Below are 144,179 nucleotides of genomic sequence, written 5' to 3' on the forward strand. Positions count from 1 at the left end.
TGAAGGCTTGTCAATACAGCCAATATTACTATAACTAAATACACACACACACACACACACACACACACACACACATATATATATATATATGTAAGTTTAAGCATATATATTTAAACTTTATTCTGGATCTTGATCTCACACTATGCTACATTTTTTGAAGGAGTTTGTGTCCATCCTACTGCCAGAAGTTTGTTGGCTAATTTAGAATAAATGAATGAATAACATTAAGAAATGGCTTAATACACAAGACAGGTAGGAAAGTAGTTAAGTAACTGCAGGATTGTGATGTGGGTCAGCAAAAGAAGTAGAAGGGTAAGGTAGACGATGTATGCTTATCACTGTATATCTGTCTCATTAAAAAGCATTCAGTACCACATGCACATAGCACAGTTGTCAAAATAAAAGAGATGTTTTACTTGAGTGAACTCTTGATTTTATTAATTCTGTTGGCTATATATATATATTTTTTTTTTTTTTGAGATGGAGTTTCACTCTTGTTGCCCAGGCTGGATGCAATGGCACGATCTCAGCTCAACTGCAACCTCCACCTCCCAGGTTCAAGTGATTCTCCTGCCTCCTTGTCTCGAGTAGCTGGGATTACAGGCGCCTGCCACCATGCCTGGCTAATTTTTTGTACTTTTAGTAGAGATGGAGTCTCACCATGTTGGCCCGGCTGGTCTCAAACTCCTGACCTCAGGTGATTCACCCGCCTCGGCCTCCTAAAGTGCTGGGATTATAGGCATGAGCCACCGCACCCGGTCTGTTACCTATTTTTTAAACTATTTTTCCACTTAGCAGTACCTCAACCAGAGTGGAGGTGGAGGAAGATAAAGCCCAAACTTGTACAAAAGTTGGGTTGAATAAATGCTTTTTGACGCTAATTATCATTTAACCAGCTCAAACCAGTCAACCTAATTATGTTATCAGCTCCAGTTAAAGGTTTGCTGAGGGAAGAGATTGAAGCTATTTGTAAAATGAGGTTTATGTTTGTCTGTGGATTTCAATTATCCATGCTGTTTCTAGCCCCTCTTTCCAGTGAATTATCAAGAGTTGGATGAATCGCAAAGTATTGTTTTGGAGCACGACTTGGTTACTATCTGTCAGAAATGATAATTAGTATCAAAAAGCATTTATTCAACCCAACTTTTGTACAAGGCACTGTATTAGCTCGTAGCAGTGGGGGCATTTGGAAAAAGCAATGAATGGTATAGCAGCCTCTTCCCAGATGCACATTTTCTTAGAAAAGGCAAGTAATGAGTATATAAGTCTATAACCTTCAACATGATGGGAGGAATGAGTACAAGTATTTTTTCCTCAATAATTAGATTCACATTCTTAAGAGTCTGGCTGAAGGCATCAGCAGACATATATCATCTCATCCAGTTATCCTAAAAGGGAAGTTTGAATGTTCAGTTTACACAAATGTGTTGACTTAGGTTTTGCAAATGAGGGACTTTTTTAAACATCTCATGCTATCCTCCACATTAGGCTCTGCTCTCCAACTTCCTTTAATTGTAGTGCAAAGACACTTAGCTCTGCTAATTACTATGATTTTAGGCAAGTCACTCAGTCTTTCTGAACTTCCTTCCCTTCCTTCGTCTTTAAAATGGGGACAACAAAATCTATGCCATGGGGTTGTTAAGGGGAAGAATAAAGTCACTTTAGATATAAACTCATTTGGTAAAATGTAATGTGTTATACTAATATAAGGTATTATTGTTTTGTTAATCTGAAAATAATATTGAGGAACCTTTGTCTAGTGTTGACATCATTGAGCATTTGAATGACTTTGAGCTTTGAATAATTTTGTTGAAGTAACACATGGTCTGCTCTCAAAGACCGGTCAGTGATGGCCAGCTCACTGGAAAATCTCTGGTTTTTGAAGTAAAGCCAAGGGAGTATATAATACACTTCTACTTTAGAAATCCTGCCAATGGTAATCCTCCTTTGGAAGTAGTCACAAACCATTTTTCAAGATTGCTGAAATAAATGGTTCTTGGGATTCAGAAAGAACTGATAGGCAAGCAGACATGGTCATCCTCTATGTAGCATAGAGTGCTATTAATATCTATGAAATCTGTTAAAAGAAACATTTGCTTTTTACATGCATTTGCCCTTTTAAGGAATATAACAAAATTAAGAATTGGTGTGTTTGTTAGTCTTCACAAATTTCTACTACCCCAAAAGCTGGTTATTGTTTTCTCCTTTATAACCTAAGTTTCAGTTTTGCCCAACTCAAGGGCTCTCCACTGATGAATATCCCAAGTAATTATTACCTAATATTTTGTATTAAATCGTCCATTTTCTTTCAACTCTTTAGTTGTTACCACAATAAATCTTCTCAAGTGCCCAATTTTTGTATCAAGTATATACAATTTTACGAACATAATTAGATTAAAGGCATTTTTAATTCTTTCTAAACTTCTGCTCAATTCTGGTGATTTGTAATGGTAGGTTCATGCTGAATAACATCAGATATTGTGCTAAACTGTTTTTTCATACATGCTTCCAAATACTTGTGGGTAGTTTCTAAAATGGGTTCTAAGCAGGGTCTTAGAGAAGAAAAGGTGTCCTTAGCATCTCTCCTCAGCTAATGTAGCCAAGTACATTCCACAACTCTCCCAATCAGTATATTAAGCAGATGTGGTCTTTGTCCACCTAGTAAGTTGCATTAGACCTTTCAACACACTGCAGTCTTTTTATCACTCAGCTGCCAAGTTCCCTAGGGTAATCATAGACAGCTTGTCAATTTAATTGCAAAGAAACAGGCTTTCTCGTGACCATTCCAATTTTAGCTGCTACTTTAAATTGTACATGATAGTTCTTCCATGCTGTCTGCCCTTTAAAGAGTGTGGACCTCTGCAAGCCTCTTAATGGCGATGGGAAGAAGAGGCAAGGCTGAAATTTTGGCTTATTGATAAAGCCTATAACATGCCTTTTATTAAGTTGCTGCTTTAGGAGAAGAAGCTTTTTCTCGAGCTCTGTATGTTGTCGCTACATAGCCAAAGCTAAATTATTTTTTCTTTTAAATGTTCCACTTTCATGCACATTTTCCTCCTTTCTGGGTGATAGAGGATTCTTAGGCCATCTGGATTCTGAAACATCTGGACACTGAATTTCTGCAGAGAATTGGAAGGAAGAGACAATCAGTGGTACAGGGTGTCTCCAGAGAGATTTAAATCAATGGTGATATTTTGGTTGTATCCCTTTTGGAAAGTTAACACAAAAAGTGAAAGGAAAAAACAACACATTACGTGAACTCAGTGTTCTAGGAATACCAAGAGTACACTGCATAAGAAGTTTGGACTTTTAGATATGAATATAAGTCAGTAACTAAATACATCTTTATATTATATATCACTCCTAGAATCTCCCCCTATTTTTTCAATTGTTATGGAATTTGGATTTAATTTATTTAGACATACTTTTAATAGTGCTAGATTTAGATGGTGCATCATTTGAACATTACTTATTTTACCTTAAACTGAGTATAATTCAATTCACTTTTATTAAGCATCTATGACTTGAAACTCATAAAACTATCATATTAAAAATATTATATTCGACTAGATAGAAAGATTAGACATAGACACCACTTGGGTAAACCAAGAAGAGTTACTTTCAAAGATGTACAGAAGAAAATAAGTGCAAAAGGGATAAACAATATTTCCCAGGACAGCTGGAGTTGTGAGCTTCTGGACCCAAAACTCAAAGATCCAAGATGATAACATATGAGTGAGAGTGAGACCCAGTGTGTCTTACTGGGACTTTATCGACTGACCCCCTACAAGCTCAGCTTTGTGTGTGTGTGTGTGTGTGTGTGTGTGTGTGTTCACACACGTGCATAAGGACCTACAAAGAGGCTGCTCTGGCAATGTGCAGGGGACCACCTCTTCTAGGCCATCAATCTCAGTAGCATACCACGTATAATATGACTACACAGTTCAGTACAGTCTGGTCAGGCGTGAGCACAGTGCTTATGTATCACCCTCAGCCTTTCCCTGCTAATACAGCCCGGTCTAGTCTTCCCTGAAATTAGAGCTGCAGAGCCAGAACAAGGGTCGATTGCCCAGATTGCCCAGTGAGCACAGGCCCTTAGTCCAGTCTTAAAGCTGCTCCTTTAAGTCCACAAAGGTACTAGACTTACCGTGCGGACAACTGGGAGGAAATGTTTAGATCATGTGATTTTATTTTCTCATGTTATTGAAAAAAATTCTTCTTTCCTTTCACTGTATTTTCTCTGGTAAATATTTGAGCTCTGAATTAATAGATTTTCTTTCCTGAAAAAAATTAAAATTGTTACAGAGTACACTTAAAGAGATGTGAGTTTGAAGCAACTAACCTGTACTTTTCATGCAGTTTTCCGGAAGTATGTGAGGTTCTTCTACATATTAAAAAAAAAAAAAACTTCAGTGAAAGGTGACTTCTAGGAAACCAGAACAGTTCAAAAGATTAAAAAATCCAACAGCAAAATTTTATGTGACAACTATTTTTTTTTAAATCAGATGTACCCACATTTAAATAAAGTAACTCTTTGAAATAAGTGACTATAGACTTATTCTCTGGTTTCTGCCAATTCATTGTGTCCTTAATTTCCTCTAACTGCATCTTCACTGAGCGCCACAATGAAGTACAATATTAGATGTTCACTTGTATGATACCACTCTTGTATGAAGAGAATGAATAAAAAATGAAGTTCTTAGCTGTGATCTATTTCAGATTAGCCATTTTCATTTATAAAATTGTTTATTTTACTTTGTCAGCTTGAAGGTCAATCTAACTTTAAATTGCATATTGCAGAATTTCAACAAAGATCTGAGATCCATCTCTGCTTTCTTTAAGACTAAAGGTGAAAAGCTGATTCTTAACCGGAATATTAGGCAGAGCTTTATGAAATGGACCAGATCATATTGATATAAGACTTGCAAAGGCACTTCACTTTGAAACCAAAACATCAGGGCCTAGCCAGGACTACAGATGGCATCAGAATTAGCAAATATTAGCTATGGACATTAACCCAGGGCAAACTATAAGAGCAAGTTCAAGGGAATACTTGCTGCATGCTAAGGAAAGAATAAACAATAACAATCATAATATATACCATTTTTTCAATACTTACTATGTATTAGGCACTATTCTAAGCATTTTAATAGAGTTTCTCACTATATCTCCACAACAGCTCTTTGAGGTAGGTATATTGCATCATATGTTACAGATGAAGAAGCTGAAGGATCAGGAGGTTAAGAATCTTGGCCAAGATCACACAGCAAGTACATGATGGAGCAAGGATTTAAAGCCAGGCAGAAAGACTCCAAAGTCCATATTCTGAATGATGAGGCTATGTGCATATGCAGTGAGACGGATACTAGGAAAGTCACAACTCAGTATGCTCAAGTATTGACATACATTAAAAAAGGAACAGCTCCTCCTAAGTAGCAAACTTGCATCATCACACCTTACTGTAATTACGTAGTTCAAACCTGCCCCACTTAATTGTAAGCTTCACATAGGTGGAGACCATGTCTGTTTTGTTCAGGACAGTAATGCAAGTGCATGGCACATTACCTGTCACACTGTAGCTTTTTGATTAATATTTATTGAAAGTGAGGGGCTGCCTATTCCTTACAGTGGCTTTAAATAAGGCCACAAATTCTAGTAAAAAAGACATGGGATTTGGACACAAATAACTTAGGCTCTAGTCTTAATACTGATACTGCAGCATTCTAGTTCTGTGGTCTTAGCCAAGCCACCAAACCTCTGGAGTCTCTATTGTATCATCTGATCAGTAAACACAATGAAGACCAACATATTTCTTTAAAAAGTTTTGGGTGCCACACAAATTAACATTGTTATAGGTTCTTCTATTTGATGATAAAATACCTAAAAAGATAAATACAAATGAAGAGGCCAAATCTTTTTTTGTAGATTCTGAGGACAGGAACACAGCATAGGAAGTCACAAAATGCTAAATGCTCATTTCACTGAAAAGGCCCTATGTCCTCAAGCTTAGCCTATATAGGCCTGGTTTGTTTTCTTGTTACATGTCTTTCTTGTGCTGAAAGAAACTACAGGCTGAGTATGCCTCTGGGATTAAAGTATTTCTTAACTGATTCAGGTCATCAAGCCTTCTGCCCCTTAACACAGTCTGGCTATTTAAAAATTTTAAAACGTACCCCAAATTCTTTGCCTAGAGCTTAACTCCCTAAAGGCATCTTATAATTTTACTGAAGTAGGTCTCAACATTCCAACCATGCTTCCTGAAGATACAGTCTTCTCTTAGGTTGGTTTATTTGGGAAGCAGTCTTTTGTCTCTAGTAAGGAAATAGTTTTGCTTTTTGGTTACACATTTTCTTTTTCTGAAAGGACCAAGCTCAGAAACTACTGAGAGAGAAAATCATAGATGCCCTATTTCATATGAAGTGAACCCAGATTTATTTTTTCCTTGATGGGAATTTTAGTAATACCCACAGAATACATAGCTTTCCTAAATCAGTCAGTTATGAAAAAGAAGTATGACTGTATTCGGCAGGTAAAATGTTGTTATAATCCCTTCATAAGTAGAGTTACTTAGTAAAATAGTTTTATCATTTTAACCCTACCTTACACAATTAGTAGTCCATTCAGCTCTAGTTGAAACCCACAACTTTTAAAATATATTTTTTAACTGCTCTGTAACAAAAATAATGAGGCCAGGCATGGTGGCTCACGCCTGTAATCCCAGCACTTTGGGAGGCCGAGGCAGGTAGATGACCTGAGGTTAGGAGTTCGAGACCAGCCTGGCCAACATGGTGAAACCCCGTGTCTACTAAAAATGCAGAAATTAGCTGGGTGTGGGAGCGGGTGCCTGTAATCCCAGCTACTCAAAAAACTTAGGTAGTAGAATCATTTGAACCCAGGAGGTGGAGGTTGCAGTGAGCCAAGATCGTGCCATTGCACTCCAAGAGTGAAACTCCATCTCAAAAATAATAATAATAATAATAATGAATAGTGAACAATTATTTGTTCTTAAGTATAATAATAACTGACATTTTTATGATCATAGTATTGTTAAATTCTTAAAACAGATTTTTTTAGTTGAAAACACATCTTAAAAGGTAACCTGTCCAGGGATTTTTAACTTGGGGTTCATGTATAACATTTTTAAAGTCTTCAAATTTGGATAAAAACAAAAATTGTACTTTCATTTTAGTAACTTCTAACTAAAATTTTGCATTTTCTTCCATTATGAATGTTAAGAATCAATCACAATAGTATTAGCAATACCTGTAATTTGTCACCAATAAAAATCACAGAAATTTTCAAATTCTATTACAGTTACTACAAATATCTCAAAATATCAGTTTTATCCATCATTATATCAAAATTATGGTGGTTATTAGAGCAACCACTAGAGCATGTTATTTAATGTATTAATAATAAAGAAACTCATCTGTTTCTGTATCACAGTGTTTTAACAGTTTGCCAACTGCTTTTACATATAATGTTTTCTTTATAATCCTATGTAATGTATATGTTTGTAAACTTTATTCTGAGAGGGACTCCACAGGTTTTACCAAACTGCCAAAGGGTCTTTGGCACCAAAAAACATTATGAACTCCTGTTTTAAAACTTACAGTATGGTGTGAACTGAATTATCTCCCCTCAAAAAGCAATGTATATGTTGAAGCCCTAACCCCCAATGTGATTGTTTTGGAGATAGGGCCTTTAAAGAAGAAATTAAGGTTAAATGAGATCATAAGCCTATGAAGCCCTGAATCAATAGAATTAGTGTCCTTACAAGAAGAGAAGCCTGAGACCTCACTCCCTCTCTCTGCCATCTCAGAACACAGGGCCAGGGCCCATTGTCTGCAAACCAGGCAGAGATCCCTCACCAGAACCTAACCATGCTGGCACCCTGATCTTGGACTTCCAGCCTCCAAAACTCTGAGAAATAACTCTCTGTTGTTTAAGCCACCCAGTGTATGGTACTCTCTTATGGCAGCCTAAGCTGATGGATAACAAAATAATACTAGCTTTTTTCTTTCTTTTTTTTGTTTTTGTTTTTGTCTTTGACCTTTTTTTTTAAGACAGGGTTCTGACTATGTTGCCCAGGCTGGAGTGCAATGGCTATTCACAGATGCAATCCCACAGGAGTTTTCCCACTCAGCACAGGAGTTTTCACCTGCACCATTTCTGACCTGGGCTGGTTCACCCCTCCTTGGGCAACCTGGTGGTCCCCTACTCTCAGGTGGTTACCATATTGATGTCAAACTTAGTGCAGACACCCAATTGGAATAGCACACTACATCCCAGAATTCCTGGACTCAAGCAGTCCTCCCACCTCAGTCACCTGAATTGCTGGGGCTACACTTGCTGGCTACCTTTTTCCTTTTTGAAGGCTCTCTAGCTTCTCCCTTTAGTTGAAAATGTGGGTGCTATTGGAGAATTTTCTCTACTTCAGTATTTAAGACCTGGAACCACTTTGAAGCCCAAAGTCTTGTGAGTTGTTGTGTAAATAAATATCATAAAAAGGAACTAACCTATTAGACAAGAATACAGAACATTTTAAATACAGTTGCCCTTTGAGACTTAAGTGACAATTGCTACAACTGCTTTCAGATTCTGCTTCTGTCAGCAGCATTGTTTTCTTTTACAAGTCCTCTGTGATCCAACTGCTTTATAAGATACTCAACAACTCCAGGTATACACAGTGACTTTGCAGTCCCCTGCCCCACAGGGGACACCATGATTTGCCCAATTAGGCAACTGAGTATCCTGATTGCAGGTGGCTAATGGTGAAAGGGATTTTTGTGAGGGACCCATATTCCTACATCAACACTTATAACCTACTTCAGGAAGCACACCATACCATTTCTGGTTAACCTTAAAACAATCACATTAAAATAAAGAGGACTGTCAGTAGAGCAATTTTATAAACAGCTAAAATTAAACAGAGCAAGACTGGCAATGCTAATGCATAAGCAAAGAACTGACTTCCTGCATTTCATCGAGAATTCCTGATAGCAAACTGCAGTATGTTTATTATACATTAATTCAACACAGCATTCAAAATGAATTTACGCCCTGGCTGAAGGGTGCTATATTGAAACTAAATATTATTTATTATCTTAATATTAGTAACCATACTAAAAAAAATCATGTTAACAATTCAGTGTTTAAAAAGCTAAGGATACCATAGCTCCACTTACCAACCAACTGCTCTTGCCTTAATTTATGCAAGTGTAGCCTATAGCTAAAAGCTTTGTATATTTGTTTCCCCATGGTATTAGTGCTCAAAAATAGGACACTCTTTCAAGGACACCTTATAAACACAGAACTATAATTTATTTGGCAAATTAAAGCTCATATAAAATGTGCACACTGAGGTACAGATTAACATATTTAATTTCAATATTACCTGCAAACCTATTTCTTTCCCATACACTGTTCTAATTAGTCATATAAAATCGAGTCTGTGTATCATAAGCAATTATTTTAGTGAAAGTAGAAACTGGATCTGAAATATACTGTAAAAAGATAACATTTTTATGGAAAATAATATATCCATTTGTATCTAGAAAACTGTTCTAGTTAAATAGCATGAGAATGTTGAGCATTCAAAAATCTGATTGCGGTAAAAGTTGAGATTTTGATTTAATAACAGAATAATATGCAATCATGGTAATATACTAATATTTGTATTTTGATGATAGTTCCAGGTTTCCAAATCCCTGGTAACCATTATATTCACTTTGTGTAGTAGCATTTTTCTTATTATGAATATTCACTCCCCCTATAGTTGAACATGCAAATTGTTTGTGAATACTTTATTTAGCAAATGATCCTTTTCCTATTAAACCTGTACTAGGAAGTATAGTGGTGTAGATAGCAAGCTTCCATAGCATTAGAATAGTTATAAATAGGCATTCATGAAAGATTGTGCCCAAAAGTAAATCAAAGCTATCACTTTAGTGGCAGGATTGTTAGGCTTTCTGAAAGTTGCCGTAAACGGACATAAAGACATCACCACTTAAGGATTTTTGAAAAGGTCAAAATTAAATTGAAACCACTGGACTAGGGATGATCTAACACCTTGGACTATATGGTCCTCGTTCTTAGATCTCAGCTCAAATGTATCCTCACCAGATAAACCTGCACTGATCCCCCAATCCCATGTGGCCTCCCTTCTCCAGCCCAACCCAGGACTTCTACATCCGCTTGTGTGGTACTTTTATAGGACAAATCAAATTTATTTCCTCATTCATCATTTTTCCCCACTAGAGTAAACTCCATGAGGGCAGGGATCAGTCAAGCATTGAGCACTGTTCCTGGCACAAGCAGGAAAAGCTCAATTACCATTTTCGAATGAATGAGTATCTTTGTCTGTTTGGGTGGCTATAACAAAATACCATAAATTGGTTGACTTATAAACAACAGAAGTGTATCTCTCACAGTTCTAGAGGCTGGGAAGTCCAAGATCAAGGTGCTAGCAGATTCAGTGTCTGTTGAAGACCCACTTTCTTTCATAGATGGTGCCTTATCACTGTCCTTACATAGTGGAAGGGTCAAACAAGCTCCCTTGGGTTTCATAGGGACACTAATCCCATTCATGAAATCTCCACCCTCATGACTAATCACCTCTCAAAGGCCCCACCTCCTAATGCCATCACCTTGAGGGTTAGGATTTCCACATATGAATTTTAGGGGGACACAAAACATTTAGGCTGTAGCAATAAGCTAATGTGCATTTTCTTCAAGATGTTTCTGGAGGATTATTTTGTATTTTGTTGTCAGGAAATCTCAGACTTCTTAACAGATTTTCAAATATCTCCTTCAATTCAGAATTAGCTGTCCATTATATTCACAAAAACATGTCCATCCCTGTTTCATGTACCCTCTCAAGAAGGTGAGACTCTGTCTCATATGTTTAAATGCATAGTGTGTGTCAAAGCAGGTACATTGCTTGAGCCCAGGAATTTGAGACCAGTCTGGGCAACATGGTGAAAACCTGTCTCTACAAAAAATACAAAATTTCAGCCAGGCATGGTGGCACACACCTGTAGTCCCAGCTACTTGCAAGGCTGAGGTGGAAGAATCACCAGAGCCCAGGAGGTCAAAGCTGCAGTGAGCAGAAATCATGCCACTGCACTCCAGCCTGGAAAATCAGAGTAAGACCCTGTCTCAGTAATAATAACAATAATAATAATAAATGCATAGTGTGTGGGGAAAGCCCATGGATCTTCATGAATGATACACTACTGCTTTTATGGCTATTCCTCATCATCCCAAGTCATTCTTCCTACAAAATACTGCAGACCTCCAGATATCACTTCTCCTACCTCTCATATACACTGCTCTCCCACACTTCTGGAATGGTTTTCTAGTTTGGGGCTGTTATGGGCTGAACCATGTCCCCCAAAAATGTATATGTTGAAGTCCTCTAACCATCAATACCTCATAAAGCAACTCAAATTGGAAATAGATTCTTTGAAAAGGTAATTAAGTTAAAACGAGGTCAGTAGTGTGGGCCTTAATACAATATGACTGGCTCCGTATAAGAAGAGATGAGGACACAGACACATAGAAAGAGAAGACCATGTGAAGACTCAGGGAGAAGGCAGTCATCTGCAAGGCAAAGAGAGGAGCCCCAGAAGAAGCCAACCCTGCTGACCCCTTGACCTCAGATTTCTACCTTGCAGGATTGTGAGAAAATTAATTTCTGTTGTTTAAGTCACAGAGTCTGTGGTACTTTGTTATGGCATCCCTAGAAAACCAATACAGGGGCAGTTTTAACTAATAAGTCAACCTCCAAAACACACTAAGATTCAACATAGTTGTTCATCTTACACATCGTCAACCTTTGGTCTGTCCATCCTCCAAAGACCTTCAGAAAAGGTAAGCCCAGAAAAATCCATTCTAACACCTTATAATGTCAAAAAATTCTTCCTCCTACCCCTTCTAAATCCTTAGTAGGAGTCTTTTCCTCTTGGATTCTCGGGGTAGATAGAAAACAGCTTGTCACCACTCATTAACTATGACCTCTTCTAACATTTCGACACAGGACAAACAGGACCAGCCACCTGGTCTTTTCCTTATCACTCATTATTTTACATGCCTGGTTCTATTCTTTTATCCAGTTTTAAAAAGGCTTTCACAACTCTCAATATGAGGGTTACACCATACTTGGTTTCTATTATCCTCTTCAGCCTTTTGTGTTTCTTTCATATTTTTAAAAATAAAATGACTATAATATTAAATATTACTCACAGTTCTACCTTGTTTTGATTGAAATCATTGATACCTCATAAGCCCACTTTGCAACTTTGCCATTCATCCTGCTTTTTCCCACATCTTTAACATAAATTTTTAGCAGAAACTTCCATTACACTGTCCTTGAAACACTTTATTATCAAGTTCTTTCCAGAGAAAGGATTTTAATTCATTGCTTTATAGTCTTTTTCTTCTTAGTATTTTGAAAGGCTTCATAGAGTTCAAAATCTTCACATGGCCATTGCTTGATCTGGCCCTACCTTTCTCTTCAACTTCATGCCACATCACCCTCCTCCTGGCACACAAAGTTCTTGCCACACTTACCCGCACTGTGTTCATCAAACACACCCCATCCTGCCCTAGGTAATTTGCTCATGCTACCTCTCTGCCCTCACTCTCCTTCACTCAACCTCTCTCCTCCCTTTTTCAGACTAACTCCTTCCTATGTATCCTTGAAAGAGCCACATCCTATGAGAGGCTCACCTTGAGCTTCTTTTACCCCCTACCTCCATGAGGTTTTCCTTTATAGCATTTTGTCACAATTGCAATCACATGTTTATTTCTGTAAGTGTGTGTTTAACATGTACGGCAAGAAGAGACCTTGGGTCCTTGGTCCTTTTGTTCTGTCCATGCTTAATCCCTTGGCAGTTTCATTGGTCTTTGGACTTTAGATACCATCAACATGCTGACAATTCTCAGATGCACTCCAGACTTCTCTCCCAAACTTCAGGTTCATACATCTGCCTGCCTGCTCAACAGTTGACCTCAATATACATATAGAACTATCAAACTTCACATGTCCACCTCTAAACTCCTGTCCTTCCCCCTGCCAAACCTGCTCTACCTGCAGACTTCCCTCGTTTCAATTGATGATACCTCCATTCTTCCAGGTGCTCGTGAAACCAAAAAACCTCAGAGTCCCCCACATGTCTTTCTCTCATACCTTAAACCAATTTCTCAGGAAGTTCTGTTGGCTCTGCCTTCAAAATAAGTTCAAAATGTGGCCATTTCTCACTATTTCCACTGCCCCTTCCTTGTTCTGAGCCACCATCACCCCTTTCTTGGGTTACTGCCTTGGTCTCCTGACTGGGCTCTCGGCTACCCCCGCCCTTTGCACTCTTATCTTGACACAGCAGCTGGGTGTGACTTTTAAAACCTAAGTCAGGTTTTTAAACCCACTTAGGTTGCATCACTTCTCTGCTCAAAATCCTGCAGTGGCTCCCCATTTCCCTTTGAGGAAAGAGCAAAAACCTTACAATGGCACACATTATCTGTCCAACCTTATCTCTTCCCTCTGCTCCAACTGCACCAGCCACCTTGCATTTCCTTAAACTGCCAGCCATGCTCATTGCTTGAGACTTTGCACTGGCTGTTTCCTCATCTAGAATGCTCTTCACCCAGATATCCCCATGATTAAGCCTTCAACTTCTTCAAAGCTTTGCTCAAAAGTCAGCTTCTCAATGAAGCCAACACCAAGTATTCTATTTGTGATATTCTATCTAGCAATGCTCCCCATTCCATATCCCCCTCACTCCATTCTACTTATTTTTCTATACTAATTATCAGCTTCTCATATCCTGTATAATTTTTACCTTTTTTACGTTATTATTTATTATCTGTACTTCCCACTAGAGTGTCATCTTTATGAGGTCATTGATATATCTGAAGTAGCTGAAATATAACAGACTCCCATCTATTTGTGAAATGAACATAGAGGAACTTCCTATACAAACTGCAGTTTATAAGAGTTTACAGGGTTCTTTTAAAGATAAATGAAATAGTGTATGTGAAAAGGCTTTGTAAGCTAAAGTCTCCTTTGACAAATACCTAAATCTTTATTCTTTCCACAGAAGTTACCAGTATTACCAGTGGTGTATTTTTTTCACTTAGCTATGTAAATATACTCAGGAAAATATCGTATTATTTTATATGAGCTTTTTAAAATAGTGAATGGCATCATAATATTAAAAACAAAAACACTTTGTGATATGTAAAGTTCTGTCTGTGTGTGAGATTATTATTACTTGGGAGTAAGAATTAAGGGACTCAAAACAGATGACAAATTACACAGTTTTCCAGTAACTGTGTACCCTAACTTCAGAATTACCCTGAATATCCCTCTTTGGAGAATGGAGTGCCTTGTAAAATTAGAAATAAATGCAATGTCCTTAAGTTTGAGGCAAAGATTGGGAAGATAAAATTAACTTTCCTAAGAGATAGTCTATTTCGTTTGCCATTCTCCGTGTGTTCTGAAGGATTCTGGTAAGATTTATATTCAATTTCTGAAAAAAAATGCTGAGAGTTATACATTCAGAACATCACAAAACAAGATATTTTCTCAGTCTTCTAGACAGTCAATTCTTGGATCTACTTTTAGATTCTGATGTCAAAGTTGATGTAAATTATAATTCATTGCTACTTGTTTCTAAAACATTTGACTATTTCTAAACTACCTCACTGAATATTTTACCTTTATTTTCCATGTATGATAACATATAGCACTAACTTCAACATTTTCTTGCATGAATAACATTAGTTGGCTTTTTTTTAATGCTTTTTCCCTATTGAACGCTGCTTATTACCTTAAAGGTAGATTATGCCACTTTCTCTTTTAAAGACCTTGTCTTATTATTGTTTATATACTTTTGCCAATTTTTATATAATTTTGAGGTCTCCATCAATATTTTTAAATTAATTATGATTTCTAAACAAGTTAAAATAGGCCTATAATCGTTCATTGTAGTTTAACCCAATACATCTAGCAAGTAAAATTGAAGGATTGAGTCAATGAAGCCATACTGGGATATCATTGCCAATTTAGCTATCAAAAGTAATCCATTATGATGTAGTTTATTATAAAGTACATTTTACACATTAATTATTAATCCACAGTGCAAAGCTTTTACCAAAAGCCTGTCCTTGATTGCTTTGTTTTCCCATACTTAAGCAGTTAGAATCCACAGTTTTGTAATCTAAGATTAGTATTCGGCGCCTTGATCAAATTCCCAAAGTTCTGTAATGTCTCCCTTTATTGCCAGTAAATCCAGATGGAAGCTGCTTTTAGTGTGGTTATTAAGTGTGAGTTTATTAATGTTATCTATTAAGCCCACACTACACATTGCTCATATAAGAACTTTCAGAATCACACGTGATAAATGCACTATGCAAGTCTAAAAGGTTTAAGAACAAAATTAAGACTTTAATATATAAATTAGAACACTGTTGGTGCTCAAAAGCACCTTGGACATGGGGTTCTGACTCATTAATTATATATTAGAGTGGAGCCTCTCATCAATAAAGTTTCTTAAACTATAAGCACAAGTTTCCAAAATGGACCTTAACTAAAACTCAAGGAAAAGGAGAGAAATTAAGGAAGTCAGAAAAATATTAGTTCCTCACATGGGATTTGGAATGAGGGATGGATGGGGCCCCTGTGTCAGGTGGCAAATTTATATTTGTCCACTGTCCGGAGGCCACTTATGCCAAGCTGTAGGAATCATCTGTTTCTGTCAAGAATTTCTACACGAGACTAACATAAAATTAATACTAGCACATCCTACATAGTTGCCCAGAAAATAACTGTCACAGAGGGAAGCATGTAGTCGCCAACTGTTGATCCTTTCACTATAGACCTGGAAAAAATCACCCTGTTTACATCTCAAACACTTAACCGACATACTAAGAAAAAAAATAAATAAAATCAACAGTAGATGGAGTGTTTATTACATTTCAATGTCCCCAGAATTCTTCTGATTTTATTTCTTTCAATTGTTTTACCTTAAAAATCAAGTTCATTTAAATAGCTAGGAAAGACAGTGACCATTATTGTTGCAGAGATCCTGGAATGAAGTCCTGACATGTGCACTCATTGCAAAATCAAACTTCTCTAGAACTCCATCTCATGGGTGGTGGTACTGGAGATCAGTCCACCCCAACTCTTCTGCATTCCTCCTCAGGAAGACTCTGAGCTCAGTGGAGATCAAGGACCCCTGTGTCCACCCAGGCAGTGTGGGAAAGGGTCAAGGAGGAACAGAGTCAGGCTGACTTCCCTGCCTAGGGACAAGGGCTGGAGGAGAGGACTGGTTTTTAGAATAGCACGATATGGAACAACAAGATGGTCCTCTGCCTGCACCCCACCTCCTTGCTAGAGTCCACAGCCAAAGGCACAGATATGAGACACCCATAATAACCAATGAGTGGAATAAAACTCTGTGTTATTGAAGGCTCTGTAAGAAACAGAGCCCAAGCCAAATGTGTTTTGTGGCCTTGACACAAGTGAGAGGAAGGTGTGCATCCACTTTGACAGGGACTGGGGCTGCATGGGTATGCAGCTATGGCAACACCTAAAGTGATAGTGGTGTCACAGTCCCATCCGTATTTGGGAACAGGAAGAGATAATGTCATAACATTGCCACACAGAAGATTCTTTTCCCTTACCCCTATCCCTACTCAGAGACTTCTTGCAAAAGTCAGAAAGGATTTAGGACATGGGTGAAAGAGATTAAACCAAAATTTACTCTTTGACTCTTACTGGGGCCCTATTACACACCCTTGATTGTTTGCCATAGAACATTCGAATTGCATTTCTCTTTCCTCCTCTGAACATGTAGCATTCATTAGCAGCATCTAAAGTAGCAGAGAATTCAACCTGAAATGTGGAATCCAAACAGAATCCCCATACTTAAACAACAAGCTGCTCTGAGAAACGTTCTATGAATGATTGTGGTGCATGATGCTACAGCAAGTCATTTGCTTAATGTGCAGTCAAAATAAAATGTTGGGATGACTGGCTTTTAAATTTACCTCCATTTTTTGCTTCTTCTTTGTCTAGTCTTTGTCACTTCTTAAAAGTGCTTAGGTAAGGAATCATTAATCTAAAAAGAGTAAAGATTTGTTACTTTCCTTGCTGTTTGTCAGCAGTATTCACCCCCAAATCTACAAGTCAAAATAACTCTGGGCAGCTGTAGGTGACCTCTCGGGCCATCACAAGAGTAAAATGAGGCCCTCTCTTTTTATTGCAATGGAACTCAAGATATGACAGTTGAACCAATGCCTCACCATAAAGTGCAAGGGGAGTGACAGAAAGAGTGACAGACAAATTAAAGAGTAAGTAGTGTTTAGCAATTTGGGGTGACAGCACTAAAAATTTTTAGTGCCAGGCCGGTTTAGAAATGACAGTATGCAGCTGAGAACAAGGCAGCTTACCCATTATAAAGAGGAATTTGTGTGCGAACTTAGAAACAGCAGTCCTCAAAACTGGAAAAAAAAAAAAAAATCTTTACATGTTATTTAAGTAGCTGCCTATTAAACTTTTATATAGTTTTCATATTGCCTATTGCCACTTTACATCATTAACCCAATGTTTGAATCATGGCTTTCAGACAGATTTTTGGATTTTTGTCTCATTGTTCCTATAGAGATGTCACTAGAAATTGGATTTAGCATCCATTTGTTGTTCTCAGTGTCATTTTTCCAACCAATGGACTGTGCTATTAGAGACACCAGCTTCCTACTAAAAAAAAAAGGCATTAAGGGACTCTTTAGTAAGGTTCTCTGTGCTTATGGTAACAAATGACACCAAAACTTGTATTAATCTCACTATGGATAATCATTTATTGAGCACTTACTATGTACTAGAAATCAGGCTAAGTACTTTGTACTCATCATCTGTCTCTAACATATATAATGGACACTCAATAAATGTGTGTTGGTGGAAGACAGGAAGGAAGAAGGAGGGAGAAAGGGAAGAAAGGAAGAAAGTTTCATTATCACTTATACTGAGCACTTTCCTATAAGTCATTTTGAGAACTAGTTGAACAGGTAGAAATATTCCTTTCTTCATTGGGATTTATTGAGGCAGGTCCCAAACCAGGCTGAAACACACCCAAATTACCTTTTGATTTTTGCACTTACTGTCTTCCATCATAAATAACTCTGGTGCCAACAACTTAGACTAATAACTCAGAAGTAAATAAGTAAACAAAACTGAGTTTTCCTCACTTCAGAGAAACTCTGAAATGAATCCAGTTACCATAACCTCCTTGGTTCCCCTTTACAATTTTCACCCCAAAGATTTGAAGCCAAGAGGCAACCCCTAAGGTGTAAACAACTAGAGATTATTCATAGATGGTATAAACAGAAGATGAGGGCAAAGTCCAGGCCAGGACCCAGTTGTCATCTAAAGAGACAGATCATTCCCAAAGCCTGCCCAAACATTCATCACAAACAGGTTTGGGAATGTTTTATATGGCTGTGAGCCAGGTTTTTGCCTTGTCCATATTCCAAAAAGTTGATCCATCCCCGTGCCATAAACTTTCAAATAACAATAAAAATGATTTGATTATAAGATGGAAGGGGGAAAATAATGACGAGCCTTCCAATGACTCAAACAGAGCCTGAGTCATCGGGGTCAAGGAGAAACTACACATATTACAGATTGAATTTCAACAGGCTATATGGGATCATTTTATGACTAAAGATGAAGCTGGAATTATACTGCCTCCAGCACCAAAGTGTTGTGCATACTTACCCTTCAGGGTTCTTGTTTGTTTGTCTTTTTTGTTTTTGTTTTTTGTTTTTTTCTGTTTGTTTTTATTTGTCGTTGTTGTTTTTGAGACGGGGTCTCACTAAATTGCCCCAACTGGAATGCAGTGATGTGATCACGTCTCACACTGGAATTCAGTGGCGTGATCACATCTCACCGCAGCCTTGACCTCCTGGGCGCCAGTTTTTGTTTTTTGTTTTTTCCTATGCTGGCATTTCACTTAAAAGCACAGAGTAACTATGCTCTGTATACTACAAAATGAAACATATGCCCTTTTATTTCTATTGTTTTTGAGGGATCTGGTGAGGAATGTTAATGTTAACTATTATCGATCATGTTATTATTACTATTAATACCACCTTTAAGCTAGTTCTTACATCCATATATTTTCACCTGCCAAACAATAAAGGCAAACAGCCATTCCTGTGTTTTTTTGTTTGTTTGTTTCTTGCTTTGCCCTCAGCCCAGGCTGTGTTCCAAACAAGTTTCCACTCAACTCCTAACCCATAGCCTGAACTTTCATTTGCTACTCCATTCCTATCCTTTCCGGCTTGATACTGGAAAACAACATATGAGTATCTCAGCAGATGCAAAAAAAAAAAAAAGTATTTAGTACTCATTCAGAATGTAATTTGAAAACTCACTAAAATTATGACTAGAAATAACTTTTCTTAACCTGAGAAATGATAACACCCTAGCCTGTAGCAATCACATTTTTTTTTTTTTTTTTTTTTTTTTTTTTTTTTGAGACGGAGTCTCGCTCTGTCGCCCAGGCTGGAGTGCAGTGGCGCGATCTCGGCTCACTGCAAGCTCCGCCTCCCGGGTTCACGCCATTCTCCTGCCTCAGCCTCCCGAGTAGCTGGGACTACAGGCGCCCACAACCGCGCCCGGCTAATTTTTTGTATTTTTAGTAGAGACGGGGTTTCACCGTGGTCTCGATCTCCTGACCTTGTGATCCGCCCGCCTCGGCCTCCCAAAGTGCTGGGATTACAGGCGTGAGCCACCGCGCCCGGCCAGCAATCACATTTAATGATAAAATGATAGAATATTTTTCATTTAAATCACAAGCAAAACGAGGTGCTCATTATCTTACTATCACTGCTGCTATTCAACATTATATTGAAAGTCTTACAGCAATAACAAGGCTTATCCTACAATAATAAGGTAAGAAATTGAAATAAAATATATAAAATCAGAAAAGACAACATTACCTTTTCTATACAATGTGATTATCTAAACAGTATATTCAAGATAGTCTGCAAACTATTGAAACCAATAGGAGTTCAGCAAAATTGCTAAATAAAAGTCACTTGATTGGATTACACACTGAATTCTTACTGTAGAACAGGCATAGTTTTAAGGATTTTCCATATATTTTTGACTAATAATATTAACTAATCTAATACAACAGTCCTTGAAAATAATACAGTTATTATCAGAGTAACTGATACAATTATGTCAGAGAAAACTGAAGCAAAGGAAGGTTAAGCAACTTGCTGTTATAGGTTGAACTGTGCTCCCCAAAAAGACATTTTGAAGCTAACCTTCAGTGCTTGTGAGTATGCCCTTATCAAATATCAGCTCTTTGCAGATATAATCAAGTTAAGGTGAGGTCATTTTAGGGTACGCCCTAATATAATATGACTGATGTCCTTGTAAGAGGAGGGAAATTTAGGCACAGACACACACCGGAGAACATCATGTGACAACAAAGGCAGAAATTGGAGTTATGCAGCTACAAGCCAAGGGAAACCAAAGATTGCTGGCAACCATTAGATGCTAGGAAGAAAAAAAGGAGGGGTTTCCTGCAGTTTCCAGAGGGAGATGGCCTTGCTGACACCTTAATTTCAGACCTCTAGCATCCGGAACTGTGAGACAATACATTTCTGCTGTTTTAAGTCACCCAGTTTGTGGCACTTTGTCATGACAACTCTAGGAAACTAACAAGCTTGTCATGGGTCACACAGCTAGTAAAATGACAGAGCCAGGACACAGGATCAGCCCACCAACATTAACACTCTGCACATCAGTTACAACCAAATTAGAAAATAGAGCATCAAACAGATACTATTCACGGTGACATAACTACAAAGTGATATAAACAAATAAATCTAATAAATAACATTCAGGATACGGTCCATTCTCATTATTTGTAGTGATTATGTTCCATAAAGTTGCCACACACAGTGAAGTAGCAAAAACTGAACTATTGCTCCTAGGGGAAATACAGGATTAGGTTCCTGTGAACCTCTGGCTACAACATTTTCATCAACCAATCAATACATAAGCTTGTTTTATGTGTGTTTCTGTTTAAAGACTCCTTATTTAATAAATATTGTTGATTCATTAACATTGAAGTCAAAGCCAACAGCACTATAGCCCAGGCTTGAACAAAGCTTATTTAACACATGTATTTTTCCTGTAAGGCACAACACAACTGCCTTGCACTGAGAAACACAGACAGCAGATCAGCACAATGCTTGGGGGGCATTTTAAACAGCAAAATCACCAATAAAAAACATAAAAGTGTGAAAAACATGGTACTATTAGACACAAAAAGGATATGCTTTCATTATGACAGCAGAAACAAGAAGGCAGAGCGCCACCTTTTTGGAACTCGGCTGAGAACGTACATGTGTGCCAGACACTCAAATATTTCAGCACTCTGCTCATGTCAGTGAATGACCACGAAAGCACAGCAAGTATTGACTTGGAGGCTGCAAATAAGTTTTAGGAAGTAGGCAGATACACAAATATGGAATCTTTGAATAATGAGGACTAATTGTATTTATGGAGAAAATTACAAAACCTCATGAAAAGACAAAAAAAGAGATCTTAATAAATAGAGATGGCATATGGTCATTAATAGGAAGGCTCAACTTTTAAGATGTCAATTCTACCACAAATTAATCCCAGCAAAATCCCTGAGAGTACTTTTGCAGAATTTGACAAGCTGATCCTAAAATTCATGGGGAAAAGTAAAGAGCCAAGAATCAGTAAAATAACTCTGAAAATTGAGGCGCAGAGATTTATTCTACCAAATATGACAACTTAGAATAAAGCTATATTAATTAAAATAGTGTGATTGTAAAAACAAGGCAAGAAAAATAGAATACGGGAACAGAAGAGGGAGACCAGAAACTGACATAAACCTGTATAAAAATGTTGTGTATGTCTGAGATGGTGTTAAAAATCAATGGATAGGCCGGGCATGGTGGCTAAAGCCTGTAATCCCAGCACTTTGGGAGGCCGAGGCTGGTGAATCACCTGAGGTCTGGACTTCAAGAGCAGCCTGGCCAACATGGTGAAACCCTGTCTCTACCAAAATACAAAAATTAGGCAGGTGTTGGTGGTGGGTGCCTGTAATCCCAGCTAATTGGGAGGCTGAGGCATGAGAATCGCTTGAACCCCAGAAGTGGAAGTTGCAGTGAGCCGAGATCATGCCACTAAACTCCAGCCTGGGTGACAGAGCAAGACTCCGTTTCAAAAAGGAAAAAAAAAATCAAGGGATAAAAATTATTCAGAAAACATGATCAAGAGAAGTAAATTATCCATATGGAAAAAAAGATAGATCCCTACCTCATGTTATGTCAAAAAATAAATCTAGGGAAAACAGTGAGAGACCCAGATGTAAAAAAAAATTTAGAAAAAATAGAGAATATACCTTAATGATTTCTAGGAAGTAATTAATCCACTTAGTAGGACAGAATAAAGCACAAACCATACAGGAAAATATGAATAAATTTGACATTACATTTTCTAAACTTTTGTTCAATAAAAGATATCACACAGTGTTAAAATGCAATCCGTGGCTAAGATAAAATATTCACAATGCACATTAACCAAAAGTTAATATAAAAACTTCATATAGAAATTCTACAAATGAACAAGAAAATGACAAAAATTGATTAGAGAAATAGACAAAGGATATAAACATATAAAAGATACTAAACAACTAAACAACAACAGTTATCGCATAGATGCAAAAAATTATTAAATTTCATTTTATACTCATTTGATTGGCAAAAATTACAAAGTCAGATAATCACACATGTTGGTAAAAATGTGAAAGAACAAGAACTTTCAACACTGCTGGTAGAAATTGAATTGGCAGAGACATATTGAAAAGCAATTTGGTAATACCTACTAAAGTGAAAGCTGTGTATATCCTTACACTCTGCAATTCTTCTTCTTGGTGTAGCCCCTGAGGAGGCTTTTCCACATGTGCACAAGAAGACATGTACAGGAATGTATACGGCAGCATGATTGGTAATAGCAAAACATCTAGAAATTATTTAAATATCTACCAACAGTAGATTTGATTAATTATGGTCATAGCCACACAATAAGATACCATAAAGGAGTTCAAATGGATGGATCCAAATAATGATAATAATAAGAAAAATGTGTAAGAATTCCCTTTACATAAAGTTTAAAATAAAGTAAAATCACATAGTATTTGTGTGTGTGTGTGTGTGTGTGTGTGTCATAATAGTATAAAACTTTCATGGGAATAATAAACATTATTAGGATAGTAGATTTTTCCAGGAGATGACACAATATTGAAGAGGGCTAGCCAATTAATATACTATTTATTACTATTTTTAAATCTTTAGAAAGTATGGTAAAACATTAAGAGCTGCTACAAGAGAGACTAGGTGGGTGTTTGCTGTAGTCTCTATAACTTTCTGGTGAATAATTGCAATATTCCATTTAAATAAAAAATGTTAAAGTGTGTTAAAGTCAGAAGGAGCTCATCAGTTTAAGTCCTAAATTCAGCACTTGCTGTTAAAATTTAGAGCCTGCCATCAAGTTCTATAAATAAGATAATAGAATGTAGGAATTATACTTAATCCTCTAATTACTCTCAGCTTTAATCAAGCCTTTATTAACATAATGTGTCTAGCTTGGGGTCTTAAAACCTGAGAGGGGATTTAGGGAAGAGTAATCAAAACAATGAAAAATAAGTAGGTGATATAAGGAAAGGCAATAGGAACTGGGATAATTCAGACTAGTGAAGGAATGCAAAGGGTAAAATATGTTGAGGTGAATGTACAGTTTGTTTCTTTTATATTCATGTCTATTCCTTAGTTAAGGCCTTACTAAAACTAGCTGTTCTGGCTGTCTATTGCTATGTAACAAATCACTCCAAAATACAGTGGCTTAAAATAATATTAAGCATTGATTTTGCTCATGAATCTTTAATTGGGTCAGGACTTCAGCTGGGGACAGCTCTTTGCTGATCCACATGGCATCAGTTGCAACAGCTCAGCTAAGGCTGGAAGATCCACTTTCACAATGATTCTCACATGCTTGCAAAATGGTAGTACTGGCTGAAGCTATGCCAGGACTGTGCCCATGATCCTCAGCTCTACTCTTTGTGGGTCTCTCCACGGGTTTCTTGGACTTCCTCCCAGCATGATGTCTGGGTTCCAAAAAGGAACATCCCACGGGGAAAGTGCATGACATTTTTATATCCCAACCTTAGAAGTCACAGAGCAACACTTTTACCAAACTTATTGGTTAGGGTAGTCACAAATTGCTTCCCACTCAGTTTCAAGGGAAGGGGACATACAAGCCAACTCTTAATGGAGGAGTGACATAGCTATAGAATAACTTTGTACTCCATCCATCTTTGTAATAAATACAGTTTGCCACGCCAACATCCTTCCTGAAATATTTCTCCAGGTCAATCTGTTATTCTTACTGCTGCCAAAACAGAGATCTTGTCACACCATTCTCTTGTTCTTCACAACGAGGGAGTCTGTCCTCTGCTCTTTATCCCCACAAAACCAGATTTATTCTGTGGAACTGCAAGTCTTCATGTAGTCAAAAGGTATATAATACTTCATGGAGTCAAAAAGGTATATAATAAAACTTTTTACAGTTTTCTTGAAACATTCATGTCTATGACCAAAACTTAGAAAAGGCTCGCCAAAAATATTAATGTTTTTGGATGCATTTCTACTTCAATTTTATCTGAAATAATGTGACAGCACATTCATATTTCATGTAACCTGGTGTCAAGACCATGTACAGACATATCAGCAACCTAGGTGAATTTGGAAGAATTCACATAACAATATTTCTGCCATCCTCTAGACATTCAAGCAAATGTAACTCACAAATCAAATCAGATTTTAAAATCCTTTTTAACCTAGAGAACTGTAAGTGAGGCCTTGGAAAGTTTTCCTTTAAAGTTCTTCCTTTAAGTTACTGAATGTGGAATATTCAGCACAATAGTCAAAAGTGACAGTATTTGTCAATACAAGGATATGAAGATACGCTTTGGATATGAAGATGGTGTTGCATCCATCTTTGTAATAAATACAGTTTGCCACGCCAACATCCTTCCTGAAATATTTCTCCAGGTCAATCTGTTATTCTGTTAGTTGGCTACACCATTAGGTTTCCACTTTCTCCCTATTCATCATTAAATAATTGTCTTCTTTTTTCACTAAACATGGAAAATCGACTACCATTTTTCACCAAAACACGCCCTACCCTTTCTGTATTGCTTAATTTGTTAGTTGTTAAGCACACTACCAGAATAGATACCAACAAAAACTGATCAGTATGTGAGATTACTTTGCCCCAGTACCAATTTGACTAAGATGGTTCTTGAACTCTACCTTCATTAGGTTGAACCATACTAAATTGCTGATAGTCTACCAGTTTGGGCCAAGAAAATATGGAAATTTCAAATGGTTCAATTTATATGTGTTGATCAGATTGAGAAATTTCCTTGCAAACCCCAAGAATTCAGGGAGTTGATTCAAAGTCAGTCTAGGATGAACTCTAACTGAAGAATCAAACTGTTTTTTCTTATGCATAATGTTTGACATAAAAGCTCAGAAAAGTGGTACCACTGGCTCAAGTGAGTCAACCAGTTGTTGAGTCCTCTATGTGGACAGACTACCCACAGGAAAAAAGTAAATCCGAAATCCTTGCTTCTCTGGACTGGGTTTGTTTTTTGTTTGTTTGTTTGTTTGTTTGTTTTCCAGTTACTGCGTAAATTAGTCAATACAACTTAAGTATGACAGCATGTAAGAGGAGGTTTAATATTATTGGATAAAGACACTGGATTTTTAATAGACCAAATTTAACTGGAATGGTTGAAGATTTTTATTTCCTATACTGTGAAATGAAATGGAGAAACAAATCCAGATTGCCCCCAGAAGTTAGAAGTAATGAAAAGAATCCTTAAGCAATACTTAATAAGTGCTTAATACTATAATCATGATCCATAAAATAGAGATCCACAAAAGATATGACCAAAATGATTGGCAATTATTAGTAGTATAACATAATAATAAGGCTGTGGCAGAGTTTAGAAGGTAACTGCCAATTTCAACTGCTACAAAAAAACCACATGCTAAGAAAATCAAAATCAAAGAGATGTATAATTTAAAAACACATTAACCTTATTTGATAATCTTTGGGGATAAACAAAGGATTAGGAAAAAGCTTTTGTGAGTGTTTTGGGGGAGTACAAAGTTTACCAGAATGGCTACATGTTTCCAATTAAGTTTTAGAATTTTTTGTCTTAAAAGACATAAAAAGCCCCAGTTCTACTTAGTGTGCTCCAGGTTGAGTGATGTAACAATTAAAGGATAAATATTATGTTGAATCTAATATGCAAAATATATTACTCTGAACTTAAAGTGCAATAAGTAGCTGATACCATGGCCTTCTGGATCTGGGAGGAAGATAAACTGTTTTGTACACCCAGCCATCCAATTCCATCCCAAAATTCTTTTCTCCAGTCACAACAGTACTTGGCCAGAGAGAGAAATATGAGGACAAATTCACACCTCTTATTTTTTTACATGTGGTGACAAGAACCTCATGATCACTAACTCATTACATTTGAATCTGTACTTCTCATATTATATATAGTTTTTCCTATGTTATCTTTAAGTAACACATTTAGCAGCATTTCTGAAAGTGTGCTCCACACAGGTCCAGCTCCACAAGATGTTAATAAGTTTATTATGATATGAAAGAGTTTCATATTGCTGCCAGGTTAAACATATTTACTGCAGTTCTCATCAAAACTTCTTACAGGCTGGGTGCAGCAGCTCACACCTCTAATCCCAGCACTTTGGGAGGCCGAGGAGGGTGGATCACCAGAGGTCAGGTGTTAGAGACCAGCCTGGCCAATATGGTGAAACACTGTCTCTACTAAAAATACAAAAAAAAAAAAAAAATTAGCTCAGCTTGGTGGCAGGCACCTGTAATCCCAGCTACTTGGGAGGCTGAGGCAGGAGAATCGCTTGAACCCAGGAGACAGAGGTTGCAGTGAGCCAAGATTGCGCCACTGCACTCCATCGTGGGTGACAGAGCAAGACTCCTCTCAAAAAAGAAACACTTTTTACATATGAGTACACATTATAAATCTCCTAGGATGTATATAGTATGTATCATTTCCAAAAATTACTTCAATCATGGAAAACATTTTGCAAAAATATCTCAACAAACTAGAACACACATTGTGAAACTCCAATTTAAGGCATTTCTGATAATATTTTCTTGATATCAATGTAAATTATAAGTTTTTTATTTTAATTTAAACTCACAGATATCTAACTATAGGTTTCTTAATGATAGCTCTCATATCCAAGCTTTTTAATCTCCCTCAGATTCTAATGACTTCTAAATATTTATTTATGAGTTTATTTATTCAATAAATATTTATTAAATGCTTACTATGTTCCAAGCACTAAGTGTAGACTTTGGAAACATGGAAATGAACAATTTTTAAAATGTCCCTTTCCTTATAGAACTTACATTATAGTTAGGGGAAGTGCCAGTTTACACATAAAAAAGTAAGTGCTAATGAACAAAAATAAAAAACAGGATAATGAACTAGACAGTTTCCTGGAGTGATTGTAACATTTTGGAAGGATTATCAACATGATTTTTCTGATAAAGTAACATTTGAACTTAAGGGGTATTAAATGGATTTTTTCCTTCCCTATTTCTTTCATTCTTTGTTTTATTTTTAATCAAAATAATACATGCATATAGTACAAAATAAAAATATACCAAAAAGTTTATAATAAAAAAATTACTGCCCCAACTCTCTTCATCCTAGCCCCAATTCCTGAAACAGCCTCTTTTAATAGTTTCTGACTTTTATTTTTCTGACCATGACAGAAGACAAAAATAGAAGACATAGTGGCAGTTGGGAGGGCAATAATATGGGAAGATCCTGGACCCCTCAACGATTTTCAAGCCACCATACCAGCCCTGAAGTTTCTACTTTAATGTGAGAGAGGAATACTTCTTTCTTGGGTCTATGTTTTTTGGAGATATCTGTCACTTGTAGCCAAACTCTAACTGATACAGGATTAGATATCATAACCCCTGGCAATTAAAAGGAAAATATTCCAAGCATCCAAGTCAAATGTACTATTTTTTCTGTATCTACAGTAATTGCTGAAAATCATGCCACATTTTCATTTGCTTCATATCTGAATTGTAACTTTCCTATACAGTTGTTTCTCCTTTTCTAATTCTCTTTTCTGTTTCCTTATAAAGGAATAAACATGCCTGCTTCACCCTGTTGTTCATGGCAACAGCTTTTTTTTTTTTTTCTAGAAACAGAATCAGGCTTTATTTTTGTTATTTTTAATACAGGTATTGTATTATAGACAGCTGTTAGTCTCGCGATTCAGTATGGCCGATACACAGAAATTAAAGTAGAAACGAAATGAGGGCACACTCGCTCCTGTCCTCTGGTTGGCGCCCTCCAACCCTTGAAAGAACCGTCCTCCCGGTCTTCATATCCTTTCCCTGTTGCAAAAGGCAAAAAAACAAAATGCCACTCCAAAGAAAAATCCCAGATGCTCTCTCCCTAGCAGTCAGTGGGACGAAGCGAGACACTGTTACCTTGGGTGGGATGGAGAAGCCACCAGGTCCATACCACGGAGACCGCGGTGGGATGGAGAAGCCACTAGGTCCGTACCGCAGAGACCACGTGCACCACCACTGGAGCCAAACCCTGTTCACGGCCAGCAAAACTCGCCACCAGGCGAGACCATAGTGTGTTATCCACCAGCAATCCCCGAGGTCCAACGCCACACAAGTCAGGCAGCCCTGAGACAGCAGAAGGAACCCTGTCCTCTGGGGATGTTGGTTCCAGAGGAGAAGGCCAGAGGACAGTCTCTTCAGAGAGCAGCTCACCAGGGAAAGAGGTTCCTGAGGAGGCGTGCAAAGGTCAAGGGAGCCACCCTTGCCACCTGTCCCAGGGCTTACTGCTGACTCCACTGTCCTTGGAGTGCTGGAGTCTCTACACCACTCTGCTCAGGACTACTGCTTGGGGGCTGGTCCCAGCACACTTCGCCTCTGAGGTCTCAGAGGCTCTCCTCTAAGTCTTTACAAGCAACATCTTAAGAGGTAGACAGTTTCCCTTCCTCACTTTTAAAGACCACAGTCTCTGTCTTGGCATATACAGTGAGGCTGAGCATTTCCTTCATTCCTCCATTCATCAGTGTCTCCATTTCCTTGTCTGTACTTTCTGCATCCTCCTCTCCGTCCGAGCTGGCTTCCATGGCCACACTGCCCGGTGCTTCTGGCTGAGCTGCCAGGGCAACTGCAATGGGCAGCAGCTGTTAATCCATTCTATCTAATCTTTAGAATCGGTTCCTTTCTTCTACTTGAGTCACGCTTCGAGGGGGCTTCTGAAGCTTCTAGCACAACTGCCATGCTACAGTGTCTTTCCCTTGGACTCTTGGTTCAGTGTCACAGTTTCTTTTATGCCCCATTTTTTTTTTTCTTTCACGGATCTTACCTTCATCATTCCGGAGTATACCATAAAGTATTTTTCTTTTTTTTTTTTTTTTTTTTTTTTTTGAGACAGAATCTCTCTCTGTCGCCCAGGCTAGAGGGCAGTGGCACAATCTTGGCCCACTGCAATCTCCACCTCCTGGGTTCAAGCAATTCTCTTGCCTCAGCCTCCTGAGTAGGTGGGACTACAGGCGCACGCCACCACGTCTGGCTAATTTTTTATTTTCAGTAGAGATGCGGTTTTGCTATGTTGGCCAGGTTGGTCTCGAACTCCTGACCTCAGGTGATCCGCCCGCCTCAGCCTTCCAAAGTGTTGGGATTACAGGTGTGAGCCACCGCGCCTGGCCACCATAAAGTATTTTTCTAAGTAAAAGTGCCTGCAAGTAAATGTTCCAAGTCCAAGTGCTTGTATATTTGAAAAAGGCTGCTTTTCCTTCATACTTTGGCTGTAATTTTTTCTCAGAACATTGCAGGCTGTCTTGCCTTCAAGATCTCATACATTTGAGATTGCTGAATGTTAGGCTGATCCTTGTTCCTTTTGTTTGTAGCCTGTATTTTCTTTCTGGAAACTTCTCAGACTCAGTATCTGAAGTTCCATGATGCTGTCTAGATGTAGGTCTTTTGCACTGCTGAGCTTAATACCTCGGAGTTGGTGGGCGGGGTAGTGGGTGGGGGTTCAAAAACAAAAACTTGTCTCTTTCTATTCAGCTCTGGAAATGTTTCTTCTACTGTTTAATGATTTTCTTCTTGCTGTCCTGTCTTTCCAGTACACCTATTAGTTAAGGTAAAATCTGGATGGATTCACTGTATTTGACAACTCTGAGCAGCTGAAGCTTCTGGCAGATCAGTTCTTTGCATTGTTGTAGTCCCTGCCTGAGTGTCCTGGGCTGACATCATCTTCTCAATTTAAAAAAAAGAAAAAGTCCATCCACAAGCTTATGTTCTCCTTCCATCCTCTAGAAATATGTTGAAATACCTCATCCACAGATGGCATCCCTCTCTTTCTCTTAGTTTATTCCTTTGTATATCCTATATTTTCTTTTCCAACCTTTGTGTTCTGTCTGCCATCTTGCCAGAACATTGAAGTTTACCTTGGGTGACACAGTTGAAATAAAACTGCTGCACCAATTTCTCAGCAGTGCTATTTTTAAATATAAGAATATGTTATACAACTTAAGTAACATCAAAACACACGTTTAAATATCTAAGTATTTTATCATCGTAAAGATAGGATACAAAGAGCAAAATACATTCGTTTTCTTTTCTTAAAAAAAGTAATAGAGTACTATTTTTCTTCTGTTATTTTTCACTTTCCTCCTGAACTCACATAGTTTTAAAAACATTTTTTTTTCATTTAAGTGCTATCTTAAAAGCTTCTTTGTACAAAAACTTAAATGATTTTCTGTAGAGATTTTCCATGTGTCCTTGGACCAATATCTGATACTTTAAAGACATGTTACCCAACATGATATTAACGTATTATTATTATACAAGTTGTAATAGCAGGACATTGATTTTTTCTGCCGAAGGAGAGGTAGAAGGGTTATGTGTTGATATGGTCTGGCTGCGTCCCCACCCAAATCTCATCTTGAATTGTAGTTCCCGTAATCCCCATCTCTCCAGGAAGGGAACTTGTGGGAGGTGATTAGATCATGGGGGCAGTTCCCCCATATTGTTCTCATGACAGTGAGTGAGTGCATCTGATGGTTTAACAAGGGGCTCTTCCCTGCTTCACTCTGCACTTATCTCCTGCTGCCATGTGAAGAAGAATGTGTTTGCTTCCCCTTCCACCATGATTGTAAGTTTCCTGAGGCCTCCCCTCAACCATGCAGAACTGTCAGCTAAACCTCTTTCTTTTATAAATTACCCAGTCTTGGGCAGTTCTTTATAGTAGCATGAGAATGGACTAATACATGTGCCTACATACTCTTGGCTATAAATAAAGTTCTATAGTAACATTTCTTCAAATAAGTAGGCTTCTAGTGAACCCAAAAATATGTAAGCAAAACATAAATTTATAAATTTATAAATAGTTGTTTATTGATGACTGAAATATATTTATTCAATAAATATTTGTGCTGAGCACTATATTTCGCCCAAGATACATAGTAAACAATACATCATATGCTTGAAAAACTATTGGGCCTAATAAAGGGATGCAAATTAGGAAACAGCAAATTTTCAAAAATGTGATCAATGATCCTGTGGAGTAAATATACAATGCTACTAAAGCATATCAAAAGGAGAATGAACCTTATGGAGGAGAAGGGGGCCAGTTTAGGTGAGAGATGGCTTCTCAAGTAGGTGACTCCTGAGCTGAGACTCAAAAGATGGGCATGAATTATCCAGGGAAGGAATTGGGGTCCTAGGAGATAAAAGGAACATTCCATGCAACCAGAATATATGTGTGAAGGCCTGGAGGCAGGACCAGTCATGAACCAAAGTCACAAGCAAAGATGGCAAGAGATGAAGCTAGAGAAAGGAGCAAGAGCTAGATTCAAAAGTTACCAGGATACCCTATCAAGAAATGTGGACTTTCTTCTGAAACATAAAGAACTATGCTCAGCATAAGAGCAATTCCTTCATACTCTCTTCAAGGAAGTTCTGGGTTTTTTAATAAATGAGGTAATAATATTACAAACTTTCATTGTGAGTTTATCATGTCCAAGATACTAGACTTAGCAGGTAGGACTTAAAGGCATTTAACTTCAAGAATCAGTGTGAAAATAGGTTAGAATAATTTGAGATGCTATGTATTCTGATAAGAGGGGAACATACACAGGAGAGAGCTGAGTGATGCAAAACTGAAAAGTTATGCTACAGCCCAATGCTATAGTAGGAATTTGGACTTTAACTAACAAAGATGCTATCCAAAATTTTGAGTAGGGAAGAGGCATAATTACATGTGTGTTTTACCCAAAATGAGTATTTCCACTCTTTATTATACTGCATACATCAGGAAGTATATTACTTGGCTTGAAGCAACTTCAGCTTCATTTCTCTTTTAGTTAATTAGGGACCTAGGTTATCTAAATGAGTCACTATGGTTTGTTTTAAATATTGATGTTGGAGACTGCTGCTCAGCATTCTCTTCAGATTCAATCAAACTGAACATTTGTTCAACTTGCCCTCAAGGATCTCATCGTCTAAAGTTAAAACCAAAAGTAGCCCTATAAGCCCCCAGTATATTTCTCTGTTATCATTCAGTGATAGTGAAGTTGAACAGGCACCAAATCTTATGATAATCTCATGAGTTTTTCTGCATTTTCTCCATCCCCTTCGTGGGGCTTCTCATTTAGTGATTCAAGTTAATTTGGAGAGAGTGGTTTAAGTCAACCCATAATCTTTCTTCCATGGAAACTATCAAGAAGTCATTTGTGTTCTGGAAACTAAAAAAGGGTTTCTATTGCCCTTTCTATCTTCTCAGGAACAGGGGTAGATCCAAGTCGTGTGGATACGCAGTTTATTCATTGAGAAGGAGAAAAATCCTTTAAGAAAAAAGGAACACAAAATTACACATACAAATACCTAGCTTTTCTTCTTGGAAGAACTTGAAAGGGATACTTATAAATAAAGGGCTAAGCTCTATTAGCTTAATGGCAAATACCCCTCTCATAGGTACCCAATATATAAATATGCAATACACTTTTAAGAGTTACCAATAAAATTTACACCTACACTGGCCATTTTGGATATAAGAAATATGTCAAAAATATGGAGGTCCTTTAAAGATTCCGGCTTTTTGTTATAATCAGCCCACTTTTGCCAAAACCTTGACTGTCACAGGGAGAAACTCTCATCTGAATATGCAATCAACAAGAAAATACTTGTGGATTGCCGACCTCTCTCCCTCTCTTGCTTTGAACTGTTTTACTAGTCCTAGATACCAGTCCCCAACACTTAAAACTCACAATGAATCCTTGCTTCATATCTGGCCTTTCCACAATGTCCACCCAGAGAGTGAGGCCATTTTCAAATGCTGGCAGCCATATAGCTAATAAGGTAGAAGAGATGTGTTCCATCAGGTAGAAAAAAAAAAAACAGGAAAAAAAGAATAATAATAAAGCTGTTTGGGTCAGCGTCCTTAAGTTTGTTCCTGAGGCTAATGTTGCCTGCTGCATTTAGCAGCTTAGTTCCGTGGAAATGAGTGGTACGACTCTGCAGATAAAAGGCTGTAGACCTCTGGAATACAAGCAAGTAGCTCCTCATTATACAAATAGAAGCAACTCAACTATGCATGCCCTCAAACTGAGCTCAGTGTTCTGCTGCATTTCAAAAATATCCATCTGTTCCAAGAGAAGAAACAGGAAGTTTTGTTAATTATCTCTCACAACCCACTAGTTAGTTTCCAGAAAAATCACTAAAGCCATCTTTCCTGAATAAATTTAACAAGTAAGTTACAAGATGCAACGCAGTAGATAAACCTTACATTACTCCTTTTAAATGAACTGAATCTATCAGTTGGCCAATTTCACACTCCCTGCCTGTATGTCCCTTTTCGTGTCCTCAGGATTCAATAGACATATTTTCTGTACACAACTTTTTTATGTAACAATATTGATTAATAAAGCAATATCACACTAGTTACATGCCAAATACTAGATATTACACAACTGCTTGAGAGATATTTTCTGATGTATTTGCTTTAAGCACAACTTTGCTTCCAGATTCCATTAAAATCTTACAAATGTTCACAGTATTAGACAAAATAGATTAATAGGAATTTTTTTCTTGGTTATTAGCTAATTTAAATAGGTACCTCTAAAACTTCTTCCTCAGTCCAATTATGTTGTCTTAACAAAGATTCCATGCCAGAGTGCTAAGGATATTAAGGATACACATGCCCAGTTGGACTATTGCCATCATTCTATAAATCATTGCCAATTATGCCAATAAAGCATCCTGAGCAATGATTGATTTCTTAGTTATGCAGTCAGCTGTTCTTCAACACTTTGTTTTCCTTGAAATGTCTCAATCATGGCCCAGTTTCCTGAAACCATGATGGTTTACATTCCTCCAAAAGAGACATTTGTACACATCTGTTGGTAAGTAAAAAAGAGTTTAGAAATTCAGTGAAACCTCATTAATTCCATCTAACTGTTGGGAAAGATAATTCAAGTTCATGAAAATTCTGGATTTTGATTTTATAGAAATGCAAGGTAGGCTTTTTTTGTCTACTTTTTATATCTGTTAACAACCCAAATTCGTCTAACAAAGAATCACTTTTTGAAGTGCTCAGAGTGTATGGCAAATTTTTAAAATGTAATAAATATTTAGCATTATCATAACAATCTGTTAACTTGGGTCATTTCTTCACTAGCAAATAGAGACCTATCTTTGAAATCTGAATCAATCAGCCCTTTAATTTTTTACTAGCATTAATTACTTGCCAAAATTCAAATATGCTTTTGATAAAATATCCTGGATCAAGGCTGGATATTTGATATTTATTAAGACATCAATCACGAGACACAGCTGGAAAGCAAAGTGATAGAATGGAAAGCCTATAGACCTTTAAGCCAAACAGAACAGGGTTCAAATCTCAGCTGTACCACTCACTTACTCTATAGGATTTATCTGTTAATTCAGCCAATAAATATATAATGTACAGGTACTCAGGGCAGCAGATACAGTGATGGTTTCAACACTAAGGTCCCTACGTCCCAAAGGTTAAATCCTCTCGGTAAGGAGAAGAAAATAATCAAATAAAAAACCAAAAGATTTTCAGATAATGTTAAGGCTGTAAAGAGTGAACAGAGTGAGGGTTACAATGGTATATAGCATGTTAAGGTGGTTAGAGAAAGCTCAAAGAGCCGGTGATGTCCCATTTGAGATGGAAATAAAACAGAGGGCCAGTTATGCAAAGGCTGGGAGGGGGCAGGGTGTTCAAAGCAAAGAGAACAGTACAGTGGTCCAAAGTTGGAACAAGTGTGGTGTGTTTAAAGAAAAGAAATAGGCCATTGCACTTGTTCTCTCTGAGAGACAAAGATCTTCATATGTAAGGTGGGATTAACAATAGCAGGACCATTATTACATATTTTATTTGCAAAGTACCTCAGCAGTGCCTAGCACATTTTAGACACTCAAAGAAAGTATATATTAACATGATAATGAATGTTTGGAGTGCTGGTATCCTGTGACCAATCTAATATCTACAAAACCAAAAAATGCTACCTACTCAGAACATGAATGATTTATTGACCAAACATGTTAGTTTACGCCTTTAATCCCAGCACTTTGGGAGGCCAAGGAGGGCAGATCACTTGAGGTCAGGAGTACGAGACCAGCCTGGCCAACATAGTGAAACTCCGTCTCTACTAAAAATACAAAAATTAGCCAGGCATGGTGGCGGGCACCTGTAATCCCAGCTACTCTGGAGGCTGAGGCTGGAGAATCACTTGAACCTGGGGGCGGAGGTTGTAGTGAGCTGAGATCATGCCACTTCACTCCACCGTGGGTGACAGAGTGAGACTCTGTCTCAAAAAAAAAAAAAAAAAAAATCATGAATGATTTCCAAATAATGCCAGTGAACTATATTCATCTAAAATGCCAAAGCTGAGTATTGTTTTATCACCTTTTAGAAGTGTACATTCATATTTACTTCTAAACATCTACAAGTATATCATTTTGGTCTGCCATGTTCAAAACGTTTTAATACAAACCAGCACTGAAAAGTGGCTCACAAACCTTGTGGATGTGTGAAAAAAAATTGATATTGATAAAGTGGCAATGTGTCACCGTGGGTCATTTATAAATATGCATGATCTCTGAATTGTCAATACAAAAATGTTTAAACATATAGACTGTGTCCGAATTGTCATACCACTGCAACTCAAATTAAGTGTTCATAATGTACTTTCTAAAGTACCAGTCTAAACCTGTTAATTATCCTAACCATAATCAAATTCATAAGCAGCCCTTTTAACATTTAACTTTAAATCACCTCTGGGCGATAACTGACTCAGTCATACTACTTCATAATCATTGCCCTAATATTTACTAAGGCCTAAGCTACTTAATTCTTCCAAACAACAAAAATGTCTACACATCAAGAGAGCTACTTTCAAATACAATTCAGATCAAACAGACAAAACCTTGGAATTGTAGAAGAGAAAAAACAAATGCTTTCTAATTCAGTGAGAAATATTAAAAATTAAAAGAAGCCGTCTTCTTTATTTTAAAAACGCTATTTGTCCACAGGTAAAATGAAAACTTGCCAGTGTCGATTACCTTCTCTCCCTGGATTCTTTGCGATCTACAAGCCACAGAAAAAAAATAAATCATCTCACTTTTACTTAGACATCTTTATTCTAAAATCAGAAATCGGAAAAAGAAAACAAATTTGAATAAAGTAAATAAAGTAGTATTGGATTGTAATACAAAATATAGAAGAGATATCTGTGAGTCCATACTGATGTGAATAAATGATTGAATACATAAATGGGGAAGAAGAAACAAATCTCCCACACAGAAGAATTCCAGATAATTTATGTAGATACTCTGCCTGCAAGGGAATGAAGCAAAACTCCCCACTCAGGTGTTAGCTAAGGAAGTGGCTTTCTTCTAAACAGCACAGTAAGGAAACAGATAAAAACTAGACCATGGAGAAACCTGACAACACACCCCCCTCAGCCAGGTGATCAGGTTTGCCATCAACAGTGATAAGGCATGCTGACAATTATGCACCTTGACATGAGATGATGCTCTGAGAAATGATGCTTTCCGAATGGTACTTTACTTCTTCTCAAAAACCCATAATCTCCATCTAATCATGAGAAATACATGGGACAAACTCCAATTGAGGGTCATTCTACAAAATATCTGACCAGTACTCCTCAAAACTGTCAGGAACATTAAAAAACAAAGTCTGAGAAAGAGTTACAGCCAAGAGGGATCTAAGAAGACATAACAACTCATGTAATATATCCTGGATGGGATTTGGGAACACAAAAAGGAAAAGACATTGGGTTAAAACAAGAGATATGAATAACGTATAGACTTGTTTTAAAAAAGGAAACAATGTACATTTACAAGTCTCCTGAATCCTTTGAAATGAGCCTAAGTGAACCAGGAGTAAAATAGGCTATTTTCATTAATTGCTTTTCTTTTTTTCTAGCATAGGTTATTAGTTAACTCAGAATAAAATATTATCAATAACCGAAAGGCAGCATCTGAAGAAAGCATCGAAGTTGTCAACACTATGTCCTCAAGGTGTTTTAAAAGTTTACTGACTTAAATAACAATGGTAATCTATTTGGAAGTGCAGGGGGAAAAAAAGCTCAGGAATCTCAGCTACCACCTAGGAATTGCTCTGCTTCTGCAGACTTCTTGCTAATATGAGCCCTTATGGAGAAGTAACAATATTAAATATTGGCAGACTTTTATTTAGCACTTACTATGTACCAGGAACAATTATAAGCCCTTGTACATGTCAACTCACTTAAATCTCACATTATCATCATTATTATTATTCCCATTTTACTAATGAGGAAATTGAGGCACTAAGAGGTTAAGTAATCTGCCCAGTAACCCAACTAGTAAGTAACACAGCCAGATTGTGAGCTCAGGCAGTCTGGCTCCAGAGCAGGTACATCAGTTTCCGAAATGGGCTCATCCCATCCCCTCCACTTTCTCTTAAGGATTTCATCTGAGCTGGTGGATGTCTGCCTGCCTCCTTTGTCCCATGCTAAGTGCTCTCCTTGTCAGCCACCATCACCAACTTTGGGGAAACCTAACAGGATTTCTGAGTATGCAGATCAGTTTCTTGTCTGTAGCAAGTTAGTTATCCAAGAAACAGATTCTGACATGGAGTTTAGCATGTGTGCTGTTTATGAAGGAGTGTGCGAGGGACCAATGCCTGTGGAAGGGAAAGGTGGAAAGCAGGGGCGCAGGGGAGAAGTCAATCAGTGATACAGGCCCAAACAACAATCTCAGCCAACTTCAAAGGGGGCTCTGGGTCTGAAATGGCCTTTGGAGTTACCTCCAGGTGGGACAAGACGGCCTGGCCTTCATAAATAGGATGATGAATTACCTGATCATGCTACCTAAGACCCACCCCAATCAGCATAGAGCAAACGCTTCAGTTCCCTCAGCAGCCATGCTATTCTAAAACATGTGTCATGGGCTCCTGGTGGATAATTTTGCTGAAGCAAGGCCCATTTGGAGTAAGTTATAATCAGAGTGATTTCATCTGACAGGTATCTCCCTTTGTACCTAAGTATCAAGCATGGAATTTGAAATTCCACCATTAGCAATTTTTTTTTCTATTTTAAAGTTTTTTTAATCATCAAAACATTTTTTCTAAATTGCAGATATCCCTCCAAAGAGGAAATTTAAACCATTTTCAGCTAATATTAGCGGCCTTTAACGGATTGTAGCTGAGAGCAAAGAAGAGAACACTCTGAAAGAGAAATGGGGCACTAAAAGAAGAAGTAATAGTGTGCCAAAGATAAATACTATCTTCCTTCACAGCTCTGCTGAGAGTCAGTTCTGCCCCTGGGTTCCCACAAAGAGGCTACTCTCTTCTCGTTTCTTATTTATCATTTTAGCGCCCTCAGGCTTCTAGAAAATAACATAAAGACATTTCATAAAGTGTCATATGATTCATAATTGCACTATGGTGCTTAAGATAAAATCTATTTCTCTGAAACTAATTTCTTCCCAGTTGGACAATGTTTATTCCCACTTGGGTCTCCTGATTTCCGTTGCATAATGCCGGGAGGAAAATGCCTAGAGATATCTTTGAGACAAACTTTAGTCCTAGTCGATCATGGGCTTCCACAAATATAACTGAAGATTTAATATGTACCCTTATATTTACAGATGTCAGTGCAAGTTGAAGAAGATGTGAAAATTACTAGAAACCAATTTACAGCAGCTGGAGCAAATTAGGGCTCATTGCAAACTTTAAAAAAAAAAGGAAGTAATGAAACAACCAGCTCTAGGCAAACCATATGTGCCAGCCCAAATCTTTATTAATGGAAGTATAGCTACATATTAAAGGAAATTTAGTTCCTACAGCAAATCTCAATAGTGATATGCAAAGATTGTAATTCTTTATTCTCAAGGTGTGTTATCGAAAATATGTACAGTGATCTAGAGGCAGTTTTTATAGTGGCCTTATACAGTACTCATATGTTTGAAAGACCTCCACATTCTTCATTACACTGCCCAAAAATTACTATTTTTTTTTTAAATTTGGGAAAAGATTACATTTAATTTGCCTTGGAATTGGAAAACTTAATTACCTACAAAGAACATTCAAAGTAGTTGGCACATATATCTGGACGACAACCAAGATTTATAGCAATTACCAAAAAGGACTAAAGCTTAAAATACTGGTAATAGGTCAAAAACCACATTCTTCTTATGTTAGTAATAACCTGTATGGGGTCACCATTTGCATATATATGACAAAATGTTGGTTAGAGAATGTGGCATCTCTGAACACAAATGAAGATCCAAAGGAATTTTCCTGTTCAGAAGGCACCAAAAAATGACCCTTCAAATGAGCAAATCGTGCACAAGCTCTATCTGTGCACAACAGTGGCACAAAAAGATTATACAGCATGCCATAAAAGTCAGCTTGACCCCATCAAGTTTCAGTGAGTTTCACTGTGACTCATAAGCCTTGCTCAACTCCCAGAACTGATCCACTCGTTTCAGACATTCTCCATCCCCAAATACTCACATTTTGCAGAGTTGGTCCAGTGTTAAAGAAAAAAATCATGAAACTATCACTGTGGATTAGAATTGAGTCAAGGCCTAACACATCTTGTCCTCATTAATGCAATTGCCTTCTGATTCTCAATCCCGTGCACATGCCTAATTTCCTCTGGTTAAACCTTTTAGCTCTCTAGCTGGCTGTTCTATATGCAAAAATAAAGACAAATTGATAAATGTCTCTTAAACTTATCCTGCCATTGATTCTACTTACATTTAAAACATTTTATTATCTATAGTTTACTGTTATCATATATAAAAATACATTAATATAATATTGAAAAAGATACATATTATACAATTATCTCTGCTGTTATGAGCTACTATTCTGAGTAAAAATTACATTGTAATTCTTATAATAATACCTTATATATTAGTAATAATAGTTCTATGCTTTTTTAAATCTACCATAGTTGAAGTATACCTGTTGATATTCCTTATTATTACCTATGATTTAGGGTGAAACATAATCAGAGTTTGCTCTATGATTTGCTTTTTAAAGAGGAATCAGCTGGTCTTTGATTCCCCTGACTGCTGGTGATCAAGGTTGCTCTTAAACACTTGAAGATACTGGCACAAAATCCACCAATCACTAATCATCCATATACATGTCTCTCTGGAACACTCCATTACCGAGGCAGTAAAAAATGATGGTGCTTTTGAGTACAGCATCAGTATTTATATACTGTAGATAGTTTTACAGTTGAACATGTTATTATGTTTATGCTTAGCAGTTATAGCAATGTTCCCTGTTTAGTGATGACATACTATGGGAGAGTACTCTTACGGTAAACTGACTAGAAATAATTCACACACTATCATCATCATGAGATGGACAGCCTGACACTAAAAATCCTGTTAGCTACAACATTAAATTATCCTTTGTATATTTCTTACTTCAAGATTAAGATACTCCAAGGTCAACTAATTCAAAGATAGACTGCCTCACAATTATGCTACTATTTTTTCCTATTTAAAACGTTGAATCTCCATGTGTGGTTTTAATTATTTTGCATTATTAAATGCTCAACATGTACTGTATGTAAATTCTGACTGCTGCAGAAGTTTCTACTAGGAAATTATATGATCAGGTGATTATGTGGTCAGTATACTGATCTCATGGTATACTGACCACATAATCACCTGGTCATGTAATTTCGTTAGTAGGTCCCTTGCAAAGTTCTCTCAATTTCTGCATTTCTCTCAATGTGTGTGGTACAGAATTCTTTCAACACATGGTATGCACCTATCAGAAGTTTCACTACTCTGTTTTATTAAAAGCATGGAGGGTGTGATTTCCAATCCTTTATAATTTCCGGATTTACTAATTAAATTGCTTCAATCGTGTCAAAGGCACTTTTTATCACGTAGAATATTAAAATCAGCCCTTTTTGGAGAACAAAGTCAATCAGAAAAACTCTAAAAGCATGAAAAAGTGTTTCCTGTGTTCAGATGACTTAAAAGGAGCTCAAAGGAAATTCACCAAATTTAAATAAAAATTCATTATCCTAAAGAAAATAAGCCTGCAAATTAAAGCCAAAGCAGCCACCACCCTGAAAAGAAGCCTATGGTAAAAGACAGCCCTCCCTACAAGGAACACACTCTTCTACTCTTCTTATTCTCTTTATGCATGCCCCTACATTTATATATGCAGAGTAAGTTATTTATCTGATGTGATCAGCAAGTGAGATGCCTTGATTGATGTGTTTGACCAGGAAGACAGGAATTAAACATTTTTAAGCACTTGTATGTGGCAAGCATGGTCCACTGTATTTCATATCATTCAGTCCTCACAATATCCTGCAAGGTAGGTATTGTTATACCCATTTCTCAGATGCAAAAACTGAGTGGAGAGACGTTACCTAACTTTTCTGAAGTTACTTGGCTAGCCAATAAAAAGCTGTGATTTAAATCAAATTAATTCCAAAGCTCCTACTCTTATAAATTCACCATGCTGAATATATATATCACAATATATACAAATTACTAGTTTCTGGAGAATTCGAATATGACACAAATACATTTGGAACATGAGAAACATAATTTATTCTCTTCGAAGATCCAGAAAACATTTTTTGCCATGCCCTAGGGTCATCATTATACACATTAATTATCCTTTCATTATCAATATATCAGAAGTGTCTATTATCGGAGACTTATGATTAATGATTAATGTAATAACAAAGAATATATCTGTACATGTACATTCTATCTACGGGAACATGACAAATTTGAGACTTCCATGACATCTAGGCAACCATTTCATGATTGAACATTAAAGCGTGATTTTTTATTAAGCATAATTTTACAGGGCTGTTTGCACATTGCCCTCACATGAACCTTTTAGAACAGAACTTATTCAGTGCATAAGAGTGTGACATGCTCATCTTCATACTTACCCTTTAAACTTCATACTTACCAGGGCACACAGGGTCCAAGCCTAACATCCAAATCCCCAAAGAGCTACTACTTTTAATTACTAATTAGGCATGAACTGGAGTAACCCCTGTCACCTGCCAAAGGAAAAGATGCTTTCATTTGTTTTTCCAAATTCTCAAACTAAAGATAACCCTAAACAAAGTCACTTACATCACATGACCACTATAGGGCCAAACACTGTTTAGCTCCTCTAGGCAGAATTTGGATTTTTAAAGAAATTTTTAATGACTGAATATTTTCCTGGCTCAAAACGTAGATTATCTAATGGTAACTTCTCTATCCTGGACTACGAATTAAGGAGAGATATGGAAGACTTGAGGTGCCTCCTTAGCAATTCATTACCTTCCTAGCTGCTTACTCTACTAGGCTGACCATGATTTTCCCCACCCTAAAGGTGAATCTCAGTGGACACTCTCATCCTATGCCAAATACAAAATTGTAATCATTTTTCTGTTTCAGTCTTTGTATTTCTGCATTGCTATGGAGTGTTAGACTGGGCAAGCTGAAGAAAGGTAAAAATAAATGTGTGTGTGTGTGTGTGTTTATGCATGCATATCCACAGTTTAAATGAACCTAGATCTATTGATGTTTTCTGCACAAGTTCCATTTTAAATGATACAGATACATGCCATAGATAGAAAATCTTCTTCAGATGACTTAGCTAAGAATATGATGAATAAACCCTTACTGATTTATAGGAACTTCCTGAAAGTTCTCCTATTTGGTATGTTGCAAAAACTAGGAAATATGCAGCTGTTAATATCAGAGAAGGAGATAGTCTGGGAAAAATCACGTGGTCAGATTTATTAGTGGTCTAGGAGGTGCAGAGAAAGCAAACAAACTTTACGTTTTGCATATAACATGAAGCTTAGGACATATTTCAAACTTTCAAGGGCTAGTGATATTTGGGAAAGAAGTGTACGAATTTAGAAAAACAAAAATGGTATATAAGTTTGCTAGAGTTGCCATAACACAGTACCACAGACTGGGTGGATTAAACAACAGAAATTTATTTGCTTATAATTCTGGAGGCTAAACATCTGAGATCAAGGTGTCAGTAGAGTTGGTTTCTTCTGGGGCTCTTCTCCTTGGCTTGCAGATGACTGCCTTCTCCCTGAGTCTTCACATGGTCTTCCCTCTGTACATGTCTGTGTCTAAATTTCTTCTTTTTCAAAGGACACCAGTCATATTGGATTAGAGCCGATCCGAATACCTCATTTTAACTCAGTTACCTCTTCCTATCGCCATATAGTCACATTCTGAGATACTGAGGGTTAGGATTTCAACAAAGAAGTTTTAAAATAAACTCAGTCCATAACAGAAGGAGGTAGCAAATATAATCTCATTCCAAGACTGTCTGTGCCCTCAGATGATTTCTATTATGAATGATGCAGCTTGAAGACCCACTGCAGAAGGTGAAATCAAGGCATGAGGTATAGATACCAAAGATGTTGCCATAGCTGCATGGACAAAGACAATATTAAAAGTAACCTGAGTAGATGGGGCAATCATTTCATAACAAAAGCTTTTAGTAATAATTATAAGCTTTGATATCAATTTTATACATATTAAGAGAAAAGAAAGCACATACAATCTATTCAAAATTTGATTCTTATGTTCCCGTATAATTGCGGATACTTTCATCCATCCATTTTATTCAATGTTTATTATTAATAGTAAAGCCTACTACATGCCATGCTGCTAGCAAAGCCCACACAATAGCCAGTGTTTTGTTTTCTGGTGAATAATAGCTATCAAAAGTCAGCCCTTTGGCAAGTCAGTTAACCTAGATTTCCTTTTAATTGCTGGGTTATTTCTTCTAGTTTCTAGAAAGACTGGGAAACATAAATTGTAGTGAGTTTTCAAATGTTTAACATATGTAAGAAACAATTACACATACATGTGTATACCATCGTGCTTTGTAGTCAAAAGTACCATGTCTGAAGTGAATATTTCCCAGGTGCTTTCATGTGTTTGGAATAGTAATTATTAATGGGTGTCCTTTTCTCAGTGACAATATTTGGGTTAGCAACAGTTACCAATGAGATCTGGAGGCCTGGCTGGTGCCATGAAATTTACACTCAGATTGTGCCACTTAAGGACTCCAAGGATTCATATCTGACTTTTCCCTTAGCTCTGGATTTGAATGGCATTTCTAAGGAAAATAACAAAAAGATGTCTATAAATCAGGCATTCCCCCTTAGGTTTATCCTTCCCCTAAAAGAAGTGATAAACAGACAGTCATGAGTCAGTGAGGTCCTTCCAGGCTACTAATTGGTTGCCAGCAAGTTTTCAGGTAGTTAAATCCAATTTTCAAAATGTCATCTTCAAACACCAAAGCTTGGTAGGGAAATTGCAAAACTCACGAAGGGAGAAATCACTGTAACACAGGTTGTCTCTGTTCATTCTTAATGGACTCCTATTACTCGAATAGACCCATGTGACTTGGAAAGTCTTTGTCTGCATGAAATTGCAGAGTGGTTTGAATATAGCACAGATGCCATGGAAAGCAAAAATGGACATTTTTTCAAATTGAAAACATGTAATGGTTGCCTAGTACAGAGATAAAAACTTGGCTGATGAAGTATCCCAAATTGACTTGTAAACTCCAGAAAACAAACAACTTTTCATTATACATCTCATTTCTCATCTCCAGGCTTTGGCAGGGAACATTCTTACTTTGGAGAGCTGGTCTGATGAAGAATGCTTTTACTGCTCCATTTCATGAAAACCACTGTTTGTGTCTCTGAGTTCAATAAAAAGTCAAAATTAGCAAGACAGCAGGAAGAGTTAACATGCAAGAAGGTTCCAAAGATCCTCTAGATATTATTAATCAGTCAGAAGACAGCATCGCCTGTTTTTCATAAAATCTCTTTCTTATAAGTGAAGCAAGCCTGGCATTGCCAACAAATGTCAATGCCATACAGAGAGAGTAGATAAATTTAGAGTGAATGATTTTCCAGTTAAATAGGGACCAACAGTGAGTTTATAATAAAACAATTTGCACACAGTTTGGAATATGACAATGGTAATTGTTCTTATGTTGAAAACGAATCTTTTATGATGTGTGCTGTGGCAAAGCAGGGCATGTCCTACCTAATATAGCCCTTCCCACATCCACACAGTACCAGGAACACCATTCTATATTTGTAACTCTTGCCCAGCTTACCTAAGAGAGTGGCACATTTAAAGGCATGATTAGATACAGGAGTTTTTAAACCCTTATTTTGAGCTGGAAATACAGGGTTCAATACCAGACATTTGAAAGCAGCAAAAGAATGGAATGTCCTTTCATCTTCAGCTGGTGGTTGATGTTTCTGTTATCTGGAACTTCTGAAGCTGTTTTAATCATGCTAGAGCACTGACTTTCAACCTGGCTCCACAGTGGGACCACCTGGGGAGCTTTAATAAACTGGTATCTGGGACCTACCCCCAGAGATTCTGATTTAAGTGATCTGGGGTGTGGCCAGGCACTGGGATTTTTAAAAGCTCCCCAGGTGTTTCTAAAGAGCAGACAAGGTTCAGAAAGACTGTTTTTTAAAAAAGAAGAAAACTATTAGATGACACTTTGTCATTTATAGCTACAAAAGTTAAATCTACCTAAATAGTTCATATCTCATTTTTACTAGCATCACGACAATCAACCAAATCATCACATAAAATGTGGAATAATAGAATATTTTAAGTATAAGGGACCCAAGAGATCATTTTAGTCCAGGTATTCTCAACCAGGAGTCCCTGGCCTCCTAGAAGTCCCCTAGGTAGTGTGTGAACCTCCTGAAACTGCAAGTATGTGCATTTTTCTGAGAATAGATTCTATCACTTTCTAAAAGGAGGGCCTGGCCCCAAAAAGGTTCAAAAAACACTTACATGGTCTACGTTCCTCAATTTGCAGACAAAGAAATGAAAGACCAACATGAAAACAGAAAATAATATATTTCTCACCACCCCCTCCAGGACATCTAACAATGAAGCCCATTATGGCCAGTATGCTTTTACACAAAACTGATTAAAATTCCCCCCACAAAAATGAAGCCCAAATAGACTGATGTTTTGACTAGATCAAGATTTTGGCCAGATAAATCAAGTTTTCAGAACTGCAGAAATAGTAATATTTTTGAAGAAGACTTTCCTAAACTTCACCGAGAAGAGGTTCACAGAATGAACCTCCTAAGTAAGAACTTTCCCCACAAAACTTACTTATCAGATTAAATATAAAGTCAGGAAATGAGCAAATATTAGCCAAGCCCAAGCAGAGATTATCCAGTGTTCCCAAGGTAGTGTTGGAACCTTAATTTGATTTCCTCAAAGTTTGTATCATGTTTAATTTATATTGTCCCACTACCTAGTTATTATCGCCAACCTTAAGAATTACTCTAATATCTTATTTCTCTTCTGATTTTTGGCCTATGATAGCAGAATTTCATAGAAGTTCCCTCTGGCAAAGTGTGAACAAATACAACAGGATAATCAGGTACAAGTTAGTAAATTCAGAAGGCCGGAGTGAAGCCTGTGTCCAGTCGATTCCCACAGAAATTATGATATAGCTTTGACTATGATAGACTAAAATGAGTGTGGATTTTGGGAGTCAAACTAACTAATTTGCTTTTGTAGAATAAGATTAATTACACCTCCCTCATAGGTTGATGTGTTCATGTAAATACTTAATATACCTAATGTAGAGGCTTGAAAATAATATTAAATATAATACTAAAATGTGATTCACCTCTTACTATCTTCTAAGGTGTGTGTTCTTTCTCCTAGATCAAGTAACTTTTCATAACTTTTCTATTCCTCTTTCTCACCTGAGCACTGCTAAGTAAAGATGAACATTAAAAAAAAAAAAAAAATTATCCCGAAGCAAGATGGCCAAGTAGGAACAGCTCCAGTCTCTAGCTCCCAGCGTGACTGACACAGAAGACGGGTGATTTCTGCATTTTCAACTGAAGTACCAGGTTCATCTCACTGGGGAGTGCCAGACAATCAGTGCTGGTCAGCTGGTGCAGCCCAACCAGCGAGAGCTGAAGCAGGGCGAGGCATTGTCTCACCTGGGAAGCCCAAGGGGAAAGGGAATCCCTTTTCCTAGCCAGGGGAACTGAGACACACAACACCTGGAAAATCAGGTAACTCCCACCCTAATACTGCGCTTTACCAAGGGTCTTAGCAAACGGCACACTAGGAGATTATATCCCACACCTGGCCCAGAAGGTCCCATGCCCACGGAGCCTCCCTCATTGCTAGCACAGCAGTCTACGATCTAAGGGCAAGGCAGCAGCAAGGCTGGGGGAGGGGCGCCCGCCATTGCTGAGGCTTAAGCAGGTAAACAAAGCCGCTGGGAAGCTCGAACTGGGTGGAGCCCACAGCAGCTCAAAGAGACCTGCCTGTCTCTGTAGACTCCACCTCTGGGGACAGGGCATAGCTAAACAAAAAGCAGCAGAAACCTCTTCAGATGCAAATGACCCTGTCTGACAGCTTTGAATAAAGCAGTGGATCTCCCAACATGGAGGTTGAGATCTGAGAATGGACAGACTGCCTGCTCAAGTGGGTCCCTGACCCCTGAGTAGCCTAACTGGGAGACATCCCCCACTAGGTGCAGATCGACATCTCACACCTCACATGGTGGGGTACACCCCTGAGACAAAGCTTTCAGAGCAAGACTCAGACAGGAACACTCACTGTTCAGTAATATTCTATCTTCTGCAGCCTCTACCGCTGATACCCAGGCAAACAGGGTCTGGAGTGGACCTCAAGCAATCTCCAACAGACCTACAGCTGAGGGTCCTGACTGTGAGAAGGAAAACTAACAAACAGAAAGGACACCCACACCAAAACCCCATCAGTACGTCACCATCATCAAAGACCAAAGGCAGATAAAACCACAAAGATGGGGAAAAAGCAGGGCAGAAAAGCTGGAAATTCAAAAAATAAGAGCGCATCTCCCCCTCCAAAGGAACGCAGCTCATCGCCAGCAACGGATCAAAGTTGGACGGAGAATGACTTTGACGAGTTGAGAGAAGACGGCTTCAGTCCATCAAACTTCTCAGAGATAAAGGAGGAATTACATACCCAGCACAAAGAAACTAAAAATCTTGAAAAAAGAATGGAAGAATGGATAACTAGAATAATCAATGCAGAGAAGGCCATAAATGAACTGACAGAGATAAAAACCATGACACGAGAAATACGTGACAAATGCACAAGCTTCAGTAACCGACTCGATCAACTGGAAGAAAGAGTATCAGCGACTGAGGATCAAATGAATGAAATGAAGCGAGAAGAGAAGTCTAAAGAAAAAAGAGGAAAATGAAATGAACACAGCCTTCAAGAAGTATGGGATTATGGGGAAAGACCAAATCTACGTCTGATTGGGGTGCCTGAAAGTGAGGGGGAAAAAGGAACCAAGTTGGAAAACACTCTTCAGGATATCATCCAGGAGAACTTCCACAACCTAGTAAGGCAGGCCAACATTCAAATTCAGGAAATACAGAGAACGCCACAAAGATACTCCTCAAGAAGAGCAACTCCAAGACACATAATTGTCAGATTCACCAAAGTTGAAATGAAGGAAAAAATGTTAAGGGCAGCCAGAGAGAAAGGTCAGGTTACCCACAAAGAGAAGCCCATCAGACTAACAGCAGATCTCTCAGCAGAAACTCTCCAAGCCAGAAGAGATTGGGGGCCAATATTCAACATTCTTAAAGAAAAGAATTTTCAACCCAGAATTTCATATCCAGCCAAACTAAGTTTCATAAGTGAAGGAGAAATAAAATCCTTTACAGACAAGCAAATGCTGAGAGATTTTGTCACCACCAGGCCTGCCCTACAAGAGACCCTGAAGGAAGCACTAAACATGGAAAGGAACAACCGGTACCAGCCATTACAAAAACATGTCAAAATGTAAAGAGCATCGATGCTAGGAATAAGCTGCATCAACTAACGAGCAAAATAACCAGCTAATATCACAATGACAGGATCAAGTTCACACATAACAATATTAACCTTAAATGTAAATGAACTAAATGCTTCAATTAAAAGACACAGACTGGCAAATTGGATAAAGAGTCAAGACCCATCAGTCTGGGTGAGTCTTCAGGAGACCCATCTCACATGCACAGACACACATAGGCTCAAAATAAAGGGATGGAGGAAGATTTACCAAGCAAATGGAGAACAAAAAAAGCAAGGGTTGCAATCCTAGTATCTGATAAAACAGACTTTAAACCATCAAAGATCAAGAGACAAAGAAGGCCATTACATAATGGTAAAGGGATCAATTCAACAGGAAGAGCTAACTATCCTAAATATATATGCACCCAATACAGGAGCACCCAGATTCATAAAGCAAGTCCTTAGAGACTTACAAAGAGACTTAGACTCCCATACAATAATAATAGGAGACTTCAACACCCCACTGTCAACATTAGACAAATCAACAAGACAGAAAGTTAACAAGGATATCCAGGAATTGAACTCAACTCTGCACTATGCGAACCTAATACACATCTACAGAACTCTCCACCCTAAATCAACAGAATATACATTCTTCTCAGCACCACATCGCACTTACTCCAAAATTGACCACATAATTGGAAGTAAAGCACTCCTCAGCAAATGTACAAGAACAGAAATTATAACAAACTGTCTCTCAGACCACAGTGCAATCAAACTAGAACTCAGGACTAAGAAACTCAATCAAAACCGCTCAACTACATGGAAACTGAACAACCTGCTCCTGAATGACTACTGGGTACATAACGAAATGAAGGCAGAAATAAAGATGTTCTTTGAAACCAATGAGAACAAAGATACAACATACCAGAATCTCTGGGACACATTTAAAGCAGTGTGTAGAGGGAAATTTATAGCACTAAATGCCCACAAGGGAAAGCAGGAAAGATCTAAAATTGACACTCTAACATCACAATTAAAAGAACTAGAGAAGCAAGAGCAAACGCATTCAAAAGCTAGCAGAAGGCAAGAAATAACTAAGATCAGAGCAGAATTGAAGGAGATAGAGACACAAAAAACCCTCCAAAAAATCAATGAATCCAGGAGTTGGTTTTTTGAAAAGATCAACAAAATTGACAGACCGCTAGCAAGATTAATAAAGAAGAAAAGAGAGAAGAATCAAATAGACGCAATAAAAAATGATAAAGGGGATATCACCACCGACCCCACAGAAATACAAACTACCATCAGAGAATACTATAAACACCTCTACGCAAATAAACTAGAAAATCTAGAAGAAATGGATAATTTCCTGGACACTTACACTCTTCCAAGATTAAACCAGGAAGAAGTTGAATCCCTGAATAGACCAATAGCAGGCTCTGAAATTGAGGCAATAATTAATAGCCTACCAACGAAAAAAAGTCCAGGACCAGATGGATTCACAGCTGAATTCTACCAGAGGTACAAGGAGGAGCTGGTACCATTCCTTCTGAAAGTATTCCAATCAATAGAAAAAGAGGGAATCCTCCCTAACTCATTTTATGAGGCCAACATCATCCTGATACCAAAGCCTGGCAGAGACACAACAAAAAAAGAGAATTTTAGACCAATATCCCTGATGAACATTGATGCAAAAATCCTCAACAAAATACTGGCAAACCAAATCCAGCAGCACATCAAAAAGCTTATCCACCATGATCAAGTGGGCTTCATCCCTGGGATGCAAGGTTGGTTCAACATATGCAAATCAATAAACGTAATCCAGCATATAAACAGAACCAAAGACAAAAACCACATGATTATCTCAATAGATGCAGAAAAGGCCTTTGACAAAATTCAACAGCCCTTCATGTTAAAAACTCTCAATAAATTCGGTATTGATGGAACGTATCTCAAAATGATAAGAGCTATTTATGACAAACCCACAGCCAATATCATACTGAATGGGCAAAAACTGGAAGCATTCCCTTTGAAAACTGGCACAAGACAGGGATGCCTTCTCTCACCACTCCTATTCAACATAGTGTTGGAAGTTCTGGCTAGGGCAATCAGGCAAGAGAAAGAAATCAATGTATTCAGTTAGGAAAGAAGAAGTCAAATTGTCCCTGTTTGCAGATGACATGATTGTATATTTAGAAAATCCCATCACCTCAGCCCAAAATCTCCTTAAGCTGATAAGCAACTTCAGCAAGGTCTCAGGATACAAAATTAATGTGCAAAAATCACAAGCATTCTTATACACCAGTAACAGACAAACAGAGAGCCAAATCAGGAATGAAATTATATTCACAAATGCTTCAAAGAGAATGAAATACCTAGGAATCCAACTTACAAGGGATGTAAAGGACCTCTTCAAGGAGAACTACAAACCACTGCTCAGTGAAATAAAAGAGGACACAAACAAATGGAAGAACATACCATGCTCATGGATAGGAAGAATCAATATCATGAAAATGGCCATATGGCCCAAGGTAATTTATAGATTCAGTGCCATCCCCATCAAGCTACCAATGACTTTCTTCACAGAATTGGAAAAAACTACTTTAAAGTTCATATGTAACCACAAAAGAGCCCACATTGCCAAGACAATCCTAAGTCAAAAGAACAAAGCTGGAGGCATCATGCTACCTGACTTCAAACTATACTACAAGGCTACAATAACCAAAACAGCATGGTACTGGTACCAAAACAGAGATATAGACCAATAGAACAGAACAGAGGCCTCAGAAATAATACTACATATCTACAGCCATCTGATCTTTGACAAGCATGAGAAAAACAAGAAATGGGGAAAGGATTCCCTATTTAATAAATGGTGCTGGGAAAATTGGCTAGCCATAATTAGAAAGCTGAAACTGGATCCTTTCCTTACTCCTTATATGAAAATTAATTCAAGATGCATTAGAGACTTAAATGTTAGAACTAATACCATAAAAACCCTGGAAGAAAACCTAGGTAATACCATTCAGGACATAGGCATGGGCAAGGACTTCATGTCTAAAACACCAAAAGCAACGGCAACAAAAGCCATAATTGACAAATGGGATCTAATTAAACTAAAGAGCTTCTGCACAGCAAAAGAAACTACCATCAGAGTGAACAGGCAACCTACAGAATGGGAGAAAATTTTTGCAATCTACTCATCTGACAAAGGGCTAATATCCAGAACCTACAAAGAACTCAAACAAATTTACAAGAAAAAAACAAACAACCCCATCAAAAAGTGGGCAAGAGATATGAACAGACATTTCTCAAAAGAAGACATGCATACAGTCAACAGACACATGAAAAATGCTCATCAATCACCCGCCATCAGAGAAATGCAAATCAAAACCACAATGAGATACCATCTCACACCAGTTAGAATGGCAATCATTAAAAAGTTAGGAAACAACAGGTGCTGGAGAGGATGTGGAGAAATAGGAACACTTTTACACTGTTGGTGGGATTGTAAACTGGTTCAACCATTGTGGAAAACAGTATGGCGATTCCTCAAGGATCTAGAACTAGAAATACCATATGACCCAGCCATCCCATTACTGGGTATATACCCAAAGAATTATAAATCATGCTGCTATAAAGACACATGCACACGTATGTTCATTGCGGCACTATTCACAATAGCAAAGACTTGGAATCAACCCAAATGTCCATTAGTGACAGACTGGATTAAGAAAATGTGGCACGTATACACCATAGAATACTATGCAGCCATAAAAAAGGATGAGTTTGTGTCCTTTGTAGGGACATGGATGCAGCTGGAAAACATCATTCTCAGCAAACTATCGCAAGAACAGAAAACCAAACACCGCATGTTCTCACTCATAGGTGGGAATTGAACAATGAGATCACTTGGACTCTGGAAGGGGAACATCACACACTGGGACCTATTATAGGGAGGGGGGAGAGGGGAGGGATGGCATTGGGAGTTATACCTGATGTAAATGACAAGTTGATGGGTGCTGATGAGTTGAAGGTTGCAGCACACAAACACGGCACAGGTATACATATGTAACAAACCTGCACGTTGTACACATGTACCCTAGAACTTAAAGTATAATAATTAAAAAAAAAAAAATTCTAAATCACTGCAGGCTCACTTAAATGGTCTTTGAGTTCTTAATTGTTTTTCAGGTAGATTTTACATTTATTCACTGAAGCTTTTAAAGTCCAGAGCAGAAAACATTTAATTAATGAATAAAAGATGTAGAATAATTTTCTTCCCATGTGCTTTGAACTGTTACCCCGATTACAATACTAGGCCAAAAATTAATATCATGAATTGAAAAGAAGAAAGAGATATATAGAAAAGAGCCAAATCTAAAAAAGAAGAAAGAGGAGAAGAAAGAAAGAAGAAAGAGGAAAAGAAAGAAAGAGAAAGAAAGAAAGAAAGAAAGAAAGAAAGAAAGAAAGAAAGAAAGAAAGAAAGAAAGAAAGAAAGAAAGAAAGAAAGAAAGAAAGAAAGAGAGGGAGGGAGGAAGGAAGGAAGGAAGGAAGGAAGGAAGGAAGGAAGGAAGGAAGGAAGGAAGGAAGGAAGGAGGGAGAAAAAAAGAAAGAAAAGAAAGAAAGAGAAAGAAAGAAAGAAAAAAGGAGGAGGAGGAGGAAGATGAAGACAAAGATGAAGACCAAGAAGAAGGAAGGAAGGAAAGAAGGAAGGAAGGAAGGAAGGAAGGAAAGAAGGAAGGAAGGAGAAACAGAGAGAGATTGATAAAGAAAGAAAGAAAGAAAAGAAAGAAAGAAAGAAAGAAAGAAAGAAAGAAAGAAAGAAAGAAAGAAAGAAAGAAAGAAAGAAAGAAAGAAAGAAAGAAAGGAAGGAAGGAAGGAAGGAAGGGAAAGGAAGGAAGGAAAGAAGGAAAAGAAAGGGAAGGAAGGAAGGAAGGAAGGAAGGGGAGGAGGAGAAGGAGAGAAGGAAGGAAGAGAGGAAGGAAGAGAGGAAGGAGAGAGAGAAAAAAATAGAAAGGAAGGAAAAAGAGAGAGAAGTATTTTGGCACCTACTCTCAGTTCTGGGCTGAGGTTTTAACTGAGACTAGGTGCCATGTATTCACTTATTCATTAAATGTTCTTTGAACACCAAATCAACATGAAGCCAGAATTATGTTAGACTGAGGGTGGGGTGAGGTGTCTGATGGATATTTTACAGGACATCATTTCAGCCTTTGGGAGTTCATTTTACTGTAACATAAAACTGCTTGGTAAAAATGTAAGGATATATATTTTTTATTTAATGAATGATATAAATATTAAATGCTATAATTATTCATAAAAAGAGAAGAGAGACTTAGAACAACTGCGGAAGGCAGGCATTGAACTAACACAGGAGTGACTTGGCTATTTCAATCTAGAGGATATAAACTCTGGTGCAACTGGAGAAAGCAAGTATTGAACAGATACCTAAAGTACTAGAAGATGTAAATCTCTGAAGCATAGTTAAGTCGAGATTCTAAGCAGGTGGGCTAAAATCCTAGGGTTGAGGCTTGTTCATGGGGCATTAAAGAAACTAATCTCTACCAGATGGTGTTTTGGAGTCCTAAGGGATAAGATAGTTAAAAGACTTGAATGTCATGACTATGAGATGTAGCCCTTGGACATTTTCTAAGCTTCATAAGCACATTCAGGACATAAGGAAGAAATAATTAATAGTAGAAACAAAATTCTTCAGAAGTTCCTTAAGAATGTAAAGAAAAACAAAATAAAGAACAACCAAAATAACGGCCCATATTTAAGTTTTCTTCTACTTTTTCATATATGGCCGTTTTCCAATAATTTGCAAAAATGCTTCAGAACTTCAAATAAACCTTGGACTACAGACATTAGCCTATGTCTCAGTTTGGTGCTCCCAACCTTGATATATCGGTACCGCTCAGAATTCAACTGATACCCAAGACACGTCATGTGGACATATTTGTGTCATCTTTTCATTTCTCTATCATTTTTAAAGTGGGAGACCTGGCTGGGTGCAGTGGCTCATGCCAGCACTTTGGGAGGTCAAGGTCGGCAGATCACAAGGTCAGGAGTTCGAGACCAGCCTGACCAACATGGTGAAACTCCGTCTCTACTAAAAGTACAAAAATTAGCCAGGTGTGGTGGTGCGCACCTGTAATCCCAGCTACTCAGGAGGCTGAGGCAGGAGAATGTCTTGAACCTGAGAGGCGGAGGTTGCAATGAGCTAGATCACGTCATTGCACTCCAGCCTGGGTAATAGAGCGAGACTCCATCTCAAAATAAAAATAAAATGAGAGACCTAAAATTGTTTGCCAAAACACACATCATTTTTTTTTCTAATTTTACATTGTTCCTCTTGCCAACAAAAGCAACTGTTTTTTCACTATACTCTCCATAGTTCTTAGGGAATGACCATACTTTCTTGGTGACTCTTATTCCTGAATTCTCTATAATAACAACTCTTTAGGCCACAGCCGTGACTCAGGCCGCAGAATACGGTTTTGTGCCTAGAATACTTTTAAGGGCTCATTTACACTTTAACAGTAAGACTTAACATGAATGATTCCTAGGTTTGCAGAGGAAAAGGGACAAAACATCATTTTTCTCTCAGCCTCAAACTTCGTGTTGGCTGCCAAGGGACACTGGCCCTACTCAGTTTCCCTTGGAACTCCATGTAAACAACTTGAAGCCAGGGGGAATCAACTAATTCTAGCTAGTAAGATCAAGGGTTATGTCCTTGCTCTGGGAATGCTAGCCTGCTCTGGTTATAATCTTACATAGATGAGCTGATAGATCCAATATTATTATATGAGTGCCTGCTTCTTCCTTATGGGTGGGGAAAAAATCAGGGAGGAGGAACAAAAGAATAAAAATAAAATTTAAAAAAAAAGCAGGAGTGAATAAGCAGAAACAAAGTTAAATATGAAGAAAAAAGAACAAATGAGAAGACAGGTAAATACGAAATTATAACTAAATTCTAAAAGAAATAAAAAGAAAGGTTGAAATGGAAATAATGTCGCTCCTAGCAGTGTTAAGCACTATTGCTTTCTTCTCCTACTTAAACCACCATTGGCACCTTTGCAAAAGCTGCTATCCTTTCCAAAGTTAAATGTAATTTATCTTAAAGGCACCTTACTGGTTAATACATCTTTACAATAAACACTCTGCAAAGTGTAAAAAAACTGAAGAAATAAATTGAAGTGGCTTTTAGTAGTGGCTGGGGGTACCAGATTGACAGCTTTGGAAATTGATGACTTCTTTTTCTCCCAAGAATAGATACAGCCTGATAAACAGAGGTGTAAGATTCCCCCAACGCTTCTCCAATAAGCCTTCACCCTGACAAAGTAATGGCTGCAAGGAAGAAAGAACAAGTCACCTTTTCCAGCCAGTTCTCTGCAGATACTGCTCAGGAACTGCCATTTAGCACCAAGGTGATAGGAGTATTTTCCTGACTACCAGCAAAACAGAGACAACTCACTTATTTCACTTGGAACAGTGAACAGTCAAATCAGATAGTGATAACTTTTAACTACCCTGAACTCTGCTGGATTCAAAGCACTGAACTTAAAGTGAAAGTTAACTTGAGTTTCCCATTTCAGTTTCCCACATCCATCTAGTTCCCTAACAGTCCCCAGCACTAAATCAGGTAATGCAGTATAGTGTAGCTATTTTATCTGGTTCTCCCAAAGTTATTTGAAATGAGTACTCTGCCATCCATGAAATCAAATGAATCTCAGGGACATTTCCATTTATGTGGTGTGAGGGGGATCTTTCAAAAGAGAAAGGAAAAGCATAAAAAAGGATGGAATGTTTCCAAGAGAACAAGTAACATGTATTTTCCTTTCCAAAAGAAAAGCTGAAACTATGTATGAAAAATTGAGGTGCATAAGTTAAAGTGGAGTCTTAACATTATTTATTTACGTGCCTAGCTTAAGAACCACTAAAGTCATCTTCATCACATAACCCTAAAATGAGCAGAGACCAGTATAACATGACTATCAGATTATCTTCAGTAGATGTTAGAAAACATATGCTTTGTTTATCTTGTACTTTTCCTAAACAATCACGCATAGCTTTCTTTTGTTCCAGGAGTCATTCAAGCATGTAAGAGCTCCATTAAGTTGAAACCTCTTGTATCTGGTTATTTTCCTGGAGTTGTAAACCTGCTGCCACCAAGTTGGTAATTTTCTTATGTTAACAGCAAGAATGGAAAAAAAAAAAATGCCAGCTAGAAAAGAGCTATTCGATCTTCAGTCTTTCTTCCATTAACTCTTATTAACAGTTTGCATTTTTTTTAAGGCAGGGTCTCACTCTGTTGCCCAGGCTGGAGTGCAATGTTGCAATTACAACTCACTGAAGGCTGGAACTCCTGGGCTCAAGTGATTCTCCCACATCAGCCTCCCTAGTAGCTAAGATTGCAGGCACGCACCATCATGCCTGGCTAATTTTTTTTGGTTTTTTGTAGAGATGAGGGTCTCCCTATGTTGCCCAGGCTAGTCTCAAACTCCTGGCCTCAAGCAATCCTCCCACCTCAGCTTCCCAAAGCACTGGGTTTATAGGCTCGAGCCACTACATCTGACTGAATTTATTTTTAAAACAATTTTAAACACTTACAATGTTTTCAAGGTAGAAAGCACTCATCCATTAGTCTGCAGTTCTCACTTATTGTTCCCTCAACTATTTTAATTCCTCTTCCTGGCTCTCTTCGCTCCTTGCATCTCAGAGCAAATCTCCAAATTTCTGTGCCGCATGGGCCTTCAACTGGTTTTCCTACACATTTCAAACCTTTTCTTGTCTTTGCTCATCTGTTAATTCATTCATTCCTTTATTCATTCATTTACTTAACAGACATTTACCTAACATTTCCTGAGTCTTCCCTTGTCCTACGTACATGTGGAATCAAATCCAAGAATAAATATTGTGCAGTGGAAAAGGCAGTATAACAAAAGTCCTGAACTCTAGTGTCATTGCTATCATTCATCAATTATGCGAGCTTCAGCAGGTCACTTTTTTCCTCTATATACCTGTAACAATAGGAGTTTGGTTATGTCATATCTAAGATCCCTTATAGCTCTGAAATCCTACAATTTTATCACCACCCCAGTAGCTCAGTGCAAACAAATTCATGCATCTGTGTTAATAACTTTGAGGTACCCATTCCAAAATGTTTACATTTTCAATGGCTGAATTATAAGGGCTCTCCAAAGGGAAGTTAAAAAATCCTAACTGATATTTTTGGCACGTTAGCAGGCTAATGGAGGAGTTTTTGAGAAGAGCAAATTTCATTGAGGAGATTAGTCTTACCTACTAGTGCATTTGCTGTCTACAATTCATCTCTTTTCATTCTCCCCTTTACCCACTTCAAGTAGGCTGTTACTTCCACACGTCCAATGAAACTACTGCCATCAAGGTCACCAAGTGACTTTGAGAGTTAAACCCAGTAGTCAATTGTTATTCCTCATTATATGTGCCCTGTCTTCAGCATTTGACATATTTGATCACCTCCTCCTTAATATACTTTCTTCATTTACCATCTGTGACTCACACACTTCTCTACCTACTGATCACTCCTCAGTTTGCTTTGCTAGTTCTTCCTCTTCACTACTTCCTCTTCACTTAGTGTTGGTGTGCCTCAAGTACTGAGTTTTGGGTCCTATTCTCTATCTGAACGTAATTCCTTATTAATCTTACCCAACTCTTTGGCTTTAAACTCCATCTATGTGCCAAATACTCTCACATTTATGTCTCTAGCCAAGACACTTTCCTGAACTCAAGACTTGCACATCCAGATGACTAGCAGACCCCTAAAAAAAGGACTCATGACATTATTGCCCAAACCTAATCCAACTAGTTCAGCTGATAGAAGCTCCATATTTTCAGATATTTTACCAAAAAAGAAATATTTGGGCGCATCCTTGGCCCCTTTATTTCTCTCATATCCTACATCTAATCCATTAGGACATTGGCTCTAGGTTAAAAATATATCAGAATTTAATCACTTCTCAAGTCTAATGCCACCCTCCTGCTATGCACCATTACTGTCTCTCCCCTGGAGAGCTGTAATAGCTTTCTAAGAGGTCTCTCTGTTTCTTCTATCCTTGCTCCCTTAGAATTTGTAATCAACACGGAAGTCAGAGTGGTCTTTTAAAGACACTAACTCAAATCCTCTGATGGACCACCAGAGTCTTCACAATAGCCCATGAGGCCTTACATCATCTGGCCCTCCATACTCTTCTGATTTCATCTCTTACTCTCCACTTTGCTCCCTCCGCTCCAGTCACACAGGCCTCCTTACCTCAAATATGAGAGGCATGGCTTTGGTGCTAGCTCTCTTTCTGCCTGCATATATTTGCATGACTAACTCCCTCACCTTCTTCAAGTTTTTGCTCAGTTCTCATCTTTCCAATGAATCCTATCCTGATCATCCTATTTAATCTGCAAACTGCCCCCCAAGCATTCCTCATCCCTGTGAGCCTGATTTACCCTTTTGTCCTATAGCGGTTATCACCTTCCAATGTTGTACATAACTTACCTGTTATATTTATTGCTTATTTTCTGTCTCCTCATGCTAGAATGTAAGCCACAGGAGGGCAGGAATCTTTTTTTCTTTGTTTGTTCATTGATGTCTTCCAAGTACCTGGGAACTATCCCAGGCACCTTGTAAGTGCTTAATATTTATTAAATGGATTAATAAATCAATAAGCAAATGGATGAATGGGGCATGGTCCTGTAGGTATCAGATTATCACCAACAACATGAGAAGCTACATATGAAATGTGTAAAGCCTCACTTTAATTATCTAATCAATGCCCAATCGTGCTGCTGCTTTTTGATTGTTCCTGATGGAGAGATGGTCTTTGGAGTTCATGTCTCTCCATTGTGGAAACCCTTGACCTTTCACCCATCAGAACCTCAAAACAAAACATACCTTGGGTTGGAAAGATATAAAGAGCTCTAGACCTATCCTGGGTGATTTACAATAAAGCCTATAAAATAATTACCTCACATTTCTGCTATAAGACATGTAAATGAGAAGAGTAGTATCTAACAGTTATTGAGCTCTATATGCCAGACATTATCCTGAGGTTTAACAAGTATAAATTCATTTCTTCCTTGCAACAACACCTAACTCCTGACCTCACATCTCTAGCTTAATTATTGGGTGAGTTCCTTCTGGACAACACTCAGAAAGTAACAAAAAAGTGCAATGGGTCAGAAGGGATGACTTGAAACTAAGGAAGTAAACCATAGCCCTTAACATTTCTAAAGAAAAATGTTATCTCTGTCAAACACAGCTGCCATATCTCCATGAAGCCATGTTGAGGAAATATTTATGTTGACACACTGAAGGTCAAATATTCAAGGGTAATTAGATCTCTCCAAGGTGAATTATGGAGATGACCTAGTTAGAAATAAATATAGAATTTTTGCTGTCCAGTCATAAATCGGTACTAGCCCGCCCAATGCACTTAAGCACATTTATAAGTATTTTTGCTCATAGTTTAATTAATTATTTTATATATTTCCTATTACTAGTCTTTTACAAAAATGATTAGCATAACAAAAAATTTTACTAGCTTGACCATACTCATCTCAGTATCATTTCAAAGAGCTTTTTATTATCCTACTTTCCCATCTCCATAAACCCAAGAAAGAACTCTTATTTTAGCTAACATTCTTGCAGTCACCCTCTACCTGCTAATCATGTTCATCTTCTGAAAGTTGAAGACCTTCATTTCCCCAGTTAGCTTCATCAGTTCACCCAGCATACATTTATTAAATGCCTATTGAATTGCAGGCATAGTCCTAACCACAAAGAAGCATAACCCACAGTCTCTCAATCAGAGAACTTAGTGTCTAATAGTAAAGGGGAAACCAATACAGTGAAAAAAGTTTCATATACAAACCTGAATGTCCATAAAAAGAGGACTAGATAAATAAGATATTTATGTTCATGAAATGGAATACTACACAGCACTTAAAATGAATTTAAATGAATAAATTAGATTTAAATGTATTAATATTACTCTTTTAAAAATTGAGTAAAAACAAGTTTTCAAAATGCAAATGCAGTAATTACACGGTTCTCTTACAAAATGTCATTTTGTATCACAAATATGAGAATATATAACAAAAAATGAAAAACATAGACTTGAAGGTTAGGCACCAAATTCAAATTAGTTGTTGCCACAGGGGAGGCAGGAGGCAAGTGGAATTGAAAAGTGTATAAAGTAGACTTCAACTTGATCAGTAGGGAGCTAATTCTTTATATAAAGAAAAATACTTAAAGCCAGTATTTTTTAAATGGTAAATTGTGTCATTTGGGGGTAGTAGTTTACATAGTGCTTTCCTATAACTTTTTTTCCAAATGTCTTACAAATGTATAAATGAGAGAAAGAGAGAGAGCTCACACTCAAAATACTACTCACAGTAGAAGGAAGTCCCAAAGGCTACAGGGATTGGGTCAGTTAGGTTGGCAGGTGCCACATGAGCAGCGCAGTAAGAAGGGCTGAGAAGTTACACTGGGGAGAGACTAGAAGCTGGGAATGCTCTTGGAAGCCTCCCTAAGAATGCTAGACTTGAGCCAAGCATGAAGGATGACTAAAAGCTGCACAGGGTGAGATGAGCAAAGAAGGTATTCCAAGAAGGAGAAACAGCCAATACAGGAAAGAATATGGAGCATTTTGCAGAGATGGAGCCTCAAGACACAGTCGAGAGTCTGCATTTTAATTTTGCTATTTACTAGCTTGGTGACTGTGGGAGGGTCACCTGATCTCTCTGAAATTGTTTCTCCAACTTGAACGTGGGGTAATACTATATTCTTGGCTGCGTTGTTGCACAGGCTAGAGAAAATGTAAACAAAGATGCCGAACAAAGAGTAACACAGTAATTGCTCAGAAATTAAGATAATGATTAAGGATTATTAGCTGGGACTAAGACTCAGGTCTCCTGATTTCCTGAGTTAATGATCTTTTCATAACAGCACACTGCTGATTTTGTAATTAGCATTATTCTAATTTCATGTGGCCAAAAGTTTCACAATAATATACAAAGGGACCTCAGTGGAGTACTGGGCAATTCACTGAATCTGATATGAAAAATACCTCTCTTTTCTCACCTGCTCAACAGCTCCAGACTCTGTCATTTACTCAAGACTGTTAGTTGTTCCCTGAGGCCTAATATATCTGATTATTTGATATGTCCTATCTATGACCTTGAAACAATCAAAGCTGAAACTTTTGGTAAATTGGCTTTCCAGTTATTGAGCCAGCTGCTGGCTGAAATTTGGAATACCAAATTTGTCTCACCCAGGAAGTTAAAATAGGAGTGTTACATGTTGAATTAACTGGCTTTCATTTGCTTAACAGAAAACATAAGTATGCACAACTTTAGTCACATTGCTGTTATTGATCAAGCATTCGCAGAGCTCCTCAACAGACTCTAACATACTTTTCATGTTATTCAATTTGTTATGAAAATAAGTTTAAATAGCTTTAAAACAAAAAGGGGGAAAAGAAACTTCTGAGACTGAAAATGCCATGTTATGTGAATAGTACATACTATTCTGAAAGTCCTTACGACTCTTTGGTGAGATCCAATTATCAGTAAAGGAAGGCTACATCCACATGATTCTCAAACATGACACTTCCTCCAAAGCAGACTGATGGTCCCTTGCCACTCTACTGAGCCAGCTGCAGCATGTTCTAAGCCCAATTTGGGCAATTAAGTTATTTTTCTCAATGAGGTTTTAGCAACCATTATCACTATCCCAGAAAGTGGTCCTTTCTTAGAGATAAATTGCAATGGAAAACTATGCTTCTCTCTCAGCACGTATTTCCAAATTTCACTGCTCTGCATGGAGGAAAAGAAGCATATGTTGCTTCTCAACATCACTCACTTTAAATAACTGAGAAAGATGGGGTTGTTTCAGCCACAGGAGCAACTGACATGTACCATCCAGAAATCTTTGGTCTGACAGCCTCAGCTAAATACGCCACAAATTTGCATTGATAACACTTTGTTTTTGTGCTCCATACCTCTGCCACTACTACCACCCCCACCGCCACCAACCCTTCCAGATGATTTCAGGGCTCTTTCATCTTCCATCCCTCTTCCATACCTTTTCCTTCTCCCAAAGAACAAAGAAACAACTCGGTGATTTCTATCAAGGTTAATTAATAATAGGTACTAAAGGTACAAATTTTATCACATTGTTTTTGGTTTGCAGTAGGGTTGTCAAAGAAGGAATTTGAAATGAACTAAGACAACATGTCAGCTCTTCAGGAAAAACATGCACAAAACCGCAGCCAGTGTTGGTTCTAGTAGTTGGCATTTGGATCTACAGTCTAGGCAAGGGATCCAGACAGAAGATAGGCCAGGATTCAGCAATTCTCTTAACACGATGTCCTTCCAAAGCACACTAGAGGACAAAGAGCGGTGGTAAATTGCCTTCCTCTAACTGTTCTAAAGAGAGATATAACCCATCCCTGAGATTATTGGTCTAGTGTCTTCTATGGTTATACAACCTCCCAACAATTACAGGTAAGAAATAAATGAAGATAGGAAAAGCCTCAATTTTCTTTTCATTTTCTACTTTTGAAAAATTCTAAAATTAAAGGAATCTTTTTTCTTTAAGAGAAGTAGAGACCAATAGGCACAGTGCATCTAATGAGGCTTTGAAGGTAACATTTTGGTGTTCATCCCCAAAGACAGGCTGGTGTACAAATCTATGGGACTTCGATTAGCCATCACAGTTTTTCATTTTATTTTTTGATTAACTTTTTCATGCATAGCTGAAAAACACTAAACAGAATGAAAGGCAAGTGACTGTAATTAGACTAGATTGCCCAAGGCCAGAGAAAAAGAGAGGCAAATCCTGTAATTCAGCTCCTAAGTAACATCCTCCACATGATAGAGTTGCATCATACATTTTTAAATCAGGCTTTTAAAGTTTTGCATGCATACATTGAAATGGAAAAGTGTTTCTGTTGGGAAAATATAATTTGCATCAAGGTTTTCATTGTCTCTTAAATACACCTTTCCTCCAAATTTTAAAACGTATAGTACATAGAGATATGTTGAGGCAGGAAGAAAGGAAAAATAAGAAAATTTGAAAAAGGATAATAAAAGTTACATCTGTGAATGTAGTTTTTCAAAAACACTATTCATTAGTATACAGATTAAAATATAAAATAGACTAAGTCCTATTCTCTGGGTTGGCAAATAAAAAACTAAATGTTATATGTTTATTATGTGGAAGACTAAGTGTTATATGTACATTTTGTGGGTTACATACCCATATTAAAAACACCTGATTTAAACAAAATATGCTTTAATTTTGCAAAGGTTTTCATGTTATCTTTATGGTCAAGACATAAAAATGTAGACTAAATGGTAGAATAACCGAACGAATGTTCACTATCACTATGCCAAGGCAGTGATAGCAGATCAGTGTCATCCTGGAGTAAGGTTTCTCATGGGTGACACAGCTCTCGACATTTATACTATCTGCATATGTAAAATAATAAGCTTAGATAATTAGTAACAAGTGCACAAAGGGAGAGGAATATCTGAGATGGCAAAATGACTGTATTAAGATTGCTGAAGGACAGAAGAGGCTAGAAGTATAGGACAAAACTAACAAAATATAATTTAGTGAGGATAAAAGTATAAATCTACATTGGGATCAAATGCACAGGCACAAAATTAGAAAATGATAGATAACCAGAGCTAGGGTCCTTATGAAAAAAAGGCCCAAACATAAAATTAGAGAATACCTATGCTTTGAATCAGCTTAATTCCCTTGTCTCCCTCTGTTTTCCCATCTGAAAACTGGCCATAACACTATCTGCCTCTCAGGGTTGCCAGGCAGTTTAAATGAAATAACTTATGAGATAGTCTTACAGCAGTCCATGTGCACAGAGGTATTCTGAGCCCACACACTGTGTCACATCCAGTCAAGCATTATAATGCCTCCACTTGCTCCATGCTGATCAAGTCAATGGAATAAAACTAAAATCAGATCTAGGGGCCTCATTTTTAGAATAACGGAGAAAAGTCAGAAAACATCTATTGAGCATCCACTTACTTGTCTAACATCAGGCTCTGGGGATACTCAGGTGAAGCCATGGTCTCTGCTCTCAAAGAGTTCTCAATCCAGAATCAAATGATGGGATACTTCATCTAGAAAAAGGTGGCCAGTGTGTTGATGGCTCAGTAAGCAAAGTCCATGAGAAATAGTTGTCTGAATATTCTTACATCACCCATTGCATCTAACCTAATATTTGCTCTTTGAAGCTACTCAGTAAACACTTTTTGAATGAATGATTTCAGTTTCACCTGAAAATGAGAAAAGTTAGGAAAAAAATGGGAAAGTTTTCTTTAATTTTTTGAAATTCTAACTTAAAAGAGAATATATGTATATTTGCAGCTCCGGAAAGCAGAACTGAAGCAAAGGGTTCAGAGGACAGGGAGGCAAATGGATCCTGCTCTTTTATGTTTGTTACTATGTTAAGGAAACTGATTATATTAGAAAACTAATGTTTATTTATGGTTCTTAATGGCCATATCATTGTTGCTTTGCCTCCGGGCCTATTGACTAGAATCAAGGTAAAAAGAACACTCCTGAGTTTTCAATCCAGGTTGCATATAGAAGCAAAACCAAAGACTTAACACAAAAGGGAAGTAAAACTGTGAAAAGTCCATTTCCAAAATTAACAAATAGAGAAAGCCTGAAAACCACACACCCCAGGGCTCCATTACATCTTCAAGTAAAACCAGGATCTAACTTTTGGCTCAGAAGTTTCCATCCCAGGCCACTTCAGCCGCACAATATTTCAATTCTATTATTTAAGGAATGGTTTGAAATATCCCCCAATTCAGCTTAACACCTCCCATAGCACATTTCTGCAGAACATAAGCGCACTGCCAAATAGCCAGCCCTACCGCAAACACAGGTAGAGTAGCTGGGCCAACAGGAGAGGTTACATTTGTTTGGCAACTTCCTCCAGGCTATTAGAACTGAGACTGCAAGAAGCTAAAATGAGAAGTGCCTCGCCACTTTTACAGTAAACGAAACAGAATAATAGCAAAGAGCATGACTCAGGTCCCAGTCAAAAGCAAAGCAGGAGCAGTGATGTGCCCACCCCCTGGACGTTCCAGCCCCTCAGCAGGTCACACGCTGAAATGCTTTCTGAGGTCCATGGCTATAACTTGAACCCGTGACCCTCTGAATGAACGCCAGTACCCAGACCAGCATGTCACAAATAGCTACTTCAATCCACCTCCCCAGCCTACATTTAATTAAGTGAACATGATGAAAAATAAATGAGGTTGTACTTAAGTCTTCAAAGGCCTCCTAACCTTACCTTTCCAGGGGATTTTTGGCTAGTTGGCTCTACTCTCCTGCTACCTCCATTTGCCACAAGTTGTTATATTACATTTAGGCTCAAATCTGCTCAGGCTATAATCCACAATCCATCTTTCATTTAACTTCTAAATGTTAAGAGAAATGGAAACCTCATCAGCAAACATTGTGACAGTTATCTTTTTAACTGTCATTTATATAAACTTAGGCACATCCCATTCTAAATCACACTCAGATGAATCAGTTGTTCAAATATAAACATATTTAGCAGAATTCTGTCATTTCCTCATATGTATATTCATTTGCGAATGACTCACTTCATACATCTTCATAAACCTGCGAAACTATCTTTTGAGTTATTCACAGATTCAGGTGATGATGCTGGCAGAGTCAAAAGCTGACAATGTATGCAGGGCCAGCACTGGGAAAAAAGTAGCCAAAAGTCATAGCTCTGGGATCATTTTAATCTGTCTTTGGGTACAAGAAATGTCACAGAGGTTCACCTGAAATGAAATTATCCCTTTCTCTTAGTTTGTTTCGTACCACCTAATCCTCTAACTCTTTATTAAACATTATCTTTCCCATCTGCTCTAGTGAATGTTCAACACCTTGTGGACCAACTCCGGGCTGATTGGTTTTTATGGGCAGCATGAGCTCAGTTTTATGCACATACTTAGGATTATCTCAAGGACAAAGAGGATGAACAATCCATTAACTGTAATAAGCAACTGCACATCTCAAGGTAGCTACAGCATATATTTGATTTCAAAAGAAAAGACTGAATTAAAATATGTCTGTCCAGAAATGTCTAACCTCCAACACACAGAAACAGCATTTTCTGTTCTCCATGCTCTGGTAAGCGGTGCCACTAGAAATCACATCTCAGTCCCCTTCAGTCAGACTTTCCAGCTCTTAAATCTTATTTTAAGATCTGACACTAGAGCAAGAAAAAGATCCTTTTGAAACTACTCTTCCTGATTATCTCTGGGCAAAGCATGTAGAGCATGTGTGGACACACAACACTTTTTTTTTTTTTTAAAGGAAAATGCATTGTTACTGCTTTGTGTAGAAAACTTAAATTCTTCACTTTAGAATTACATGTGTACCCATTGCTTAAATTTGTAAAATATAAATCATGGAAATTTAGCCAAATACACAATGTTATCTGAGAAAGCCAATCTATATTGCTAGCCTGTGTTAATTACAGACATTAGAACCACATTACTATTATTTATTTCAATATTTAATTCACTCTAAAGAAATCCACTAAGACCTCATTTCCCTACTTCCTAATTTAAATGTGAACATTATTGAAAAAGTCTTTGCTTACTTCTTTTCATTAGAATTCCTTATAAATGCTCATCTTCTTGCATCTGTTTTATTGATGAGCTCAGTTTGATTTTTTGGCTAAACTTTCAAACAAAGGTACCTTGCTTTTGTTGTTACTATAAAGTTTTATGATCCTGTAATAACAACAATTATGATGACATCTGATCACACTACATACCTTAATGACCAGACATATCTGACCACGTATCTTCACAGTTTACTGATCTCATTGATGAGCAATGTCAGGCTTCCTTCTTGCAACTTGTATCTGAAGATAATTAAAAGCTAGCTTATTTTTTTAGCAGTTTGAAGTTTGTTTTTCAGTGAATTGGTAATATCGCATACTGCACAAAGAGAGAATGTACCAGTCACCTGCTCAGCTTTACGGCACAGAAAGTGTGAAAAATGGGTACAGGAGTTAACGTACTCAGAGTGACAGCTCTCGAGATCTTGCATGTGCTTCTTTATTCATTACTTTTTCTAAGGAAACAATGCTAAAATGCAGAGCTGAGTGTCATCTTCTAATTTCAGTTCAGACCCTTACTTAATAGGTCAAAGTCAAAGTAAAACCAAAGTGAAGAACTAGACAGGGCATTGAATTGGGCACAAGCTATCTTGAAGAATGCACAAGCCAGGGGTGGTGGCCTCTGGGGATAGAAGAGGAGGAGTAGAAGTGAGAAGGAGAACTACTTTTCACTGGGTTCTCTTTTGTTCCAGTTGAACATTTTACTTGATACCCACATTACTTTAATAACAAGAACAACAATGATAACAACTTAGAGATAACTAAATCGTGTTTTCCCCCTCCCAGTGCTATAACAACCCACACCCATCCCAAAGGTCTGCCCTGGTGAAATGGTGCAGTAGCAAAGGTTGTGTTCCAGAGTCCCAGACCCTCACTCTTTGCTCCTGCTGCCTCATGGGGATCCCTCTTCATCCCTGTCCTCTCAACCTCAGCCAGTGTCCTCAGGTTTCATCCTGTCGGAGCAAGTTTCCAAGAAACTATCTGATCTAATGAACATAAATAAATAACAATGGTTTTGCTTTTATACATACACATCAAAAAACAGTGTCAGATTGAAACAGTCCCTTCAAAACCTCATTGTGAGAACACTGAAAACAAATTCGCCTGTATTAAATAATCAGTTGGAGAAGATGATTATGCGTGTTTTCTGTTCAGGGGAAGAGGAGTATCTAGGCAGGGAAGTGAAGGACAGCTGAGATCACGGACACAAGGGTTAGCAAGTTTATGGGATCCTGTGCTAGACACCAGTCCACTAGGTACCAGGTTGGGAGTGACCCAACACATCTCTGGATGGAAGGCTGAGAGAACAATATCCTGGCCCCCAGCCCCTCCTGACATTGCTGGTGTCTGCTCGAACCCTAAGCACAATGATACACATAAAACACTGACACTAGATATCTTCAAGGAAATGGTACAGCCGTTTCATCAAGCAGGACCCTGGACTAGTGAAAATGTGCTCTGCAAGGTTTTTTGAATGCTTTCCATGAGGTTGCTCTAAGCTTAGACTGATGTTACTACTTCTCTGCGTTCTCAATGCCCCATTTTTGATACTGCTGTGAACGCAAATTTTCTTCTTCTATTCACATATACATGCATTAGAACACAGTAAGACAAAAGATTGCCTACTTTGAGAATTAAATTTTTCACCTTGAGGTGGTTAGTAAGGCCAAACTCATTAATCTTCTCCTATTTGCTGTATTCTGCAGTATAATTACATGGCAACAACCAGTGAAATTGCTGGTGAAAGGCCTGTGTTATCACTCCAGGGCTATTCTGCGTGTCCATGTCATTCTGTAAAAAGGTGGCATCAGAATACTGGCTCCCATTACTAAACAATTTTAGTAAGCATCTACTTTAAGATATCTGCTTTTGTGTCCATCTGGGAAATTATTACATTAACATTAGGCATCATGCTGTTTTGCAAAATGTGAACATACTTAATACCACTGAACTGTATACTTAAAAATAGTTAAGATCATAAATTTCATATTATGTATTTTTACCACAATAATATTTTTTTAAAGATTAAGCATCACTGATTTTCCCCCAAGTTAGAAACATGTTTATTGCTTTTGCTACATTTAGAGTAATGAATATCTGCTTTATGAAATCTAACACCAGAAAACAGTACAAAGCTATAAATGAAAGACCTTTTCATAATCTTCCCTGACCAGGATATTCACTCTTAGCTGTTTTGTATATACTTTTGGAGATACCTGTTTTCTACAACCTTAATGAGAGCTTATAGCGTGCAGCATCAGACTGTTTTTGTTTCAAGTGACAAAATCTAACTCAAACTAGCTTGAAAATGAAATATCTCACATAACTAACTCCAGGTACACATCTAGCTAACTTCAGGCATAGGTTGATCCAGACTCAGATGATATCACCAGGATTTGGTTTCTATCCATCTCTCACCTGGGCCATTCTCAGACTCCACGTGGTAACCTCCAGCAGCTCCAGGCTCACAGCCCTTTGAATTACATTCCAGCAACAAAAGGCAGAGAATCTCTTCCTGCTAATTCTTAAACAAGTCTTATGATTTGTATAGACCAAACATGGTTCAGACCAATCAACATGACCAGGAAAATGAAATATTCTGATTGGCCAGGTTTGAGTCTCATGGCACCCGTAGAGCCAGCTGTCAAGTCAACTCCTTCCTAAAAAACTGACTCATAGGGGATGCCCCCAGAAAATCAGGGACTATTACCAGAAGGGTCAATGAATGCTGATAAGCAAAAACAACAAATGTCCCCAATGTGTTTTCTTCTTTCATCTTTGGCATGAGGGCCAGCTACATAATTTGTGGGGCCCAGTGCAAAAGGAAAATATGGGCCTCCTTGTTCAAAAGGCAGTAAAAGAAAAAAAAAAAAGGTGCTAAGTCTACTAATTCCATCTTTCTGCAGCCTCTTCTTCAACTTATCATGGTTTTTTTTTTTTTGCTATATAACGTAAAGAAAAAATCTAAATTTGACTTATTAGCATGAACTTTACCATTCATCATTATGTTGTTTTTAAATCCAAATATGAAGTTTTTAATTCATATGTGAAATCAATTACAATTCATATTTTGTAGTTCATGAATGCACATGTATTTCATTCTTAGCAGAACTCAAGTGTTTTCATTTCACTTTCTGATGTGTGCATCTTCTACAACACTTCCTACCTTCAGCTTACTGATGAGTAAAGTACGACTTAAAGAAAAAGTAATTACATGTTGCCTTTCTTTCCCTTTACTTCTTTGTCATCATTTTTAGCATAAGTACTTGTCAAATACACAGACGTACAAGTATAAAAGGATATGATAGGGTTTCTTGAACATTCTTGTTTCTTAGAATGTCGTTGTCTTCTTTCTTATTCAAAGCAAGTTCTGGTTTGAGTGAACAAAGTGGCCTCTTGGGGCTGTCAGGGACCCCATTTGCTGAATAATAGATGGAGCTCCCTTACCTTTTATTCACTTTGACCTCCCACGCATCGTGGGTCCATGGGAATTCTGTGCCCACGGACTTCGAAAATGCTATGTGCAAATGGGGTGGCAAAGAATGGCAGACATGCATATTGCATGTGTCTTCTCTGCTCATGCGCATGCTCCATTGTCCCATCAGACTACTCTAACAAAACATGACTTCAAAGATAGAATTCTTAAGAATTTCAAGACAGTGACAATTGATCATTAAACCAAGCATAGGGCCCTTCTGAGCACAGGGCTCTTTGCGACTCTGCACAGTTCACACACCCATGAAGCTGACCCTGGGTCTCAATAAACTAAATCAAACTATTCAAATAACCAAAAGTGACTGAAAAGTTCTGCAAAAAGACTGAGATATGGTTAAGGAAACCCCCTTCTCAGAAAGAAAGGGCATTCTACAGAGAGCAGTGACAGTTATTAAGGTTAAAAAAAAAAAAAAACAAAAAAAAAACCAGGAATCATTTCAAGTGTCTTCCCTACAATTTATGACTACTCAATTCAACCTATCACACATGTAAAACTCATTCATTTTTAATGGTTTTATAGTATTCCATTGTCTGATTGCACTACAGTTTAACAGTCCCATATTAACATTTAAGCTCTTTCCAATTTTCAGTAGGACTTTCATGACTATTCTTGAACATTTACTTGATTATTTTCTTAAGATAAATTTATAAGAGTAGAATTGCCGAGTCAAACAAGAAGCATGTTTTAAATTTTTATACTCATTGCCAAACTGCCTTTTAAAATGGCATACTAGTTCACCAGTGCTATAGCAGTGTATGAGAAAGCCTATTTCTTCATACTCAGCACTGGATATTACCATTCTTTTTCATCTTTGCCAGTCTGAATGATGAAAAATGATATTTCTGCACATTTATTGAACTATGGATGAGGATGAGCATTCTTTTTATGGTTATTGTTCAACTTCATTTTTAACGTTTCTGAACATTCAAACTCTACTGAAGGCCCCTATCCCATTCTCTATGACAGATGAAAGAAAAAAAAATGAATTGAAGCAATATGTTATTATTTCCTACCAAAATGAGTGCTAATAATAACAGCAAATATTTATTAAGTGCTTACTATATACCAAGCACTTTACATACATTTCTCTTTAAATTCTCACAATCTCACTGAATTGAAAAAATCTTGAGGATGATTATTATCCCCATCTTATAGAGGAAAAAAACAGCTATTTGGAAAGCTTAACTAATGTATGTGGCAGAGTAAGGACTCCGTGGGAACATAGATCTACCTGAAACCAAAGTCTGCTATATGACTATGCTTTTAAATTCAATCTGATGTTTTTAATTTTCATATTAATATGGCAAGCAGTCCTGCATCTGGTTGAATTAGAGCATAAAATAATCCTTAGCCACAGAATGACATTGTCTAATACCTAGCAAACCCTGAGGATATTAACCAAAAGGAAGAATGTTACCCAAACTCTATCTGTCTGGCCAGGAGCTGAAAGCAACTAGGAAAGCTGAGTGTGCATCACTCATCTTGAAGCCTCATAAAAGAAGGGAAATTGTATTTGCAAGTCCAATTTCTGAATGTTTGAGGAAGCCTCGCAGGAACACTGCAGTGAGGAGTTAAAATGAAGGCCCTGAGAGGGAATGTGGATAATATAGTGTGTGGGGCTCTCTACTGCAGGGTATGTAAATACTTTATGCACTAATTCAATTACATTTTCAGATTATGCAGAAAGACTGATTTAAGCAACAGTTCACACCGCTGCCCCATCACCCATGCATGCATGCAGGAGAACAGAGTTAAGAGACCTGGGTCGACCTTAACTCTGTATTTCTTGACTTTTATGGGCATAAGTTGGAACTTTAATGTTTTATTAATGTCGAGTTTTTGGAGTTGGTATTCAAAATGTTTCAAGCAAAGATATGACAGATCTCAAATACCTGGAATCTGTTCACATTGGCAGGTAGTAAAAAAAAGTCCACTATCTTAGACAAATTATCGACCGAAGAACTCAGTGGGATTATTTTGCTTAAATTATTGTATAAAGGATTATGACCCCACAAAAAGTGAAAATATTTAACTTGCAATTATTTCTATATTGGCATGGATAATGCATATACTTATGAACTTTCGAAAGTCCCTGTTCCAATGTATAACTAAATACATTCTTCAATTGATCATCTTCAGCGAATGGGCAATAAGGAACTATAAATATGATTTACTCAAAGCACAAAGGAAATGAGCTAATCCTTGCAAATGCCTCAAAAAGTCAAGAAATTATTGTGTCTTCCTTTTTATTTGTACCCTATATTGATTTATGCAAGAAGTCCCTTCCAAAACCTTAAGGCGCTGATTGTATTTATTATTTTCTAGGAGAAAATTCAAAGATGAGCCAAGGTTGCAATTTTCAGTAATAAAAACTTTTCTGTCAGACTGGTTCTCTTCTATTTCAAAAGGTTTATCCTCTGGAAAATAGTGAGATTTATGTAATAATTTTCTAAGGGAAGAGGGTGGAGTTACATTGAGAGTTTATTTCAGCTTTTTTGCATCTGAATAAATAAATGTATTTGGTGACATGTATTTTCCTTGAAAATATTATTTAATGACAGATTCCCTTTTGAAAGGCCAAGGATCGATGTGCTATAAAAATTTTAATCAGATTGTTACCATTAACGAGTGTTAACACATTTTCTCAGTGTTACTTGTGTTTTTGCCAACGTTTATATGGCTTGCTTTACCTCTTTCCCAGTTCATTTGCAATTTTCACAGGTTTTATTAGGGAGATTTTTATTTTTCCAGAAACCGAAGATTTTAGGTTACGCGTTTCCATATTCATAAATGTCTTAACTATGAAGAATAAAGTGAAAAAAGATTTAAACAGGGCAAAAACACTGCTTATAAAACAGTCATTCAGGAATAATCATATCAACTATAGCAACTGCTTGTGCAAAGACAAAGGGGGCCAAATCCTGTCCTTGGATGTGCACACACAGCTCCTATTAGCCGTTGAAAACAGCTACGTGAGTGTAGCCAAGGACAGTGTTTAGCCCAATTTGGTCTAATTTATCCAGACCACTGCAGTCATGAAAGGTAAAGACAGATTATAAGACATTTTGCATGTCAGTACAGTAGTATGCTTTGTGTTTTTCCAATCCCCAGGGTTTCCTTGATCAGGCCAAATGTCAGTGACTGCATCTGAGAAGTTTGAGAAGTATATAGAGCAAATTTATATGCTTTGCAATGCTGCTTGCCATAGTTGGCAGCCCTATCTCAGAGGATGCCTTTCTTTCAGTGTTAGGGGCCAAACTGTAGCAAATTAAATTTACCAAAAAGAAACAGACTCAGTCATATGCAAACAAAGTAAATGCTAAAACAGAAATAGAAGAACATTTGTTTTAAACAATTTTTTAAGATACCAATCAAGAGATATTGAACTAATGTGTTTTACTCAAGAATGGGGCCATAAGTCATAGGACTGGCTTTGTATAAGCCAGTGCTTAGAAGATTGGTGAAAGAGTCATCAATTTCCTGCCAAATTGGTGCCTCTGTGCACTATATGTATCTTGAATATCAAATAACCTATCTTTTTTATACAATATTATAGAAGTTATCTGATAATGGGACCACCATCCCCCTATTTTTTCTTTCACTGACATTTCACAGAGAAAAAGAAAAAAATGATTTGGCAAACTCCTTTGCAAATCCATGTCAAACAGCACACTGCCAAATATGTTCCTTTTATTGAATTTAATGGATACCCAGGGATATTTGCTCTTGTGGTGGACACTTTTTTGACACTTCTTATTCACTGGCAACTTTTGAATGCTTCTTGTCTGCTTCATGTGTCTGGTAACCCAATCCAGGGCTTTTTAGATGAGTAAAATTCCTATTGATGTCAACAAAATACTTGACATGAGTATAAGATGTATCACTAAGGCCATCTCAAAACTTTTGGGGACATGTCAAGAACAGATTAAGGGAGAAAGAGAGATTTATGAGTAATTTGTCAAATTTCACAAAATGTAAGCTGATATTTTATGTAAATGTTATACCATTCTCTAAAGAAAGAAACATTTCAAATTCCATAAATCTGACATGCTGATGGAATGTGTGTATGTGCGTGTGTGTGTGTGTGTAGGGAAGGGGGGAATACACACATGTGTGCATCACACAATTATACTATGTGCTCAGACCTGTCAGGTTTAATCTATAGCAGTAGTTCTGCAAATGGCTTAACAAACTAAAAAAAAAAGAAAGAAAGAACAAAAATGTTTAAACTTTTGGCCAAAATAAAGCAACTGAATGTGGTTTTAAATTGCCCACACTATGCTGTGTTCTTCTCTGGAGATGACAATGAATTCAACATGCCCATAAAATTCCAGAGGAGGTGTGGATTAATAATGATGTTGGAAGCATGGTGGGTAAGAGGTTTGGGGAGACTGCAGTAAAAATATCAAGCTATATCCTTCCTTTCCTACATAGTTCTTTTCTCTTTTTTCCCCTTGAATTTGCAAAAGTTGATTGCAAAAGTCTGCTCCTGGTTTTAAGGCTGAAGTTGGTCATCCAGACCACGGATAACTGCAAGACAAAGGTCTGTGATGCAGAGCTTATGAAACAGGAACCAAAATCAACGCAGATGATACACTGGGAATTTCATACTCCAAAGGCACAGGGAATTAGACACAGTTTCAGGCAGTAAAGGGTTAACAATTCAAAGTTAAACCAAAGAAGGCTGAGAGTTCAAGAAATTGGGTTGTCTGAGGAAGGGTGTTTGCCTCCTCTGAGACATCAGCCATTAGCATCATCCCAAATAATTGTTCATTCACTGTTTCTGCTTTTTGCTGGACTTGTGTAGCCCTGGAACTACAGGCAGAAAAGGAATGAAAGGATTCTTCTGCTTGGTACAAGGACAATTGTGTTAACATTATCAGGTCATTTTGATGGTGCCACTCTAACAAATTGAACAATTCAGCACTCTGAGGCAGTCCCCTAAAGGTCTCATCACGTAGAAGATCTAATTACAGTGGCAAATTACATGACAAGGAATATGGACACCTGGAATTTTCTTTCTCCACTCTGTGGCTTGCAAATTTTTTGCCAATTTCTCAATCTGTGCATTGAAGTTAACAATAATTAATGTACTAAAGCATCTTGAGCTTCAGGGGGAAAGTTTGAGAATTATGTAGATAGAAGTGCTATTGTTTATAAAAACAACAATAATAGCAATACTAGCTTCCACAGATTAAACACAAACCATATGCTCAATAGCGTGCTAGATAGTTCACACATCATCTCATATTCATAAAAATTCTAGGAAGTGGGTTTATTATCCAAGTCATACAGATTTTTTAAAATTACAGGTTTAGAGAGAGTAAAAAATTTTCCCCACTTCATACAAGTAATTCAAGGTATAAGCAGAGTTGTTACATTTGCATAAAAACTGGACTCCAGGTTTGTGCTTATCAACTCCTGGGTTAATATGGAACCAGGGTCAAATCCTTACCAAGAAAAAGATTGATTTTTATTTGTATGTCCACCCTTTCCAAAAATCATCAGAAAGATTCCTGGTTCCACAAATATAAATTTGTCTGTTACCTTTTCTCAGTACCCTTGTGATTACAAGTGCTTTCTTCTCCTTATAACATTAGGTGTCATGGATATCTTCGTTTCTGTTTTTGTTTCTCTAAAAAATAAGAAGAAATGGATAAATACTCACAATATGTTTGTATCCACAAATGAAGCTGAATTGAAATTGGTAATAAATGGTCTCTCAAATATTGTTTTCATTTGCTAGTGCTATACCTAACGACTGACAATTTCCTCATCTTTATTCTCAAACAAGCTCAATGGCACTGGTGTTCTGAGCATTGTATGAAAGAAAGACAAGTCTGAATTTTTTTTTTATTTGACTGGTAAACTGATTTTACAAGATTGGCAATTTGTATTCACATCCTGATATTCTTTGGGAACTCATCAGGGCCTCAGTACACCAAACAAGGTGATAATACAAAAGCAAAGAACATTAACTATTTCTTGTGTCACCAAATGTTCCCAATAATCTACACATCAAACTAGGACTTTGACAGTTGAATTTTTAAAGTCATCCTTGAAACATTTTCTTTAGGCATTTTTGTCCTTATGCTAAACTTTTTGAAAAAAGAAAACTCACTAATGTTTAATCAGAATATTTTTCCAACTCTGTCTGTCTCTACGACCTACATCCCTGCTAGGTCATATTGGTCAAGGCCATCTCTCCTGTGGAGTCTCTCCTTCAGCCCTCCAAGGCTGCTGTGTTAGGCCATTCTTGCATGGCTATAAAGAAATACCTGAAGCTGAGCAATTTGTAAAGATGTTTAATTGGCTCATGGTTCTTTAGGGTGTACAGGTGTGGCATGAGCATCTGCTCAGCTTCTGGCCTCAGGAAGCTTACAATCATGGCAGAAAGTGAAAGGGGAGCAGACATATCATATGGCAAGAGAAAGAGCAAGAGAGAGAGAGAGAGAGAGAGAGAGGAGGGGGTCAGGCTCTTTTAAACAAATGGCTTTTGCATGAACTCACTCATTACCAAAGGGATGGCCTTCAGCCATTCATTAAGGATCCACCCCATGATTCAAACCTCTGCCCCATGATCTGCTCCACCTCCAACCTTAGGGATCACATTCCAACATGAGATATGGAGGGGCAAACATCCAAACTATATCAGCTGCCTCTCAGGAAAAGAGAAAAATTGGTATCTGAAGCTCTCTGAGCATATGAGAAGAGCATTTGGTTCATATGAGAAGAGATCACCACCCCCATCTCTCCTCTTTTTGCCATTTTACTCCTTTGTCTGCCAAAGTACACAGCAACAAGAAGTTCCAAGAAGACAGGAACCTGGCATGCCTTATCCAACATCATATTCCTAGTGCACAGAATAGTGTCTGAGAACCTGACAGATGCTCATTAAATATGTATTAAATAAATAAAAAGTCATATCTGAATATGGGGGCTATCAAGGAATTTTAATTATCCAAAATGAAAAGTTTTGATTCTCCATTCCTCAGGATCAGAAATTACAAGGGCTTGGTATGATTACAACAGGTTCACACTGCCTCCTCTCTCCTTCCTCAGAGCTAAAAATCTGTCTCTATAATTGTTTCTGGTCACAAAATTATATTCGTATATTTTGCATCATTGGGACATTATTATCTGGGCATCTTGGCTACTGAAAACTGATCCTTTACCCATTCAACATAGTAGGTTCGGGTAGAAGGGTGGAAAGGTTAAAAAACAAATCTAAAAACTCAGTATGTAACAAATGATAGATATGATAAGATTATAGGACACTTTCTGGAAAAAGTCATGGCCAACACTACTGATTAATTTACAATATGACATTATAGGGGTGTCTAATTTATTATATAACTTTTCCCAATTTAAAATAGGAATGTATTAAATAGAGTTTCTAAAATGTTCCATTCTAGTCTCCAGACTGTGAATATGACAAAATATCATGCCCATAAATATATTACATCACATGGTAAAGGAGCTTTGCAGATGTAATTTAGGTTGCTAATCAGTTGACTCTAAAATTTGGAGATCACCCTGGATTATACCAGTGGTCCCAATGTAATCATATGAGTCCTCAAAATCTGAGAGCAAGGTCAAAGGGTGAAATCTGAGAGAATCAAAACAAGACTTGCCATGGCTGGTTTGAAGAGGGAGGAGGCCAGGTGAAGAGAAATTTGAGTGGTCTTTAGCAGCTAACAGCAGCCCCCAATTGACAGCCAGCAAGGACAGAGGGACTTCCATCCTACAACTGCAAGGAACTAAATTTTGCCAACAGCCAAACAACCTTAGAATGGAACCTTCCCAGAGCTTCCATATAAGAGCCTAGCTCAGCCAATATCTTGATTTCAGGTTTATGATACACTGAACATAGAACGCAGTCAAGCTATCCTGGACTTTTAACCTGTAGAAACTGTGAAATAATAAATTGTGTTGCATTAAGCCTCTAAGTTTGTGGTAATTTTTACAGCAGCAATAGAAAGCTAATAAAGGGATGACAGAGTATCTGGCTTCACATTATTAAAAATAAATATTTATAAAGAGCTTAAACATAAGAATAAATTTTTACTTGCACGGTTTTTTTTTTTAAGGTTCAAACTGGGAAACATTCTTTATGGTTCTATAATGAATGGAAGGGTAAGAGGGGTGGAAGATAATTTGACAGAGGTATATACTACAAATTAATATCAAACATTACCCAGGGAAGTTGAGTCACTCAGTCAACCAGCCTTGATTGTTTATCTGTTATCCACAAAGCATCAAGCTGAGCAATAGAGATAGAGATTAATCAAATAGAGTCCTAGTTATAGACCCTATACTATAACAGAAAAAAACATAAAATGCGAGAAATGCTATCATTTTTATGGGTAAGTGTGACACAATGGGATAGAAAGGAACTGAAGATAATTGAAAGGGATAGCTCAATCCATTACCAAGTCTTTTCCATTATTGTTCTTTGATATCACTAAAACCCACCATTTATTTTTACCTCCATATATCCATATTACCACTCTACGGGATCAGACCAAGGCCATCTTGCCTAGATTTCTGCCACAACGTTTTAACCCAACTTCCTGCCACCACTCTTACCATCACCAAATTCATTAGCGCAGCAACCAGAGTGATATTTCCAGAACGTGATTGTGATGATGTTACTCCTCTGTATAATATTAACATTTTTCAGTAGTTTCTCATTGCCTTTATACAATTTCCAAACTCTTTAAAAATGGCTCATGTGGCCTCCCATGACCTGGTCCCTGCCTCCTGTCCAGACCCATTTCTTACAATACACACCCTAACCGCTGTGCTCCAATCACACTGAACTGCTTGGAGTTATCTGAACATTCCTGTCCTCTCTCCTTTGAATTTTGGCAGAATTTCTCCTTCTTCCTGGAACTCTCACCCTTGGTCCCACATGACCTAGATAGTTCCTAATCATCTCTCAAGCTTCTGTCTAAAAATAAGTCCTCTTTAACCCCCACAAGCATAGGAGTGAGTGTTTTCCGTGTGTAGACTTTACATCATGAATTGTATTTGCCTATTTACTTGTCTTTCTTCTACCCTACATTGTAATATCTGTGGGGGCAGAGACCATGTTCCATTCCCCTTTGTATCTCAAGACTTGGAGTAGTAGATAATCAGTAAAATTATGCATACTGATAGATGTGCTGGAAGCCAACAGTTGGAAAATATCAAAAAGTCAGAAGTAGTTGATAGTGTTAAAAGATGAGACAATATTGAAAATTGGAAAAGGGCCACTTGGCCTAGTGTTGGCCAGTGGGCTGTTGGATCTAGCATTAGGAAGTCATCTTGCTTGTGGGGGTCAAAGAGGACTTATTAGTCATCTTAACAAGACCAGCTTCAATTGGATAAGAAGTGAGTGGGAGCTGAGGAAACGAGGACAGTGCTTTTGTAGAGAACAGAAAGAGTACTCCAAAGCACAACTTTAAAAGGCTTCATAGTTCAGAAAAATGTCTAAAATCCCATTTCCTGGCAGAAAGGGCCAAACTTTGGCCCAAAAACTAAGGTTGAGACATAGTTTAAATGAGGAGTATATGAAAGTTACAATCGAGGAAACCATAAAACCAAAAATTGAGTATCCAGAAACAGCTCTCTGAAGACAGGGTGTAAAACCAAGCAATAGAGAACAAAGATTATGAGCTAGGAGAGAAAAGAAAAGGACAGGACATGAGCTCCTAGGTGATTACCAGGAATAGGTGTGGCCTTCTTTAACTAACTCCCAATGCATGGTGAGTGGGGAGGAGGATGGTAAACAAAAGAAGGCTGGCTGCACACAAAAGGCCAAGGTAGATAAGATGAGAGTTGGGAGGAGGTTGAAGCAATAGGAGATGGGGAAAACTAGATTTGATCGTGTCTGCAGGCTGAAGAGAGGGATTCAGAGACAAAAGAAAGAAAAAAAATGTACATCTAGGGAGGAGGTCACAGGAGATAGAATCCAATGAACCCAAAAAGTTAATAGTGGGATGAAAGAAAAACCCTCTTATTTTAAGACTGAAGAAGAAATATTAAAAGATGTGTGCTTCTTGGCCAGGCGTGGTGGCTCACACCTATCATCCCAGCACTTCGGGAGGCCGAGGCTGGCAGATCACTTGAGGTCAGGTGTTCAAGACAAGCCTGGCCAACATGGTGAAACCCCATCTCTACTAAAAATACAAAAATTAGCTGGGCGTGGTGGCACATGCCTATAATCCCAGCTACTCCGGAGACCGAGGCAGGAGAATCGCTGGAACCAGGGAGGTGGAGCTGAGATCGCGCCATTGTACTCCAGCCTGGGCAACAAGAGCAAAACTCCATCTCAAGGAAAAAAAAAGATGTGTGCTTCTGTAGGCGAGTCTGTGGGTGGAAGAGAAGGGAGTCCAAGGAGACAGCTTGGAGCTGCTATAGTCTTTGTAAATTATGAAGTAAGGGTAAAGGCTGAGAGTGAGGGGCATGAGAAGAATGGCATGAGTTTAAAGGTTTCAAACAGCTGCCTCAAGAGGAACTCGAGAGGAAGTCCTTTGGGGACAAGTGAGAGGCTTGCCAAGCTGCATTGAGAGCCCAGCCAAAGTTACATAATTAAAGAATAATGATTATATTTCCTGAATCTTAATTTCCATACACATCTAGAAAACGTTGCCCTGCTTGCATATATCACTGATTTTCTTTGAGAGAAAGAAAATCCAATCTAATTTTTAAAATAATTTCTTTTGTAAAATGGTTTTGCAAGTGTCCGTGGTTAATTTCCAAATACTGGAAAGTCAACAATTTTTGTAAATCACAACCACGTGTGTTTTATGCTTATATGTGTTTCTACCTTTTCACATTTGGTTTAAAAAAAAAAAAATTACAGGTGGGGGTAAAAACATCAGCCAACAGGGTTTTGTGGATCACACAGCCCCATGCAATTAAGGCGCCATTGTTAATTTTCAAATTGTCATAACCCATTTGAGAATTTAAGACAATTCAAAAAACAATTATGAGTGAATGAAAAGTGAATTGGGCAATCAACTGAGATGAAATTCAGCCCAGAGAAACAAAACGTTGAGGAAAAAAAATCCTAGATTATGGGAAGAATGAAAGGCATATGGAAGTGACTGATTGTGTGGGGATGGTCTTTAAAGGCCAAGGTTACTTGACAAGAAGGTGGTAGAGGTTTGTTTTACACTGAATGGGATTTAGCTGTTTCGTTAAGTGCAGCAGATTTGGCTTTTTCATTTTTAAGTTGCATAATAAAAATGTTTAAGCCTACCCAGATGCACATAGATATAGCTGTATGTTGTTTACCTAAGACTATCATATAGCAGCAAATAAACAAAACCAGTCCCCACAGACATTACGGAGCAGCTTGCCACAAAACAGAATTTCAATTGCTTGTTCCGATTCTATGAGGGAAGATTAATTTGTGATGCATCTAAATGAATTATTTTACCCTAAATCTACAAGTTGAAATTATTATGCCCTATAATTTTTAATTTTTGAACTTGAAATAATGTAGGTAAGAGGATCATCTTCATCTTCAAACAACCTAAAAACACTCTGGCATACTCTGTGGAAGGGCACACTAATGTGTTCCAAATTAATGTTTTAAAATTCCTGTTCCCTGAAATTTTACATTCCACACAAGCAAATAGGCCCATGGAGAGGAGTCAAATATTATTACATGATGGCTCCTGTCCGTTTAAATTCTTCTTGCTAAACCTCCATTTTCCTCTAAGCCATTTCCTCCTCATCCAATCATCATTCTACGCCTTTTTTAAGGCATCAGCCAAGATTCGACAGATGCTTTCCTTCATAAGTCACAAACCATCATGATTTTTCTCATGGTTTAAATTCCCTCCGAACTCATTCATTCATTCACCTACTCATTCATGCATCGTTGTGCACCTACCATATGGGACCTCCATAGCACCAAGTTCAGTGTTCTCCATGCAAAGTGCATTTATTTTATGACTCCTTAGGGTCCTGGACCTATGCTAGGCACCATAAAACTTACAGGAAGAAGTAAGTATATGCAATGATTTGTTTCTTTCAAAAAGACTTAAAGCAACCAGCTGTCAAAAACAAACTATAGTACAGTAACATGACATACAAAATAAAAGAAAAAAAGTCAAGCAATAAAAGAGAAGAAGAAATTTATATCAAAACTCCCTGCTGAATTTCTGGCAGTTACAAAGGGGAAATCAAATGGATCACGAAGCCCTCATTCTCTAGTAAAAAAAAATACTATTTCTTTTAAAAAGATAGTAAGTTGAGCAGGAATAACAAAAACATGGCAATGCTGGTACTGCTAATGCCACAGCCTCAGAATCATTCTTTACAGAGCATACCAGTGAGCAACTACTAATTCATCAGAGATGCCACTCAAAAAACAAATTCTTCTCATTATCCCTTGTATAAATGAAGTTTTTCCCTCAAGAATTTTGTCATTTGAAAATGATAATAAAGCATGCATACCTGTAAAAATTGGAGAACATTTTAGAGCTAAACTGTGTGATGCTAGTTAATTATTTCTGATACTTCTTTGTACCCCCGCTAGCAATGAATGTATTCCTTGCCCATGGTGGCCACATAAAAATCATTGCCTGGTTAACTTATAACGCAACATTATTTCAGAGACAGAGGACTCTGGTAGTGAGAAATCTTCCTTGCAGAGGAAGAATGGAAACCGAGCCTAAAAAGATGAGCGTTTGTTGAATGAGTGAACTAAGATCTTGAATCAGTTAACTTTTTAGAAGAGATTGTTTTTAAAATCATAATAACTAAACTTTGAATCTGTACTCTTGCATAGCGACTTCTCCATCTAAGGTGCATTTTCCCAATAATTATTTGTTCATTTTATACTGAACCCTGCTTTCTTCTGCTTTCAGACTGTAATACGTTAAAAATCCACAGCTACCAACTCAATGTGTTGGCCTTTATAGCCACACAAGAAAGTAGGGGACAGCTTGTTGATGCCCTCCGCATTGTCTTCTTGAGATCCGCAAGAGTTTTGTGTCATCTAAGGTTAAGAGTTCAAGGAGTAAAAGACCATTTTAATTGCATCAATAATCCACTCAACAGCACCTACTGGATTTGTCTACTAAATTAGCCTTGGTTTTCATCCCAAAAAAGAAAAAAAAATTTCGTTCTCATTTCCTTCCTGTTGCTGGTAGTTAGAGGTTACAATATGCAAAAGCATATATGCTGTAGACCCCCCCAAATCAGTAAGTACTCAAAATTGTGTGCAAAATATGAATAAAATATTGATTTCATTAAAAATGTTAAGGACTACTTAATTCAAAAACATTTTATATGTTTGCATATTTATTTCTAAATTTGCATATTTGTTTGCATATAACTTGTAAAGATGAATGTTAATTATACTTTAAAATCATTTATAAATTGTAACTAAGAATGTTGTATGAATTTTTTAAACTGCCAAATTCTCAAGTACCACTAATTATAAAGTGTCATGTAAAGTACACTGGAGCAGACTTCATATTGAAAAAATATTGAGATCTTGACAAATAGAAAAGCAAAATTATTAACTGCGCTTGCTGATTAAATGATACCTCAGGCAAGTGAAACTTAAGTGACACTTTATGCTTTTGCAAAGCATCCATTTACCGCCACTGAATTATGACAAGAAACTCATGCTCCTAACCAGACAAATATTTTACCTGATGCCTCCACATTATCCCATGTTTAAATGTGAGCTTCTGAGAATTATTCCATATTTTTGTTGTAAACATTCTGAAAATGACAAAGAATAAGTAAACAGGAATCATAATAAGCAGTAAAGCTACTTCAGCAGCACCCTGTGTCAAATGAGGTGAGCTGAGGCGATTTGACTGTGCACTAATTGGATTTGTAAAATGATTCAGAGTAATTTAAAAAGCATTTACACAAGGTCAGATCTGAACTGGTTTCTAAAAAGAACCATAGAGAAGAATGAAATGTCCAAGTAATTACACTGGACATGTAGATCTAACACTGTATCTATTAAATTGGGCATGAAATTGGACTTTTTTTAAAGTACAGTAGGTCTTACACTATAAATCTCTAGACATTTTTCTATATTTTTGATAAAATGTTTAATTATACTAAGTACAGATATGTCATAGAAAGGAACTATTGCTCATGTACCATTTTTCCTAAATTAGCAACTACTGTAAGCTAATTTCTTTCTTAAATTTTGTACAGTTGTGGCATATTGAAACTTAGCTGACTTGGTTTCAGCTTATTCCAGTATCTACAGTCTTGCCAATAGAAAGAGACATTGTTATCACTTTCTCCTCCACCACCACCATGCCCCTTGTCTCTCTTAGTTTAGGGTTGATTTGTAAATGTCTTACTATATAAAATAATTAATGCTAAATTATTCCATGTTGTTATGTTATCAGTGTCCTATCTGAATCCATACTAATATAATTAGAGATAAAGTCGACACTGAAATAACAAGTAGCTCTTAAAGTTCCATGCATGTTAAGTGGCATTTACTGTGCTGGCAGAACAGAATTTAGATCTCGAAAATAATTTGATATTAAAAGACAAAAGTAAACAAATTAGACTGTAAGTTTGTTTTTTCCCCCTGGGTATTAATCAGCCCCGGTAAACCTTGTATTGTACTCTTCAAATCTGCATTAATCAGAATTTAGGTTTTGAAAGTCAAAAGGAAAAAAATTGTCTCCCTCTGGTGGGGAATATAACAAGTTTTTCTTTCCTTTTTTTCTTGCAGTCAATTTCAGCTAAGTTTCATGATGCTTTAGAAGAGTACACTTGGATAATCAGTTTATCATCTTTTGAACAGATTTTGCTCTCTTTTGACATGATCAACACTCAGAAAATCCAGATTCAAAAGTCATTTTTACTGCTTTTACTTTTTTTTCCTGAATAAAAGGATAAAAGAAGGAAAAGAGAAAGCCAATGTCAAGAAGTAGGAAAGTTCTGTTTTACATGAAATACTCAGCTCTAAATGGACTGGGGATAAAAACTTTATTTTAGAATCTGTCAGTTTTGAACTTACACCCCTGAATAAGCTGTTTCAGAAAAGGAAAGTCCTGGAAGACCACCCCACACTCCCTTCACCCAGATCGTCTGTCAAGAGTTCCCTGGCTTCTCTCCTTTCTCTGTAAGGCTAAAACACTGTCCCGTGACCTCCACTGTATCACCTATTGCTTACGTTGTGATTCTTGTTTGTTGTCAATATCTTCAGTAAGACTATGAGCCTCTCAAAGAGAGAGATCCTGCCTCATACATCTCCAAGTCACTAGTATTTAGCTTGGTCTTCAGCACAAAGAAGAACTTACCTCTGTGCCGGGCAGTGTGCAAAGCTTTCAGCATACAACCATGGAGAAGATACATCTGTTTCCTGCCTTCATGAAACTATAATCTAATGGGAAAAAATGGGTTGATCTGGAGTACATTTTACCATAGAAACAATATATTAAATAGCAACTACTAACCCATAAAAGCCTATACAGTTTATATTTGACGTTGAAATGAGTTAAAATTTCCCTTTAGGCAGATTCATCCCTTAAAAGTTCTACAGAGTCATTCTCATTGTGATGTGTAGAAAGAATTTTGAACTAGAAGTTTTTATGTCTGGAACCATTCAGTGAACAAACATGTACTGAGTATCTACCATGTGTCAGGCACTGTGCTAAGCCATGGAAACACATTCTGGTCAGGAAAGCCGGGTAATAAATAAGTAAACACATTTATTAAAGCTGAGCATAGCTTGTAATTTGTGCTGAAGGAAAAAAAATAAGGTGACAGAGGATGGAGTATATCAATTGGTGTTCGAGCAGGAAACAGATTTTATACTCAATGAGGTAATTGATGAGAGTTTAATAAAGGGACTTTGTAAAATGTGTGGACAGTATTAAGGTAAACCAGTAAGGGAAAGCAAAACACCTTAGAACTAGTAAAAGTGGAAAGTCACTACTACCCGTAGGCCTCAGTAGAGAGGGAAAGGAGCAGTTACTAGAACACAAACAAAAAACTATAGCTAAAGGAAAGGATCTTCCAACAAGAACTCTGGTTTTCAGCATCAAACACAGCCACCAGTGACTTGCAGTCCAGGCCTGGAGGGTTATAAATCCATTGATCTCTCTCTCCTCTGAGAGTACCCTGCCAAGTCTCCCATTGGTCAAACTCAACCAGAAGCCAGAAGGCAATGGAGCTTTCTGTTGCTTTCCTTAAAGGTCAGCTTCCTGTCACAGGTAGAAAAAGGCTCTAAAGAGTGGCAAATGGAGAACAGTGGCTCAGAGAGTTATTAAGTCATCCAGTGCTGGAAGAGGTGATATCAGAGTCAAAATCCACATAAAATTTTTTTAATGGGGACCAGAGCAAGTAGAGATTTTGAAACAGGAAAAGTCTTGGTGGTCCAACTCTACAACTAACTAGAAACGTAATGTTGTACGAGTCACTTCACATTTTGGGCTGTATCAGTAAAATGAACAGATTGGACTATGACGATCTCTAAACTCCCTTTCATCTTGAACGATGTGGAATTCCCTTTGAATTTCATGACTCTACTTCCTCTTAATATCCCCTCCCATGATTGCTTCAATAATATGAGGATACATTGAATGTTTACAAATTAGGGCCTCACTAGATTTTCTGAGAGTTGACAGTCCCACAAGTAAAGAAGAAGGGAAATGAAAAAACCTGCCTAGACTTATCCTACTCACAGAGTTTGCAGCAAATCTTTGCCTATGTGTTAAAGCATATGAAGAGACCTGGCGCATGACATACCCAAAGTTGACACATCTTCATAGAAAATGGTTTAATTGAAATTATCCCGAGAACATGATTTACTCCTTTTGAAAATTTCACCAGAGTTTTTCCATTGTCAATTAAAACTTTTTACAAACCACATTTTAAAGCTGGTGAAAGAAAGTTCAAATGACATGGATTATCTTTCTCTTGCAACTAATATACATACATCAGGGTTTATTGTGACAGTCACAAGTGAAGTACACTAAATTAAATTATTATTCCCATCTTAACTGACTCACTGGGTAGAAATAAGTTCACATGCCAATATAGGGGCTGAGCTTGGTCCACATGACTGTACTATTGGGATATAAATTATCACAATATTTGTGTACTAACTGGATGAAAAGTGTAAACTTTTTCTTTTTCTTTTTTCTTTTTTTTTAAACTTTTTTCTTGCTTTCATGGGGACTGGCCTATACATGGAATTCTATGTAATGGGTCAGAATGCAATAGTAGAAGGGGTAGACATTTCTCAACCCAAAAACTGTTAATTCATTCTCTTATTCATTCATTTCAAATTGACTTACTAAATGCCAGTCACCAATGTTTGTGTAATAGATGGTAAAGAAGAGCTAGTACTCATGGAGCTGATCAGTAGGAGCTGCCACCACCAGATGTCCCTAACTCCACCCCTCACCAATAATCCTCTCTGAGTATGGAAACACCTTTTTAACCTTAAAAGGTTTCATATTCACCACATTTGTACAAAAATAGTTACGTTTTAGTGTCTGTTAACTGAAAAAATACTTAAAGACACATATGACAGTAAATTCAGTAATCCTTTCAATAAACATATTTATTCATCATAAGAATCTCTACGTATATTTGAAAGGAAGTAGTGCATTCATTCAGGAAACACTGTTTTGCCCATTGACAACATATCATGTGCTTATGGAACTGCAGACCTTTTGCCATGGAGCCTAACCCCTCCCCAGAAGTCTACAGACGTCAGGTACAGAGATACTGTGCTGAAGTCTGTGATGACCTAAAACCAGGCTGTGACCTCCACAGGCCCAATGCACTTGCCGTATTATGCCATAAGAATGATGCCATGTTCATACAATGTTAACTCTGTCAGTTTCTAGCAATGCTATTTTCTTGCCCCCAAAATCTCATAGTTTATATGAAAATAGTTTTCAAATGTTTTAGTCATATCCTGTTTCACACCGCACCACCTTTTGCCCCAGACACAACTGCATGTTGGCAAAAGGAAAGCTGAACTCTTCAAAGAAACTCCACCTTCTTACCATAAGGATGATGGTTTTTAGACAAAAGTTGTGTTTCGGATTCTCTTGTTACCTAATATCATCCCTGTCCTCAAAAGACACTTCTCGATCACTCAGCTAAATTGACTTCTATCAGGTCCACCTCACTAAATGTCCAAATGTGCCAGTAAATGTCCAAATCCCAAAAGAAAACATAACTTGACCTGATGCTTAGCATGACTCCACCATGCTAAACAATAGGTAACAAGTATCAAATAGTTGTATAGCCAGTGTGCTGAGAGACAAGAGAGAAATTGTCGCTAATTCTGCTGGGGGAAGAGTTCCCAGAAAGTGCATTTGACTTGGGCCTTAAAGAGTAAGTATACTTTTTTCTTTTTCTTTTTCTTTTATTATTATACTTTAAGGTCCAGGGTACATGTATACTTTTAACACATTGTGGAGATAGAATAGTCATCCAGGGGAAACACTTCTAGGGAAAAATGAGAATAGAGGAACACAACAAGCTGTCTAGGGACTCGGTTTTTTATTTTAGGCAATAATTACTGGCTTAGGCAGTTTAAGAAGTCAGTGTTGACCATTGCTTGGTAGACGGAGAAGAGCACATCAGTGAAGGAAAACAACATCCCCAAAGAGCAGATGAAAAAAAAAAAAAAAAAGATAAATGCCACAGTGAAGACAGAACCCAGGCAGAAGTAATCTTTTCCTCCTTCAAACCCTTTGGTACTTTTCATTCCACTCACATGGCACTTATCACAGATTACTTTGCCATCCAGTCCTTTATTTTCTTTTATTTTTTCCTCTAGTGGATTGTAATTGAATTCACACAAGGGGCAGCAATGTGATAGAGTGTAAATAGCAGAGGATTTGTAACCGGACAGTCATGTTCAAATCCTAGCTTCAACACTCCATGTGTCTCACCTCAGACAGGTCTCTCAACCTCTCTTGGTTTTCATTCTTTATAAAATATGGATGGTAATGCATATTTATGACAAAATGACAAAACAACTCTTGGGGTTGTTTTTAAGAGTAAGTGAATGAAATAAGGCATACGAAGTCTAGCATACAGGAGACACGCAACAAATATATTTCTTCCCCAATCTTATCTCCATGTGAGAAAATGATTATCTTCACATCTTTCTCATAGTTGGTGCTCATTATGGGCTAACAGCAAAGTAGTTGTGTTACAGTATTGCATTCCACATCACCCAGATTATACTGCCTTGAATAATTTGGATCGGTTTGTAGTCTACATGAAGTTTACTCCAAAAATCATTTATGAATCACCTTCAATAACTGGCACTGCTAGTGCCTAGGGCCATAAAATATGTTCAACAGGGGTCTTGCACTCTGAGTGAGTTATTTCTTTGGTGACTTATCCCTATAGAAAGACTTTTAAGGAAATTAACCAATCATATGGTGAATGGGGTCACTAAACCGGAGTAATACAATAATATATTTTTAGAGTCAAGTAATTCCTTCATGAGAATGCTTGATAATGCTATGAGGGCTTTAGACAAAAACTAATACTACAGCTAAAATCAAGACTCTTACCAGAAGAAAATATCTGGGGAGAAAATGTTGCATTCTACACTCACAAAACTGTGTTTGATCTTACTAGTGGATTGGTCCTTTGAGTATGATTGATGGATAGATTTAAAACTGGTTCAGTGGTGTAATAAAATTCCTGTTTACACACTTTTGTGTAACCTCAGGAGCTGGGAAATCACCACCCCAGGTTGTGATCCAAGATGAGATTATTTAAGGTAGCACCATGCATGATAGAAGCCTAAAGGAAAGAGGCTCAGTGAGGAACAGCTCAGACAGTGGCCACAAGTCATCTCCCAAGGACAGAATGTCCCACTATCATAGATAGAGCAGTACTAAATGTGGCAGTACTTGTGGACAAACACAATAATCCAAAGATGCAGAAGAACAGGAAGAGATAAGAAAACTCAAGCGTACCTTAGATAATCAAGACTAAGAGGCTGCTTAATTAGAATTTAATTGGAGTGGCTCAAAAATAAACTGTAAATAGGTCCAGTTTAGGGAGAAACCTTATCCCTAATCACACTGCCGTTGTGACTATGCTCTGTTCTCTCTCCTTTACTCCACTCTCTAGCATCTTGACCCAATCCCTTATCCCTTTCTATATTTGTAAGGAGAGAATATTTATCAAGCCCCTCATATTGGCTGGACACTGTGCAAGGCATTCACACGTGGTATCTATTTCATATTACAATTACCCTAAGAATTCAGTGGTGGTATTAACCCCATTTTGCAGATGAGGAACTCAAGACTTAGAAAAGTAAGGACCTGCCCATATTTATACATAGCTAAGTAGAAGAGCTGAATATGAACTCAGGTCTGTCTGATGACAAAGTCTGTGCTTCTTAGACTGTTCAAGTTTAATATGTTACTCCTCTAACCAGTACTTATATTTTATACATTGATAAGCACTTGTTAAATTTTAATTTATTATATACTCTCAAAAAAATTTTTTAAATCATTTTAGACTCAAAGAAATACATTTCTAATGGTAAGATTTCAGCTGAGGTCCAGTGATAACTGGAAGCCAGGGAGATAAAATAAGCAGTAGAAAATCATCCTAGTTGAACTCAAATTATATCCCATGGGTGGCTAATGCAGCCAAGTCATAGGGCTAGATGTGAGTCAGAAAGAAAATGTTTTTGAACTTGCAACAGAGCTTCAAAGTGGTATGGTTGAAGGAGAGTGATAAGGTCGAACAAAAACTGCCTCCAACTTAACCTCAAGAAATGGAAAAAAAATGAGAATACACTTCAGAATGGGGATAAGAGCTGGATATAGTAGTACTAAGCTTCCCTCCTTCCTAAAATACATTCTATGACTTTACTATTCATGAGTATAAATGTTGTCTAGGCTATTCCCAGTTTTAAAAAAAAAAAAAAAAAAAAAAAGCAAATGGCCATATCCTTTTCAGCATTTTAATGTTGAGCTATTATAATCTCACATTCCAGTGGCCTTCTAACTGCATGGTTATAGTCTCCTTACACTTACTCTGAAATTGTTTTTCCATTGTTATCTTACATTATAGTCGCATCGTAATGTCATGTTTAAAGGTTCCCCATACACTTGTAATGAAATCGTTTTGCAGTTCAGAATGGCATCATATTGGCACTTTAAGCAGGGTATCCATCACCCTGTATTGATAGTTTTCACAACAAAACACCCTATTTTAGTGACTGTGAAAGTAAATAGCTGTTGCCAGTGATCTGTTCTTCCATTTCAAACTTAAATGGTCTCATCTGTTTTATTTTACCTTGCAATTTTCACACCCACTGTGGTATAGGCCAAATTTATACTAGTTGCTTTCAAATGAGGACTGTCATTCATTGGCTCATAAATGTTTATATGACAAGCCACTTATCTGCTTTGGTTTGGCCTTTTTGCAACAGATAACTCCTTACAGTCTGATAATCAATACACTTTGGCCACTTTATTAGTAAAGTTAATGTAGATAAGTCTTCTGCTAATCAAAATTTAGAGGCAAATTATTTGCTAAAGTTTTCAAATCAAACAAACTGAATATCTAAAAGCAATGTGTGCAACTATGAAAATTTTATAACACACTAACACCAAAGAAAGAATTCTACTTCCAAATGGTCACACATGAAAAATTTGAGTGGTAATTTGAGGCAAAATTTAATGAAAGACAAGAAATTTAAGAAGAATAAGTGTTATATTATAATTATTACCGAAAAACAGACACTTTTTATTTAATTTTTTTAAAACATCATCATCACCTCTTGTTGGTTAAACTTTGAGAGATTAACAATTTGGTTCGAGTCTCCACTTCAGAAATTAAATGTTACCTTACTCACACTTAGAAGTAGGCCAGGATGGGTGCAAGTCTCCTGACAACAGGCTTTGTTTTCGCGATCTTTCTATTCTCTGATACTAAAGGGGTCATTATTGCCTCCAACACAATTCCTCTACAGCTGTTTTGACAGTTCTTCACAGGTCCAGCTAGAAGTTGGAGGAGCAAAAGAGAAAACAAAAGTGATAAATTCTTGTAAGAAAAGATTTCTGCTAGCATTTTCAAATTCAAATTTGATATTCAGTTGGAGCTGGGGGCAAAGTTTCAGATAAGCCTTTATTGTATATAAAACTACTTCTCTGTCTTTGGGAGTTAACACTGATAATGAGGATGATGCAGCTAGCAAATCAGTTACATCCAAGTGTTAAAGACCATATATCCACTTGTTTTGGGTGTTTTTGCTTGAGCTAATGCTCAAATATGTTTTCTGTCAGGAAACAAGTGGCAGTAGCTGCAGCAATGATATTGGTTCTTGGATAACCCAAGGTGCCCCAAGAAATAATAATAATTTCTTTAAAATCTCCTCCCCAAATTTGAATGCACTTTATTTAAAAGCTAAATATATGCTCTCCACAAGAGACTATGGCATGAGGTGAAAAGCCTAACTAAATACAAAATAGGATTAAGAATCACTCCACAGTGCCCAGTCCAAATGCTACCATCTCAGTGTGAAGGTCCCCTGACTTTCATTTCAAAATTGCATTTAAAATAAACCAAAGACAAAAATTCTTATTTGAATGACCACACATGAAAAACTTGAGTGCAGTTTTAAAATATAAGCCTAATCATAGGCAGCTGAGTACTGCCTGAGAAAAAAAAATCATATAACCTTGTAGAAGGGCCTAACTATACATTCATAGTGTCTGAATTTCTCTTCCCTCTGGCTCTAAGAGCATTTTAACTGCTTATAATCAGCATCCTCCTCTACTCCTGAAAGTAACTGGTAGTTCCAGACTTTCTTCAGTCTCCACAGAGGCTCAACCCTGCCCCTCTCATTCATAGCAGTTAATACTGCTTCCCTCTTCATCAGGAAAATTGAATTCATTGGTGTGATCCCAACATCCAGCTTTCTATCTCATCGTACCCACTACAACCTACAAGTGTATCTATGGCCACACACATTGACACTTTTCTTCCAGTCTCAGAGAAAAAGGTGAATTTTCCTTTGTTTAAGACCCATCTTCTTCCTCTGGGTTGAGGAATCATTTAATCAGGTGAACCTCTCTTACATACATCTCAAGCCAGTCTGTCTCTCTCTCTCTCCTACTGTCTCCTTTTCAGCGTATAAACATCTTCAAGCTGCTCCCATCAGTGGAAAAAGATTATCCCTCAATTCTCTATCTCTCTTAGCCCCATATCTGCCCCAAATTATGGTCTAGCTTCTCTCCCCACCCCACCATGTCTCCAGCTAAACTTTTCAAAACATCAGCATCCATCATTTTCATTCACAGCTCCATTGCAATGTCCTCTATAGCTTCCTTTCTACTGAAATGTTCCTTATTTCAGTAGTCATCTTTCTGTATTTCACTAGTTACACTGAATTCTGTTAATAATTATCTCCTCCTTAATGAAACTCTATTCTACCTCGACTTCAATTCAACCATCCTTTCCTGATTTTCTCCAGTCCACTCACTATTTCTTCTCTCCTTTTGACATCGGCTCATCTTCCTCTACCTACCCCTTCAGTGGTGTTTCTTCACCTTCTAAATACTGTTCCTCCTTTACCCTCATAAAACTTCTTTCATCCTTGTGACTCTAAATACCACATAAAAGTGGATGTGTCCTTTACCTCCAACACTGATTTCTCTCCTGATTTTTCTATTCATATATATAACTGCCCACTAAACAACTCTACCCGAATGTCCTGTAGACATCATAAACTTAGCATATCCAAAGTGGCATTTATCATCTTCTCCCAAACTCATCTCTTCTTGCTATATCCTCTTTCTAAATTAATATCACCTCTATCCCCTGAGACATCCAAACCAGAAACTTAGGAATCATCCTTGACTGGCTACTTCATTCTCTACATTACCCAAGCATTTCTGACTTAGTCAATTAAAATGTTATTGAATATCATACTCTCCTCTCCATCCCTACTGCTTCTCCCTTAGTGAAAGCCCTGGTGATCAGAAGCTAGTCTCTTCAACAGTCTCTGTATCTGTCTGCCTTTATTTGGTCTTGCTGCCTTCAAACAATCTTCTGCAAAACCACCAGACTGATATACCTAAAGGCCTAACCATATCATTCCCCTTCTTAGAAACCCTTTAGTTACTTCTCTCCACAGTTTTCCAAGCTCCTTCACATTGCATACTTTACCTTAAAGAGCTCTCTGCCCCTACTGCTCTCTCCAGCTTCATCTCTCACTTCTTCCTGACTCATGTTGTATGATCTAGAAACACTTCAAAATTTCTCACAAATACCACTCTTCTTCACACATCCATGACTTCACATGGACTCAAGGGAAGATATGTGGGGTCCTTCTCTAGTTTGACTTTGATCTATCAGTCAAACTGTGGGTATTTGTCGGCCTTTTTTGGATTACATACTCAAATTCCCTCAGTTAAAGCAGCTTTATGGTAACATAACTGGGGAAATAAGAGACAGGAAATCACACAAAAGCAACACAGAGCCAGACCTAAGGGAGCACTGGAATATCATTCTAAATACAACATTAACTCTAGTAGGGCAGAAGCAGTGGGGAGCACTCCATGGCCACTCACAGTTTCCCCTCCAGAAGTATCTATTCATGGCTCAATTGTTCTACCATTAAGGTGGTCCAGCTGTTCATAGTGGTTCTGCTTTACTGGTTTGGGCACAATTGATTTATTTACTATCACCACACTGTGGCTTTTCTCTATTCTCTTTTCTAGTTCATGGATGTTTATTGTCTTCTCTCTGCATGTCTTTCTGTTTTACCTCATACCTGCCTTATCATTTTATGTATGACCAGAATTTAAACTTTCCCTAAGAGAGGATCAGATTAGTTGGTCAGATACCATGTGTATAGATATTGTAGGTACCTCTTTGAGAAGCATTATCCCTCGAAGTGTCCTTGTCCTGAGTGTGAGTTTCATATAGAGAAATTATGAAGATTTTTGAAAAATCTGCTACCAAGAAGACTTTGATATAAGTGCATTCTGAGATCCCTCAAGAGAAGGTAATATAACTGGCAGAAACTTTTTATGACTTGTAAGTTCCCTTTTTAGACAAGATTGGGCACATTCAGGGTGATGTGGTCTTAGATGTAAGTTCACTGTTTAAATTCTTACAGTTACACCATCATAACACTCACCTTTTACTGAGCAATGGTTAGGTGACAAACACTTCAAATACATTATTTTAATTCTTATGAAAACACTGGAAGTCAGTCACTATTCACACCTTACTGAAAATCAACAAGGAAAATTAGTATGTTCAAGGTTGCCCAAGTGACCTAATAAGTGATAAAAGAATTCTAATCCAAAACTTCCTGGTTCCAAGGCTAATCCTATTCCTTCTGTACCTTTGCTACATCTGGACTACATTTCTTCATCCTCTTGTCTGTAATTTACTACAGAATGCTCTATAATACTAACTACTTTATAGCTTTTCTTATTCTTCAGCCTTGTCTTTGTTCAATACAAGAACAAAGTTGCAGCTTTTGACACATGATGTCCTAGTCTCATTGTGTCTAATATATGTGAGAACTTTTTCTCCAAATTTCTGTCTGTATCATTCTCAGTCAAAAATTGATCAAAGTTTAAAAATTGACAGTATGATGTCCTCATTAGTCCAGCTCTTCTCTCATTGAGAAGATGGCTTCAATATAGATGTAGCCCAGCAGCATTTTTTCTTTAGTATGTGGCTGCACATTAAATATACAAATATGCTGACATCTAAGTAATTTTAAAGGGAGAGAAATGAATGTGGTGTTTTAACTTTTGTTGACTCAGTAAAGAGGCTGGGAGTGTTCATATTTTAAATAAATGTATATAAAATAAAAATGTACATTTCAATGAAGTAACAAAAATGTGTGCTACAGTGGAAATACAAATATCCTCTTCTTTCTGAGTGGAGTTTTCAAAACTGAAGAGCTTAAGACCATGAACAACTACACACACCCCAGCTTATCTTAGTTCAAATACCACTCAGCGGTGCTGAGTTGAGAGAAATCCTTTGTGACATCAGGATGTTACACAACTAAACATGACTTCCAACATTTTATTTCTATCGTTCTTTTCAAATTGCATTTACGGCCACAACTGCTCTCTTCTAATAAAGGTGAGAGCAATAGCATTTCTTCTTTTAGAATAGCAATGATATTACCAAAGAAAAATAATCAAAGTTGGCAAATTTATTTTGGAATTCTCAATGGAAACCAACGTTCATTTAACTTGTCTCATAGCTCGCATCCTCCAAATCATCACCCGGGAATAGTAGCTTACAAATTTTAACATTAAATAAACGTAAAGCATTAGAACTGATGCAAAGTACTATTATTTTGACATACTGTAATTTGAAAAGGGTAAATCAATTTAAACCATTTTTGTTTAAAATCAGCTCCTAAGGCTATAAACTCATAGTGGTTGCCAAGTTTCAACCCAAAGTGAATGTTAAGGTCTATGTTATTAACCCTTGAAAAATGAGCTCCATCATGGAAACAATGACAGACCTGGGCACTACCAGGTGCAGCTGCTGAAACCGACAGTCAGTCAAGTAAGAGTAATGCATGGTTTCTTCATATGCAAATCACATAATATGTGCTTACCTTTAAAGAGCAATGTCAGATTATTGTAAAAGTGTTTAGATATAAATACCTTTTCTTAAGAAACCAAATTCATTTATACTGAACTCTCTATGGCTGACATAGCATGATAAATCACCTCATTACACAGGAAGCCATAAATATGGCTATTGAGGATGAGTGTGATTGTAAATGAGACTGCTGGAATTCTACTGTGTCTTGCAATGACCCTCAATAAAAAGATACCTGTAGATCATGGTAAGTTTCCCTTGGAAATAGTGCCCCACACTTACAATGTTATCCAAATAAGTTTTCTGATCCTTGGGGTTTGTTTCTTAAAATAACACTATTAGGGTATATTTTTCATGGCAATGTCCATGAGTTAAACAACCATAAACCTTCTAAACATGTTGCAACACATTAGTAAATACAAATTGATGAGTTTATATCCTGGGAAAAGTCACAAAGTAGCCTTCTGGGGTGCTAAGGATATTCTAAATCTTAATCTGATGGTCATTCCAAGGAGTATGTCTGTTAGTTCATTTTCATACTGCTATAAAGAACTACTCAAGACTAGGTAATTTATAAAGGAAAGAGGTTTAACTGACTGACAGTTCAGCATGGCTGAGGAGGCCTCAGGAAACTTACAATCTTGGCAGAAGGTGAAGGAGAAGTAAGGTAGCTTCTTCACAAGGCGGCAGGAAGGAAAACTGCTGAGCAAAGAGGGAAAAGCCCCTTATAAAACCATCAGATCTTGTGAGAACTCACTCATTATCATGAGAACAGCACAGGAGAGATGGCCCCCCAAGATTCAATTACCTCCACCTGGTCTCTTCCTTGACACCTGGGAATTAAGGAGATTATGGGAATTACAATTCAAGATGAGATTTGGGTGGGAACGCAAAGCCTAACCATATCAATGTGTGTGTATATATGTGTGTGTATAATAACAGAGCTGTACACTTAAGATTTGTGCACTTTATGCAGATTATTTTGCAATTTTTTTTTTTTTTTTGAGACGGAGTCTCACTCTGTCGCCCAGGCGGGAGTGCAGTGGCCGGATCTCAGCTCACTGCAAGCTCCACCTCCCGGGTTTACGCCATTCTCCTGCCTCAGCCTCCCGAGTAGCTGGGACTACAGGCGCCCGCCGCCTTGCCCGGCTAGTTTTTTGTATTTTTTAGTAGAGACGGGGTTTCACCGGTTAGCCAGGATGGTCTCGATCTCCTGACCTCGTGATCCACCCGTCTCGGCCTCCCAAAGTGCTGGGATTACAGGCTTGAGCCACCACGCCCGGCCTATTTTGCAATTTTTTACAAAAAGTTAAAAAGCAAAACAAAGCAAAAACATTCTGACATCCGTAAGTCATTTTTTAAATAACAACTTAGAACAAGAACTGCTAATGTGAACTTTAAGTATCACCTCCCAAATTGGAAGCCCATGTCCTATTCTCCAGTCCTTGCCTCCCAAATCCTTTTATATTCTTCATGTAAAAAAAATGTCAAGGTAGAACTCTTCCTGGGGTGAATTTACTATTCAAGTCTGGAAACATTCAGGCTAAAGTGAGATTTCCAAAAAAGATTGTAATGCCTTTATAGAGAAGAAGTAAGATGAGAAGTCGTCCAGACAGCTGGCAGAAAAAAAGGACAGAGAGAAGGAAGATGTAAAGTGTTCTGAAATATATACAGAGCTGAAGATCAAAGATCCCTAGTATGTCCATCCAAGGGAGTCCCCACAGGTTTCTTGATCCTCAGTTCATCATTCCCACCATTATTCATATTCTTATAAACCTCTCACATCCAGCTCACTTCCCTCTCACCTGCTCAATCACCAGGTAAAGGACAAAAGGAACTACAAAGTCCCCAGCTGTGCTGTCTGCCAAAGACAATAGGTGCTGTAACAATAGCTCAGGCTCATGTTTAAAAATCAGAACGTCCATTTGATTTTCAATTTATCTTTACATTAGAAACTTTTCTGGCTCTTGGTACAGAAAACCCAAAGCATATCCGATATCTGTGCTTATGCCATACACAGACACCTGAGTATATGGTAAAGGTAGTTTTTGTAGCACATGTTGCTCCTTATTTAATTCATTTAGCCTGACAGAGTTCATAAAAATGAATGCAACAATAGTAATATTTCATTTAGGTCCACTGGCATTTCTCATGATGTACATTAAAAAGATGTAATACATATTATAAATGTGAGAGCAGATGTATACACAGACATGCTTTTCACTCCAAGGTACATTAATAGAATGATAAATTCCATGCATTAAATCTATAAGAACCAAAATACTCCGAGTTAAGACATCTGTACAGAATTAGGTGCCAAATGAAATGTCACAATCAAATAAAACATTTCTTTATGAGAATCATAGGGTTTTTTTTTTAGAGCTAGAAAGAACCTTTGAAATCATTCAGTACAACTTGCTCATTGACAGACATCTAACCTGAGTTTTTAAAAAATTAAATGACTTAAACAAGCCTACACAGCAAGTTAGTGAAAAGGCCATAACTAGAATCTTCCTTCTCCAGGTGCAGTGCTCCTTCTACCACATCATTAGCAGTAACAGCTTATGAAGAAAAAAATGCACAAGATGTGCTCATTTTAGTGTGTCAACGGATGCTTTTTGTGATGCATGCTCATAATTTCTCACACTTCTGCTAACTTGATCAATCTTCCCTCTTCTTAAAGACTGGAACAGGAATCAAACTGGATTCTTTAGACCCTAGAGCACATAGGGCAAATTGAATGGACCCTGTGGGCACTCAGTTGGTTGGTGATGGAGTCAACATTGGTCATTTATATTCTACATGGGTATTCACAAAGTGTCTACTTATACAAGCAAACAAGATCAAAATTGTATTTAATATAAAACCTGCATCCTAACTAGACCAACCTAATCTGAGAACTGAAATTTTTAAAAAGTATTACAATCTAAAATGTCTCAACATAGAGCTCAGAACCAAAGCAGACAGAAGCCATGGCAGCAGGGAATGAAAAGGAATAACAATTTAAGTCCCAGAGCACACTGGGTCCACCAAAAAGGTTTCAAAATCACAAATTTTAAAGATTGTTAAGACATAGTCTAATTTCTGAAAAGTATATGAAAATTTCAACTGCAATACATCACCTGATATCTGACATGCGATTACCAAAGACCTAAACTGAAGGCCAGAGACAACACTAAAACAAACACCCAGCATTGCTGTTGCCCAATTTGGCTTTGAGAAATTATATTTGAGTAACACAAACTTCAGTTTACCCTTCTATGCAGCAGCATAAGTCAGAAACTGTGCCTGTGTCTCAGCTGAAATGTGACATGAAGCTAAGTACGAAGCAGCCAAATCCAGTTTAGACGATGCAGTCTTAGAACAACTCTGACCACAAGGACAGTGAAATATTGCAATAGTAGCAGGTTGCTAACTAATACAAATGATTGGAAGACTCCGTGTAAATGTTTGAATTCAGAAAATTATCAAGGAAGCAAAAAAGACCAAGAAATTAAGGTTAACACAAGCTGTCTTTTGTTCTTTTATAGAAATGTGTGGATGGAAACCATTAACAGCACTGCCTTGGACACTAGTAAAATTCCTGCAGAGTGTTTTATAAAGGCAATGAACTTGTATGTGCCTCACTGAACAGACCTGCTATTAAATCTTCCCTAAGAAATGGGATGAGATTGCTGGGGTGTTTTGTGAGCAGTGTGAGCTTTGCCCGTACATAGCCAGGAATTTTAATCACTGATCCCCAAATTATGATTTCCCTAAGTGAAATAAAATAGAAACCAATCCAGTACACACTCTACATCATCAATTTTTAATCTACCTCATTTTAAAGATTTCTCTTGTTAGAAGTAGATTTGGGGGAAAGGAGTAAAGTAGAAATCTCAAATGACAAATATCCAGCCTTGACAACCCAATCACAAACAAATTAAATGTCCATCTCTGTCACAGCTGGCAACCCCAGCCTGGCCTGAGGGAAAGCCTCCATGTTGTTTAGAGCAAATGTATTGGAGGTTAATCAAAATCTAATGAATCCCTTAGGCAAATAGCTCCTTAGTCCACATCTGTAAGAACTGTCCTAGTTTGGAGGAGGTATATACCAGTTGTTTTCTGGGATAACAATTGTTGTATAAATAAGAGAACTGGACACCCCCAGGAAAACATTTCAGCTATGTCTGTTATCCAAATCTACGTCTTCACCCACCAAAGTGTCAAGGTGATTCATCTGTTGATCTGTCTAACAATACATTTTATTACTGACATGTAGGGAGAGAAAAGACCAGAAGGAGGAAAGTTGTCAGGGCAAAGGGAAGAGGCAATTTTTGACTTCTAAACAAAGCTTGTCTGTAATTATTTGGTCTGATCAACCCCTCCAGTTTATTTTGAATTTTCTAAAAAAAAAAAAAAAAAAAAAAAAAAAAAAAGATGCTTATAAGGGTGAATTTGTAACATTAATTTAATCAGAGGAAAACAAGGGACATGAAAAGGGCAAGGAAATAAGAAAAAGGTACCAAGAAAGTTATCATCAGCAGTAATCATATTTGTCCTGAACCCTGGTTCTTTTCAGAACTGCTTACAGTGCTGAAAAACGAGCCCTTTCAGTAAAAAAAAATAAAACCTGTAATAACTACATCAGACATTTTTCTTGGGCTTCCAAGATTCCAGTGCACATTATCTCTAAATCTCATTATTGCCTGGCAAGGAAGGGGTCATTATCCCCATTTTGTAGATGATGAGACTGAATTTCGGAGAGATTTGAACCTTGCCAAGCACAGAGCCGATAAGTAGCAAATAAAAATTCCTACCCACGGCTTGAGCTGTTTTTACCTCACCAAGATCAAATTCTCTCCTTTCTGCCCCTCTCTCTTTCTGGTCTTCTCAATGGTTTTCTCTCTCAGGGAAGTCCTATTGTTTATAGTTCCAAATCTAAAGCAAATTAAAAGCTGCCTCATACCAAAAGGCTACTCCAAAGCATGTAATCAGCAAGACAGGTAAAATCACTTGGTTCTATTATGTTGCAGATTATATAATTAGTCAAAGCAAAATGGGGCAAAGAAATGTGGGAGCAAACAGGTTTAGGGCTACACTTCCCTTATGTATATTCAACCTTTGCACAAAGACTTATTGTTCCCGCCTTTCTTAGCAGATTCGAAAGTGCTGGGTTCCAATGCCATTTTAAGGTTTACAATCCCTGGAAGGGCACCCATGAAAATAAGGCAGCAACCATATGGTTCCAGTTTCCTCCTCTGCCCCCACAAAGAAGCCTACTACACACCTCTAATTAAAGGATAAACATTCACACTAGAAACTGTAATTAAAGGATTTATGCACACCTAGGATCCTCTTGACAACACACTCATTCATATTAGTATGTAAAAGTTTTATTTACTCCCATGCGAACTTACAATTGTAATGCGGTTTTATGGTCCATCCCAAAGGCATAACTTGAAGGGGCTGGAGACGCCTTTGAAAAAAGAAAAGAAAAAAAAAAAAAAAAAAAAACTAGAAATCTAACTTTTGATTGAAATGATGACTTTTTTGCTGGGTGTGGTGGCTCACGCCTATAATCCCAGCACTTTGGGAGGCCAAGGTAGTCGGATCACCTGAGGTCAGCAGTTCAAGACCAGCCTAGTCAACATGGTGAAACCCTGTCTCTACTAAAAATACAAAAAAAAAAAATTGGCCAGGCATGGTGGCACATGTCTGTAAACCCAGTTACTCAGGAGGCTGAGGCAGAAGAATCGCTTGAACCCAGGAGGCGGAGGTTGCAGTGAGTGGAGATGGCACCACTGCACTCCAGTGGGCAAAAGGGTGAGACTCCATCTCAGAAAAAAAAAAAAAGAAAGAAAAAAAAAAACATGAAGAAATGATGACTTTTTAAAACTTTTTGAAATCTCTCTGAGAACTGTATTTAGTAATCTTGCTAGGAGCCATTTTGGTGTCCACATACTAGCCCCCTTAGGGACAACATGTCATTTAGTGTCAAAATATTATGGGAGCAAGAGCCTAGGAGTTGGAGTCAGAAATGCAATAGCTTTGAATTCTGGCTTTGATTCTTTCTAGGTGCTGACTTGTGGTATATTTAAATTCCTTGAGTCTCAATTTCCTCATAGAGCAAGATCAATATATGTTTCACAGGGTAGTTGTGGGGATTGAATGAGGTAAAGTACATAAAGCCCAACAGAATACCTTGGCACATATCAGGGTGAAAAGCTGCTCTGTTCTATATTTCTTTCTCTAAATTCTAGTAACAGATTCATTCAGCCAGTGTTTCAACAAGTGCTTTTTGTGCTTTTCGAGGTAAAAAGCACAAATCTAAGATTTTAGGCACTAAAAGGGGTAAGTTATTATCTTTTCTTATTCTTAAAGAACTTATAGATTAGTGGAGGACTTACTTATACATTACGTACAGGTATATAAGAAATTTTATCTTAGGTACAATGTGATAAGTAAAACTAATAATTAATATTTATTTAACTCTTTCATTATGCCAAATACTGTGATTTATACCATTTAGTTTAATGCCTATAACCTTAGTGCTATAGGCGGTATTAGTAAAGTTCTGTGAAAGCCCAGAGAAAGAAATTATTAATACCAAGAAAGGAAACTCTGAAGGCTCTTCTAGAGTATTTGTGATATTTAAATCAGGTTTTAAAAGATGAGCAGGATTTTAACAGCCTGAGATATTTAATTGTCTAGGAGGAAAAGGCCAGGCACAGTGCCTCACACCTATAATCACAACACTTTGGGAGGCTGAGGCAGGAGAATTGCTTGAGGCCAGGAGTTTGAGCCAGGCTGAGCAACATAGTGAGATCCCTATCATCTCTACCAAAAAATAAAAAAGAATTTTTTTTAATTAGCCAGGCATGGTGTCACATGCCTGTAATCCTAGTTACTTGGAAGACTGATAGCTGGAGCTCAAGAGTTGAGGTTACAGGCAGCTATGATAATACCACTGCACTCCAGCCTGCATGACATAGTGAGACCCAGTTTCAAAAAAAAAAAAAAGAGAGAAGTGGAGGAAACAGAAAGATCATGAAAGCATTCAGTTCAGTATTTCTAGAAAACACAAGTATCCCATAGTAGCCACTGGACTAGAAGATGAAGCTGTAAAGTTAGGATGGAGATAAATAGTAGAGACCACAGAGACCATGCTACGGACTGGATCATTTCCCTATGAATTACCCAATCAGATCTATGTTTTAAGAAGACCATAGGAGTGAATGCAACAGATTAGAAAGAGGAATAACTGGATATAGAGAGTCCAATTCTGGGCCTGGAAATGAAAGTCCAACAAGTACATATGTTCACTACTATCCCTGCCAACGAGTTAAGGTAAATGCAGTTCTTTCCAGCGGCATCGGTCTATGTAGGGGAGAATAAAGATTCAACCTGAATTTGTGGCTGTCGCTGTCTTCCAGGAAGATTGGACTCCTGACAGCCTGAACTGTGGATTGAAGGGGTCTTCACGTGGGAAATTCAACAGGCTAAGAAAAAGTTGTTTAATAAAATTTAGGAACCAGAGAGGAGATATAAGCCAAGTCTAGGCCTCAGGAAGATTCATACCGGAATTTTTTTTTTTACATAACTGGGCCTTTTGTAGCTACACATCACACTCATAAAAATTCAATCACCAGTAATGCATCAACTCCAAAACAATGACTTGATAGCCTTTTTTCTTCTTTTTTGCAGTGGGTGGAAGGATAGTTTTTTGATTTTTGTTTTTGCGGGGTTTTTTTTTACATTTATGTTCCTCAGCCTCTCAAGGAAAGGATGTTTATCCTCATCCTTGTTTCCTAAGCCCCTACACAGGACATGGAACATAGAGGATACTGCATAATTTAATAAATGTTTAATTATTTGATCAATTAATTCAAGTTAGAAGGCCATAATAGGCTAAACCAGACTTCAGCTGGTTCTAGTTATGTGGATCAATGTGAGAGCCACTTCTTTAGCATTTTAGACAAAGTGGCTCCATAAGGACCTTAGGTCCACTTCCAGGCCATCCTTGCATTTGTAAAAAGAAGGTTTCTAGGAGAAGGTTGTTTCCACTTCCCCCAAGCTCTGTAATATGTATAAGACCGCATAAAATGCAATAGAATTTTTTTCCCTAAATATATATTTATTCTACTCTTCAGAACCTTGTAAGCATGGAGTATTAGCATTTTTGTGAATTGGTCTCCCCTGAACAGATAAATGCCTGATATATGCTAATATATATGATTTATGTATCTTTTTAGATAGACAAGCCTATACAAGAAGTCTAGAAGTTACAAACCTTCATTTTCTTCCTTGAGTCTTCTACCAGTCTGTAACTGAGTCCTCCTTGTCTGGTCTCTGTCTGTCTTCACCTTTTATTTATCCCTGCTCTTTCTGCAGTGTCTCAGCTCTTTCTTGTTGGCCTTGGACATGGATTTTCAGCCAAATGGTTCCATCCAGTTTTCTCTCCAATGGAGCTGTGTATGACTTGTACAGCTCCAGGGTAACCGAGAAAATAAAGGAAAATGATCATTCCTTGTCCGACTCAAAATTAAATATGTAAAAGACAAATATTTCTTTTGTCTGGTTGCATATTCAAGCAGACTCTATTGATATGCTTACAGAGTTGTTCTGATTTCTTTATTTTTCCAAAGAATCTTTTCTGTCATCCTTGATAGGTATGTGCCAGAACTCCAGAGAGTATGGTTAGATCCCTGACCCCCCAAAAAAAGAGGTGGAGGAGAAAATCCTGTCTTGATACAATGCCATAAAGATATAAAGTAGGAAAAATTTTAAAAATTAATTTTCATGACATTGAGATTTTTCATATTTAAAAATTATACATCTATTTAACAAATACTTCTTAATGACTCTACTATGAAGCTAACTTCAACCAGCTGGGACATAACATGAACAATGCTGACAGGCTGCAGTTGAAAACATGAGCCCCAACAAGCCTTAATTCCCATGAAAGAGTACAAATTATTACGAACATAATCCAGATGCAAAAAAGGGCTGGCAAACAGAGAACTTTGGATAAATTATGTTCCATTAAACATGCCATTACTTTTAAGGCTGTACTTACTGGACACTTTGTAGACCTTTTTTTTTTGTTTGTTTGTTTGACAGAGGATGATTACAGAATTATCTTCATTTTTGAAAGAACAAAACCAGAAAAAATGAAGTTAAACTTCAACTTAAAAGATTAGATCAAGCACAAAATTGTTTCATGGCCAAATTTGAGGGGTCTTGTTTAAGACTAAGATGAGGAGAGGGGCGACTCACAGAGAGAAAGGATTTCAGGTCTTGCCAACATTTAAATCTTGTATAACACAAGTTGGGGATTAGTCACAAGAAACAACAGGAGGAAAGCAGTTCATTGGATACACCAGTCTTTTGCACAGTTCATCCCCACTAATTAAAACACCTTTCCCACTTGGCAAACTACTGTTCAACTCTCAAAACCCAAATCAGTTGTCGCCTTCTCTAGGAGGCCTTCCCTACTCCCACCCCAGTTGAAGTTAATCCTGCCCTTCTCTGTATCATTCTCTACTGTGTACATAATTCTATTATTGTGCTTAATTATATTTATTTGTTCATATATCAGCTTCTCTACTCAAAATATTAATTCCTTGAAAGCAGGCCAGTATCTTATTGATCTTTGAAAAAGCAGAGTATCAGAAACAAAATAGGCACATTATTCACTTTATGCAACTAAAGAAGTAAGGACTAACTGTGCAAAATTGCTAAGCAGTTCTTGAAACGTATTTTGCACAGCCGAGAAGTCAAACAACATTCAGTCTTCAGCACCTCTGCCCTTCTTTGGCAATTTCTTTCACTCCCTTGATTTCAGCTGTTCTCATTATGATTACCAAATCTGCATTTTCATTCTTGAACTTTTGTCCAGATTCTAGATTCACTTTCGCTGCCTGCTGAACATTCCCACATGAAAAGCTCATGAATACCTCAACTTTCAATATACCCAAAAAGAATTTATTAGTCCTCTGTCACAAATTTACCCTTCTTGCTGTGTTCTCTGCATTGGTTCATTGCTTCACCATCATCCCTGTATGACAAGTTAAGCACTTAGAATCAGCTTTTCTCCTCACTTTTGCATCCCCCACCCTATTCTCCCGTTGCCAAGTCCTTTCAGTCTGCCTATCTATAGTCTTTTGCTTACCTCTTCTCTTTTCCACTTGTACTGAATTAGTTCAAGCTCTCAATATATTTCTCCTGACCAATGTAATAAGCTGCTAAGAGGCTTCCTGCTTCAAGCCTTTTTAACACAACTCCCATTATGCTGCAAATTACTTCCCTAAAACAACACATTTATGTCAGTTTCCTGCTCAAAGACAACACTGATGGCTCTTCACTGGTGCAATTCCTCCTTCTGGCCTGCCAAGGCCTCTGAGAGAGCCCCATGATCTCCTCTTTTCCTATGCATCCGTCATTTTTTCATACTGCCCCACACAGTGCACACTCCATTCACACAGCCTCTAGACATACCTCTTTACTCCTCAAACACGCCCTCTGCTGCCCCATCCCCAACAACATTGTTCTACCATACTGGGAAGGTCCTCCCCTCTCACACTTCTCTATTTCCCTATCAATGTCCTATTCATCCTCTAGGCGAGTGGTTCTAAACCTGTACTCCATAGACCCCCAAGGGTCCAGAGGTAAAATTAAGAGATTTGTGATTTGGATGGGAGAAAAATTACATTTCCATTTCCAATAATTCCTAACTGAAATGTAGTATTTCTTTTTACTGTGAATCTAGGCAACAAACAATAAAAATATTAGAAGTACATAAGACTTTGTGACAAATAGAAATCACAGATATATCCATATCACATTATAGTCATTACAGATATCTTGAATTATTACTTATGCTCATTACTACTTTAAAATCACAATAGTTATTACACCTGCAAATGAAATTTTTTATTTAATGCCTTAATAAAGAAGTGTACTTATTATTATATCACAATTTTTTTATATTTCAATAGCTATTTTGATACAGTTGGTTTCAATTATAATCCTTTCTCTTTCATTTTATACATTCCAAACATTATTTTGAGAACAGGTCATTAGACACAATAATGGTTAAGGATGACCGTCTAGGTTTATCCTAAACTCTACCACAAGATGTTTTCCCACACATCACCTGTATCCCACACAGTATAAATTAATATCTTCTTCTACCTGATTCCATCAACTAGTTGAAACTCCTCCTGAGGCTCTCAGGAGGCCTGCCTTCTGCCTGTCTTTTTTTGTAGTTATTTATTAGTCATTTACTAGGCTTTGAGATCCTGGGGATAGGAACATTTATTTCCTGTTTTTAAGTAGCCCGTGGTGATTGTGTTCATGGTGGGTGATGAACCTGAGTTGTGCTGAACACATTTCTTTTTCAGGGAATGTTTCAGGTTGATGGAAATGAAATCAAGAAAATAAACATGTTGCTAACGTATTCTGGTGGGTGAAGCAAGTTTGTCAACTTATAACACAAACTGAACTGCTCTATTCTCCTACCTGATTTCTGTGTCTCAAAACAAGACAGGAAAAAAAAAGGCAAGGATGAAAAAGGTGACTGTAGAATTCCACCTTTGATAATCCAGACACATGGCATTGAATAATTTATTTAAATATACATATATATCTTTAGGTATATATGACTATATATACATACACTGCCTATCAATGGTTTGGCATGGAGTGTATAGTGTATACACAATATATTAAATATATATTATTTTATTTATAGTTCTATCACACAAGTAACAGTTTAAACAAGTTGGAAAGAACATGTGGAATACTGACCAATCAAAAAACATCCATGCTTCAGGGTCAACAAAGGTATTTTCGAAACAATGATTTTTATTATTACTTGCTATTGCATAACATAAGGTCTTTGTATGAGGATATAAAACAGTTCCTTCAATGAAGGTATTTGATGTTCATTGATACCCAAATCCATAATCTTAATGGTATGGTTTAAAGAAATAATGTAACATAACACATGTACGGAGTACTCATCTCTGAACAATTAACAGAGATTGATAAAAATCAACACCAGATAAACACCCTTTTGACAATGAGCCTCATTATATGACGCATAGGAGAAACAGAAGTTGTGAATGATAAAGACGATATAAAAGAAAATGCTGCAAGAGATTCAATTTAATACAAAGATGAATATTACAAATACACGTTTAACTGAATAATCAAATATTTAGTCATTCTTTTATATTATTCCCACTAAAAAACTAAGACATAACAAATGGCCCCAAAACCATCTGCTAGGAACATCCATTTGCATGCTAATTTTTTATAATTCATAGTTTGAAGTTATTTGTGCAAGCTTCCTATTCTCCTTCTTTAAATTTTGGCCATTTCTGTGTTCCCTGACTCATTCCTACTTCTTACAACAGGCAAAGGAATTACCAATATTGGTAGTAGTAATAATAATAATAATGTTCTGTAGCTTTTAATGTTTTATCTACTAATATTTCATGTTAATTCTCATAAGAACACTCTAAGGAAAACAGGACAGGTATTGCACTAAATATATAGACAAAGGGACTAAAGCTCATGGAAGTTAAGTAATTTGCTCAAGTTCCCACAGCCTGTGAATAATGAATAACTGAGTCAAAACATGTATCCAGGCCTGATAAGTCTGAATGCAGTTCTCTTTCTGTTTCCATTCTACCCAAAGAAGAGTTAAAGATCATATAACTCCATCTGGGTGATTTCTGAATCTAATTTCAGCTCTTTACCAATCATTGTGGTTAAAGGAATGATTTACCACAGATATACAGTAGGCACTTGGTTATTTGTTCATTTAATTATGCAACAAATACTTTTTTTAGCACCTCACATTTGCAAAGCCTATAAAATCGATTGGCAGATCCAGTTGCCCGTAAGCACTTAGAGTATTTACATTACAAGGAAACAACTTAGCCTGGCATATTTTTAACTTTTCAGGATAGTTTTCAAAGGGGAGTCAACATGGACACCAACTTATTAGTCATTCTTGTACCCATCCTAATTGTTAAGAGGAGGAAGGTAGAGAAGGACACTGTGTGGAAAATGAAAGGCTGTCACAGTGAACACTGTAGTACATCACCCAGATACCACCTCACCCAAGGTCATTCTCCCTCCCCAGGAGCAACCTACATCCAACAACTAATCTACGCATGGGTGCAAAGTCCAAGCCTCATTGCGGAGCCAACAGTGCCCCCCTTATGCGTAGACCATCCCAGCCCCTGAACCCAAACTGACTGTCCAATCCTGCTTCCTCACTCTGTCATAGACATTAATCTCACGGGACAAGAAAGACAGTTCTTAAATGGGATTTTGAGCCAAATTGCCAACTGACCAGTTGTTGTTGATCTCCTCACTTATGGTAGATGGAGCATAAATGGCCCCTGACATGTGTCAGTGGTGCTATTGTTAAAATGTCCACCACTGGAGAACTGAAATGGTAATCAACTGAAAGAAAATGACTGGTAGGTGTAATGCCTCATGCACTTGAGAAATATGGGAGAAATGGCAAGTGTAAGGATAGTGAAGGCTATTTCTTGGGGCAATCAGTGATTTTGGAGAAAGATAATGAAAGGCTGAAGGTGATTAATCAGCAATTGAAGGCTAATTATCAAAGTCGGAGCACCTCAATCCTGCATATAAAGAGTCTCATCTCCTTCAGTCAAGGGACAAAAAGCTGAGGATCAGAACCTGAACTTTACAAGTAGCACAGTTGAATTCTTGTTTCCTCCAAGTCACTATGCCAAGGCCAAGATTCTGATTTGGAAGAAATGAGACCCTGAGATATGGAATAGCATATCTTTGAAAATCATGAATCACCAAGTTCTCCTGAACTCTCTGGACTTCCAGAAGTAACCCACTCCTCCCTATAAAAATCTAGCATTTCCCCTCTGCTTGAAGATGATATACAGGCTCCGTCCTTGCAAGACAGCATGGATCCCCTCAGAACATTCCCCCAACTTGTCTCCCTGGCTATTCAATGATTATCTAGTATTAAGTCACAACAAAACATAGTTGATGTTGAGCTGGGCCTGATGAGCAGAAAGAGACGGTATCTGCAAAGAGCTGCAGAATCTAGACAACATGTACCAATAGGAGGCAAGAAAGTACATATAGGCTTGGATGCTGAGAGTGCTGGATCAAAGGAGGTAGAACATGCAGTTGGATAAATGAAAAGTTACTTATTTTGAAGCCCTCGTTAGGATTATACATCCTGGTAAAAACCCTGAAAATTCATATTAGCACACTACTAGGATGATCCTTTGAACTTTAGAGAAAACAAAATCTAGTAAAGAATGCTCCAATTGCCATGGCAGATGGTAGAAGAGGGATCAAAGGACTTAGAAAAATGGGTATACTAGCATACATATAGTAAGTAAGGCCAGAAAAACCACCAGCTGGCTTTGGCCTGCTGCAAGGCCCAGAGGTCTCTGTTTACCAAAACAATAAGAAATGCACTGGCTACAGGGACACCAGCATCACTGAGAAGCTCAGTAGTGGCTGTCTTCTGTTGGCCAGGGCTGACAGAAATAAATTCCATTATAAAACTGGGCCCCTTGATAGCAGACTGGATGATAAAATCCTAAAATAATGGAGACCAGGTAGTGGAACATAGCCATCAGAAGTAAGGTGAACACTCAAGATTGGAATGGCAGGCTGGAGGGTCTGACTCACAGAGTGCTATGGAGATCATTAATAGAATATAGCATTCCTAAGGGAAATATAAATGGGATGGCAACAAGGGTACTGCTCAATTCACATAATCAAAAGAAATCAGAGATGGATGATCGGGAGGCTGTGGGTACATAAGAAGGCCAATCCCTTGCCCAGTTTCTGTACCTGAGCCAGTTTTGAGGCCCAGAACTGACTGACTGAAGGAGACGCTGGGTCCCCAGGAGGAAGGCTCTGCAACACCATGCAAGTATACATGGTAATGATTCCCCAGTCCAAAAGGGACCTATAGCCATTTACTCAGGCAACCATATACTGGGGACAGGGTAATTTCAAATATTTTGAAGACTGTTGGATCCAGGGTCCATGCTGACATTTATACCTAAGAACTCAAAGCATCAGTCACTACCCTCTATTAGAGTGGAGACATGGTTTGAAAAAAAAAAAAAGACTCCAGCTCACAGACGGTCCACTGAATCCATAGACTCTCCCAGTGGGTACTCCAATTGGAGAAGACTTTTTTGGTAGTTGCACAACCTTAGCATTAGTTTCTTGGCCAGCCAAGAAAGTAAATCAAAAACAATATTGCATCTTGAGGAAACTGAAAGATGTTTGTGCCACCCTTAAAGACCTAACGGACTTAGGGGTGGTGTCACCACCTAATTTCCATTCAATTTACCAGTCTAGCCCCTGAAAAATCAGGTAGATCCTGAAGGATAACTGTAAACTACCACAAACTCAACCAAGTACTGGCCCTCATTGCAGCTACTGTGCCAGGTGCTACAGCAGATTTACAGCCTCTAGTACATGATGTGCAGCCATTGATCTGGCTTATGCATTCTTTTCCATCTCTATCAGAAATAGTTCTCACAACAGTGTACATGCACAACCTTGCCCAAGAGCTAACTTAACTCCCTTACTCTATACAACAATGTGGTATAAAGAGACCTGGATCATGCTGCTGTGTTGTAGAGCATCACATTGGTCTGCTATATCAATGATATGCAAATTGGGCCAGAATATCAAGAAGTAACAAGCATGTTGGAAGCTTTAGTAAAATAAATAACACGTTGGCTTTCCATGCTGACAGTGTTCCAACAAACATGGCAAACATTCTTAAAACCCACCCGACATTCTGTAAGAAGTATGGCAAGCACCAACCCCACAAAGTGATACAGTACAAGAAGGGCAAGGATTCTCCTTATGCCCAGGAAAAGTGACATTATGACAGGCAGCAGAGTGGCTATGGTGGGCAGACTAAGCTGGTTTTCTAGAAAAAGGCTAAAAGTGCAAAGAAGATTGTGCTGAGGCTTCAGTGTGTTGAGACCAGCTGCAGATCTAAGAGAATGCTGGTTGTGAAGAGATGCAAGCATTTTGAACTGGGAGGAAATAAGAAAACAAAGGGCCAGGTGATATCCAGTTCTAAGAATCATCTTTTGTTTTATTATGAAGAAAATATAATTTTGATATTATGTTAAAAACAAATGTATCACTCTAATGGGCAAAGGGAAGCCCTACAAAGATTAAAAGGTCTGCAACATCAGTAAAATATTGGGGGGGTCCAACAACCTGGGATCATTCTGGGACATCCTCTTAAAATAAAAGAAGAAATTGCACCTCCTGCCTCCCACCACAAAGAAAGAAGTAAAATGTCTGGCTGGCTTCTTGAGTTCTGGAGGAAGCATATTCTACACTTGAGAATATTACTCTAACCTATTTACCAGAAAGCACGAAAGGCTGACAATTTTAAAGGCAACCCAGTGCTGGAAAGTGTTCTGCAGCAAGTCCAGGTCATGATACAAACAGTCCTGCCACTTGGGCAATAGAACACAACAGACTCTATAGGCTTACAGGTATTTGTGATGGGAAGAAACACTGTGTGGAGCTAACAGCAAGCCATAATATGGGAATCACAATTAAGAATTCTAGCATTTGGCCGGGCCTGGTGTCTCACATCTGTAATCCCAGCACTTTGGGAGGCCAAGGCGGACGGATCACGAGGTCAGGTTCAAGACCGGCCTGACCAACATGGTGAAACCCTGTTTCTACTAAAAATTCAAAAACTAGCTGGGTGTGGTGGCAGGCACCTGTAATCCCAGCTACTCATGAGGCTAAGGCAGGAGAATTGCTTGAACCCGGGAGGCAGAGGTTGCAGTGAGCCAAGATCGTGCCACTGCACTCCAGTCTGGGCAACAGAGCGAGACTTCATCTCAAAAAAAGAGAAAAGAATCCTAGCATTCTACAAAGGCAGGCGAATCACAAAGTCAAGAGAGCAAGACCATCCTGGCCAACATGGTGAAACCCCGTTTCTACTAAAAATACAAAAATTAGCTGAGTGTAGTGGTGGGTGCCTGTAGTACCAGCTACTCGGGAGGCTGAAGCAGGGGAATGGTTTGAACCCGGGAGGCGGAGGTTGCAGTGAACCAAGATCGTGCCACTGCACTCTAGCCTGGGCGACAGAGGGAGACTCTGTCTCAAAAAAAAAAAAAAAAAATTTCCCTAGCATTCTAGAGCAAAGGCATACCACCAGCAGTGGAAAATTAGGTACCTTCCAAAAAACACAGCTTTTGACATGCTACTGGGCCCTGGTGGAAATGAAAGCATGGTCCACAGAACAGTAAATAACCATGCTGTCAGAACTGTCCATCATGAGCTGGATTCTGCCCAGTCTCAAGACCAGCTGCAGCAATGGGATACATCCCAGTAATCTTTCTTAAAAGTTTTCACCCAGAAAAGAAACCCACCAAAAACCTGAAGGAGTTGTTCCCAGAACTTTTACTGGCAAATGGATCTGAGCAGCACAAGCAGTAAACTTTAATAGACATTTAATGCACTATCCAGATCACCCCTTCGCTTCAGGCCAGAAACACTCATTCCCCCAGCTACCATGAGTATTAGTGACGGACAGTTCACAGCTGTGCCACCTCTTCCAATGTCATGCTCCCTTCCCAGGGCAACTGGTATCAAATGACTGATCAATACAGGGCTACAAAGGCTCACTGCCTTTGGTGCAGGGCCATTTTAGCTCCATAGTTCCTGAGAGTCAGCTGAGATATCTGTTGTGACTACAATACAGTTCAAATTTTCTCTCTCAATCATCCTGCCTTCTTTATTCCCTTATAGGTGTTGATCCAAGAACGTTCCCTAGTAAACTTTCTGCATGCTAATCTCTGAACTTTCTTCCCAGAGAATCTGACCTGTAACAACTGTACCTAGAGTGGCCAATCTTTCCTTGATATACTCTTTTTACAACAAAGGCTTTTTTTAGATATGGGATCTCACTATGTTGCCCAGACTGAAGTGTAATGGCTATTCACAGGTGCAGTCACAGCTCACTATAGCCTCAAATTCCTGGGCTCAACTGATTCTCCTGCCTCAGCCTCCCAAGTAACTGGGACTACAGGCACGTGTCACCACACCTGGATGCAAAGGCTTTTTATAAACTGAGATTTTATAACTTTGAAAAACAAAACTCACATGGCTGCCCTAATGTTTAATCCACAATTTCAATTTCCAAGTTGTCTTTCAAAAACTTATGTTAAAACTAAAAAGTCATCTAGACCATATAAATACCTATACTCTGTATCTTTGTAGTTATTTACTTAAACAGCTGTTTTATTACTTTGTAAACATAGTTTCCCATTCTATGAAATCAACAGTATTGTTAAATTTTATATCTTTCTTCTTTCATAAAATGATAAAAATTCATTGCCTACTATTTCATTCAGTTTCTACTGAGAAATAATTACAAATTCTTAAAACTTCACATCATCAATATTATCAATCTACTGCCTTATATACTTGGAAGAACTACTGAACCAGGAATCTAGAGTTCTTAGTTTAGCTTTTTTATGTGACTTTGTATTACTCACTTTATTTATTCATTTAACAAATATGGTACAGTGCTTGGGGGTGTTTCAGAAATTGCACTCAATTCTGAGCAGAAAGAATAAGGAAGACAGGCAGCCCCAATCCTCATGAAGATTAGAACCTAATGGTGAAAGCAGACATTAAACAAGTCATGATATAAATAATTGTTTGACTAACAATTGTGATAGGTGTTCTGAGGAGTAAAGCCACAGTGTCATGAGTATGTAGAACAGAAGGCCCTAACCTAGCCTACGATGCCTGAAATTCCTTGAGGAAATGGCATTTAAGTTGAGATATAAAGAACAGATGAAACTTAACAAGATGAAAAGGGGGAGAGAGATTTATAGACAGAAAGAACTTTATACTTGAAAATTCCAAAAAGGGAAGACACTTAGTATGTTCGTAGAACTAAAGGAAGGCTACATAGTGAGAGAAAAGTAGAGACACAGGGAGCAAGCCATATCACACGGGGCCTTGCACATCAGAAGGACAGTTTTGAACTTTATCCTAGGTGCAGCAAGAAGCCATTTCAGAGTTTTAGGCAGGAAAAAGACATAGATTTCCTTATATGCATAATATTAATAATACCATCTGTCTGCTTACCTTATCAGTTGCTAAGAAGATCAATAAGATATTGGATGTGAAAAAAAAAAATCACTAGAGGGCAGAGCAGGATGGCTGAATAGAAGCCTTCACCAATCATCCCCCACTCAGGAACACCAAATTTAACAACTATCTACACACAAAAAAGCACCTTCTTAAGAACAAAAAGGCACATGAGCAATCACAGCACCTGGTTTTAATTTCATGTGGCTGAAAGAGGCACTGAAGAGAGTAGGAAAGATAGTCTTGAATCACCAATGCCACCTCTCCCCATCCCCTGGCAGCAGCCATGTGGCACAGAGAATTCATGCATTTGGGACAGGGAGATCGCCCAGTGATTGTGGGAATCTGCACTGAATTCAGTATTGGGGAAAACCCCACCCCTGATATTCAACGTGGGTTCTTTTCTATTTCCCTAAGCATCGGCTGGTCTGAGAAACAAAGGGAAAGAGTACAAGAGAGAGAAATTTTAAAGCTGGGTGTCCGGGGGAGACATCACATGTCAGCAGGTTCCGTGATGCTCCCTGAGCCATAAAACCAGCAAGTTTTTATTAGCAATTTTCAAAAGCAGAGTGTACGAATAGGGTGTGGGTCACAGAGATCACATGCTTCACAAGGTAATAAAATATCACAAAGCAAATGGAGGCAGGGCGAGATCACAGGACCACAGGAAGGGGCGAAATTAAAATTGCTAATGAAGTTTTGGGCACGCATTGTCATTGATAACACCTTATCAGGAGATAGGGTTTAAGAGCAGACAACGGGTCTGACCAAAATTTATTACGCGGGAATTTCCTCATCCTAATAAGCCTGGGAGAGCTACAGGAGACCAGGGCTTATTTCATCCCTTTGTCTTCGACCATAAAAGACAGCAGCACCCAAAGGGGCCATTTCAGAGGCCTACCCTCAGGGACCATTCTCTTTCTCAGGGATGTTCCTTGCTGAGAAAAAGAATTCAGCAATATTTCTCCTATTTGCTTTGAAAGAAGAGAAATATGGCTCAGTTTCTCCCGGCTCACTGGCAGTCAGAGCCTAAGGTTAGCTCCCTTGTTCCCTGAACATTGCTGTTATCCTGTTGTGTTTTCAAGGCGCCCAGATTTCATATTGTTCAAGTACACATGCTCTACAAACAATTTGTGCAGTTAATGCAATCATCACAGGGTCCTGAGGCGACATACATCCTCCTCAGCTTACAAAGATGATGGGATTAAGAGATTAAAGTAAAGAGAGGCCTAGGATATCACAAGGGTATTGACTGGGGAAGTGATAAGTGTCCATGAAATCTTCACAATTTATGTTTAGAGATTGCAGTAAAGACAGGTGTAAGAAAGTATAAAAGTATTAATTTGGGGAACTAATAAATCTCCACGAAATCGTCACAATTTATGTTCTTCTGCTATGGCTTCAGCCGGTCCCTCCATTCGGGGTCCCTGACTTCCCGCAACAACTCAGTGCTGCCGTGTCATGGCAGAAAGTAAAACCAGGCTAAACTCAGCTGATGCCCACCAATGGAGGGACTATGTAAACCAACCCCAGCAAGAGAAGAATTGCCCATCCTAGTTGTTGGAAATTAAGTTTTGACAAGCCTCACCACCACAAGCTAAACTGCTCTGGGGTTCTAAATAAACCTGAAAGGCAATCTTGGCCACAGGGACTGCAGTTCCTAGGCAACTACTAGTGTGCTGGGCTCAGAGCCAGGGGATGTTGGGCGCATGCAGACTAGTGAGACACCAACCAGGGCAGCTAAGGAAGAGCCTGCACCAACCCTCCCACAACCCAAGGCAGTCCAGCTTGCAGCAATAAAAGTAGCTTCTTCCTTCTACTGCCAGAGGAGAGGGAACAGTAAAGAGGAGTTTTGTATCCCAGATATCAACTCAGCCACAGTAGGACAGGGCACAAGGCAGAGTTGTGAGGTCCCCATTTCAGGCCCTAGCTTTCAGACAACATACCTAGACACAGTTTGCACCAGAAGGGAACCTATTGCCTTGAAGGGAAGGACCCAGGCCTGGCAGCATTGTCACCTGCTGACTACAGAGCTCTTGGGCTCTGAAGAATGAGCAGCAATACCCAGGTCATACACTTTGGGTGAGACTCTGAACTCCACTGGCTTCAGGTGAAACCCAGCACATTCCCAGATATGGTGGCTATAATGAAAGACTCCTTCTGTTTATAACAGCAGACAGAAAAGCAAAGGGAACTTTGTCTTGCACCTTAAGTAACAACTGAGCCACATTGGGGTAGAGCACCAAGAAGTCTCTTGGGGTCCCTGATACCAGCTATTGGCTCTTGGATGGCATTTTATGTCCTGGGCTAGAGGGGAAACTACTGCCCTGAAGGCATCTCTAGGTCCACCCCACCCAGGGCCTGGGGGAACTCGTGGCTCTGAAGGGAAGGGTACAAGCCTGTCTAGCTTTGCCACCTGCTGATTGTAGAGCCCTAAAGCTTTGAGCAAATATAGGTGATAGCCATGTAATGGTTACAGCGGGCCTTGGGCAAGACCCAGTGCTATGCTAGCTTAAGGTCTGACCCAGCATAGTCCCAATGGTAGTGGCTACATGGCTGTTCATGTCAACCCACCCCAGCTCCAGGTGGCTCAGCACAGAGAGAGAGAGAGAGAGAGAGAGACTCTGTTTGGGAGAAAGTAAGGGAAGAGAACAAGAGTCTCTTCCTGGTAATTGAGAGAATTCTTCCAGACCTTATCCAAAACCACCAAGGCAGTACCTCTATGAGTCTGCAAGAACTACAGTATTACTGGCCTTGGGGTGCCCCTAATACAGATATTATATCACAACACCCAAGTCCCTTTGAATACCTGGAAAACCTTCCTAAGAAGGACAGGCATGAACAAGCCCAGACAGTGAAGACTAGAGTAAACACATAATTCTTCAACTCCCAGACACCAATTAACATCCACAAGCATCAAGACTATCCAGGAAAACATAGCCTCACCAAACAAACTAAATAAAGAACCAAAGACCAACCTGGAGAAACATGTGACTGTTCAGACAAAGAATTCAAAATCTGTTTTGAGGAAATTCAAAGAAATTCAAGATAACACAGAAGGAATTCAGATTATATCAGATAAATTTAACAAAGAGACTGAAATAATTTCAAAGAATCAAACAGAAATTTTGGAGTTGAAAAATGCAGTTGGCATACTGAAAAACACATCAGAGTCTCTTTATAGCAGAACTGGTCCAAGAGAAGAAAGAATTAGTGAGCTTGAAGACATGCTATTTGAAAACATACAGTTAGAAGAGACAAAAGCAAAAAGAATGAAGCATACCTTGAAGACCTAGAGAATAGCCTCAAAGGGTAAATCTAAGAGTTACTGGCCTTAAAGAAGACATAAAGACAGAGATAGAGGTAGAAAGTTTATTCAGAGAAACAATAATGGGGCTGGGCATGATGGCTCATGCCTGTAATCCCAGCACTTTGGGAGGCTGAGGCAGGTAGATCACATGAGGTCAGGAGTTCAAGACCAGCCTGGCCGACATGGTGAAACCCCATCCTTATGAAAAAAATACAAAAATTAGCCAGGCGAGGTGGTGTGCTCCTGTAATCCCAGTTACTCAGGAGGCTGAGGCATGAGAATCATTTGAACCCAGGAGATGGAGGTTGCAATGAGATGAGATTGTGCCACTGCACTCCAGTCTGGGAGACAGAATCAGACCCTGTCTCAAAAACAACAACAACAACAAAAGAAATAATAAAGGAGAACTTTCCAAAAATAGGGAAATATATCAATATGCAAGTGCAAGAAAGTTATAGAACACCAAGTAGCTTTAACCCAAATAAGACTACATCAAAGCATTTAATAATCAAACTCCTGAAGATCAAGCATAAAAAAGATAGCCTAAAAGCAGCAAGAGAAAAGAAATAAATGACATACAATGGAGCTCCAATATGTCTGGCTGCAGACTTTTCAGTATAAACTTCACAAGCCAGAAGAGAGTGGCACAACATACTTAAAGTGCTGAAGGAAAAAAAAACGTTTACACTAGAATAATATATACAGCAGAAATATCCTTCAAACTTAAAGGAGAAATAAAGACTTTCCCAAACAAACAAAAGTTGAAGTGTTTCACCAACACCAGACTTGCCCTACAAGAAATGCTAAAGGAATTTCTTCAACCAGAAAGGAAAGGATATTAATGAGCAATAAGACATTATCTGAAGATACTAAATTCATTGGTCATTGTAAGCACAGAAAAACACAAATAATGTAACACTGTTAACTGTGGTATGTAAATTACTCATGTCTTATGTAGAAAGACTAAATATGAACCAATCAAAAATAATAACTACAACAACTTTTCAACATATAGACATTACAATAAGATATAAATAGACACAAGGAAAAGTTAAAAAGCAGCGGGGATGGAGTTAGAGTGTAGAGTTTTTATTACTTTTCTTTTTCCTTGTTTGTTTGTGCAGGCAGTGTTAAGTTGTCATTAGTTTAAAATAATGGGTTATAAGATAGTATTTGCAAGCCTTACGGTAACCTCAAATCAAAAAACTTACAACAGATACACAAAAACAAAAGATTAAATCATACCACCAGAGAAAGTCGCCTTCACTGAAAGGAAGACAGGAAGGAGGGAAAGAAGAAAAAGACCAGAAAACAAATAACAAAATGGCAGGAGTAAGTCCTTCTTATCAATAATAACACTGAATGTAAATACACTAAACTCTCCAATCAAAAGACATAGAGTGGCTGAATGGATTTTCTTAAAAAATTTACCAAGGAAAATTTGCCAAGCAAATGGAAAGGAAAAAAAAAAAAAAAAAAAAAAACAGGGGTTGCAACCCTAGTCTCTGACAAAACGGATTTTAAACCAATAAAGACCAAAATAGATAAAGATGGGCATTACATAATGGTAAAGGGACCAATTCAACAAGAAGAGCTAACTATCCTAAATATATATGCACCCAATACAGGAGCACCCAGATGCATAAAACAAGTTCTTAGAGACCTACAAAGAGACTTAGACTCCCACACAATAATAGTGGGAGACTTTAACACCCCACTGTCAATATTAAACAGATCAACAAGACAGAAAATTAACAACGATGTTCAAGACTTGAACTCAGCTCTGGATCAAGTGGATCTAATAGACATCTACAGAACTCTCCACGCCAAATCAACAGAATGCACATTTTTCTTAGTGCCACATGGCACCTATTCCAAAATCGACCACATAATTGGAAGTAAAACACTCCTCGGCAAATGCAAAAGAACTGAAATCATAACAAAAAGTCTCTCAGACAACAGTGCAGTCAAATTAGAACTCAGGATTAAGAAACTCACTCAAAACCACACAACTGCATGGAAATGTAACAATCTGCTCCTGAATGACTCCTGGGTAAATAATGAAATTAAAGCAGAAATCAAAAAGTCCTTTGAAACTAGTGAGAACAAGAAACAATGTACCAGAATCTCTGGGACCCAGCTAAAGCAGTGTTACAAGAGAAACTTATAGCACTAAATACCTACATCAGAAAACTAGAAAGATCTTAAATCAACACCGTAACATCAAAATTAAAAGAGCTAGAGAAGCAAAGCAAACAAATCGAAAAGCTAGCAGAAGACAAGAAATAACTAAGATCAGAGCAGAACTGAAAGAGATAAAGATAGGAAAAGCCCTTCAAAAAAATCAATGAATCGAGGAGTTGGTTTTTTGAAAAAAATATCAAAGTAGATAGACTGCTAGCTAGATTAATAAAGAAGAAAAGAGAGAAGAATCAAATAGACACAATAAAAAAATGATAAAGAAGACATCACCACTGACCCCACATACAAACTACCATCAGAGAATACTACAAACACCTCTGTGCAAATCAACTAGAAAATCTAGAAGATTTTTTCATGTGTCTGTTGGCTGTATGCATGCCTTCTTTTGAGAAATGTCTGTGCATATCCCTTGCCCACTTTTTGATGGGGTTATTTGTTTTTTCCTTGTAAATTTGTTTGAGTTCTTTGTAGGTTCTGGATATTAGCCCTTTGTCAGATGAGTAGATTGCAAAAATTTTCTCCCGTTCTGTAGGTTGCCTGTTCACTCTGATGGTAGTTTCTTTCGCTGTGCAGAAGCTCTTTAGTTTAATTAGATCCCATTTGTCAATTTTGGCTTTTGTTGCCATTGCTTTTGGTGTTTTAGACATGAAGTCCTTGCCCATGCCTATGTCCTGAATGGTATTACCTAGGTTTTCTTCTAGGGTTTTTATGGTATTAGGTCTAACATTTAAGTCTCTAATGCATCTTGAATTAATTTTCGTATAAGGAGTAAGGAAAGGATCCAGTTTCAGCTTTCTAATTATGGCTAGCCAATTTTCCCAGCACCATTTATTAAATAGGGAATCCTTTCCCCATTTCTTGTTTCTCTCAGGTCTGTCAAAGATCAGATGGCTGTAGATGTGTGGTATTATTTCTGAGGACTCTGTTCTGTTCCATTAGTCTATATCTCTGTTTTGGTACCAGTACCATGCTGTTTTGGTTACTGTAGCCTTGTAGTATAGTTTGAAGTCAGGTAGCGTGATGCCTCCAGCTTTGTTCTTTTGACTTAGGATTGTCTTGGCAATGCGGGATCTTTTTTGGTTCTATATGAACTTTAAAGTAGTTTTTTTCCAATTCTGTGAAGAAACTCATTGGTAGCTTGATGGGGATGGCATTGAATCTATAAATTACCTTGGGCAGTATGGCCATTTTCACGATATTGATTCTTCCTATCCATGAACATGGTATGATCTTCCATTTGTTTGTGTCCTTTTATTTCACTGAGCAGTCATTTGTAGTTCTCCTTGAAGAGGTCCTTTACATCCCTTGTAAGTTGGATTCCTAGGTATTTTATTCCTTTGAAGCAATTGTGAATGGAAGTTCATTCATGATTTGGCTCTCTGTTTGTCTGTTACCGGTGTATAAGAATGCTTGTGATTTTTGCACATTAATTTTGTATCCTGAGACTGCTGAAGTTGCTTATCAGCTTAGGGAGATTTTGGGCTGAGATGATGGGGTTTTCTAAATATACAATCATGTCATCTGCAAAAAGGGACAATTTGACTTCTACTTTTCCTAACTGAATACCCTTGATTTCTTTCTCTTGCCTGATTGCCATCAGAGAAATGCAAATCAAAACCACAATGAGATACCATCTCACACCAGCTAGAATGACAATCATTAAAAAGTCAGGAAACAACAGGTGCTGGAGAGGATGTGGAGAAATAGGAACACTTTTACACTGTTGGTGGGATTGTAAACTGGTTCAACCATTGTGGAAAACAGTATGACGATTCCTCAAGGATCTAGAACTAGAAGTACCATATGACCCAGCCATCCCATTACTGGGTATATACCCAAAGGATTATAAATCATGCTGCTATAAAGACACATGCACACGTATGTTCATTGTGGCACTATTCACAATAGCAAAGACTTAGAATCAACCCAAATGTCCATCAGTGACAGACTGGATTAAGAAAATGTGGCACATATACACCATGGAATACTATGTAGCCATAAAAAAGGATGAGTTTGTGTCCTTTGTAGGGACATGGATGCAGCTGGAAACCATCATTCTCAGCAAACTATCACAAGAACAGAAAACCAAACACCGCATGTTCTCACTCATAGGTGGGAACTGAACAATGAGATCACTTGGACTTGGGAAGGGGAACATCACACACCGGAGCCTATTATGGGGAGGGGGGAGGCGGGAGGGATTGCATTGGGAGTTATACCTGATGTAAATGACGAGTTGATGGGTGCTGACGAGTTGATGGGTACAGCACACCAACATGGTACAAGTATACATATGTAACAAACCTGCACGTTATGCACATGTACCCTAGAACTTAAAGTATAATAATAATAAAAAATGTAAAAATTTAAAAAAAAGAAAGAAAAGAAAATCTAGAAGAAATGGATAAATTCCTGGACACATACACCCTCCCAAGACTAAGCCGGGAAGAAGTTGAATCCCTGAATAGACCAATAATAAGCTCTGAAGTTGAGGCAGTGATTAATAGCCTACCAACCAAAAAAAACCCCAGAACCAGATGGATTCACAGTCAGATTCTACCAAGGTACAAAGAGGAGCTAGTACTATTCCTTCTGAAACTATCCCAAACAATTGAAAAGGAGGGACTCCTTGCTAACACATTTCATGAAGCCAGCATCATCCTGATACCAAAACCTGGCAAAAACACAACAAAAAAAGAAAGCTTCAGGCCAATATCCCTGGTGAACATCAATGCAGAAATCCTCAACAACATACTGACAAACTGAATCCAACAGCACATCAAAAAGTTTATCCACCATGATCAAGTCGGCTTCATCCTTGGGATGCAAAGCTGGTTCAACTTACACAAATCAATAAACATAATCCATGACATAAACAGAACCACTGACAAAAACCACATGATTATCTCAATAGATGCAGAAAAAGGCTTTGATAAAATTTAACATCCTTTCATGTTAAAAACTCTCAACAAATTAGGTATTAATGGAACATATCTCAAAACAATAAGAACCATTTATGACAAACCCACAGCCAATATCATACTGAATGGGCAAAAGCTGGAAGCATTCTTTTTGAAAACCAGCACAAGAAAAGGACACCCCCTCTCAATACTCCTATTCAACATAGGATTGGAAATTCTGACCAGGGCAATCAGGCAAGAGAAAGAAATAAAGTGTATTCAAATAGGAAGAGAGGAAGTTAAGTTGTCTCTGTTTGCAGACGACATGATTGAGAATTTAGAAAACCCCATTATCTCAGCCCAATATACAAAATCACAAGTATTCCTATACACCAACGATAGACAAGCAGACAGCCAAATCATGAATGAACTCCCATTAACAATTCCCATTCCCATTCACAATTGCTACAAAGAGAATACAATACCTAGGAATACAGCTAACAAGGGATGTAAAAGACCTCTTCAAGGAGAACTGACAACACTGCTCAAGGAAATAAGAGAGAACACAAACAAATGGAAAAATATTCCATCCTCCTTGATAGAAAGAATCAATATCGTGAAAATGGCCATACTACCCAAAGTAATTTATAGATTCAATGCTACGCCCGTCAAACTACCATTGACATTATTCACAGAACTAGAAAAAAGTACTTTAAATTTCATATGGAACCAAAAAAGAGCCTGTATAGTCAAGGCAATCCTAAGCAAAAAGAACAAAGCTGGAGGCATCATGCTACCTGACTTCAAACTATACTACAAGGCCACAGTAACCAAAACAGCATGGTTCTGGTACCAAAACAGACATATAGACCAATGGAACAGAACAGATACCTCACACATCTACAACCATCTGATCTTTGACAAACCTGACAAAAACAAGCAATAGGTAAATGATTCCCTGTTTAATAAATGGTGGGAGGAAAATGGCTAGGCATACGCAGAAAATTGAAACTGGGCCCTTCCTTACACCTTATACAAAAATTAACTCAAGATGAATTAAAGACTTAAATGTAAAACCCAAAACCATAAAAGCCCTAGAAGAAAACCTAGGCAATACCATTCAGGACATAGGCATAGGCAAAGACTACATGATGAAAACACCAAAAGCAATTACAACAAAAGCCAAAATTGACAAATGGGATCTAATTAAACTAAAGAGCTTCTGCGCAGCAAAAGAAACTATCATCAGAGTGAATAAGCAACCTACAGAATGGAAGAAAATTTTTGCAATCTACCCATCTGACAAATTCTCATATCCAGAATCTACAAGGAACTTAAACAAATTCACAGGAAAAAAACAACCTCTTCAAAAAAGTGGGCAAAGGATATGAACAGACACTTCTCAAAAGAAGACATTTATGTGGCCAATAAACATATGAAAAAAAGTTCAACATCACTGATTAGAGAAATGCAAATCAAAACCACAGTGAGATACCATCTCACGCCAGTCAGAATAGTGATTATTAAAAAGTCAAGAAACAATAGATGCTGGCAAGGCTGTGGAGAAAAGGATGCTTTTACACTGTTGGTGGGAATGTAAATTAGTTCAACTATTGTAGATGACAGTGTGGCAATTCCTCCGGGATTTAGAGCCAGAACTACCATTTGATCCAGCAGCCCCATTACTGGGTATATACCTAAAGGATTATAAATCATTCTACTATAAAGACACCTTCACACATATGTTTATTGCAGCACTATTTACAATAACAAAGACAAGGAACCAATCCAAATGCCCAACAATGATACACTAGATAAAGAAAATGTGATATATACGTACAACATGGAATACTATGCAGCCTTAAAAAGGAATGAGATCATGTCCTTTACAGGGACATGGATGAAGCTGGAAACCATCATCCTCAGCAAACTAACACAGGAACAGAAAACCAAATACCACATGTTCTCACTTACAAGTGGGAACTGAACAATGAGAACACATGGACACAGAGAGGGGAACAACACATACCAGGGCCAGTCGGGGTGGGGGACAAGGGGAGGAAGAGTATTAGGACAAATAGCTAATAGATGATAATTTCACACATGCAGCAAACCACCATGGCACACGTATACCTATGTAACAAACCTACACATTCTGTACTTGTACACCAGTACTTAAAGTAAAATAATAATAATAATAAACAAGCCTCTATGATCTGTTGCACACAAGAAAAGTGCTTCACCTATAAAGACACACACAGACTGAAAGTAAAGAGATGTAAAAAGATATTCCATGTCAATGGAAACCAAAAAAGAGTAATGGTAGTTATACCTACATCAGACAAAATAGATTTTGAGACAAAAACCATAAGAGACAAAGAATGTCATTATATGATTACTAAGGGGTCAATCAGCAAGAGGATGTAACAACTATAGGAATACCCAGATATATAAAATAAGTATTATTAGAGCTAGAGGAAGAGATAGACCCCAATACAATAATTCCTGGAGATGTCAACACCTCAATTTCAGATCTTTCAGACAGAAAATCAACAAAGAAAAATTGAACTTAATCTGCATTACAAACCAAGTGAACCTAGTAGATATTTACAGAACATTTCATCTCATGGCTACCGAACGCACATTCTTCTCAGTAGATGGATCATTCTCAAGGATAACCATATGCTAGGTCACAGTACAAGTCTTAAAACATTCAAGAAATTGAAATAACATCAAGTATATTCTCTTTCCTAACCTAAGAATAAAACTAGGAATCAATACCAAGAGGAATTCTGAAAACTATAAAAACACATTGAAATTAAATAATATGCTTCTGAATGACCAGTGGGTCAATAAAGAAATTAAGAAGAAAATTGACAAATTTCTTGAAACAAATGATAATGGAAACACGCCATACCAAACCCTATGGGATATAGCAAAAGCAGTACTAAAAAGGAAATTTATAGTCATAGGTGTCTACATCAAAAAAGAAAAGAGTGGGGCAGTGGCGCATGCCTGCAGTCCCAGTACTTTGGGAGGCCAAGGCAGGCATATTGCTCAAACTCAGGAGTTCGAGACCAGCCTGAGCAGCCTGGTAAAATCCTGTCTGTACAAATACAAAACAATTAGCCAAGCACAGAGGTGCACACCTGTAGTCCCAGCTACTCAGGAGACTGAGGTGGGAGGATTGCTTGAACCTGGGAGGTCAAGGCTCCAGTAAGCCAAGATCATGCCACTGCACTCCAGCCTGGGCAACAAAATGAGAACTTGGCTCAATAAAAATAAAAAATAAAAAAATAAAAACTTCAATAAATAACCTAATGATGCATTTAGTAGGAGAAAAAGATATAATAAACATCAAAGCAGGAATAAACAAAATTGGAACAAAGAAAACAATACAAAAAATCAACAAAATAAAAAGTTGGTTTTTTGGAAATATAAAAAAATTGACAAACCTTTAGCCAGACTAAGAAAGAAGAGAGAAGACCCATATACATAAAATCAGAGATAAAAAAGGATACATTGCAAACAATACCACAGAAACTCAAAGGATCATTAATAGCTACTATGAGCAGCTATATTCCAATAAATTGAAAAATCCAGAATAAACAAATTCCTAGGCACATACAACCTATCCAGATTGAACCATAGGCTGGGTATGGTGACTCATGCCTCTAATTGCAGCACTTTGGGAGATCAAAACAGGCAGATTGCTTGAGCCCAGAAGTATGAGACCAGCCAGAGCAACATGGCAAAACCCCATACAAAAATTAGCCAGGTATGGCGGCATGTGTTTGTAGTCCCAGCTACTTGGGAGGCTGAGGCGGGAGGACCACCTGTGTCCAGGAGGACAAGGCTACAGGGAGCTGTGATCACACCGTTGTACTCCAGCCTGGGCAATAGAGTGAGATCCTGTCTCAAAAAAACAAAAAGAAATTTTTTAAAAAGATTGAACAATGAAGAAATCCAAAACCTGAACAAACCAATAACAAGAAACAAGATGAAAGTCATAATAAAAGGTCTCTCAGCAAAGAAAAGTCTGAGGCCCAATGGCTTCACTGTTGAATTCTACTAAGCCTTTAAAGAACTAATACCAACCCCACTCAAACTATTCCAAAACAATAGAGGAGAGGATACTTCCAAACTCATTCTACAAAGTCAGTATTACCTTGATATCAAAACGAGACAAAGACACATCAAAAAAAGAAAACTACAGGACAATTTCCCTAATGGATGTTGATCCAAAAATCCTCAACAAAATACGAGTGAAGTAAATGCAACAGTACATTAAAAAGATCATTAATTATGACCAAGTGGGATTTATCCCAGGGATGCAAGGATGGCCGAACATACGCAAATCAATCAATGTGATACATCAATCATATCAACAGAATGGAGGACAAAAACCATGTGACAATCTCAACTGATGCTGAAAAAGAAATTTGGATATTTTAACAATATTGATTCTCCCAATCCATGAACATGGAATATTGTTCCATTTTTATGTCCTCTTTAATTTCTTTCATCAATATTTTATAGTTTCATTGTAGAGATCTTTCACTTCTTTGATTAAATTCATTCCTAGGTATTTTATTGTATTTGTTGTTATTATAAATGAGATTACCTTTGTGATTTCTTTTTCAGATTGTTCATTATTCACAGATAGAAATGCCACTGACTTTGTATCCTGCAACTTTACTTAATTTGTTTGTCAGTTCTATTAGTTTTTCTGTGGAGTCTTTAGGTTTTTCCAAATATAAGATCATATGATCTGCAAACAAGAATAATTTGGCTTCTTTCTTTCCAATTTTGATGCCCTTAATTTCTTTCTCTTATCTCATTGCTCTATCTAGGACTTCCAATACTATGTTGAGTAACAGTGGTGACAGTGGTCATCCTTGTCAAGTTCCAGATCTTAGAGAAAAGCCTTTCAGTTTTTTCCCCATTTCGTATGGTGCTAGCTGTGGATGTGTCAAATATGGCTTTTAATATGTTGAGGTATGTTGCTTCTATACCCATATTGTTAAAATATCCATGCTACCTAAAGCAATCTACAGATTCAGTGCAATCCCTATCAAAATATCAATGAAATTCTTTAAAGAAATAGAAAAAGCAACCCTAAAATTTATGTGGAACCACAGAAGACCCAGAATAGCCAAAGGTATCCTAAGCAAAAAGAAAAAAATTGGAGGAATCACATTACCTGACTTCAAATTACACTACAGAGCTATGGTAAGTAAAACAGCATGGTACTGGCATAAAAACTGACACATAGACCAAGAGAACAGAATAAAGAACTCAAAAGTAAATCCACACAGCTACAGTTAACTCATTTTTGAAAAAGTTTCCAGGAACATACACAATAAACAGATATTTATTAAAGGATATTCTCTTCAATAAATACTTCTGGAAAAACTGAATATCCATATGCAGAAGAATGAAACTAGACCGCTATCTCTCGTCATATACAAAAATCAAATCTAAATTGATTAAAGACATAATTCTGAGACCTCAAACTATGAAACTACTACAGGAAAACTTTGGGGAGGCCAGGAGCAGTGGCTCACACCTATAATCTCAGCACTTCAGGAGGCTAAGGTGGGAAGATCACCTAAGGTCAGTCAGGAGTTCAAGACCCACCTGGCCAACATAGTGAAACCCCATCTCTACTAAAAATACAAAAATTAGCCAGGTGTGGTGGCGGGTGCCTGTAATCTCAGTTACTCAGGAGACTGAAGAGGGAGAATTGCTTGAATCCAGGAGGTGGAGGCTCCAGTGCCGAGATCGAGCCATTGCATTCCAGCCTGGGTGACAGAGTGAGACTCCGTCTCAGGAAAAAAAAAAGAAAAAGAAAAAAAAGAAATGAAAAGAAAAAGAAAACATTGGAGAAACTCTCTAGGACATTACAGTGGGCAAAGATTTCTTGAGTAATACCCCACAAGCACCGGCAAACAAAGCAAAAATGAATAAATGGGATCACACCAAGTTAGAAAGCTTCTGCACAACAAAGGCAACAATCAGCAAAGTGAAAAGACAACCCACAGAATGGGAAAAAATATTTGCAAACTACTCATCTGACAAGGGATTAATAACCAGAGTATATAAGGAGCTCATACAACTCTATAAGAAAAAAAATTGAATAATTCAATTAAAAAATTGGCACAAGATCTGAATAGGCATTTCCCAAAAGAAGACATAAAAATGGCAAGCAGGTTTGTGAAAAGGTGATCAATGTCATTGATCACCAGAGAAATGCAAATCAAAACTACAATGAAATAACATTTCACTTCAGTTAAATTTGTGGATATCCAAAAGTAAAGCAATAATGAATGCTGGCAAAGATATGAAAAAAGAGAACCCCTGTACACTGTTGTTGGGAATGTAAATTAATACAACCACTATAACAAACAGTTTGGAGATTCCTCAGAAAACTGAAAATAGGCTACCATATAATCCAGCAATATCACCACTAGGTATATACCCAAAAGACAGAAAATCAGTATATCAAAAAGATATCTGCACTCCCACATTTATTGCAGCACTATTCACAACAGCCAAGATTTGGAAGCAACCTAATTGTCCGTCAACAAATGAGAGGACAAAGAAACGTGATACATATACACAATGGAGTACTATTCAGCCATGAAAAACAATGAGATCCTGTCATTTGCAACAACATGGATGGAACTGAAGATCATTATGTTAAGTGAAAGAAGCACTTAAGTGGAGATGGTTAATGGGTACAAAAATAGAAAGAATGAATAAGAACTAGTATTAGATAGCACAACAGGGTGACTATAGTCAATAATAATTTAATTGTACATTTTAAAGTAACTAAAAAAGTCTAATCGGATTGTTGTTAACACAAAGGATAAATGCTTAAGGTGATGGATAACTCATTTACTCTGATGTGATTATAACACATTGTATGCCTGTATCAAAATATCTCATGTACCCTATAAATATATATACCTACTATGTATCCATGAAAATTAAAAATTATAAAAGATAATAGATGTAAATGTACTTTATAAAATATGAGGTATTCTACAACAAAAGACCTTATTATTGTCAACCGTGTCATGTAGTTAATTAGATGGTTAGTTTCAACACCCAAGCAAAAGCATAATTGCATAATTCATATTTTGACCAAATAAATAAAGAAAACAAGCTCATTAAAAGACATTTTTAGATATATTCTCTGAACCCCAATTGCAACTGCAAGTTCTCTCATTCTAAAACCAGCTGCTTCTTCAAGCTGATTAAAACACAATGAAATATAACTAAGTATTCCAGCCATACCCTTGTATTATGTATGCTTTACGTACAATGTCATGTTATGTCATTCCATTGTATCATAATTTGGGGACAAAAGCTGTAAAGTATATCTATATAAAATCAGTTCATCTTCTTCACACAAATGACCATTTTCAGGAGGATTCCATTTTTTTCGTGATTAAGAAACAGAAACCTCTAAGATACTTTTGACACATGCAAAAGTAATAGAAACAATAGAGGGAACACTGAAATTAGGCAGCCTATGGTCTATCAACCAAAAAAGGAGCATGGAACAACTTAAATAATAATAGTAATAATAATGTCAACTCTTTACTGAGCATATACCATGAGCCAGACATTTGTGTTAAATTGTTTGCTTGTACTGCCTCTTTGATTCTTCACAACCATCCTATCAGGAAGGTATTTAATTATCAGCCCAATTTTATAAATAATGAAGTCACAAAAAAAGGAGTTAAGTAAGTTGCCAGGGTCACGAAGCTAATAAGACACAAAGGAATTATTAGAATTCAATTCTGCCAGACTCCAGAGCCCATGGACTCACTTACACTTACTTGGTTGCCACCATTTATTGTAAGAAACACCATCTCCAGCTGCCATCCCTCCATACATATGAATTAATCTAAATATGCAGAGTTTATTTGTCACCAAATTAATATTATATGTGGAAAAATCTCACTTTCTTTCAAGTTCCATCTATTCAATTATTCAGAATACATATAGATAGATCATTTATAACCACTTAACTCTCTCTAGGTTACTTGTATAGAACTACTGAATCCAGCAGGAAGTTTTTAAAGCTAAAATGTTTAAATTCTTCTTCTAATGGGGAAAATGGTATTTCAGTATTTTTCATGTGACAAATGCTTCACATACTTTATCTCCTTAATTCTCAAACACAGTAAAGTAGGTATTAATACCTCAATTTGCTTATGATTAAGCTGAAGTTCAAGCCCAGGATCACACTATAAGAGGCAGAACCATCATTTGAACCCACGCCCTAACTAGGCTCCAAAACCCACTCCCTAACTAGGCCACCCTGCTTAAACTAAGAATTAAATGTGGGAAAATAGACAAATACAGCGAGATTATATGTGCTTGCCATATGCAATACCAATGCAATGTACAACACAGACAAGAGAAACACAGAAAATACAATTTCAAGATCAATGGAAAAGATGGATATCTTTCTTGGTGCTTCTTTCTTAGTCCCTCAAAAAATATTTCACAATACTAAACTAGGGTCAAAGGGGCCTCATAAAAGCAGTGAAAGAGGGTTCTTTGTTCTTCAGTTCCTCATACAATGGTATGAGTCACTATTTCCTTTTGAAATGCAGGAAATATCCCCATCTTGTGGGATTTTAGGGTATTGCTGTAACAGACCATTTTGACCATATTGCATTTTTGCAACCACAGGCTTTATTGCTTAATAGAAGAGTCCATTATATATGTTCTGGTTGTTTCAAAGCCAGATAACAAAGGATTTACATTATATAAATGTGGAGATGTTCCATCACGTTTGCATTTCTGAATAAGAAGAGAATTTCATCTTATCACACCCCTATATGCAACATATTTCTTAAAGACAAGAACCAACACATGAACCAGGTAGTGTTGGTTAATACTGAGTGTCAACTTGATTGGATTGAAGGATGCAAAGTATTGATCCTGGGTGTGTTTGTGAGGCTATTGCCAAAGGAGATTAACATTTGAGTCAGTGAGCTGGGGAAGGCAGACCCACCCTTAATCTGGGTGGGCACAATCTAATAAACTGCCAGTAAATATCAAGCAGGCAGAAAAACGTGAAAAGGCAAGACTGGCCTAGGCTCCCAGTCTACATCTTTCTCCTGTGCTGGATTCTTCCTGCCCTTGAACATCAGAATCCAAGTTCTTCAGATTTGGAACTTGGACTGGTTTAATTGCTCCTCAGCTTGCAGATGGCTTATTGTGGGATTGTGGAAACTTGTGATTGTGTGAGTTAACACTACTTAATAAACTCCCCTTCACACATATATATATATGAGTTTATAATATAATAGGACAGTAGATAAGACTATAAGGAGATAAGACTATAAGGAGACTATAAGGAGATAAGATATAAGGATATATATATCCTATTAGTTCTGTCCCTGTAGAGAATCCTGACCAATATAGGTTTTGGTACCAGCAGTGGTTCTAGAGGAACAGAATATTAAGGATGGAGTTCTTTAGTTGATTTTGGGGTTTCTGGAGTTGGCTGCTTAATATGATTACACCCAAAAATGCTAAGGACTCTACTTCTAATAGAGAACACTGATAGACCTTGGCGTGAACTGTTTAGAGAGGTATCCAAAATAAATGCACTTGACACTCCTGATTCACTGCTTGTGAGAGGCAAGGAGTTTAGTGACTCTATACATAATAACTTTGACCATATATGGAGAACCAAGGAACATAATGAAGCTGGTTTGTTGTTCCTAAATTCACTGGACAAAGTGATGAAATAAAATAATGAACTTAGGGATTCAGAGATTCTAACTTCCAACTTCAGAAGCAGATACTAAGCCTCAAATATTCTAAGATTGTCCTGAGTCAGAGTGTCGTCTCCTGTAGAGAAAGAGCTGAAACTGTGGAAAATCAGACCCAAGCTCTTATCATGTGAGTGGCTGACCTGCAATGAAAGGTGCATGCACAGCCTCACCAGGTGTCTACTGTTAAAGTGAGGGTATTGATTGGAAAAGAATGGGATCTTGCTACTTAGAATAGGGATGTGTGGGAGGACCCTGATGAAGCTGGGGACACTGAGCTTGTAAACTCTGATGAACCTTCCTTTCCAGAAGAAACAGCTTCTTCATCCCCAGTAGTGGCAAAATCCCCTCCTCAACCCACACTGCCTTCAGCCTTTCCACCTTTGTTTGAGGAGATAAACCCTCTTCTGCCTGAGGCAATAGTGATGGCCTACCCTGAGGCAGTTGCCAGGCAAGATAATGTTAATTCTCCTCAGAAGCCACCCCCAACGCCTCTGTTTGCTTCTAGACCTATAACTAGACTAAAGTCCCAGCGGGCCCCTACAGATGAGGTTGAGAGTGTGACCCATGAGGAGGTGTACTACACTCAAAAAGAACTGCTTGATTTTTCTAATTTATATAAACAAAAATCTGGAAAGCAAGCATGAGAATGGATATTAAAGGTGTAGGATAATGGTAAAAGGAACATAAAGTAGGAGCAGGCTGAATGTATTGATTTGGGCCCACTAAATAGGGATTTTGCATTTAATGTTGCAGCTCAGGGAGTTAAAAAAAGTTCTGATAGTTTATTTGCTTGGTTAGCTAAAATATGGATTAAAAGATGGCCCACTGTGAGCAAGCTGGAAATGCCTGATCTCCACTGGATTAGTGTAGAGGAAGGGATCCAAAGGCTTAGGGAAATTGGGATGGTGGAGTGGCTTAGTCACTTTAGACCTACTCATCCCAGATGGGAGGGTCCAGAAGATAAACCCTTGACCAATGCTTTGTGAAATAGATCTATGAGGGCAGCACCTACAATTTTGAAAGTTGTGTAATTGCTTTTCTCTGCATATCAGATCTAACAGTGGGAACCACAGTCACTCAACTACAAAATTTAAATACAATGGGAATAATCGGACCCCAAGGTGGCAGGGGCCAAGTGGCAGTACTCAATCATCAAAGGCAAGGTGAGTGTAGCTACCAATAATGGACAGCAGAGGCAAAGTGGTAATCAGAATAGCTTGAATCATGTAGAGCTCTGGCATTGGCTAATTAATCACGGTGTTCCTAGAAGTGAAATTGATAGGAAGCCTACTGCATTCCTGCTTAATTTATATAAGCAGAAAATTTCCAGGTTGAATGGATAAAAGACTAATTTGAATTATAAAAACAGAGAGTCATGGCCCCTCAATCCATTTCCAGACTTGAGCCAGTTTACAGACCTAGAGCCCCTTGAATGAAAGGGAGGCCGGGTCCCCTTAAGGAAGGACTCCACTACACTAATGACAATTTATGCCATTAATCTTTCTCCTATCCTTCCCCAAGGAGACCTCTGGCCTTTTACCAGGGTAACTGTGCATTGGGGAAAGGGAAATGATCAGACATTTCTGAGACTACTGGACACTGGCTCTGAGCTGACGTTGATTCCAGGAGACCCAAAACGTCATTGTGGTCCACCAGTTAAAGAAGGGGCTTATGGAGGTCAGGTAATTAATGGAGTTTTAGCTCAGGTCTGACTTACAATGGGTCCAGTAGGTCCCCAGACTCATCCTATAGTCATTTCTCCAGTGCCAGAATGCATAATTGGCATAGATGTACTTAGCAGATGGCAGAACCCCCACGTTGGCTTCCTGACTGGTAGAGTGAGGGCTATCATGGTGGGAATGGCCAAATGAAAGCCATTAGAGCTTCCTCTACCTAGAAGAATAGTAAATCAAAAACAATATTGCATCCCTGGAGAGAAGGTGGAGATTCGTGCCACCATCGAGGACTTAAAAGACACAGGGGTGGTAATTCCCACCACATCCCCATTCAACTCTCCTATTTGGCCTGTGCAGAAGATAGATGGATCTTGGAGAATGACAGTGGGTTATCACAAGCTTAACCAAGCGGTGACTTCAATTGCAGCTGCTGTACCAGATGTGGTTTCATTGCTTGAGCAGATTAACATATCTCCTGGTACCTGGTATGCAGCCAACTTGGCAAATGCATTTCTCCATTCCTAGAAGCAATTTGCCTTCAGCTAGCAAGGCCAGCAATATACCTTTACTGTCCTACCTCAGAGGTATATCAACTCTCCGGCTTTGCGTCATAATCTTATTCAGAGAGACCTTGATAGCTTTTCACTTCCACACTGGTCCATTACATTGATGACATTATGCTGATTGGATCCAGTGAGCAAGAACTAGCAAAGACACTGAACTTATTGGTGAGACATTTGCATGCCAGAGGATGGGAAATAAATCCAACTAAAATTCAGGGACCTTGTACCTCAGTAAAATTTCCAGGGTTCCACTGGTGTGGGTCCTGTCGAGATATTCCTTCTAAGGTGAAGGATAAGTTGCTGCATTTGGTCCTTCTTATAACCAAGTAAGAAGTACAACGCCTAGTGGACCTATTTGGATTTTGCAGGCAACACACTCCTGATTGGGGTGTGTTACTCCCATTTATCAAGTGACCCCAAAAGCTGCCAGTTTTGAGTGGGGCCCAAAACAGGAGAAGGCTCTGCAACAGGTCCAGGCTGCTGTGCAAGCTGCTCTGCCACTTGGACCATGTGACCCAGCAGATCCAATGGTGCTTGAGGTGTCAGTGGCAGATAGAGATGCTGTATGGAGCAGGGCCCCATAGATGAATCACAACAGATACTTCTAAGATTTTGGAGCAAGGCCCTGCCAGCTTCTGCAGATAATTACTCTCTTTGAGAGACAGCTCTTGGCCTATTACTGGGCTTTGGTGAAAACTGAATGTTTGACTATGGGTCATCAAGTCGCCATGTGAGCTGAACTGCCTATCATCAACTGGGCGCTATCTGACCCATCTAGCCATAAAGTGGGTCGTGCACAGCAGCATTCCATCATCAGATGGAAGTGGTATATGCGTGACTAGGCTAGAGCAGGTCCCGAAGGCACAAGTAAGTTACATGAGGAAGTGGCTCAAATGCCCATGATCTCCACTCCTGCCACCTGCCTTCTGTCCCCTAACCTGCAATGATGGCCTCATGGGGAGTTCCCTATGATCAGTTGACAGAAGAAGAGAAGACTAGGACCTGGTTCACAGATGGTTCTGCACGATATGCAGTCAACACCCAATACAGCACTACAACCCTTCTCTAGGACATCCTTGAAAAACAGCGTGAAAGGAAAGTTTCCCAGTGGGCAGAACGAGCAGTGCATATGCTTGTGCACTTTGCATGGAAGGAGAAATGGTCAGATGTGCAATTACATACTGATTCATGGGCTATAGCCAATGGTTTAGCTGAATGGTCAGGAACTTGGAGGCAGCATGATTGGAAAATTGGTGGGGAAGAGGTAGGTGGATGGACCTCTCTGAGTGTTCAAAAACTGTGAAGATATTTGAATCCCACGTGACTGCTCGCCAATGGGTGACTTCAACAGAGAAGGATTTTAATAGTCAAGTGGCTAGGATGACCCATTCTGTGGACACCACTCAGCCACTTTCCCCAGCCATCCCTGTCATCACCCAATGGGCCCACGAAATAAGTGGCCACAGTGGCAGTGATAGAGGTTAAGCATGGGCTCAGCAACATGGACTTCCACTTACCAAGGCTGACCTGGCTACAGCCACTGCTGAGTGCCCAATTTGCCAGCAGCAGAGACCAACACTGAGCCTTCCATATGGCACCATTCCTAGGGGGATCAACCTGGTGGCAGGTTGATTATATTGGGCCTCTTTCATCATGTAAAGGGCTGAGGTTTGTCCTCAATGGAATAGACACTCCAGATATGAGTTTGCCTATCCTACATGCAGTGCTCCTGCCAAGAGTACCATCTACGAATTCATGGAATGCCTTACCCACCCATCATGGTATTCCACACAGCACACACAGCATTGCCTCTGACCAAGGCACTCACTGTACAGCTAAAGAAGTGGAGCAGTGGGCTCATGCTCATGGGATTCATTGGTCTTACCATGTTCCCCATCATCCTGAAGCAGCTGGATTGACAGAACTGTGGAATGGCCTTTTGAAGTAACAATTACAATGCCAAATAGGTGACAATACTTTGCAGGGCTGGGGCAAAGTTCTCCAGAAGGCCATGTATCTTCTGAATCAGCATCCAATATACGGTACTGTTTCTCCCATAGCCAGATTCACAGATCCAGGAATCAAGGGGCGGAAGTGGTACCATTCACCATTACCCCTAGTGATCCACTAGTAAAATTTTTGCTTCCTGTTCCTGTGACATCACATTCTGCTGGCCTAAAGATCTTAGTTCCAGAGGGAGGAATGCTGCCACCAGGAGACACAACAACGAATCCATGAAACTGGAAGTTAAGATTGCCACCTCGACATTTTGTGCTCCTCCTACCTTTAAGTCAACAGGCTAAGAAGGGAGTTACAGTGTTGGCTGAGATGCCTGACCCCGACTATCAAGATGAAATCAGTCTACTACTCCACAACGGAGCTAAGGAAGAGTATGCATGGAACATAGGAGATCCATCAGGGCATCTCTTAGCATTACTATGCCCTGTGATTAAAGTCAGTGGGAAACTATAACAGCCCAATCCAGGCAGTACAACAAATGACCCAGATCCTTCAGGAATGAAGATTTGGGTCACTCCACCAGGAACAAAACCACAACCCGCTGAGGTGCTTGCTGAAGGCAAAGGGAATACAAAATGGGTAGTAGAAGTTAGTCATCAATACCAGCTACGACCATGTCACCAGCTGCAGAAACGAGGACATTGTCATGAGTATTTCCATGTTTGTGCATGTATACACTTGTACTAAGAAAATATCTTCATTTTATTTCCTTTTTCCTTTATCATGTGACATAAAATTTATTGACTTCATATCAGTATTTAAGTATTGTTAAATTTATGACTAGCATTTGGGTTGGGAATTAGTGTGTTTCCAGTTGTACAAAGGATAGTTGTATTACGTTAGGTGTAATTATGACCTTATTATTGTCCTTATTTGAAGATTATGTATGATCTCAGGAGATGTACATGGGTTCAAGTTGACAAAAGGCGGACTTGTGATGGTTAATACTGAGAGTCAACTTGATTAGATTGAAGGACACAAAGTATTGATCCTGGGTGTGTCTGTGAGGGTGTTGCCAAAGGAGATTAACATTTGATTCAGTGAGCTGGGGAAGGCAGATCCACCCTTAATTTGTGGACACCATCTAATCAACTGCCAGCAAATATAAAGCAGGCAGCAAAACACGAAAAGCAAGACTGGCCTAGCCTCCCTGACTATATCTTTCTCCCGTGCTGGATGCTTCCTGCCCTCGAACATCAGGCGCCAAGTTCTTCAGTTTTGGGACTGATTTCATTGCTCATCAGCTTGCAGATGGTCTATTGTAGGATTGTGGGACCTTGTGATCATGTGAGTTAATACTATTTAATAAATTCCTCTTCATACATATGTGTGTATGTGTGTGTGTGTGTGTGTGTGCATATATATATATATATAGAGAGAGAGAGAGAGAGAGTTCTGTCCCTTTAGAGAACGCTGACCAATACAGAGGTCTTACCCATCTGCAGCACCTAGCACAGCACCTGACACATAGTAGATGCTACATTTAATGAGCCAGTTAAAAAGCTTTAATAATATAAATTTGTATTGAATCATATATCCAAGTAATAAGTGGTTGAGCATGGCAGAACAATATTTTATCAACTCCAAAATTTAAAGAATCTTTAAAACATTTTGTATCCAGCTAACCTGAATTTTAAATTTTAAAAAACACTAAAGTAACCATTTGTAGTAGATAAGTAATTATTCCTTTTGTGGACAAGTAGGAATAGATATAGAAAATACTCAACATTTTCTGTTGAAATTATTCTCATGAAATGAATCCAAGCTAGGATATTCCTTCCTGCTGATTCCTTAACAGAAATTTCAATAAAAAGCTCTGACTAACATTCAGGAACCCCTATAATTTCAGCATCTAGTTATGTTGGTGGTGGCCTAGGTAGCCTGGACGATATTTCAGCTTCTCACTAACTGTCTATCACACCACCATCAGATGATAGGTGCATGTCTTCTCAAAGTACTGCCACACCTTTATACCAGCTCTTTCTCATTTTTGTTAAGCATGCAAACAATTACTAAATTACTACATTATATTGGCATCATATTCTCAGCAAGTTATTTGGGGGCCCAAGTGGTATTTTGTGCTACCATATATATTTCAGCAACATGTGATTTTCCTCTTTTAGTGACTGCATAATATTTTTAAAAGATATCACAGAAGAGATCACTATGATATTATGATAGAAAAGTTTTTTGGTCAAAAGAGAAAAATCACTGCAAAAGTGAATTCAACATCTGTTGAAAACAAAACAAAAAGTAATTATGAAAATAAGGGCATTTTATATTGAAGTTATACTGGAAGCACAGTTTCACAAACTAAAAATCCTATGTCAGGCTGGGCACGGTGACTCATGCCTGTAATCCCAGCACTTTGGGAGGCTGAGGCAGGCAGAACTCCTGAGGTCAGGAGTTCGAGACCAGCCTGGCCAACAAGGCGAAACCACGTCTCTACTAAAAATACAAAAAAAAAAAAAAAAAATCAGTCAGATGTGGTGGTGAGTGCCTGTAGTCCCAGCTACTCAGGAGGCTGAGGCAGAAGAATCACTTGAACCGGGGAGGAGTAGGTTATAGTGAGCCGAGATCGTGCCACTGCACTCCAGCCTGGGTGACCGAGTGAAACTCCATCTCAAAAATAAAAAATTAAAATAAAATAAAATAAAAAATTAAAATCCTATGTCAAATGTTAACCTTACAGCCTGGACAATATGGGAAAATGCTGTATCTACTAAAAATACAAAAATTTAATGGCTGTGGTGGCACTCTCCTGTGGTCCCAGCTACTCAGGAGGCTGAGGTACTACCTGGGGAAGTACAGACTGCAGTGAGCTGTGATTGCACCACTAAACACCAGCTTGGGTGACAGAGTGTGAGCCTATCTAAAAAAAAACAAAAGTTAACCCTAAATATGCATGTCCTTCAAATTAATTGTTAACAAGTGCTCTATTAAGTAATGTCAAGTGATTGCTTTTATGCTGTTAATGTCCAAGCATGAGCACCTTGAAAGTTAAATGATGTTTTAGATCATAATTCCATTAATATGTAATAGCATTAAAATCATGGACACAAAAATGCAAGAATAGAAGTTATCATGGCCTATGCCGTACTAAATAGAACTACTAATAAATAATATTTATTTATCTTATTCTATTATGTACACTATAGAGTAAGTACATATATGTATATGAAATATACATATTGATTTAATAATAAATGCACAACTTGAAAATATGTTGGAAATTGATTTAGGGTGTTCTCTTTTAAAAGTTTAGTATAAAATACTTTTAAAAGACTGAAGAGCTTATTGCAACAGAAGAACACTTACTGAAACATGCATTTTTAACACCAGGGCAGAGCAGACAGCCTCGATTAGGAAAGCTAGAGGATATTTCATTTGATTGCTCAAAAAGATGAAAAGGCAAGAAAGAAAAAGGATGAAACAATTTCAGATGCTTTCAATGCATTTATCAAATCAGAATGAACTGCTTTTGACTGTGGATGTAATAAGTCAGAAGGCATTCACTAAACGAAAAGGCAAGAACTTCTTTTCCACTGTGACTAATTCAACTTAATGAATTATTTTTTTTAAAAAAAAAACCTACATATATGAGATATAAGAAGAAAAGGGAAGATGATAGAAAGGCAAGTAACAGCTAGTACATTTTATGAGAAGACAATAGCCACAATTTTGAACCGATTAAAGTTAGAATTTCTCCCTGACCTTGAATTTGACAAAACTAAATATAAAGGCCAACCTTATAAAAGAACTTCAATTATAAGAGGTTATCTAAAGAGCACTTAAACTGGTTTTCAAGATGAAATACTAACTGAAGTTTGTATTTATTTCATAAACAACCATGTTAACCTTGCTATTTGCACTGCCAATGACATCTTCCCAAGACTATAGAATCCCTATGCCATAAATCTTTACTAGATAAGCAGCTCATTCCTTGTTTGTCAAAGTGTGGTAGGAAGTTGCACCAGGAAAATAATACAGAAATGAATCAAATGCAATACTGTATATTACAAAAACAAAATATATTACAGTACATGCCATATACTTGGTAATAATCCTTTATCCCCTAGAAACAAAACTGATATCACAGTAACCAACA

General features: G+C 37.9%; 1 long non-coding RNA gene across 3 annotated transcripts; it reads right to left on the reverse strand.

The window, feature by feature from the left end:
* Window positions 1-2,899: 2,899 nt before the first annotated feature.
* LOC103881361 lies at window positions 2,900-109,360 on the reverse strand. 3 transcript variants are annotated; one of them, XR_004176088.1, is made up of 13 exons: window positions 106,707-109,360; window positions 99,243-99,267; window positions 93,702-93,846; window positions 87,142-87,224; window positions 85,513-85,585; window positions 80,052-80,117; window positions 77,402-77,489; window positions 68,512-68,601; window positions 67,006-67,132; window positions 65,727-65,977; window positions 58,495-58,662; window positions 4,148-4,280; window positions 2,900-3,119 (listed from the first exon to the last, which is right to left on the reverse strand). It is a non-coding gene; the product is annotated as an uncharacterized LOC103881361 (long non-coding RNA). The 3 variants fall into 3 exon arrangements; XR_004176083.1 differs by lacking the exons at window positions 58,495-58,662; window positions 99,243-99,267 and having other exon boundaries at window positions 106,707-109,343; XR_004176087.1 differs by lacking the exons at window positions 58,495-58,662; window positions 80,052-80,117; window positions 85,513-85,585; window positions 87,142-87,224 and having other exon boundaries at window positions 106,707-109,310.
* Between the last annotated feature and the right edge of the window lie 34,819 nt (window positions 109,361-144,179).

Source organism: Papio anubis, chromosome 1, assembly GCF_008728515.1.
Source record: "Papio anubis isolate 15944 chromosome 1, Panubis1.0, whole genome shotgun sequence".
Classification (NCBI taxonomy): domain Eukaryota; kingdom Metazoa; phylum Chordata; class Mammalia; order Primates; family Cercopithecidae; genus Papio; species Papio anubis.